Consider the following 144179-nt stretch of genomic DNA (forward strand, 5'->3'; position numbering starts at 1 on the left):
ATGATGAAAAAAAAGAGCCTAGAAATATCTTTCAAGAAATCAAGAAGGAAAACTGCCCTGATGTCCTAGAACCAGACGATAAAATGGCCATTGAAGGAATTCACCAATCACCTCCTGAAAGAAACCCCAAAATGAATACTTCAAGGAACATCATAGGTAAATTTCAGAATTGATCAAGGAGAAAATACTGCAAGCAGACAGAAAGAAACAATTCAAATATCGAGGAGCCACAATCAAGATTACCCAAGATCTAGTAGCTTCCACTTTAAGGAACTGGAATGTAATATTCTGAAAGACAAAAAAAAACTTGAATTGCAGTCAAAAATCAATTATCCAGCAAAATTGAGCATTATTTTTCAGGGGAAAAGATGAATATTCAATGAAATATGAGAATTTCATTTATTTCTAATGAAAAGACCACAGCTAAACAGAAAATTTGATCTTCAGATACAGAATCAAGAGAAACATAAAAAGGTAAAAAGGAAAGAAAAAAATGATTTTAAAGTTAAAAAGTTTATATTCCTATTTGGGAAGATGATATGTTTAACCCTTGAGATCTGTATCTCTGTTAAAAAGTATACTTAAAGGCTGCAGGAATAATTTGATTTTATTGTGATGATATAAAAAAGAAACTACAGGGAAAAAATGAGATTCTACTGAAAGAAGAGGAAAATGAGGTAAATTACATCTCATGAAGAGGCCACAAAAACCTATTGCAGTTGAAGGAAAGAAGGAGAGGGATGAGCATTGTGTAAATCTTACTTTCATCAGATTTGGCTCAAAGAGCGAATATCAGACATATTTAGCTTCACAGAGAAACTTGCCTCTCCTTATAAGGAAGTAGAAGGGAAAAGAGAAAAGGAAAGGGGGAGGCTAATAGAAGAAAGAACACAACTAGAAGGGGAAAGGTATAAAAAGGGGGGGAAGTATAAGAAAGGGGAAAAGATTGTAAAGGGAGAAGGCTATTTGAGGGAGGTAGCACTCAGAAGCAAAAAAAAATTGTGGAGTAGGGAAAGGGGGAAAGGAAAGAGAAAAGTATAACTTGGGGAAAACAAGATGACAGGAAATAGAGAGTTAGTAATTTTGAATGTGAATAGGATGAACTCTCCCATAAAAGGGAAAAATGATAGCAGACTGGATTAAAAGCCAGATCCTACAATATGCTGTTTACAAGAAACACATATAAAGCAAAGTGATACATTCAGAATAAAGGTAAAAGGCTGGACCAGAATCAATTATACTTCAACTGAAATAATAAAAAAGTAGTGGTAGCAATCCTGATCTCATATCAAGCAAAAGCAAAAATAAATCTAATTAAAAGATGAGGAAGGAAACTACATCTTGCTAAAGGGTACCAAAGATAATGAAGTAATATCAATACTAGACATATATGCACCAAATGGTATAGCATCCAAATTCCTAGAGGAGAAGTGAAGAGAGCTGCAAGAATTAAATAGCAAAACTATATTAGGGAGGATATCAACCTTGCTCTCTCAGAACTAGATAAATCAAACCACAAAATAAATAAGAAAGAAGTTAAGGAGGTAAACAGAATTCAAAAAAAGTTAGGTATGATAGACCTTTGGGAAAAAATTGAATGGAGACAGAAAGGAATATACTTTTTTTCTTGGCAGTACATGGAATCTATATAAAAACTGACCATGTATTAGGGTAGAAAAACATCAAAATCCAATGCAGAAAGGCAGAAATAGTAAATGCACCTTTTTTCAGATCATGATGCAATAAAAATTACCTGTAATAAAAGGCCAGAGGAAAATTGACCAAAAATTAATTGGAAACTAAATAATCTAATGCTAAAGAATGAGTAGATAAAACAGCAAATCATAGACACAATAAATAATTTCACTCAAGGTAATGACAATAATGAGACAACATACCAAAATTTAAGGATGCAGCCAAAACAGTTCTTAGGAGAAGTTTTTTTTTTATCTCTAAATGCTTTCTTGCATAAAATAGACAAAGAGATCAATGAATTGAGCAAATAACTAAAAAAGGTAGAAAAAGAACAAATTAAAACCTCCCAATTAAATACCAAATTGAAAACTCTGAAAATAAAAGGGGAGATTAATAAAATTAAAAGTAAGAAAACTATTGAATTAATAAACAAAACTGAGTTGGTTTTGTAAAAACAACAACAAAATAAATAAAGCTTTAGTTCATTTGATTAGAAACAGGAAAGAAGAAAATCACATTGATAGTATCAAAAAATGTTAAATCCAATATATATACAATTATCTTGCTGCAAAAGAAAGATCACTTTAAAAAGGAAAGAAAATTGATAAGAAAAAAAATTCAAATGAACAACAACAAAAAGAATGACAATGTTCTGTTATGATCCATATTCAGTTTCTGCAGTCCTCTCTCTGAGTGTAGATGGCTCTCTTCATCACAAGATCATTGAAACTAGTCTCATTATCTCATTGTTGGAAAGAATCATGTCCATCAGAATTGATCATCGTATATTATTGTTGTTGCTGTGTACAATGATCTTCTGGTTCTGCTCATTCCACTTAGCATCAGTTTATGTAAATCTCTCCAGGCCTCTCTAAAATCATCCTACCCATCATGTCTTATAGAACAATATTACATAACATTCATATACCAAAACTTATTCAGCCATTTTCCAACTGATGGCCATCCACTCAGTTTCCATTTTCTTGCCACTACAAAAAGGGCTGCCACAAACATTTTTGGACATGTGGATCCCTTTCCCTCCTTTAAGATCTCTTTGGGATATAGGCCCAGTAAAAACACTACTGGATCAAAGAGTATGCACAGTTTGATAGCTCTTTGAGCATAGTCCAAATTGCCCTCCAGAATGGTTGGATCCATTCACAGTTCCACCAACAATGTGTTAGTGTTCCAGTTTTCCTACATCTCCTCCAACATTTGTCTTTATCTTTTCCTATCATCTTAGCCAATTTGAGAGGCATGGAGTGGTATCTCAGAGTTGTCTTATTTTGCATTTCTTTGATCAGTAGTGATTAGAGCATCTGTTCATATTACTAGAAATGCTTTTAATTTCTGATGAAGAGAAAATTGGAAAAATGATTAGGAGTCATTTTGTGTCAATAAATCTGAAAATCTAAATGAAATGGAGGAATATTTACAAAAATAAATAACAGAAGAGGAAATAAATTACTTAGATAGTCCCATTTAGAAAAAGAAATTATATAAGCTATTAATCAACTCACTAAGAAAAAAATCTCCAGGACCAGATGAATTATATCAAACATTTAAAGAACAATTAATTCCAAATACTATGCAAAGTATTTGAAAAAATAGGAAAACATGAGTCGTATCAAATTCCTTTTATGACACAGATATGGTGCTGATCCCTAAAGCAGGTAGGGCCAAAAAAGAGAAAGAAAATTATAGACCAATTTCCCTAATGAATATTGATGCAAAATTCTTAAATAAAATATTATTTAAAAGATTACAGCAAGTCATCTCTAGGATAATACTCCATGAACAAGTAGGATTTATACCAGGAATATAGGCTGGTTCAATAATAGGAAAACTAAATAGCATAATTGACTATATCAATAACCAAACTAACAAAAATCATATGATTATCTCAATAGATGCAGAAAAAGCATTTGATAAAATTTAACACTCACTCCTATTAAAAAAACACTAGAGAGCGTAAGAATAAATGGAGTTTTCATTACAATGATCAGAAGCATCTGTTTAAAACCATCAGTCAGAATCATATGAAATGGGGACAAACTACAACCATTCCCAGTAAGATCAGGAGTAAAACAAGGTTGGCCACAATCACCTTTTTCTATTCAATATTGTAAGTCTTAGCTTTGGCAATAAGAGAAGAAAGATAGATTAAAGGAATTAGAGTAGGTAATGATGAAACCAAATTATCACTCCTTGCAGATGATATAATGGTATACTTAAAGAATTCTAGAGAATTGACTAAAAAACTACTAGAAACAATCCACAACTTTAACAAAGTTGCACAATACAAAATAAATCCACAGGCATCATGAACATTTTTATATATTACCAACAAAGTCCAGCAGCAAGAGATACAAAGAGAAACTCCAATTAAGATAACTGTTGATAATATAAAATATTTGGGAGTCTATCTGCCAAGGCAAACTCAGGAACTATATGAACATAATATTTTCCACACAAAGTCAGATCTTATCAACTGGAAAAATGTCAAATGCTCATAGGTAGGCTGAGCTAATATAATAAAAATGACAGTACTATCTAAATTAATCTACTTATTCAGTGCTGTACCAATGAAACTCCCAAGAAATCATTTTGCAGAGCTAGAAAAAAAAATAACAAAGTTCATCTTGAAGAAGAAAAAGGTCAAGAATTTCAAGGTAATTAATGAAAAAAATGCCAATGTAGGTACCCTACCTGTGCCAGACCTAAAACTATATTATAAAGCAGCAGTCATCAAAACCATTTGGTCCTGGCCAAGAAACAGAGTAGAAGATCAGTGGAATAGATTAGTTTCACAGGACAAAATAGTCAATGACTATAGTAATCTAATATTTGACAAATCCAAAGACCCAGATTTTGGGATAAAAACTCATTATTTGACAAAAACTGCTGGAGAAATTAGAAATTAATATGGCAGAAACTAGGCATTGACCCACACCTAATACCTTATACCAAGATAAGGTTGAAATGGGTTTGTGATCTACACATAGAGGTATTAGAAACAAATTAGAAGAACAAAGAATAGTTTACCTCTCACATCTGTGAAGAAGAAAAGAATTTGTGGCCAAAGAAGAATTGGAGTCCATTATTGAACACAAAATGGATTATTTTGATTATATTAAGTTTTAAAGGTTGTGTACACAAGGTCATTGCAGACAAAGTTAGAAGGGAAGCAATAAATTGGGGAAAATTTTTTACATTCAAGGGTTCTGATAAAATCCTCATTTCTAAAATATATAGAGAATTTACTCAAATATATAAGAATCCATATCATTCTCCAATTGATAAATGGTCAAAGGATATGAACAATTTTCAGATGATGAAATTGAAACTATTTCTAGTCATATGAAAAGGTGCTTTAAATTACTTGATCAGAGAATTGCAAATTAAGACAGCTTTGAAATACCATTACCCACCTCTCAGATTGGCTAAGATTATGGGAAAAGATAATGATGAATGTTGAAGGGAATGTGGAAAACTGGGAACTAATACATTGTTTGTGGGGTTGTGAACTGATCCAGCCATTCTGGAGAGCAATTTGGAATTATGCTCAAAGGGTTATCTAATTGTGCATACCCGCTGATCCAAAAGTGTTTGAATCCCAAAGAAATCATAAAGGAAGAAAAGGGACTCATATGTGCAAAAATGTTTGTGACAGCTCTTTTTGTAGTGGCAAAAAACTGGACACTGAGCAGATAGTCATCAGCTGGAGAATGGCTGAATAAGTTATGGCATATGAATGTTATGAAATATTATTGCTTTATAAGAAATGATCAGCAGGATGAGTTCATGGAGACCTGGAGAGATTTACATGAACTGATGCTAAGTGAAATGAGCAGAACCAGGAGATCATTGTACATGGCAACAGCAAGATTATATGATGATCATTTCTGATGGATGTGGCTCTTTTCAACAATGAGATGATTCAGGCTAATTCCAATGGTCTTGTGATTAAGAGACCCATTTACACACAGAGAGAGGACTGTGGGAACTGAGTGTGGTTCACAACTTAATATTTTTTCTCTTTTTGTTGTTATTTGCCTGCATTTTGTTTTCTTTCTCATTTCTTTTTCTTTTTGATCTGATTTTTCATGTGCATAAAGGAATTCCACGTGTTTAAAATATATTTGATTACTTGCCATCTAGGGGAGAGAGTAGCAAGAAAGGAGGAAAAAGAATTGGAACACAAGGTTTTGCAATTCTGAATGTTGAAAATTATTCATACATATGTTTTTAAAATAAAAAGCTTTAATAATAAAAAACCGTTGTTCAGTCATCTTCAGTTATGTCTAACTTTTCATTACTCCTTTTTGGGATTTCCTTAGCTTAAATACAATAGAAGTTTGCCATTTCCTTTTCTAGTTCATTTTACAGATGAGAAAATTAAGGCAAGTAAGGTAAAATGACTTGTCCAGGATCTCACAGCTTATAAATGTCTTAGGTCAGATTTGAATTCAGGTCTTCCTGACTCCAAGACTGCCATTCTATCTACTACATCACCTAGCTTCCCCAATACTTAAATACAAGCTTTCCTTAAAGCTTTCATTGATTGCCTCATTTATAAGTTGTCTTTCCCCTATCATATTCTGCCTTGTACTATATTTATGAACATCTATAAATAACCCCCAATAGGTAAAATGTTCGTAAATGCCAAAAATTGCAATTAAAAAAATGTCTATAGCCTGGTGAAAGGAAAGTAAGTGCTTCATAAATGTTACTTTGAGCTATTGAATAATAAAAATATATGTTTATAGAGCAGCAGTTACCAAAACTATTTGGTATTGGCTAAGGAATAGATTAGTTGATCAGTGGAATAGATTAGGTTCAAGGGATAAAACAGTCAACAAATATAGCAACCTAGTCTTTGACAAACTCAAAGATCCCAGCTTTTGGGATAAGAACTTACTGTTTGATAAAAATTGCTGGGAAAATTGGAAACTAATATGGCAGAAACTAGGCATTGATCCATACTTAACGCCGTACACCAAGATAAGGTCAAAATGGGTTCATGACCTAGGCATAAAGAATGAAATTATTAATAAATTAGAGGAACATAGGATAGTTTACCTCTCAGACCTGTGGAAGGGGAAGGTCTTTATGACCAAAGCAGAACTAGAGATCATTACTGATCACAAAATAGAAAATTTCGATTATACCAAACTGAAAAGTTTTTGTACAAACAAAACTAATGCAGACAAGATTAGAAGGGAAGCTAAACTGGGAAAATATTTTTACAGTCAAAGGTTCTGATAAAGGCCTCATTTCCAAAATATATAGAGAATTAACTCTAATTTATAAAAAATCAAGCCATTCTCCAATTGAAAAATGGTCAAAGGATATGAACAGACAATTCTCAGATGAAGAAATTGAAACTATTTCTAGTCATATGAAAAGATGCTCCAAGTCATTATTAATCAGAGAAATGCAAATTAAGACAACTCTAAGATACCACTACACACCTGTCAGATTGGCTAAGATGACAGGAAAAAATAATGATGATTGTTGGAGGGGATGCGGGAAAACTGGGACATTGATGCATTGTTGGTGGAGTTGTGAACGAATCCAACCATTTTGGAGAGTAGTTTGGAACTATGCTCAAAAAGTTATCAAACTGTGCATACCCTTTGATCCAGCAGTGTTACTACTGGGATTATATCCCAAAGAGATTATAAAGAAAGGGAAAGGGACCTGTATGTGCACGAATGTTTGTGGCAGCCCTTTTTGTAGTGGCTAAAAACTGGAAACTGAGTGGATGCCCATCAGTTGGAGAATGGCTGAATAAATTGTGGTATATGAAAATTATGGAATATTACTGTTCTGTAAGAAATGACCAACAGGATAATTTCAGAAAGGCCTGGAGAGACTTACACGAACTGATGCTGAGTGAAATGAGCAGGACCAGGAGATCATTATATACTTCAACAACAATACTATATGATGACCAGTTCTGATGGACCAGGCCATCCTCAGCAACGAGATCAACCAAATTATTTCTAATGGAGCAGTAATGAACTGAACTAGCTATACCCAGAAAAAGAACTCTGGGAGATGACTAAAAACCATTACATTGAATTCCCAATCCCTATATTTATGCACACCTGCATTTTTGATTTCCTTCACAAGCTAATTGTACAATATTTCAGAGTCTGATTCTTTTTCTACAGCAAAATAACGTTTTGGTCGGGTATACTTATTATGTATCTAATTTATATTTTAATATATTTAACATCTACTGGTCATCCTGCCATTTAGGGGAGGGGGTGGGGGGGTAAGAGGTGAAAAATTGGAACAAGAGGTTTGGCAATTGTTAATGCTGTAAAATTACCCATGTATATATCATGTAAATAAAAGGCTATTAAATAAAAAAAAAATAATCTATGGTGTGCATCTAAGCAAAAAAAAAAATAAAAAATAAAGTATAAGTACTATAAAAAGAAAAAAAATGTTACTTTGAGCTATTGAATAATAAAAATATATGTTTAACTTTTTATATCTGCATATATAATTATAATTAAAATTCATATTTATTTTTATTTTATTATTATTATTATCATATTTATTTATAATTATTTTTATATTTTATTTTTATTTACTTATTTATTTTTGTGTTATATTTTTATATTTATATATTATATGTGTTTTATATAAATTTTTAAAATTTATTTTTATTTATAATTCAAAATTTTAAAAAATAGCAAAAAGTGCTATTAGACTTACACTAGGTCAAACCTGACTTCAAATTCCTACTTTGATGTTTACAATCTGCATTATCTTGAATAAATCATCAAACTTCTTTGGGCCTCAGCTCCCCTTTCTGTAAAATGGCCTTTCCCAAACGATATCAAATTTCCCTATGTTTACTCTAGGTCTTCTCAATGACACTATGAGGGAAGGAGTGCAGATATATTATTTCCATTTAAAAGTTGGGAAAACTGAGATTTAAAGACATTAAGAGACTTTCAAGATCACACAGCTCATCAGGAGCAAAGCCAGAACTCAAACTAAGTCTTTTGTCTCCTAGACTGACCAGCTCTCCACTCCTTCAAGTTAGCTCTCTGAATTTACATGTGTGTGATTCACTCTCTGCTCATTAATCTTCATGCCTAAAATAGTCTATCAAGGCCAGGACTGTGAAGGTACCATGGATCTTATTTGGTATATGCCCAAGTGTCCATGCTCACTGGGATCAGAGCCACAATTGAGAAATTCTCGTTTGTGTTTAGTACAACCAGTTCTGAAGATCTCCAGGAGGAGAGCTGACATTAGTAAGTCATGGTCATGTAAACAGTTCTAGCACTATAGAGGATGGGGGTGTAGGGGAAAGGTGTCTGACCTGGTAGTCAGGAGGCTTGGATATTAATCCCTGATTGACCATTGACTCATCATGTGATACCAGAAAAATTGCTTCCTCTCCTTGAGCCTCATTCATCAAAAAGAAGAAGCTAGATTCATAGATGAGTTTTAAAATTCCTTTTAGCTCTATCATCTCATTGCTCATTTTTCCTCAAGGGTGAAATGTCATCTTTAGTAGTCAAACTTGCAAAGCTTCATTATTCTGCCATACATTCCCAAAATGACTGGTAGTGATTGTGTTATGGCTCACATCCGGCAGTAGCCAGGAGGTTTCTCACATCCTTAGGAATGGTCTAATGTGTGACATAAATAAAACCTAAGCAACTCCCAAACCCTTGAGGTTTTACTCTTTTAATCCATTAGTTCAGTCCATCTAAGTGCCATCATAAGCTGACCCCTCATGTCTCTGTACCTCTCATATTATGGTTTTTCACTAAACACTAATGTGACATCATAACAGTGTGGGCCATTAAGTTATTCTTGGATGGGAACCATATTTGATCATTCCTACAGATTTTTTTTATTATAGAGAATGAGGCTGCTGCTGTAAATAAAATGTTATTCTAATGTTTTTAATTGAAACTTTTGAAGTAAAAATTAGGAGCTTTAGAGCTGAAGGGATCTAGTTTAGTTATTTCATTTTACAGATGAGAAAACTGAATCCAAGAATGGGAAATAATGAGAAAAAACACATTTCCAAATGGAACTAGAGATTGCTGCTTTATACCATAAAAAGCACAGTCCATTGTTTGATCATTAACTCATTGTGTGACCTAGGACAAAGCACTTCATCTCTTGGAATCTCAGTTTCCCTACCTTGACAGTGTTGAAAATGTCATCAAAAGTTTGTTTTGGATCTGACATTCTGTGTTTTACTTCCCCTTTCAGATTTGATATTCTAGATTCAATTCATAGAATAAAAGAATCACACAATCTCCATCAGTCAATAAGCATTATTACTAAGTGCTAAGCATTCTAATTTCTAAGAATCCAAAGAAAGGCTCTGAAGGAGTTGGAAGAGACTTCAAATTTAATTTTATCCATCTTATAGCTGAATGAGAGTCCTCTTTAAAGAGGATCTCCAAAAGGTGGTCCAAACAGATGTCTAATTCCACTTCTACAGCTGAGGTATTCCTTCAGATACCCCAAGATAGCTTACATCATTCACCATCTTCATTTCTTCAGGATGGATACCTCAGTTTCTTCAAGAAATACTCATTTGTCAGGGCCTCAAGGCCCTCTTCTGTCCTTGTTATCCTTCTCTGAATGTTCTCTAGCTTAAGAGGGAGGATAGTTGTTATTGTTATTGTTTTTATTATTTGTCATTTGTTCCTGAAGAGGACCATGACATCAAAGAGATGATGCCAGGACATGCAAGTGAACTGGATTTAATTGAGACAGAGCTGTGCAAGGTCACCTGCCTCACTTTACACTCTAGAGCCATCTGGATCCAGTGGCCAAATACAGATCAAGACAACTAGAGATGGCTCCCGATAGGCTAGTGCAATGGAAAGAATATTAGTCCTGGAATCACAAGACTGGTTTTGATTACCAGTTCTACTACTGATTATGCAACTAGATGACACAGTGGATAGAATGCCAGGCCTAGAATCAGGAAGTCTCCTCTTCCTCAGTTTAAATCCAGTCTCAGACACTTACCAGATGTGTGACTTTAGGCAAGTCACTTAACCCTGTTTGCCTCTAAAATCTCATCTATAAAATAAGAAGGAAATGGCAAATCACTCCATTATCTTTGCCAAGAAAATTTCAAAAGCAGTGACAAAGAACTAAATATGACTGAGAAAAAAACCTGATCCCAGACAAATAATTTAATTTCCCATCACCTTAGTTTCTTCATCTGTAACAGGAGAGACTACATGACCTCTGAGATCAGTTCCAGAACTAAATCTATGATCTGTCCTCTGAAAGAACGATTCAATTCAAACTATCGTACTCAAGACACCAGGATTATAAAGATTAAAAACAACACATTTGTTGTCTCAAGGAGGTTTCATTGTAATAGAAGATATGAACTTCAGAAATAAGTAGGACACAGGTGAAAATGTGATACACTCATAAGAAAGAAGCAGACTAAATGCTATAATAGATGTAAGGAGGGAGGATCCCTTTTATCTGTGGAGTTAAGAGAAAGCTTCACGAAGAAAGTGGCTTCATGAAGGTGAAATCTAAAAGCAAAGAAAGATTTAAATAATCATAGGACATGTGACTTCCAAACCTGCAACAGGGAAGACAAGATTGAGGAATATCTAACAATTTTCCAAGTAGAGCATATGAAAAGAAGTAGAATTAAATAAAGCCAAAGAGATCATGGAAGGCACTACATCCTGAGGTGCTTTCCAACTTGGATGCTTCAAAGTTCTTTCCGAGATTCTAATATTCTATGTTCCACATGTTAAGAACCTTCTGATTCAATATTCTGCATTCTTAGATCTCTTCTAGCTCTACCATTTTATTTTCAATGTTCAGTTCTAGATGTTCTAATTCTAAGATCAGTTCTAGCCTCTAAAATTTATATATTTTGAGGACCTTTCTACCTATCATGTTCTATCCTCTAGGTTTTAAGGTCCTCCTAATTATAACATTCTTTTATATTCTAAAGTTCTTTCCAGCTCTGTCATTCTTTGCTCTATGTTTTAAAGTCTCCTCTAGCCTCTAGCAATCTACATGCTGGGTTTTAAGGACCTTTCCAGTTCTAATGTTCTAGGGTGTCTATTCCAAGACCCTTCAAGTTAAGATATTTTATGTTCCATGTTCTTAGGTCCCTTTTCAACTATACATTCTATGTGCAATGTTCTAAGGCCCTTAATGGTTCTAACAGTCTATGTTCTAAGACCTTGCCTAGCTCTCCCATTTAAAGTTCTACAGCCTAAAGGCCCTCCCAGCTCAGATATTGTAGAATTCTATAAAATGCTACTTCCCCAGCTCCCTCTGGCCACAAGTCTTTGTGGGAGCAGGCAGGGTCTTTGTTTCAGAGGCCTCCTGGAGACCCACTTAGAATGTCCTTTGAGCTTGCAGCCCTGGGCAGGTCTCGTCTGCTCCCTTCAGTTACCATGGGCTCAGGGGCAGAGCAGGAGCACCGGGAAAATCAATCACACATTGGCTCTGGTGAAGAAGAGCAGAGCTGGAAACAATGGCAGCAGCAGGGAGGACCCCTAATGAAAGCCAGTCGTGAGTCCACACCTTGCCTGTCTAGACAGCACCTCCTGGGCTTTGATCATTGATAAACCGCTCTAAATGTTCCCAGGGCCCTGTGGCGGGGCTGTTTACAGGGAAGGAGCGGGGCGCTGGGCCTCTGGACACTGCTTCCTTTTCAAAGCCAGCATTTTCATCTGCCTGCAATCAAAGCAGGATAGAACAAAGAGATGGGCATTTTGGATATGGGATCCTTATTTTCCTGTGATTAATATGGCCCCAAATTAAGGGTGAAAAACATTATATTGGCACCTGAAAAAAATTCGACCCTCAAACTGTTCTGAAAACCTTCTGGAATGTCCTTGTTATTCAGCCTTATTAAGCTACGATAATTGGATTACAGACTTAGCTTGTGAGAAAGCAGATTTCTTCCTTGGTAGCCATCATCCGAATCAGGGAATGATCACATTGTAAACTTGTGTGAGGCTCCCTTTGAAAGGTCTGGAGCACTTGGATATTATTGTTAATGTAATTCATTCTCTGTCTTTCAGAGATAGGTCTGGGTTTTGGGGGGGTGAGTTTGGATGTTATTATTGTTGTTTTTTGTTTATTTGAATTGGTCTTGTTTGTATTTTTTTGGTATGGTGGTAAGAATACACTGGAATAGAACACCTCCTCGTTCTATTCTCCATGATCTCAGGATACCCTCCAATTATGTCAGGGTTGCTGTGAGGTTAACATATCTTATCCCTCAGAAAGCTAGAAAAGGTCAATTGTGATTGTTTAAATATTATGTGTGTTTATCACCATGTTTTCCAAAACAAAATGTAGAGCATTGGAGTTGGAAATGACAGAAGAGTTCAACCAGTCTAATTCTCTCATTATGCAGAGGAAGAAACTAAGGGTCCCAGTGTTTGACATAGCAGACAATGGTGGATTGAAAGTAGAAAGATCTGAATTCTATCACTGACTTAAAGTGTGATGTTAACCAAGTTATCAAATCCCTTTGGTGAGGAGTTTCTTCATTTGTAAAAATGACATTTAAATAAATTCCTGCCTTTAATTTGCCAGGGCCCTTGGACAGATCACCTCACTTTTCAAAGCATGACTTCCCTAATCTGTAAAATGGAGGTGGCCAGCTTTGCATCACTTAACAAACTCAGTTGTCATAAGGATTATGAATCCAGATTTGGATTTGGAAATTCATCTAGGTCAAAGTTTCTTCAACTGTGGTTCACAACTTGTAATTAAATGTGGGGATTGTAAAATTATGATTTGTTATCAGTAAATGTTTGATTTGTATACTTATTTTTATGCCTAAAAAGCTGGGATCAACTAAACATTTCTCAAGCAAAAAGGGGTCATGACTGGAAAATAAATTTTAAAAGCTTCACGTAGGTCAATCTCTTCCTTTTACAGAAAAGGAAACTGAGGCACAATGGTCATCTAATCTAATCTTTTCACTTTATAGATGAAGAAACTGAGGTCAAGAGATGTCGAATGATTTGCCTGGGGTCACGCCGGTTTTAATCGGGACCTCTGACTCCAAATTCAACCTATTTTTCACTATATCCTGCTTACCTCACTGAGAGTAGCCTTCATTCTCCCAGCTGGAAGTGATTTCTCCCCTCTCTGATCTTGTATCACTTATTCTTCTTTAATGCACTTAATAATCTAATTTGTACTATACTTATTTCTGTTAAAGTCTTAGTAACCTATTGACACTTTTTCCTACACTTGACTTTAAGGAGAGAGGAAGGTGGGGGTCTCATGTAATCAAAAGAACATTGGCCTGGATATCAGTAGATAAGAGTTCATGGCGTGACCTGGCCACTGACACGCTATATGACCTTGAATTAATCCTCTTTTTTTTCCTCCTCTAAATGGTAGGTTCCTTATAGTTCTAACACTATGTTCAAACATTGGATGCTTTAAAAGTTCTTCCAGAAACTTTGTTCTAAAATTCTTCTTACCTTTTAAATCCTATATTCTATGTACCATTACACTAATAGATGTTTAGTGACCTCCAGCTCTCTGAAAAGCAAAATTTACATTTACATTTCAGCCACCACTTTCTTTTTTTGCAAGACAGAGTTAAGTGACTTTCCCAGGTTTACACAGCTAGTAAGTGTTAAATGTCTGAGTCTGAATTTGAATTCAGATCCTCCTAATTCCAGGACCCAGTGCTCTCTCCATTATACCACCTAGCTGCCCTTCATCCATCCCTTTTTTAAGCCTAAATAGCTGCAGAACAATAAACCAAGTCTCAGTCTATACTGTTTACTTATTTACAGGATGTAAATGCTCATAATGAAGGTGTAACAGTCAGCTTTTGGGAGCCTGTATTCTAACTTTCTGTATTCTAGCACAGCTCCCAAAGTGGCCTAGCTAAGACCAGCATTCAATTTGATTTTCTATGGTTCAGTAAAAGCATAAGACTTGATTAATTTCTAATCAGTAAATACCTCCAGATCCCCTATATGAGGGACAAAAACTGTTATCTTTATGGCCCGAATTGTTATCAACTTCATTGTTTTCAGGCATAGGCTAAACTTTAAATCATTCACAATCTCAGAAGCCTATGGAGTCAGTGAAATCATAGAGGCCAGATGTAGTATCTGAAAACCTCAATTAGAATATTGAGTTTTGGCTGTGTAGTCCAGAAAACCTGAATTCAAATCCAGTCTCAGATGAGTATAATTTCTGTGACTAAGCAAGTTATTTGACTTCTTATGTGCCTTGATTTCCTCAGCTCTAAAATGAGGATGCTGGACTCAATGACCCCAAGAGTCCCTTGAAAATTCTAAAGCTGCGGTTCTATGCCATTTGCTAGACATATGACCAGAGGGAAATCACTGAGTCACTCTATAATCCAAATTTCTCATTTGTAAAATGAGACTGAGAACACTTGTCCCAATTTGTCCAGCACTGAGCATAGTATCTGGCACATAGTAGGCATTTAATAATTTTTTTCTTGAATTATTTAATTGAATTGATAAATTAGTGTGTGCTATTCAAATGGGAAGAGTAACTCAGGGCAATTCAAGATAACTTGTAACATCTTATGTTGTTTGAGCAAAAAGGATTTTGACCTAAATTACAATCCAGGGGTTGGGGTTCTTTGTACCATACCGTGTATAAGAGGATAGAGGAGGATGCTTTCTTCTAATGTGAAACACATTAAGTCCAATATTTTTGTGCCTAATATGTTTGGGATTTGGAAAATGGTGAGATGAACCAATTTTTTGAATTCATATGAATAGTGCTACTTTTCAAAGTCCCTTCACATATCCTCTCTTGTTTGAGCCTTGATAAAATACTGTGAAGAAGGGAAGGCAGGGATTATTATCTTCATTTTACAGATGAGGAAACAGAGGCCCATAGAATACTACAAAGAGTACTGAATTGGGCACTAGTGAATAATTCAGGAAACTGGACCCACATCCATTTCTCTTTCCAAGACCCCATACTCCTTTGAGAAGAAAAGAGATAAGTGATAAATACTATCTTGGGGCAGGGGGGGCGGGGATTACAGAAGCTTTGAAGATGGGGATAGAGTCTTATAAACTTTGAAGGATGAGAAGGCTTTCAAAAGGCAAAGATGCAATGGGCAGAAGTTGGTAGGTGGATGTTTGGAGAAGAGTATTTTCATATGTAAGGGATGACAAGCAAAGATCTAAGGTAGGTAAGACATATTCAGGGAATGGTGAATAGTCTGTCTTGGATGGAACAAAGAGTATGTGAAAAACAAAAGTGGGAGATCAAGTGACTGCCTGATTATAGAGGATCCCAAGTGCCAGGTTGGAACATTATTTAGTAGACAATGGGGAGCCACTGATCCTTCTTGATCAGTCAAGGGACATGATCTGACCTATGCGTTAGGAAAATAAATCCTTTTAGGAGGAATTAGAGAGAGAAGAGACTGGAAGGAAGAAATCAGTTAAATAAGAAAAGTATTTGAATACTCATACCTGCCACTGAATTGATCACAAATTACATGGGGTTGAAGTAAATGAAGTTCCACAATTTTTTAAAAATTATTGTTTTAAAAAATAAGCTTAAAAACCATATTTCTTAACAAAAGCTTTGAGAGAGCCATGTTGCATGGAATATTATAAAACAGACCTGTCTTCATATAGTAGGAGACCATGGTATCTGAGACTGTTCCTCTATGTCAGGAGCAGCTCAACAGCAATAGATATGCCCCAAGTGGGCCACACATAAGGTTATCTGCCAGGGAAAGTGGACATGTATTCCTCTGGAATGAAAAAGTTTAGTTTCCAGGAAACCTCAAAAGTTCTGATGACTTCTGGAGGGAAGAAACTCACTAGTAAATAACCTGAACTCTTTATCTCAAATTCTTTGAGATAGACCCAGGAGATGCTGATTCCTCCTGCTGCTGACTTTGCCACCCCATATTCATTAGCTGTGAGTCCTTGACACAACCATTTGCTTTTTCAGGTCTCAGTTTCCTCCTCTATAAAATAGGTATAATAAGCCCTAAACTGCCTTTGTCAACCTTAAATGTTGTTGAACTGTGAGTGCTGTGATTTCCTTGGCTAGAGATAGGGTTAACCATTATCAAGGGCTCCCTTGTAGCTTCAAGATACAAATCTAGATGGTGTTTGTAGCACTTCTCATCAAATGTTCTAGAGTGATCTCTTCACCTTCCACTATAATAACCTTCCCAGGAATGACCCTCAACCGGTTTGTCAAAGTCTCTAGTGCTTTTTCTCCAACTTGCCCGGGGCTCATTCTGGGCTGCTTTACCCATAGGTCAAATTTCATTATTACATCTCCATTACATTATCTTATTTTTGGAAATGATGAGGTTTAAGTGACTTACTCGGACACACAAGTAGTGTCTAAAGCCACATTTAAACTCGGGTGCTCCTGACTAAGAGCTGGTCCTTCATCTACTGTGCCATCTTGCTGTCCCAGTTTTATTACATTATAATGTCACAAGGCTCTGTTATATATGGAAGTCTGATTAGCAATAAATGGTAGAATCCATGACGCCCCCTATGCCTCTTTTTATTCTCAGGGCAATCATCACTGTGGGGTCAAATTCTTCAGTGTCTGAAGCTAAAGGGACCTTCCTGGAAGGCACTGGACCAGAGGCATATTCTTTACAAAAGATGAAAATATTCTGAGGCATTTTATCTGGAGGCAAGGGGAAAAAGATTCTGTTACAAAATTTTCCTTCTGGGACCTGTTAATGGTTTCAAGGTATTACATTTCACTGTGTACAAGCCAACTTATATTCCAGTTCTTCTTAGCCAAGAAGTGTGTTGATTTTTTTGTGTCAGTGACATTCATCTCTTTCAGAAGTCTCGAAGGAGACAAATGCTCCTCATTCCATATGTAGCCTGTAGGTTTGAAAAAAACGCTTTCTCCAGAAACTCAGGGAAATGTAGGAAATACAAGAATTATTGTCCCCATTTTACAGATAAGGAAAACTGAGGCCTGGAGAAGTCAATGGCCAGTAGTTGAGAATTATGGGTGGAACTTGCTTCTCTGGCTCCAAGCCTAGTTCAGTTTTTGCTCTGCTCTAATGGCTTTTAAATATTGTTTTCACTTCCAGGAGTCATGTTTTAGGAGGAAAACTCACCAAATGGAATGGTTACAGAATATGGCACCCTCTGAGGAACCTTGCAACCAGGTCATGACAGGCTTGCTTGAAGAAACGAGTGAGATAGTGAAGAGACAACAAGGGAAATTAGATATTTTTCCTAATATCTAAACAATTCTCAAATCAAATGAGACATTAAGTATTGAATTTAGAAGACCTAGATACCAGATTAGTTCTTACTAATCATATAACCCAAAGTCTCAGTCCACAAAATAATTCACTAAGCGTTTATAAAGTGCCTACTGTGTACCAGGTACTACATTAGGGCATTAGGCCCTAGGCATAAAAAGATAAAAATAAGAAAACTTTCAAGAAACTAACCTTTTATTGGAATGAAATGACACATGAGCAGATAACTTAATAAAAATTATATACAAATGAAATACAAAGGGCAGCTAAGTGGCACAGTGAATAGAACACTAGCCCTGAAGTCAGAAGCTGAGCTCAAATTTGACCTCAGACACTTAACATTTCCTAGCTGTGTGACTTTGGGCAAGTCACTTCACCCCAATTGCCTCAGGGAAAAAAAAGAAAGAAGGAAATACAAAATAACTCTGTGTCAAAATGGAAAAAGTGGAGAGAGTACCAATAAGTAGAGGGTTAAAGAAAGGTCTCAAATTTTCCTAGTAAGTTGACCTTGGCAGCTGGGAATCAGGGAGCAAGTAAATAAGGCTTCCTTTGGTATTGTGAAAGCTGGGTGGATGAAGAGGATGAAGTGTCAGTCCTGGAAGACTTGTCTTCCTGAGTTTAAATCTGGCTTAAGGTGCCTCCTACCTGTGTGACCCTGGGCAAATCACTTAACATTGTTTGCCTCAGTTTCCTTGTCTGTAAAATTAGCTAGACAAAGAAATGACAAATCACTCCAGTATCTTTGCCAACAGAACAAAACAAAACAAAACAAAACAAAACAAATGGGGCCATAGCTGAACAAATGATTGAACACCAATAAAAGATGCCCACTGTGATGCTGGCATTGAACAGAGAACAAGAGCATCAGTCCTTCTCAAAGTATGGCACTGGCTTTCCTCTGGCTATTTGCAGGCTATTTGATCTTCAAGGCTCTTTGGATGGCAAATGATCTGACAGTGCTGCCCACCATGAAACCTGGCTCTTGTCTGGGAAAAAGACAAAAAGTTAGAGCCTCTGATTCATCAAACTGTCTGCAAGTTGGATGAAGAGGAGAGAGGGATGATCTTTTGCAAGGATATTTCCAGTGTGGACTTAAGGGGCATTTGAGGCAGGAAAAATAATCTAGTTAGCTGTCCTGACTCTACAAATGAGAAAACTGAATCCCAGAGAAGAGAAAGTCTATGACAAAGGTCAGGTAGCAAGTTGGGGGCATGGAGACAGATCAATTCATAATCAGAATTCAGAACATTCAATTTACTTCCCAAAGGATAGTGGTTGATCAATGTTAATGAGGATCACTTTCTACTAAGTCTATATTGCATCTTCAAATACAAAGAGGACACAGAGCTGATAGGGAGAGGATTTTTGTTTAATTTTTCCTCTCTCCCTTCCTCCTTTTTTTCCTTCCCTCCCTTTTTCTCTTTCTTCCTCCCTTCCTCTCTCCCTTCCTCCCTTTTTCCCTCCTTCCTCCCTCCCTCCCTTCCTCCCTCCTAACTTCTCTCTCTCTCTTTCTCTCTCTCTCTCTCTCTCTCTCTCTCTCTCTCTCTCTCTCTCTCTCTCTCTCTCTCTCTCTCTCTTTTCAGTTGAGGTTAAATGACTTGTCTAGAGTCAAACATCTAGTAAGTGTTAACTAAGGCCAGATTTAAATTCAAATCCTCCTGACTTCAGAACTGGTGCTCTATCCACTGCATCATCTAGCTGATCTATGTTTGGTTTCTTTTAAAACTAACATTTATACAGCACTTACTCTGTGCCATATGCTTTGCCAAGTGTGTTACAATTATTTTTCCATTTGATCTGCTCTACAGCATGGGAGAGAGGTGTTGTTATTATGCTCGTTTTATAGATAAGGGAACTAAGACAAACAGACATTAAGTGTCTTGTCCAGGGTCACACAGCTAGTGTTAATGGTCTAATTTGAACTGAGATCCTCCTGACTCCAGGCCTAACACTCTATCCACTATGCCACCTACCTGCCATCCCCAGACATTAATAATAAAATATGGTGAATGTGCTACTCCACCTAGCTGCCTCCAATTAATAAGCTAGTTGAGACAATAGATTACAGAATCCAGATCTAAAGATAATTCAACAGACTAAAATATTAGACCTCATAGAAAAAGATGAATTTGGAAGTAAAGCCTTGTGCTTGGGTTCAAATAATCAATTGTATAAGAAAATAAATGAGAGATGCAAAAAAATGATAATTTATGATTTAAAAAAAGACTCAAGGGTTCTAGTGAGCTCCAAGTTTAGAATGAGTTGATACTGTGACATTATTTCCAAAATCAAAATATTACCTTAGGCTGTATTTGTATAGAGACAGTATCCATAATGAAGGACAAGATACTTTTGATCCTTTGCCCTGATAGAAAAAATAATAATAGAAATAATGTTGCTAGCATTCACAGAGTACTTTAAGCTTTACAAAATACTTTACAAGTATCATCTCAAATATAACATCCAGTTCTGCTTACCATGTTTTAGGAAAAAAGCTTGTATAAGAGCAAGCAAAGTAATCCAAAGACTGGAGGCAATGCCATTCAAAAGTTGGTCGAAGGAATTGGGATTGTTTAGACTGGACAAAAGAAGATGAAGATGACATGAGCTGTGTCTTCAAATAGCTGAGGCTGTCATGTGGCCTTGGGTCATGTACAAAAATGTTTGTAGCAACCCTTTTTGTAGTAGCAAGGAACTGGAAATTGAGTGGATGTTCAAGAGCTGGGGAAGGACTGAATAAGTTATTTAATATGAAAATAATGGAACATTGTTGTTTTATAAAACATGATGAATAGGCTGATTTTAGAATTTTAGAAATCTTGTAAAGATTTACATTAACTGATACTGAGTGAAGCAAGCAATGGTAGGATTGTGCGATGATCAACTGTGATAGTTCTTCTCAGTGGTTCAGTAATCTAGGGCAATCCCAATAAACTTTGGATGGAAAATGCCATCTCCATTCAGAGAGAGAACTCATAGAGACTGAATGTAGATCAACACATACTATTTTCATGTTTTTTCCCCTTCTGCTTTTTCCTTGTAGTTTCCCCCCTTCAATCTGATTTTTCTTGCACAATATGACAAATGTGGGAATATGTTTAAAAGGATTACACATATTTAACCTGTATCAGATTGCTTGCTGTCTTGGGTGGGGGGAAATAAGGAAGGGAGAGAGAAAAGTGCAAAATCTTAGAAAAATTAATGTTGAAAACTATCTTTACATGTATTTGGAAAAAAAATAAAATACTGAAATGATTGAACAACAATTATTAGAAGGTTTTCTTCCTTAACTTCAGTATCTGCCTCTTAGTGACTTCTACCTATTGATTGTACTTTTGCCTTGAGAGTCAAAGCAAAGTAAAACTAGTCCCTATTCTTCTTGACAATCTTTCAGATACCTGGATTTAAGGAAGAAGAAGAGAATAAACAAATATTTCTATGGCATCTATCTAAAAACAGGTGCTATTATTACCTCCATTTTCCAAATAAGGAAACTGAACCAGATAGAGGTTATCCTGAGATCACACAATTAGTAGGAGTCTGAGACTGGATTTGAACTCAAGATGACTGACTCCAGGTCCAGTGCTCTAGCCACTGCACTTTCTACTATGATATCTACCTACCTATACCCAGAGAGATATTATAAGTCCACTTCTACCATTACCAAGAATTATGCTATTTTCCAAGTGAAACATCTCCAGCTCCAGCATCCTGCTTGTAGATCAATATAAGACACTTGGATTTTAAGGTTTTGTTTTTCTTCTACCATACTGCAAAATGGAAATATCATCTGATCAAATATATGGGAGCTGGAAGAAACTTTAGAGATTCTATATCCCAACTCCTTCAGTTTATAAACAAGAATATCAAGGTTCAAAGGAAGTAAGAGACTTGATCTCATTAAGGTAGGTGCCAACTCAAGTTTTGAATTCAAATCTTTTGAATTCTACTCTACTACCTCCTTTGGCAAGATGATGGTGAGGTAGATAGAGCATTGGAACTAGAGTCAGGAAAAGTCATCCCTTGAGTTTTATATGACCTCCAACATTTACTAGCTCTGTGATCCTGGGCACAAAACTTAACTCTGTTTGCCTTGGTTTCTTCACTTGCTCATTTTACAAGAAGGAAATGCAAGCCACTTTGGTACCTTTGCCAAGAAACCCCCAAAAGGATCACAAAGAGTCAGACCCAACTGAAATGACTGAACAACAAATAGCCCTACTCTCCTGAGTTGGGACTCTGGATAGGGAGGGAGGTGCTAGTGGGCCCATCATATAGGAGAAAGGGTGACTGAAAGGCCCCCTGTCCTCAAATCCCATCTTCTCTTTGATCTCAGAGCACAAAGTACATATGGTCTTCCCCAAAAGGAGGCTTTCAATAACTCAATGAGAGATTGCTGCTGAGAGAGAAATTCAATTTGGACTGGTATCAAAGGACACAACCAGGCCAGAAGCCAAAGGCAAAATCACCTGGAAAAGAAGGAAAAAACAAAGAAGGCAGGGTTTGGAGGCGGGGACAAAAACCCATTTCTATTGTCACTGACATTAAGTAAATCACTTACCACTCAAGAACTTGAGTTTAACCTGGGAGTCCAGAGGTCCAGATCCTCTACCCTCTGATGTCCAATAATAATAACGATAATGGATAGACGACTTGATAAAATAATGACTACTTTCAGTATAATTTTCATTCCAACACAGGCCAGTCCCCATCTGCCACGACCCTACCTATGACATAATGTAACAAGTGCGGCCTTTGTTGGGAGGAATTTAATTAAAGTCAGATAAGCATCCCAAAGCATTTCTCTTCCCCAGTGGCCCTGAATGTGCCGGCAATTGCTGCCGAACAGGATCTGCCTTTCTGTTAAGTCCTGGGGGACTAAGGATGCATTGTGCTGTCTTATCTCTATCAGTCCCAGCTGTCATACAATCTCGCTGGAAACTGGGCCACCATCCCCAGTAATCCCTCCCACACAAGGGGAGGGGGGTACTTTCTCAAGAGGAGGTGTTTAGGAGCACACCTTTAGCAATAAGATCACCACAGGTGTGGAAGAATCCTGCCAGGGGTCAGAGAGGAAGCTTCCTACAGGAAGTATAGCCCCAATCCTGAACTTCCAAGGGGCAGGACAATAGAATGGTCTTATTTATTAAAGGATTTTTGTCTGATGTTTCCTTTGCTCTGAAGTTATGTGGAAGTTGACCTGAAACTATGGAATACCTGGGATCATAATCCTGTCTCTGAAACTTATGACCTATGTGTCAATCATGAAAGTTTCTTTTTTTCAAATTAGTTTTTATTTTAAATTTAAGAACCAAACAGAATATGCATGTACATATGTATTGGGTATGTTAATATGTATATCACAACAAAAAAGAAGAAAATTATCAACTTGTCCTGCACTAAATTTCCTTATTTCTAAAATAGGTATGTATGATATATGTATGATAGCTTTCTATTACAATTGTGATTATATAAAATTTTATAATAATTATACCTAATTATACAATAATCATGTTCTCTGCTTCATAATATTGTTGTTAGGAAAGGTTGTTTTTAAACTTAAGATACTACAGAAATGGATGCTGATATTATATATGTGCAATGTCACCATCTGGCATCCTTCTCTTAGGAGAGGAAATTAGAGGTTAGCTCAGCTGGCTCAATGTAGTTCAATTGTTCTAGGCTGAGCCTAACCATTACCACCACCACCACCATCATCATCATAGGCTGAAGATGATGGATCTCCTGGCACAGTTTCAAGAATGACCAATATAGAGCATTCATTCAACTTTTTCTAGTAGATTCCAAGCTACAGAAGTGTGCCAGGAAAATTATTCTCTCTTTTTTCCCTCTTGCCTTCCTTCTTTCTATAGTCCATCTGTGTGCTTCTCTCTGCCTTTCTATTTCCTGTGTCACTCTTTGTGTCTGTTTGTCTATTTCTGTCTTCCTATGACTCTGTCTATCATTTTACCTTTCCTGTGTTTGTTTTTCTGTCTCTGTGTCACTATGTCACTTTCTCTGTTCTTTCTGTCTCTCTTTGTCACTTAGTCAGTATCTGTCTCTATCTGCTTCTCTGTCTTTGCCTTTCTGAGTCTCTATCTCTCTATCTCTCTGTCTCTAGCACAGAGACCAAGTCAGAAAGAGAGAAATGAAGAAGGAGAAGAAAGAAGGAGGAAGAAGAAGAAGAAAAAATAAGAAGGAAAGAAAGAGGAGAAGGAAAAAGAGGAGGAGGAAGAAAAGGAAAAAGTGGAGGAGAAAGAGAAGGAAGAGGGAGGGAGTACAAAGGTATCCCTGCTTTTTCTTCTGCCTCCATATAGCATTGTACTCCATTCTTTCAAAAATATTGACAATCTGTCATGACTCATGCTAAATTTGTGTACATCTTATCTGAAAGAGTATAACATTCTCGAGAGCAGGAACTTTTTTCTTCATATCTCCAAATCTTAGCAGACTATCTGACACATTGTAAAAGCTTAGAAAATATTTGTCAGTTAGTTGATCTCCATAATTCATCGTAAATTCCAAAAAGGCAAGGATATCATTCCACCCTTCCTTACTGTCACTACCTTTATCTTAAATTTATTTTGTTTATATGGTGTTTGTACACAATTGTTGGCATTTTTCCCTTCCCCCTCCTTATGCACAAGTATTGGTCTTTGTTTCTTTATACCCCCAATGTTTATCATAAGGCCTTGTACATAATTGGTGCTTAACAAATAAATACTTGTTTATTTGACATGAGTTTGTATCCCAAGCCAACGAGGAAGCTTCATGCTGATAGCAGATATTTCATACATTTATATCAAATTGACTTATGCTCAACTGAACCTCATTTAAGTAACCAAGCTATCATGACAAATTTCAAAGATTAATAGACTCTGAATTACACATTCTATGGACCATACTCACTTAGATACATTATCTAACACAGGACCCAATCTTCAATTCTTTCAATAACCTGAGAAAAGATATTGGAAGGAATTCCCAGTCAGAAACCTTACCTTCTTGCATGCTATAAAATAAAGGAGTCTCTGAGGTTCTTGCTTGTTTGACAAAGACTATGATCTGATTCATACAATGAAATGCCACTTCCAGGAGTTACCACTTCCAGTTGTAAGGCAAACCCCAAGTCCTGAAAAACATCATTTCATAGATTATTAAGTGTTTATCCAGAGGATTGGCCAAAGATTCCTTGAATTTTATTCTTGGAAGGAAATTTAGAGGTTATTTAAACCAAACCAAAACTCATTTTTTTGTAGATGAGAAATGGAAGCCAAATCAGGGACTACTTTTCCAATGTCATAGTATTTCATCATAGGAAATGGAATGACTTGTGTGAGAAACTACAGGGAGTCCAAAGTCACTGAGTTGTAGGGGTTCCTCGAGGGGTCTAGACATAGAAATATTTTGAAAAGTTTTGAAAAGCATTAATAGTAACTTGGGGAGAAGGCAGAAGCAGCTGGGGAAGGAAATCAGGAAAAGTTTATGTAGAAGGTAACCCTTGAACTGAGCCATTCAAAGGGAGGGTAGAATTCAATAGATGAAAGAGTAAAAGGAGGGAATTCTAGAGAAAAGAAATAGTGCGTATGAAAGGCACAGGGGCAGGAAAGTGTAGGGTGTTTGAGGGGCAAAGAAAATAGTCAAGTTTGATCAGGGAGTAGAATTCATGGATAGATTAATGAGAGATAATGCTTGAGCAACACCTAACACCTATACCAAGAGAAGTTCAAAATGGGTTCATATTTTAGACATAAAGGGTGATACTATAAGCAAATTAGGAGAACAAGGGATAGTCAATTTTTCAGATCTGTGGAGAAGGAAGGAACTTTTGCCAAACAAGAATTAGATAACATTATAAAAATGCAAAATGGATAATTTTGATTATAGCAAATTAAAAAGGTTTTGGACAAGCAAAATCAAGTGCAGACAAAATTAGAAGGCAGAGAGAAAACTGGGGGAAAATTTTATATTCAAGGGTTCAGATAAAGGTCTCATTTCTAAAATATGTAGACAATTGACTCAAATTTATAAAAATATGAGCCATTCTCCAACTGATAAATGATCAAAGGATCTGAGCAGACAATTTTCAAATGAAGAAATTAAAACCATTTTAATCACATGAAAAAATGCTCTAAATCACTATTGATTAGAGGAATGCAAATTAAAGCAACTCTGAGGTACTAGTATATACCTCTAGATTGGCTAAGAGGACAGAAAAAAATAATGATAAATGTTGGAGGGGATGTGGGAAAACTGGGACACTAATACATTGTTGGTGGAGATGTAAACTGATCCAACCATTCTAGAGAGCAATTTGTAGTTATGCCCAAAGAGCTATCAAACTGTGCATACCCTTTGATCCAGCAGTATCTCTCTTGGGTTTGTATCCCAAAAAGATTATAAAAAAGGAAAAGGATGCACATGTGGAAAAATGTTTGTAAGTAGCCCTTTTTGTAGGGCAAGGAATTGTAAAGTGAATGGATGTTCATCAGTTGGGGAATGGCTGAATTATCTATGATATATGAATGGAATGGAATATTATTGTTTTATAAGAAACAAGCAGCAGCTTGATTTCAGAAAGGCCTAGAGAGACTTACATGAACTGATGCTAAGTGGAGTAGAACTAAAAGAATATTGTACACAGCAACAACAAGATTATTTGATGATCACCTCTGATGGCCATAATTCTTTTCAACAATGAAATGATGCAGTCCAGTTTCAAGAGATTTGTGATGGAGAGAGCCGTCTGCATCTAGAGAGAGGACTATGAGGACTGAGTATGGATCACAACATAGTATTTTCAACTTTTTGTTGTTGTTTGCTTGCTTTTTGTTTTCTTTCTCACTTTTTCCTTTTTGATCTGATTTTTCTTGTATAACATGATAATTGTGAAAATATATAGAAGAATTGCATGTGTTTAACACATATTGGATTACTTGATGTCTAAGGCAGGGTATGGGGGAAGGAAGGAAGACAAATTTGGAACACAAGGTTTTGCAAGGATGATTATTGAAAACATTTTTTCTTTGAAAATAAAAAGCTATTATTTTAAAAAGAGAATATGTTAAGAGAGAGAGAGAGAGAGAGAGAGAGAGAGAGAGAGAGAGAATGCTGAAAAACAAATGGCTACCACTCTATAGAAGGCCTCAAATCCCAAGATAAGGAGTTTGAATTTTGAGTGGTGGACTATAGAAACTTCTATAGGGAACCCTTTAGAACAATATGCCTAATTGTCTGGTTGTCTGATTGATATTTTTTACATGTAGACTTTGAGAGATACTATTGATTCTCAAATTGCTGTCATAATTCCTAGTAAGTTGACTAATGGCAAAGAGAAGCCCAGAAGTGGTAAAAATAATAATGTTGATGGTAATGATATAAACAATTGTAGCACATTGTAGTTTTTAAAAGGCTTCCTTCTCTATAATTCTTCGAGGAAGATAGTACAATTAATACTCTTATTATACAAATTAAGAAAAGGCACCTTGAAGACACCTCTGACAAAATGTCTCCCATAATTATTTTAAGATCATAAAAGATTTCCCAATGCACACAAGTCATAGTGATAGAGGCATATTATGGGGGAAAGTAGACATTGTCATGAAGCACATGAAGCTTAAAGAACAAATTAAACTGACAGGTTATCATGTGCTCCAATAGGGGAGCATTCTCCTGGTTGTCTCAAGCCTGTGAGCACACTTTAGTCTCCTAAATGAGATCCATAATTACTCAAGATTTTACTAATAAATAATAATTACTCTGGCCATTTCTACTAGAAAAAATGAAACATTAATTCCCTCCTACAAAATATGACATGTAATTGAATGGATCCATGGGGATTTTTCATTTATACATATATTTTGGAGAACCATGAGAAATGATCCATGGGAAATTGTATAATGCTATCAATGACTTAAGGCTCCTCTTTGAAGAAAGATCTCCCTCTTTTTTTGTTTGTCTGCCTCTTTGTCTTTCTCTGTCTCTGTCTCTCCATGTATTGATGTGTCTGTATGTCTGTGTGTCAATGTGTCTGTATATTTGTATGTCTATGTGTCTATGTGTGTCTGTCTGTTTCTCTCTCTTTTCCAATTCATATGACAGTTTGATGTAATAGAGGAAAAGCTGCTTTTAGAATAAAGTTCTGCTTCAGTCTCACTTCTGGCACATACTTGCTTGTAACTCTAGGAAAGTTTCTTAAAACTCAATACTCACAGGTGCTCTTTAAGATTTTTAAACTACAGAGAAGATGCTTATGTATTATGGTAGAAAGAGTTAATTCACCAATTCTCATATAAATCTATACTTCTTTCTATACTTCAAATAAACCTCTTCCTATGCCTATGAAATTATAGGGCAAAAAACCAACCACAAATATTTATCCTAGCACTACTGGAAAACTCTGAATGTTAGAATATCAGATTCTTTGAGGAAACAAAGTCACAAAGTCAACCAAAAAAGCAAAAAGAAAACACATAGTAGGTATAAATAGAGTGATACATCACCTATGATGAATTTTATGAAAAGTCAAAAAAGAGAATGAATGGTTGGAGAAGAGATAAGATTGCTATATACCAAGGCTAAGGGATAACAATAGTTCATGTGTTCTGTTATTATCCATATAATGGTGAATTCTTGGAGGAAGACTCCTATCATGTTGAATGGATTCCCTGTGGAAGATTTATGGAAAATGTGGACAAAAAAACCTTACAGGATGAAGTGTGGATGTGTTGTGAGCCATATAAAAGTATAGATGAGCCTATGGAAGAGTATAGATGAGAAACCTGAGATCCAGAATGGTTATGTGAATTAAACATGTCACACATACATGGGCATATATTTGGGATACTGTATGTGATCATGCATATATCCACATATATATTTGATTCAATACTTTGAACTATTCATGGTTTCTTCAAATTAATAATAGTAGCCATCTATATATGCCCCAGTTCTTTTACACTCGAGTCAACTGTTCTTCATAGTTTCTTTGGCCAAAAACAAAACAAAGGAAGTCAAGATGAGACAAACAAGAATGATCACTGTACTGGTGGTGAAACAAAGATAAAATCCACTACCTGGTAATGTCATCTGATGATGGTCCCTGAATTTCAATCAATAGTATTTAAGCTCTTTTGTATCAGGTACTGGAAATTCAAAAGCAAGCTTTAAAGTAGTTCATGAAAACTCTCACAGAGTTTATATTCTTTCATGGAAGACAGCATGGATATAAGTTTATACAAAATAAACAAAAACTAAACATGAGGTGAACTGCAGCAACTAAGTAGTCTAACATGTATAGTTCTAGAGTCACAAAAACCTAAGATTTAATTTTGCCTCAGACATTAACTGTGTGAAACTAAGCAATTCATTTAAAAGCTATCTCAGTTTTTTTAACTAGAAAAAAGGAATAATAATACTATCCAAGCCTCAGAGCTATTATGAGGTTCATAGTTTAAAGTTTAAGTGTTGTGTAAATAGTATCTTTATTATTATTTGAAGGAGGGGAGATCAGTAAAGCTTAATGTAGATTTTGAAGGAAACCAGGGATTATAAAAAGCACAAATTAGGAGGAAGGAAGGAAACAAGCATTTTAATCACTTTATACATATGGCCTCATTTGATCCTCACAACAGCCCTGGGAAGTACAGGCTACTTTTATTCTCATAGTATTGAGGAAACTGAGGCAAAAAGTGAATAAATGATATCTGAGATGGCCTTTGAACTCAAATCTTCTCTATTCCAAGGTCAGTGGTTTATCCACATTCTGCCTAGCTGCTCCCAGAAGAGAGAGAATAAAAGCATTCTAAACTTGCACAACAGATGCAGTCTATCGCCAGACTTTTCCTTGAGGCTTTGTGGTATTATTAAAACTAGAACAGCATTGACACAGCCTTTGAGAGCTGAGATCATTGCTACATATCATGTTGGGACCCAGAAGGATGCCTTAAATGAAAAACACACACACCTTAGTAAAAGCATGGCTTTGGGTAACAAAGTCACTTATCAATACTGATCAGATTCTGGACGATACATTCAATACTCCCTTTCATCAGTGCATGGATCTCAAAGAGAAGGAGATCTTAGAAAACCTCTTATCCACCTTTCTCATTTTATAAATAATAAAATTGATGCCCAGGAAGAATTTACTAGTCTAGAGCAACATAGGGATACAGTAGCAGAGTTGGCTTTCAACTTTGGATCTCTTGATTCCAAAACTGTTTTTCTTCCATCAGTTTCCATTCTCTATTTCTACTCATGACAAAGATTTTCCCCTAGTTTTTGCTCTGTGATTCTGTACAGCTACACCCCAAGGGAAGGCTATGGCTATCTTGAGTCCAAAGCTATCTCCCTTTCCCAACTGAAATCCCTTAAAGACTGTCAAAATTTAGTGGAAACTTCACTTTATTACACTTAGATATTCCTTTGACCAATATACCCTCTCAGCAGGGCTTTCAAGAGACCTAAAAATGTATCTGGAAGCCATGAAGGCAAAATGACTTCTAACTATAGCCCTTTTTTTTGTAATTCACAGCACATTTTGAGGACAAAATGGACAAGAAAATGGCTCTAAAAGTAGTTTTGTGTTTGTGTTTTAGAGTTTGTTCATTCTATTTCAGTTTTTCCTGCTGAGTAATGTGACTTTGGCAAAAATTTTTCCAGTCCACAGATGACAGGATCTAACCTTTTCATCCTTCACAAGGCTGCAGGTGCAGGGCCCACTTCCTGTCATTTAGCTTTAGGCTCCATGCTTCATAAGACAGCAGGGAGGAGAACATTCAGTTACCTCTCAAGAGCTGTAGAAATGGCAGCTCTCGTTATGATCTCTCTATTATTTCTTATTATTACATCTCATCAAAGAGGAAGCTAAGAATGATGCAATGGAGAGGGACACAGTATGGAGACTTGGCTTCTGGTTCCTGCTCCATCATGTCCTCTCTTGGTGACCTTGACAAATCAGATTACCTTTATGACTGGGTCTTAGTTTCTTCATCTTTAAAATGGAGATAAAGCAAAAAGCAGTCAGATTTAGAAATATCTGAGTTTCAATCCTGCCGGTCCCATACTACTTGCGTATAATGCACAAGTTACTTCACCTCTTAATGCCTCAGACTATATGATGCAGAAGTTACTATATTGGAAGATGAGTTTCTTCCATCACAAGTAGGTTCCTATATTTCTAAAAACAACAAAGCAGCCTCAAAAAATCAAAATGGAAATATATTCAATAATTTATTATTCATCATCTTTTTATTAATAGTCTTTTATTCACTGATCTATAAATTATTGATTGCCTTTTTGTTTATTAATTTATTATCTTTTGGAATGAGAATACACAACCAAGATAGCAATATCATTCTACTTGCTATTCCAGACTATCATGAGGCTTAAAAGAGTTGAAAATTTAAGTGACTTGGTCATAGTTACACTGCCAGTATGTGTCAGAGAAGATACTCAAACTCACATCTATCTGACTCTGGGGCAGCCTTCTTCCCACTACAAAAGGCTCTCCTTCAGGGTTGCAAAAGTGCTTTACATTTATTATTTCCTTTGTGTCTAATTCTTGGTTATATAGCCTGTAAATTCTAGCTTCTTGGTATTATTAATTATCTAATCAATCAAGTATTCATTAAGTACCTACTATGTGCTAGTCAAAAGTCAACAAGTATTTTAGGACTGATTGTATGCCGCAGCACTGTCCTAAGTGCTAGAGATACAATAATTGGAACAATCTCTATACACAAGCAGCTTACATTCTATGAGAGATAACAAGTACATGTATAAGTAAATGCTAAAAAAAATCCTTGGTCTAATATTCAAACCTGGCTCCCTCCTACTTTTCTAGTCTTCTTACACCTTACTCCTATCCACTCCCTGTAGGATAATGGCCTCCTGGTTGTTGGATCACTGTCACTGGCTTCTGCCATGCCTGAGGTGTTCTTCTTCCTCACTCCCAGCTCCTCTACTCTCTGGCTTCCTATACTCCCCAAACAAAATCCCCTCTTCTACAAGAAACCTTTCCTGATAAGTATAGAAGCATTACACATATTTAAGTTATATTGGATAACTTGCTGTCTAGGGAAAGGGTTGGGGGGACGGGAGGGAGAAAAATTTGGAACACAAAGTTTTGCAAGGGTAAATGTTAAAAACTATCTTTATATATATTTTGAAAATAAAAAAAAACTATTATTTTTTTAAAAAGAAAAAGGAACCTTTTTTGATTTCCCCTTCAAGCTAGTGTCTTTTCTCTGCTAATGATCATTGCCACTTTATCTGGCATATAGTTTGTCTGTACATAGCTGTTTGCATGTCTCCCCCCATAGGGACTGTCTTCTGCCTTTTTCTGCATCTCTAGCACTTAGAACAGGGCCTGATCCATTAATAAGAACTTGTTGGCTGTCTGAAACACAAAGAGAATAAATGCAAAATACAAAGCTACAAGGTAGTTTAGAAGAAAGGACACTAGCAGGTGAACTTCTCAATCATTACATCAAACATATTATAGTGTCTAGTAATTCATTGCTATTTAATCACATCCTGACATCTCTGGTACTAGTCCCTTGTTATTTAAATCATAATGTTTATTCATTTGCTCTGAATGGCTAGTATCCTCTACATGACTATAACTTCCTTAAATATGGAGACCATGCCATATAAGCAATTTCAAAGCATTTATTAAATGCCTACATCGTGCCAGGTACTGTGCTCAGTGATAGAGATGAATTAATGTGGTACAAAAATACTGTACCATAAAGTATAGTAAATGCATAGAATAAGTAAAAAGTGAGATCTCACAAAGGGAGAAAGAGATCATTTACTTCTTGTCTTGAAGGTACAGGGGAAAGATTAATGGAAAAGGTGGATCCAGAATTGAGCTCTGGGAAGTATTCTGGGAAGAGAAATGAAGCTAGGAAGAAGAATGTTCTAATTCAATTCAATTCTAATTAAATTTCTACCACGCATAGAACATTGTGTTCAAGGAGATGCAATGTTTAGATAACACATAGTCCCTTAACCTCTAAGGACACCTAGTTTTAGTGATTCATAGAATGCTGGTACTAGAGTTCAAATTTGACCTGAAATATTTACTAACTGGGCAACCTTGGGCAAGTCACTTAATCTTGTTTCCATTGGTTTCCTCATCTGTAAAATGAGCTAGAGAAGGAAATGGCAAACTACCCTAATACCTCTGCCAAAAAAAAACCTAAATAGAGTTAGGAAGGGTAGGACATGACTGAAATGATTAAACAACGTTTAACTCTTTCAAACTCACAGTCTTGTAAAGATATAATAAATCCAAATAACTATAAGATACAATAATACATGATGGGAGTTGTAAGACAGGGATTTGGAGGTGGTGAGTTTGTAGAGTGTCATTAATGATGAAAGGTTAACTAGTGATGGGGGGAAGAAAGGGGAACAGTTTCTGGAGGCAGCTTCATTTGAAATGAGTAGAATTTCAACATTTAGTGGAGGGAATAATTTAAAAGGTGGGAAGAATTTACAAAGAAAAAAATGAAGCATATTGTAAAGAAAATATTCCAGGTTAAAGAACAGCATGAACAAAAACACAGAAGTAGGAAAGATCCATATAAGGAACAGGCATAGGTCATAGACCTAAAGCTGGAAGGCATCTAGTTTGTTTTACAGATGAGACAACTGAGGCCAGGATCGGTTAAGTGATTTGTTTATGCATTGCCTTGTGCATTGGAGACAAGATCTGAACATAGATTCTCTGACTTCAGAATTCTTTCCCAGAATAGTTCAGTTTGACAAGAACATAGAATACTAATGATTATTGTATAAAGTAAGATTGCAAAGGTAGGTCAAACACATTTGTAAGGGTCTTGTGTGCTAGGATAAGTTTGCTTTTTATCTACTAAGAAATGTGTGCCCCCAAAGTATACACTCATCTTTCCAGGCTTCTTACTTTCTACTCTTCTCTATACATGCTATCATCCAACTATTTTCAGTTCCTCCTCTATACAACACTTTATCCCCTGACACTCCATAATGCCTTTGCACTGCCTGTTCCCAATGCCTGTACTTCCCTCCCTAGGAACTATTCATTCTTAGAATCCCTGGCTGCCTTATCATCTCTCAATGAAAGGCTCCTACTCAAGTGCCTTCACCTCTGAGTCTCCCTTCTATTTACTCTGCATTTATCACACGTGTATATGTGTATTATATATGTTTATGTATACATTCAAGTGTATATATTTGTATATACATATATGCGTGTGCATATATATACACACACACTGTATACAGTCACATTTCACTGTGGGAAACTATATCTGTGTGTATACATATATGTATGTATAGACATAATTTATATACACACTTCTATCTATCTATCTATCCAGACACATACACGCACTCCTATACATATATTCCAATGTGAGAAACTGTGTATGAATATATTATGCACACATATACACATGTATGTATGCACTCATATGCACATGTACATACACACGTGTGTACATGTGTCTATTTATATACACACATTCCCATGTGGAAAACTGTTACTAGATAGACAGAAAGATAGAAAAATAGATAGATAGAGGGATGGATGGAATGCGAACTTCTCGAAGGCAGGAACTGTTTTTACATTTTCTTTGTTTCCCTAGGTCTGAGAACAGGACTTAGCTTGATACATAGTGAGTGCTTAATAAATGTTTCGTTATCAATTGATTGATAACAGTAACAATCCACATTTATAACATACTTCATAAATTGCCTACAACAATCTATTAAGTAGGTTTTTGTTACCCTTCAGTTGTTTCAATCTTATCCAACTTTTCCTGACCCCATTTAGAGTTTTCTTGGCAAAGATACTGGAGAGGTTTGCCAATTTCTTCTCCAGCTCATTTTACAGGATTAAGATCACACGGCTAATGTGGGTCACACAGCTAGTAAGAGTCTGATGCTGGATTTGAATTCAGGTCTTTCTGACTCCAGGTCCACCTTTGTATCTTTTGATCCTTCTAGCTGCCCTGTGGGGTAGGTAGTACAAATAAAATTACCCCTATTTTAAGGAGAAGGACATTTTGGCCCAGAGAAAGGAAGTGGCATGGGCCCAATTAGAATTGATGCAATTCTAATCCAGAGTTCTTTCCCCTACATAATATCATCTTCATATATTCTAAGAAGATTTTCCTGGCAGAGGCACATTCACAGGTGAGAGAGAAGGAGAAAGTGAGACAGACAGAGAGACAGACAGACAGAGACAGAAACAGAAAGAAGGGGAAGGAAGGAGAGGGAGAAAGGGAGGGAAAGAAGGAAGGAAGAGGAAGGGAGAGAAAGAGAGATAGACAGACCAAAGATAGAGAAATTGGATAAATTTCTAGTCCCTATTCCCCACAGCATCTGGCCCACCATTTTACACATAATAGAGACTCAGTAAATCCTGACTGAATGAGATTCATGCCATTGACCAAACTCTGCTATTTAATCTCAAGAATTTTGCTTTTGCTCTCCTTAAAAAATCCATTCTCACTGCAAACACAAGTAATTCTTTCCCATTCCCTTCAAAACCACTTCCTTCCCCTATTATAATAAGTAAGTGCTCAGAGAAAATTTTCAACCCATAAACTCTAGGGCTAGAAGGGCTGGAGGTTCATGAACCCCAGGATAAGAACCCCTGATCTCATCCGACATTCTCATTTTAGAGGTGAGAAAACTGAATCCCAGATTGGAGCAATGACTTCCTATAGTTCAACTTCCAGGTAATAACAGAGACATGACTACAATCTAGGTCCCCTAACTTCTAAGACAGTGTTTGCCCACATATCATCACACACAAAACTTTCCCATCCACAATTTGTCTTGTTAAATGTTTCCTCTGTTCCTTCCTGACCTAGTTTTAAAATTATAGCCCATTGAAAAATAAATGTTTACTGGACAGTTTTTTTTTTAAATCAGCAACCCCACTATGAATGACTTAGAAGGCTTCCTAAGGCTTCTACTGGAGTCGCAGCTTTGCTATGGAGCTTTTGTCCTATTGCAAAAGTTTATAACCATGCTATTCATAATCTTATTGGTCATTATCTGACTGGTGTGGACAAGAGCTGCAACTAATAACTTAACCAACGACTTTGCCCAATGGAAAAAAATCAATGGACTTTATAATGAGTGCATGTCTTAATAGCCACAGGGCAGCCACTGACTTTGTCATTAAAGACATTCTAGCTTTTATTAATTTATGTTTTGCCTCTTAAAGAAAAATCTATGCACGCAATGACTATCGGGGAACACCTCCGGATTCATTTGCTTTTCAAATCGATCTAAATTATTCAGGTTGACTAATGAATTTGTCTTGTCCAGTGGTCCAGAGGTTGTCTAGACAGATTTCTAAGAGGCAGAATCAAAGTAAATCCTACAGAGCGAATGGAAATGTAGTCGTCTGGCTGAAAATAACAATGAATAATTATGCTGTTTCCTAAAGAGAAGATTTTCTTGGCTAAGGCAATGGATAAAAGTGATGTTCATAGGCTTAGAAATCATGACAGGGTGTTGGGGAAGATGAGGAGCGGATATTCTGATTGAGTTACAGCTGAATGAAATGTCCTAAGAATATGTAATAATAGTTTCCACAGTGTTTCCTTGGATGGAAACTCAGCCCTCCAGGACGGTGGAAAATATGAATGTTGGGAGTGTTTTTAATGTAAGTGAGACAAAATGACAAGAAATGAATGAATGAATATTTGTCAAAAACTTATTATGTATCAAATTCCATGGCAGTTTCTGGGGATACAAATACAAAAATGAGACAGTTCTGACTCTCAGGAAGCTTACATTTTAAAATAGTCATAATAGTGGATCAGATAACTTATAGAGGGCCAAAAGGCATAGACTTTTGGCCTAAAGACTGATAAGGATTGTTCATGAAGCCATGGGATAATGAATTGACATTTCTTTCCCAAAAGCACTACTAGTATTGCTTTTATTCCAGATCCAAGGGAAATTGGTGCAGTATAGTACAATGTGTAATACAGTATACAGTACATAGTAGGGCAACTACATGGGGCAATGGATAGATCACTGGACCTGGAGTCAGGAAAACCCAGGTTCAAATTCAGCCTCAGACACTTACTCACTGTGTGACCTTGAACAAGTCACTTAACTGTATTTGTCTCAGTTTCCTCATCTGTAAAATGATCTGGAAAAGGAACCACTTTGCCAAGAAGACTCCAAATGGTGTCACAGATTCAGATAAAAATGAAATGAGTGAACAACAATATAGTACAGTATATAAACAAAATATACAGATAGCAAGATGCCTAAGTAGATTTTGATTTTCTCATGCATGGCTAGATAGTACAGGAATCATGGTTTGGGGCCAGTTTGATATAGGAGGTAGGTGATTTTTTATTCATTCAGCTACAATTAGCATAGCTCAAGTTTTTTTCCCTATAAATAGATTCCAAAATATTTTAAGATGACATAACTATTCCACTTGACAAAGATTCCTACAGTTGACAGAATGCTCAGAAATCACTTGATTGATTCTGCTCCTCTAACAGATGTAGAAATCACATCTTCCATGTTATCCAATATAGCCTATACTTGAACACCTCTATTGACAGGGAGCTCATTATCTCACAAGGTTGTATTTCTTCTTAGAAAATACTTCCTGATAATAAGCAGAAGCCTGCTTCTTTGAAATTTCTACCCTTTTCTCCTAGTTCTCCCTTCTGGGGCCAGGAATAATGAATCCAACTTTTCTTACAGAGGACAGTTCCTCCAACCCTAGAAGATGTCTATAACAAATTCATTAAGTCTTTTCTATTTCCAGGTTAAACTGCCTCTTCACTATCTTGGGCTAAGAATGGATTAGATTGCAAACTCTTCCAAATCTAAGTGAACTTCCAATGTCACCTATAGTAATACTGGATATGAGGGGATTTTCAATTATTTTCATAAAAAAACAAATAAAAATAATCAAGAATGACACCTACTTAACAATCTTTTCCATTATATTTGTCCCCCCCCCCAATCTTCTGCTCCCAACACAGGAATATGAAAAGTTTCACTTCTCAAAATTGAGAAAAACAAAAAAATCAGGTAGGAAGGAGGCAATGAGGTACAATGGAAAGGGTATAGAATTTGTACTCAGAAAACTGAGGCTCAAAAGCCCAATTCTTTCAGTAACTCCCTCTTTGATCTTGGGAAAATCCCATAACTATTCTGGGATTACTCAATTATAAAATGAGGGAGTTGGTCCTGTAAAATCCTTTTATCTATCAATCTATCAGATGATCATCTGAGCCTATGATTTAATAAATAGATTCTTTAAATGCATTTGTTTCCATTGAAAATAAATTCTAAATATAAGGAATTCAAACCATTCATCCTTCAAAATAGAAGATCAGAGGATTATGGTGGGTCACAGTCAGTAGAATTTCCAATTACTGAGAATAATTCCAATTATTCCCATCAACATGAATGATATAACTTAAAATAAAAATCTGGTGCCCAAAGTTATAGGCTTCAATGTCTACTAATTATGGGATCTTGGGTTAGCTACTTGGTAGTCAATTAGATCCTAATTGGAAGATGATGGTAGATGGTATTTTAATAGCTGTGATAGATAATAAAAATAATAAGCTAACACTTATGTATCACCTACTATCATGCAAGGCACTGGCACTGTGCTAAGCATTTTATAAATATTAGCTCATTTGATATTCAGAACAATCTGAGAGGAAGGTGCTATTATTATCCCTATTTTGAAGAAATTGAGATAGAGTGAAGTGTTTTGCTCAGAAGCACAAAATTAATAAGAATCTGAGGTGAGATTTGAATTTGAGTCTTTTTTTACTCCAGACCTGTTACTCACTCCACTAAGCCATCTCTTTCCTTGGATACAGGTGCTTTCTTAGCTCACACACCTCATTGTACTGGGAAATGCAGTAATCTGGAAATCAGGAAAATGGAGTCTTGTTTTGCCACTGAAAAATGTGACCTCACCACTCTGGATCTTAAGAATAACCAGATGCTATGTAATGTTTTATTCGGAGGTTTCTTCCAATTCCAACATTCCATTTTCTCTGCTCTTAGGTCCCTCTCTAAAACATTTTTCTAAAGTCCACCATTGTTCTGTTGTTCTTCAGTGTTCTAAAGACCCTCCCGGCTCTGATATTCATTGTTCTATGGTCTGCTCTATGGTCCAAAGTTTGGTAATTCAAGATCTCTGATTTTAGACGCATCTATTGTTTCAGTGACTAATTTCAACCAGACCAAGCTGCTGCTGATGTGTCCTTTTAGATTAAATATATGTCTCAAAGGAAAGATTTGATCTGAAAGACTCATTTTGCATCCAGACATGGAACCATGCAAACAGCGCCAAGAAGAGGAGGGGATTTTAGACAGGAGAGGCGGCCGTGAAATACACTTACCCTTCCAGGTCCCCATGATTCATTCCTGGGGGCTGTTAAAAGAAGCACTCTGGTCATAATTGCTATAATGGTGCTTAGGGAGAGAGAGATGATCTCAAAGCTAATCAAGTTCAAGACCATCTATGTCTTTATAGATTAGAGACAACAATTTGAATTGCTCTCAGAAGTGTCTAGAAATTCAATGCAGACTTCTTGGTACAGATCTAATATGTGCTTGTCCAGTCAATGCACTAAAGAACAATGAAAAGTTGCTGGGTTGGGTGCCCTGGCTTCTGCCAATATCCTCTGAGACCTTGGAAAAGTTAATGAACTCATCTAAACTTCAATTTCCTCATTTGTCAAAAGGGGAAAATCCTGATTTGTTCTTATGGTTGTATGGAGGATAAGATGAGAGGATGAATGTTTGTTTTTTAAATCTAAAATGCTAGAGAAATTGTTCCAGAATAGCTGAAATTTTGGATTAGACTAAATTGCATAAAAGAAACATTATTATTTTTCCATTCCATTTCTAAATTTTAACGTATGAGTCTTTATGATGTCCATCTCTAGTGATGTCTGAAGTTGTGGTTATTTGTCCTTCATTATTGAAGAGGACCGTGACATCAGGGAGGTGAAGCTGTGACATACAAGTAAATTGGACTTAAGTGAGGGAGGGCTGGGCAAGATCACCTCCTCACATTCCCCTCCAGAGCCATGTGGGTCCAGGGGCAAGATATAGATCAAGACAACTAGAGATGGCCCTGGATGAAATGGGAGATGTTGGTCTTTTTGGAAACTGGGATTAAATTTATCCCATCAGGGGTCATGAGATTATATGATTTAGAGCTGAACCTTAACAATTAGTCTACAATCCTATAGATTTACAGATTGAGGAGACTGCAGTCCATCAGCACAGGCAGCTCTAAGCTACATTGGACTGTACTTGTATCTCTCCTCAGTACTTTAATTCCAATAAAGATCAGGTGACAGAAATTGGTGAAAAGAAAACTTTGGGAAAGATATGAAGATTATTTTTCCCCAAAGACTGTTTTGTGGAGCGATAGGGGACAGGGATGATGGTGAAGAGATGTTTTGCTTGAACTCAGAGAGCAGAATTAAGATCCAGAGTAAAAACAACAGCTACATGAACCCGGCAGAATTGAGGACAATATAAGGAAATTCAAATAATTAAAACTATCTGACAAATTAATAGAATGGCTTGGGAAATATTGAATTTTATTACTTGAGATGGTTTAATATAGAGGCTGACTGACCACTTACCCCAGGATCAAGATTACATCATTTAGAACTGTGAAGAATCTTTAAAAAAATTGAAATTAAAGGATTAGATTAGATTAGATTATTAGCTCCTTGAGGGCAAGGACTCTCTTCTACCTCTTTTTGTTTTCCCAGTGTTTAGTACTGTGTCTGGAACATAGTAGATATTTAATAAACAACAACAACAGGATTGATTGATTAAAAGAATGCAGAAGCAGCCAGAAGCAGAGAAGGAGTGTTGAGCTGAGAATGAAGAAAACCTGAGTTCATATCCAGTTTTAGAATCTAACTGGTCATGTGATCCTGTGAAAGTCACATAACCTCAGATTTCTCACCTGCAAAAAGCAGATAATAAGAAAACAAACTTATAAGGATCATTATAAGGCTAACATATGGTATTATTTGGAAAACACTTCAAACCTTAAGGTGTTTTATAAATGCTAACTGCTGTTGTTGTTGTGAGATTTACACAAGGTTGCATGGACAGCAGGTAATATACCCAGGGGGAAGCAGAGACTCTTGTTTTGGATGGGAAGTTGGAATAGAAGATTTCTAATGTCTTTTCTGAATCAAAGGGTCAGCTAGATGATATCATAATAGATAAATCACTGGCCTGAAGTGAAGAAAACCTGCATTAAAATCCAGCCTCGAACAATTCCCTAGCTGGGTGATCCTAGGCAAGTCATTTAACCCTATTTGCCTCAATTTCTCATCTATAAAATGAGCTGAAGAAGATGGCAATTTTCTTTGCCAAGAAAATTCCAGAGTTGAACATGACTGAACACACAATTCTGAGTCTGAGTTCCAGTGAGCAAATGAGCTTAATAAGTATTACTGCCTATATTCACCTGTCTTACTCCTCCTTCTTTGACTTTGTACATGCCTTTACTTCTTGAAGTTTTTTCTAGCTTCTAGCCTCTGACCTGGAAAATTCTGCTGCTCAAGATCAAAGAATGTTCTTCACTTTTAAAATCTAGAGTCTATTATATCTAAGAAATCTTCCTGGTCTGATGTGCCCAACTTAGCTCATCCCTTTAGTTTTTATCCCTTGGGATTCATTCCTTCAGCTAATATTATATATATATATATATATATATATATATATATATATGTGTGTGTATATATATATATACATATATATATATATACATATGTATATACATTATATATATATATATAAATCTACACAGAAGAACTTAATTATCTATTATGTGACAGCAAGAATTTAATTTAAAAAAGTTTCTGCCTTTCAGGAGATCCCAGTTTGGTTACAGTGACAATTCTCACACGGATGCAATAGAGTGGAAAGAACACTAAATTTGGAGTCAGGAAAGGCTGAGTTCAAATGCCTTCCAAATTCTCCTCATTGGCTCAACCATTTTAGACATCCATCAGTCTCTTCATATAGAAAATAAAGGGATTGATCTCTAAGGTCTCTCCTAGCTCTGAATTTATGATCCTAAGACATGGATTCATGTTCCTCTGCCAGTCAGTAACTAGATGACTCTGGACAAATTTTTTGCCCTTTTTGAACTTTGATAACTCATCTATAAATGGGGTTAATAGTAGCTTGCTAACTTTTTGACAGGCTAATAGTATGACATGGGAAACACTGGCACAGGACCACCCAGCATGACATGCCTTCATCAGAGAAGGGGCTGTACTTTATGAACAAAGCGGGATTGAATTAGCTCAGAAGGAGCATGAGGTGTGCAAAGTTAGAGAAGCTACTCTAAATGTTCATAGGGTCAGTGTGTCTGTGGCAGAGCATTCAGAGCTTGCATTTGGTCTGATCAGCCACAGTCTGACACACTGTTTCTCCACTCTAATATAATAGTGTCATTTTGGTCCTCTCCAAGCACGAAGGACAACAACCAACCGATCAGCCACCATTTATTAAGCCTCTACCACATGTTAGTGGAACCAATGAAATAATGAACTTAAACCACCTGATCAATAATTAAGACCTTTAGAAATGTCAGCAATTGCTAATCACTTAGAGAACAGTAACAAATAGTAGGTGGCCCAGGGAGATATGACTATAAGTATTCAGGAAAGGAAGAGATTCCATCCCGAGAAGAAGCTCATAGGATGAGGACCATAGTATAGGGAAGAGCAGGACTGGTACCCACCACAGAATCCTCACTTCCCTAACACTTTAAGGCTCCTGAAGCACTTCTTTGACATAGACCTGTGAAGTAGATGGGCATTGACACTTGGGGAAATATCAAGATATGTCTAAAATGTATAGAAAGTGTGTGGCTGGATACTGGACCAGAACCCAAGTATCCTGATCAAGGACTCTGGACTAATAATTCCTTCCCCATATCCCTGTTCAGTGTACAAAGCACTTTCTCACAATAAACCTGAATGGTATAAAGCATATTATTCCCATCTGAGAAATGAGAAATAATGAGGTCCACAGTGGGGCATTTACTTATAATGACATTCCAAGAATGGAAACTAGGTCCAGAATCAGTCAGTCCATAGACATTTGGTTACATAAAGAAGATGGAAACCAAAGCATAGAGAGAGACGTCTATTTACAGAAGCTTACAAAGCTATAAAATATTCCAGCCAAGGTTCAAATTCAGCTTTTCTTTCTCTTTTCCTTTTCATAGCTCTTTTCATTCCACGTGCTGCTACCTGGTCAGAGTTTTGCTCATTGGTTTTACTATATATATATATATATATATATATATATATATATATATATATATATTTTTTTTTTTTTTTTTTTTTTTTTTTTTTTTTTTTTTTTTGTTTTTGTGTGTTAATTGGGGTTACGTGACTTGCCCAGGTTCCCACAGCCAGGAAGTGTTAAGTGTCTGAGACAGATTTGAACTCAGGTCCTTCTGACTTCAGGGCTGGTGCTCTATCCACTGTACCAACTAGCTGTCCCCGTATTTTTATTTATTTTCGGTGAGGCAAATTGGAATTAAGTGACTTGCCTAGGATCACAGCTAGTAAGTGTCTGAGGCTAGATTTGAATTAAAACCCTCCTAGTTTCAGGATTGGTGCTCTATCTACTATGCTACAAAGCTGCGCCACTCATCTGTTTTATACAAGGTGCTATGATTACAGATTTTAAGTTGGAATTGAGGTGGAGACTACCCATTGAGTCGAACCCTCTCAGTTTTAAACATGAAGAAATTGAAACACAGAAGAATGAGGTCATTTAAAGGTAACATATAGTTTTCCTTTTTGTCCTGATTATTTTTTCATAATATGACTAAACATGAAATATGTTTAACATGATTATACTTGTATAACCTATATTAAATTGCTTGGTGTTTTGGGGAAGAGGAGAGGGGAGAAAAGGAGGGAGAAAATCTTATAAATCTTATAAAAATGAATGTTAAAAAGTATCTTTATATGTAATTAGAAAAATAATAAAATGCTCTTTAAAAAGAAAACTGTAACATGTCAGAGTTGATATTTAAATTCTTATTACTGATTCCAAAGTGTGAGTGTGTGTTTGTGTGTTTATAAAATCTCTGACCTGATTTAAGAGTAGTATCCCTCCTCTGAACTTTATTTTGTTCCATTTTGTGCCTTAGGTGCCTCATATTATGCTCTGCCCACATAAAGGCCTTAACAAGCTAATCTGTTGCCTGGCACTTAAGTGAAACAGCAATGCCATTTTCCAAAGCCTGGTTGCAGAAAGCAGAGAATGCCCAGTTCTTATTTAATTAATGACTACAGATTGCCTTTGCTGTTTAAATATATATCGAGTGTGCTCTTGTAGGCTTTCTAATAATTTTTGGCGCCAACAGCCTTAATGACTCTCAGAACTTCCCTCTGTGCCAGTATAGCTCCAGCACTCTATTTATCAGGACTAGAACATTCATCATTTCCATCCTTGGGTCGATCAATACAATCTACCCTGAGAGAGTGTGCACAGCCACAGAGAAGAAACCAAACAAAATCTATCAGCCTTGTCAGAGCAGTGACATGTGTGGCCCACATGCTATCTCCTAATGCCTCGTCCAATTGGGATGAGAATAACAACAACAACAACAATTCTGGGACGTCGCTACAGGCATTTTGCAGCTTTGTCATAAGCCCTGGGTGAGAAAGATAGGGGACTGTGATTTTCCCCATTTCAGGATTTGGAATATTCTTTTCTTTAACCTAGCTATGCAATCGTGGCTTCTTGTGGAAGGAAAAAAGAGATAGCCAGGTTGTGGAATGTCCTTACATAATTCAGGAGCTTAATAGGTATTTGTAGAATTTAATTCAATTGATGGAAATAGTGTGCCATAGAGGGAAGAATGCTTTATTTGGGGGGGTGGGGGAGAAAGGCTCTGAGTTTGAGTCTTGGATTTGCTTTGTGATCTTAGCCATATTATTTTTTTTTCTCTTAGGATTATTTAGGACAACTAGGTAATGCAGTGCATAAAGCATCAGGCCAGGAATCAGGAAAACTCATCTTCTTGTGTGCTAATCTGGCCTCAGACACTTACTAACTATGTGACTCTGGGCAAGTCACTTAACTTTGCTTGCCTCAGTTTACTCCTCTGTCAAATGAGCTGGAGAAGGAAATGGCAAATTAGTCCAAATCTCTGCCAAGGTCACAGAGAGTAAAACACAACTGAAGCGACCAAACAATAAACAGCATTGCTTTCCTCAGCTGCAAATGGGGAGAATATGTTCCATTTATTTCATAGGATTGTTGAGAGGAAAGAGTTTCTATAAAATGTAAGACATTATAAAAATGTGAGCTGTATGAATTGTAGTATTATTACTTTCTTAAAGGTGATATCACTAGAACGGACATTCCCTCTACAAGTTCAGTGAATCAGTGAGTGGATGAATGATGAACTAGCGAAAAAGCATTTTTAGGCTCTTATGATGGGCCAAGCACTGAGGAGATAGGTAAAAAAGAGCAAGACAAGCTCTGCTCTCAAAATCTCATACTTTAATAGAGGAGATAGTACATGAAAGAAAGTTAACACACAGGACCTCAAAATCCTACTTTGTCCTAATGGACAAAGCAGAAAGGCTTGGAGTTCCTTAGGTTACATAAGTAAATCTGATGACAATGCCCAGGGACCATAGGGCATTGAGAAACATACATGGGAGGTAGGGCTTAGAGAACCTTGAGAAGCAGCAGCAGGATAGATGGTAAGAACTTTATAAGAAGGAATGGAGTAATTGACTCCTATCTCACTTAAGTTCTGGGAGCATCAAACAGCCTGCGCAAAGAGGTTAAAAAAAGAGAACCACATTGGGATAACCCAGAGCCAATGGAGTTAGGAAAGGGAAGGGCTCTCCATAAATTCTGTAAGATTCTTCTCCATAAATTCTCCAAAGAAGATTCATTCAAAGGATTAGAAGTGCTAATAGCAATAGCAGCACCTGTATCAGTAATAATGTCCATCTAGGATATTTAAAGAGCATGTAAAACAATTATTATCTGTTTTATCCTTTCTGTCTTTGTGATAGAGAACAAAACAGTGTTGGATTTGATACCAGAGGGCCTGGATTCAAATACTAACTTTTCTATATGACTCTAGACAAGTGAATTAACCTCTGTGAGACAGGTCCCTCATCTGTAAAATGAGGGAATTAACCCAAAAAGCTTTTAAATTTCTGTCAGCTCTAATCAACTAATTAAGAAACAAGCATTTATTAATTACCAACTATGTATAACATATCTTGCCATAAAATCATGAACCTGAGACTATAAAACTATAAAATGTTTCTGTTGTTCAAACTTTCAATTTTGTCCAACTCTTTGTGACTCAGTGGATCATAGCATGACAATTCTGTTTGTGGAGTTTTCTTGGTAAAGATATGAGTGGTTTGCAATTTTCTTCTCCAATGGATTAAGGCAAACAGAAGCTAAGGCACTTGGCCAGGGTCACATAGCTAATGTGTCAGGGTGGATTTGAATTCGGGTCTTCCTGAATCCAGCCAAATTTGAACAATAATATCCAGAGCTGCCTAAACAAAATTACAATGTTTAATTCTGAAATTTTTAACAAAATAAACAAAAATACAATAAATGGTTCACTAAGTCAACAAAAGATCCAAATATATCCTTAAGTGTAGTTAGTGGTTCCCATTTTTGAGTTTGACACCATTACCTTACAACATAGAATGGCAGAGCTGGAAGAGGCTATAGAACTCAGATGACAGAATGTCAGGGCTGGGACATGCCTTAAGACAAAGAAGGCAGACTGTCAGAGTTGGAAGGGACCTTAGATCCTTAGATAGCTCCAAATATTCTATGGGCTCATTCTTTAGTTATGACTCTGTGAGGAGCATATACCTCTGTTCCTCGGTGTTGTTCCTGCTTTCCCCCTTTCCCCCCAAATTTCCTTGTGTCTTTAAGCAGAATCCAAAGACATTCATGAGGCCTATCCAGGTGAAGGTTTTTCCTCCAGATAAAAATTATTTCATTGCTTTTTCAGTTTTGTGCTCACCCAGCCTGGAACATCTGACTTTGGAATAACAACGGTCCCAATGGTAGCAGCATAATAATGAAGCAGACCTGATGAGTAAGATGATCATATGGAGGAAGGTCAAATTTCACAATTAACTATTGTAATTTGGTTTAGGCAGTTCTGGATTGTGTTGCATAATGTGGCCAGTAAGCCCAAAGTGTTTGATACTTATCCTAGAGTCCTATCAACTTGATCATCCAATCTTTTATGTCCAAAGGTCTTTCCAACTCTAACACCCCATCTTTTAGATTCTAAAGTCCTTCCAGCTTTGGTATCCAGTATTCTAAGCCCCAAGTTCTATGCTAGCTCTGATATTTTATGTTCCAAGGTCTTTCTAGCTCTAACATACTTCTATATTCCAATCTATATTCCAATCCAATAGAAGAACAATCTTCTGTATTCCAAGGTCTCTTGTAGTTCTGAGATTCTATGTCCCAAGGTCTTTCCAGCTCTAACAGCCAATCTTCTGTATTCCAAGGTCTCTTGCAACTCTGAGATTCTATGTCCCAAAGTCTTTTCAGCTCTAACAGCCAATCTTCTGTATTCCAAGGTCTCTTGCAACTCTGAGATTCTATGTCCCAAAGTCTTTTCAGCTCTAACAGCCAATCTTCTGTATTCCAAGGTCTCTTGTAACTCGGAGATTCTGTGTTCTAGAATCTTTTCCAGACCTTTTTTTTCTTTCTCATGTTCTTTTCTTTGTTTGGCCTGATTTTTCTTACACAATATGACAAATATGGAAATACGTTTAAAAGGATCGTACATGGATAGCCCATATTATATTGCTGTTCTCTTTGAAGGGCGAAGTAAGGGAGGAAAGGAGAAAATTTGGAATATAAACGCTTACATAAGTGGATGCTGAAAATTATCTTTACATGTATTTGGAAAAATAAAATACTATTAAGGAAAAAAAAAGAAAGAGCCTCAGTAGCAACAGAAATTACAAGTGTGTATGTGTGTGTGTGCGTGCATATTGCTTATGTATGTGTTTTCATGTGTGGTAACTGCTCTCTCCCTTGGGTGAGAGTGGAGACAGGGAAGCATCAGAGACATACTTAGACACATACTCAGGCTGCAGAGTCTGAGGCTGGATTTCATCACTGGCTGACTTCTTTCCTGCGTGATCTGATCAACCCAGATCCATCCTTCTTTTTCTGTTTTATTTTGTTTCCCTGGGGCCATAGACAAACACAGACCAGGAGCATCTTCTATACTTCTGGGAACACATACACAGGACCAATTCTTTCTGGATCCTGGATCTTTGGCCCAGAATTCCAGAGATAGATACATTCAAGCTCACTTTAGCAAGTAAGATAAAACAATCTTGAGCCTTACATGCCTAGGTGCATGCTCTCTGAGATTTTGTTTCTATAAAATGGGGATAGGGTACAATTGTCAGAGAGTAGTCCCTTGGTTCTAGAGTCAGGCTCCTGGAGCCATTCCATCAAAATATGGAGGGGTAGGAGGCCCCTCCACATGCTCAAAATGAAAATGAAGATTATGTTAACATTGTTTAGTTCTCTCCCAACTCTGACCGTGTTTTAAGGCTCCTTCCTGGTCAGGTTCAAGTTTCATATGTCAAGCATATAGTAATAACAATAAAAGATAAATGAATCACGAAAATTACAGAACCTCAGCGCTAGAAAGGGCCTCACGAGGCATATATTTGATTGGAACTCATACTTGAAGAGAAATACTTCAATGTCACTGGTGAGTGATCACATAGTCTTGGCTAGAATATCCCCATATATCCAATATCCAATATCCAATAGCATTGGAATACTCACACCATTTCTCTCCCAACTCCCAGGCAATGGGCTAGGACCTGATTAGTGATCTCCTCACATTATTCAAATTTGCACTGCATATTTCCATTGGGTTGGAATTAATTACCATATTTTAGATAATAACTTCAAATAATGTAAATTCAGATGCATGTGACCACTTTATTTGATTTATTATTTGTACCCGTTGGGACCAATCTGTAGTCAGTGTTGTTGCTGCTGCTGAAATGTGGGTGTCCATCTGCTTCCTTGTGTGTCCATTCTCTATATGACTTCTCAAATAAAAATAGTCTCCCCCTACATATTCCTACCACCCATTACTCTATGTATTATTTCCTCCTATTCAAATATAAGTTCCTCAAGGGCAAAAACTCTCTAACTTTCTAATTGGTATCCATAGAATTTAGCACAGAAGGTTCATAATAATTGCTTAATACTTTTTTTTTCATTCATTCACTTCTAATATAGGGACAATAAGTACCACTGCCTATCTTACTTTGTGATTGTGAAGATAAAATAAGGGAATGCCTGTAAAGCCTCCTGTCACTTAAAAGGGCTCCTGTGAATGGTGCTAAGCAAACAATCCACATCCAGACCATTTGTTATCCAGCCAAGCAAGTTGGCCAGTGCCAAGCTGCTGGAGTCAGCCAGGAATCACATCTCATGAAAGGTAATATTTTATAGTAGATTTTGAGGTTAGTAAGGGCCATCATTTGGGCTTCAAAATGGTTTTCATTAATGCTTCTTTTTCCAATCACTCATAATAAACCACAAAACACAGCATTCCAGAGGAAGTTAGGATTGCATGGAAAAAAAATGATTTTTCAAGCTTTGTTCAAGCGTTGCTGGTATCTTTAAGATAATACTAACTGACATTTAGATGGAACTCTGTGAGCATGTAGTACTCAAAAGCTAACAAAACTTAGGATCTGAATCCTTGGATGCAAGTCCTGCTTTCCACATTTTTATGTCTTTGGGTAAATTGTTTCTGCTCTTTGTGCTTCTATTTCCTTATCTATAACATGAGAGTGATAATGTTTGTAGTGATCAGCTTCCAGAGTGTTGTAAAGAAAGTGCTAATCTTTAAAGTGTTATAGAAACTCAAGATATTTATGCAGCCACAAAAATAATAGCTGACATTTAGATAATGCCTTAAGGTTTGCAAAGCATTTACAAATAATATCTCATTTGATCCCCATAACAGTTCTGGGAAGTAGGCGTTATTATTATTCCCATTTTACAGAAGAGAAAATTGAGGCAAACAGAGGAAACTTGGTCAGAGTTATGTGGCTAATAAGTGTCTAGGGCTAGATTTAATCTCAGGTCTTCTTAACTCTAGAGCTAGCATTCTATCCATAGGCTCCTTTACTGCCTGTGACTTCAGTTTGCCAATGCAATGACCAAGCATAGCCTTGAAGTAGCTTTCTTAAAGAAAGGGAAGACAATTGGTAAGGAATATCAACTACATTGTCAGGTTTAGGTAATGTTTTGGTTAATTATGCTGAACTGATTTTCTTTCCTTTTTTAAATTTTTTATTCTGCATGTCAAGGAATAGCTGGCTGTGGGGAAAGAGGAAGGAATATATTTAGAAATAAGAATATTGTAAAAATAAAAATGTATCCATCAAAAACTTTTTAAAAATTTCTCATAGACAAAACAAAAACATAAGATGTCATTATGATTATTCATTATTTCAGTCTGCAGAACAATAGTGTAAAGTAGGTATTTTTGCCATTTTATCACAGAAGGACATCGAGGCTAAGAAATGTCAAGTAGTCCTATGGGATTCAATCTATTACTCAGGAGACGTATCTATTGTCTCTCATCCAATCTTTAGTACAGTGCCAGGCACATAGTAGGTACTTAATAAATGTTTATTGACTAATTGATTGACCTTGGCTATATAACCAGTCCAGAATCTATTTCTATGGTAGATTATCTTTGTTAATAATTATCCCCACCATTCCTTGATCAGGAAACTACCTCCGACTCATAGAATTACAAACCATTGTTAGGTGTTGGAAGGGGTCTTAGAAGTAGAAGAAATATTAGACACATTTGTTTTAATTTTCTTGTTTTCCAAGTAGTGAAACTGAGACCCAGAAAAAAAGAATAACTTAACCAAGGAAGGAAGAATCAAGAATTTATAAAGGATATTCAAATGCTACCTACCTGATTTCTTGCTAGCTCCTTGAGATCCCAGGACCTGTTGATGACACCTATAAATAATGGATCTTATCTCTTCTCATGTCTTTCTTAACACCTGTCACTTATTGTAGTCTCCCATACTCCTCTGGTCAGATGCTAGCTACTTACTCTCCACACTCAGGATCTGGGTATGTTTCAGTTTCCCATTTAGTCTACAGCCTATCCCATTAAAGTTAGAGCATGGTTTCTGAAATTTCCCAGGAAATCTTAGGATTTCCTGATTCCTGGAAAAGACTAAGACAATAGAGATAGCAACATCCAAACTGAATGGTCTTGCTGATGATATAGCATCATTCCTAACACTTCTTTTTAATTTTGTTTTTAATATTTTAAGTTCTGAATTGTCTCCTTTACTAGAAAAGGTCAGAGTTTCACACAAATATATAGATAGAAATACACACACATATATACATATATATGTATATGCATATATATAATATATATGCAAAAATATATTAAACATACTTCTATTTACTAGTTATTTCCCTGGAGGGGAATAGCATTTTCTTTCATAAGTTCTTGCAGTTGACTTGAATATTTATATTATTTAGAATAACAGTTATTGAACAATATTACTGTTCCTATATATAATATTCTCTTCATTCTGCTCATTTAACTCTTCATTATTTCATATGTTTTTCCATTTTTTTCCCTAAAAATCAACATATTTTGGCAACATCAATATTATAAGACAATCAATTCCGATGAATGTGACTCCTTCCAACCATGACTGATGCCAGTTCCAGTGATCTTGTAATGAAGAGAACCATCTATATCCAGAGAGAGGACTGTGAAAACTTAATGTGGTTCACAACATAACATTCTCACTCTATCTGATATTGTTCACTTGTATTTTGTTTTCTTACTAATTTTCTTTCCTTTTTGATCTGATTTTTCTTGTGCAGCAAGAGAATTGTAAAAATATGTTAGCACATATTGGATTTAACATATATTTTAACATGTATAACATATTTGGATTTTTTGTCATGTAGGGGAGGGGATGGGAGGAAGAATGGGAATATCTGAAACACAAGGCTATGCAAGAGTCAATGCTGAAAAATTATCTCTGCATATGTTTTGAAAATAAAAAGCTTTATAAAATCAATGTGTTTATTATTTCTTATAGCACAGTAATATTCCTTCACAGTTATATAGCACAACTTGTTTTACCTTTCCCCAATGGATGTGCATCTTTCAATTTTCAACTCTTTGCTACCACAAAGAGAGCAGTTATAAATATTTTAGAACAGATTATTTTCCTTTTTTCCTGATAACCATGGGAAATAATAGTAATGACCTAATAGTAATGTTTCTGGGTCAAAGAGCATACACAGTTTTAAAACTCTTGGCATAATTCCAGATTATTCTCCAAAATTGTTATATCAGTTCAAAGTTCTACCAACAATGTATTAGTATCTGAATTTTTCCACATCCCCTTCAACAGTTGTCATTTTCCTGTTCTATCATTCTAACCAATCTAAAAACTATATTCTAGCTAACCTGAATTGTTTAAATCTGTATTTCTCTAATCAATAATGATTTATAACATTCTTTCAACTAACTATATACAGCTTTGATTTCCTCATTGAAAAAATTATCTATTCATATACTTTGGCCAGTATCAATTGGGGAATAGCTCATATTCTTATAAATCTGACAAAATTCTCTATATATTTGAGATATGTTTTTATCCAAGAAACTGTCTATGCAAATTCCTCCCAATTATCTGTTTTCTTCAATACCTTTTTAATTTAATATAATCAAAATTATCCATTTTACATATCACAATGTCCTCTAAGTCTTGTTTATTCATAATTTTTTTCCTATCCATAAGTCTTATAGGTAATACATTTATGTGTTCTAATTTATTGCCCCTACAACTATGAAGATGATACAGTCATAGAATTAGACCTGGGAGCAGAAGGGATATCAGAAGCCATGAAGTTCAACTCTACTTTTACACAAGAGGTGGGTTAATAAATTCTTATCCTCTTCTCTATTTTATAGAAAGATACCTATCTTAGGACATGTGAATGTAAAGATCAGTTTTACTTGTTATAATTTGTTACAAATTGTGGCTTTTTAAGGGGGAGGGAGAGTTGGAGGTTTGTGATGGTGTCAAAAAAGAAGAAAGAAAAGTATCAAATGTTTTTAAATACACTGAAAAAGATGGAAGAAAATTTAGAAGGAGAAACAGATAAGTGGAGTAATCTTGGTACTACCATATCAAACTTAATGGATATTTTTATAAGTTGTACAAAATATAATATTCATATTTTATATGCAATCTTCTTTTTCTTTTCTTTTTATATGGAAATTGACATATCCGTTGATGTTTTGTCCTTTCCAAATCTAATATTTAGAAATCTAAGATCCAATCTAAGTATAACCTTCTACATTCTACTGATATTTTAAGGTTCCTTGCAGCTCTAAAATCCCATTAGCTTATTTTATGTGCCAAATTGCTACCTTATCAAGGTCCCTTTGATTTCTATTCCTGTCTTCAGAGGCATTAGCAATCTCCCTAAAATGTCAGCTGAAAAATTGAAGGACATCATTTCAATTCTTTCATCCAAAAACTTAGTCTCCTAAAGGGGATGATAATTTTGAAGAAAATTGCAACTGATTAACAGCTAAAATGAGTACATGAAATAACAGAATTTGCAAATTGCCTTTGGTCTATTGTTTGGTGAGCACAAAGTCTATATAAAAGCAGTCCTTACCTACCAAGCAGCTCACTTTCAGTAACACCCAAATTCCAGCTAATAAAAGGGAAAGTGAACTCAGTAGGAGAAATGACTGCCTTGGCATTATAGGGGTTTTGTTTAAAGAAATTTTGTTGACATATTTTGTTTTTGCACCATCTGAAATTCACAATGTGGCCCTTACGTTCCTATAAGTAGTCCCACTGAGCCATCTTTTAAATAGTTAAAATGAAAGCATCTTTTTAAAAAATTTTAATAGCTTTTTATTTACAAGTTATATGCATGGGTAATTTTACAGCATTGACAACTACCAAATCTTTTGTTCCAATTTTTCCCCTCCTTCCCCTCACCTCCTCCCCTAGATGGCAGGATGACCAATGCATGTTAAATATATTAAAGTATAAATTAAATACAAAATAAGTATACATGTCCAAACCGTTATTTTGCTATACAAAAAGAGTCGGCCTCTGAAATATTGTACAATTAGCCTGTGAAGGAAATCAAAAATTCAGGTGGACAAAAATGGAGGAATTGGGAATTCTATGTAATGGTTCTTAGTCATCTCCCAGAGTTCTTTTGCTGAGTGTAGCTGGTTCAGTTCATTACTGCTCCATTAGAATTGATTTGGTTCATTTCATTGCTGAGGATGGCCAGGTCTATCAGAATTGATCATCATGTAGTATTGTTGTTGAAGTATATAATGATCTCCTTGTTCTGTTCATTTCACTCAGCATCAGTTTGTGTAAGTCTCTCTAGGCCTTTCTGAAACCATCCTGTTGGTCATTTCTTACTGAACAATAATATTCCATAACATTCATATACCACAATTTATTCAGCCATTCTCCAATTGATGGGCATCCACTCAGATTCCAGTTTCTGGCCACTACAAAGAGGGCTGACACAAACATTCTTGCACATACAGGTCCCTTTCCCTTCTTTAAGATCTCTTTGGGATATAATCTCAGTAGTAACACTGCTGGGTCAAAGGGTAGGCACAATTTGATAACTTTTTGACCATAGTTCCAAATTGCTCTCCAGAATGGCTGAATGTATTCACAATTCCACCAACAAGGTATTAGTGTCCCTGTTTTCCAACATCCCCTCCAACATTCTGCATTATCTGAAAGCATCTTTTAAATATCTTTTGAAATCTTTAAAAATAGTTAAAATGAAAGTAAATAATAAAATAATTCAGCAAAACTAGCTGACACTCCCCCAAAGATAGGAAAGAGGTGTCTTCTATAACTTTTCTTTGATGATAAGTTTGTTCATCATTTCATAGCCTTCAGGTTCAATTATTAAATTACTGGGATTTTTTTTTCCCATTTATATTGTTGTTGAGGTCACAGAGAGTAAGATACTATTGAAACACCTGAACAAAAAGTCTGTGTGTATCGTGTTCCTGTTTCTACTTTTTTCTTCATCCACTCATATAATTTCATTCTTTTCCCTATTTCTGCTATTCTGTTTCTTATAACATAAAATTATATTTTATATTAAAATTAAATATTATATTATATTCATATAACCATGACCAGTTTGGCCATTCCTCCAATTGAAAAGCATCTATTTTGTTTCCACTTATTTACTGCTCCTATAAAAAAGTGATATATTGTAAATACATGTAGATTTTCTTTGTCTTTAAGTTGCTTGGGATATATCCATAACAGTAAAATCTCTTAGTCAAATGATATAAAGACGTTAGTCATTTTCTATTAACAGAAATATATAAGATCAAGAACTATTTCCCAATGCATAATGATCAAAGAACATAAGCAAACAGTTCTCAAAAGAAGAACTGCAAGCTATTAACAACCATATGAATGACCATTCCAAATTACTACTAATAATTAAATTTATGTAGTATTAAAATTCAATAAAACCTCAGGTAATTAAATTAATTGAAAGCTAATTTCCTTTGAAATTCAAGACCCATCTGATTATATATTTATGTTGTTGCTATCTGTGGAGTTATAGGTCACTCTACTTTATGGAATCAGAACTTGGTTTACACTCATATTGTTGAGCATTCAAACATCCTTGTCTCCAAACTCTCCAGATCCCCTCAATTCCTAGGATTTCCATTGCTATATCATACCAGAGACTCAGTGGGGTAGTTACAACTCAGATCCTATTGTTACTAGAGACTATTCTACTCTATGCCCAAAAGGCTATCCAACTATGTATACCCTCTGGATTTAGCAGTGTCTATACTGAGCCTTTATCCCAAAGATATCATAAAAAAAGGAAAAAGGACCCATATGGGCAAAAATGTTTCTGGCAGCCCTCTTTGTAGTGGCAAGGTACTGGAAACTGAGTGGATGCCCAACAGTTGGAAAATGGCTGAATAAATTATGGTATATGAATGTTATGGAATATTATTGTTCTGTAAAAAATTATCAACTGGATGATTTCAGAAAGATTTGGGTATATTTACATGAACTGATGCTAAATGAAGTGAATAGAAACAAGAGAACATTGTATACAATAATAAGACGATGAGATGATCAATTCTGTTGGATGTGGCTCTTTTCAACAATGAGGTGATTCAGGCCAATTCCAAAAGACTTGTGTTGGAGAGAACCATCTGCATTCAGAAAGAGGGCTGTGGGGACTGAATGTGGATAACAACTTAGTATTTTGACTCTTTTTGTTATTTTTCTTATTCCGCAGATGAAAGAACTGAGACTGAGACAGGTCAATTGACTTGTCCAAGATCACACAAGTATTATGTTTCTCTTTTGATTCATAAACAATCTCCTGCCCATTCAAATTTCCTACTGCCTTACTTTTCCCGAGTCTACTTTTCATACCATCTATCTCTTGCGGCATTTAATGCTTATTAATTTTCTCTCACTCTCTGAATTGATAATCCACACATGTAAATATTACATGCATGTATATATGTATGTGCACGTGCACATTGTGTACACATACACACATTTGTATAAATGTATCCATTGGTCAAACTGGTCCATTTTCTGAGCCTTTTGAATGATTAACATTTCATGCTATTTTGTCTTAGAAGCCATTATGCGGTGCCCTTCACACAGTACAAGCTGCTAATGCCAGACCATTTTATAATTATCTTCATGTTAAAAGCTCTGATTCTTCCCATGTGCTAAATTTTTCCTGTATTGCTGCCCTGATAAGGTAATTATCATCCTTGTCTATGTAAGATTCCTCTTCCAGGTCTTATCCCCACTCCTTCATATGCAAGGTATATATGAATGTTTATTATGGCTATATTATATATATGTGTATGTGTGTATGTACATATACATATATATGCACACAAATATACTTATGTAGCATAAATATGCATTCAGTCAAAATACTTTCTCCTTACATTTGAGACCTTAACCCAGATTTTCAGGTGTGGGTAAATAGCGAATTAAAATGTGAGGAGCAATTAATCCCATTAACAAATAATGATTCATAGGAGTCAGACTAGGAGTTGTCACTCTGGATGACTTCATTAGACAGCTTTTCCCTGGAGGCTAAACAGCTTCTGTGGAAAAACCCAGTGACCAACGTACTTTGAAAAATGAACATTTACCACTCCATGTTCCTTTACATACAATACATATATACCATCTTCTATCCTTTTAGGTGTTAAATATAAGGCTCTTCACACAGTAGGTACCTTCTCCAGATAAATTTATGCAAGGGGTGAGGCACTGAATGTTCTCAGAAAGTATTTACAAGATAATAGAAAGAACATTACCTTAATATTTATTGAAAATTCACAAAGTGGTTGCTGTTGAGTAAGAATGAATTTTCAGCATAGAAGAATGAGTTAAACTTGGCAAAAAAAATATGCTTCAATCTATATCCAGACACTATCAGTGCTTTTTCTGGAGGTGAAGAGCAATTTTCATCATAAATTCTTAAGATTTGTCTCAGATCACTATATTGCAGAGAATAAGTCCTTCACAGTTGATCTTCATACATGACTGCCCTTACTGAATAATCTGTTCTTTGTTCTGTTCACTTCACTTTGCATTAGTTCATATAAATTTTTCTAATTTTTTTCTGAAAGCATTCTGCTCGTAATTAATTATATTTCATCATAATCATATACTAAAACTTGTTTAGCCATTCCCCAATTGATGGGCATTCCTTCAATTTCCAATTATTTGCCACAACAAAAATGACTGATATAAATATTTTAGAATATATAGGTCCTTATCCTCCCCTCCTTTTTTATCTCTTTAGGATACAGACTGAATAATGGCATTTTTGGGTCAAAGAGCATGCAGTTTCCTAGCCTTTGGGCATAATTCCCCATTCTCTAGAATGGCTGAATCAGTTCACAATTCCACTAACAATGCTTTGGTGTCTCAGTTTTTCCACATCCTGTCCAATATTTGTCATTTTTCTTTTCTGTCACATTAAGCAATACCATAATAGGTGTGGGGTAGAACCTTTCTTCATAAGACTATAAATAGTTTTGATTTCTTCTCCTGAAAACTGTCTGTTCATATCCTTTGGTCATTTATCAATTGGGGAATAATTTGTGTTCTTATAAATTTGACTCGGTTTTCTATGTATTTGAGAAATGAAGTCTTTATCAAACTTGCTGTAAACTTTTTTCACAGTTATGATTACTATGTATTTCCCTCCGTTCTATTTCCGCCTGTTTTTCCTTCTCTTTCTCTTCTTTCACCCTCTTTTTTTTAAAAAGTGTTTTACTTCTGACCATTGTCTCCCCCAATCTGCCCTCCCTTTTTCTCAGCCCCCACCTTTTTCTCTTACTGCTTTCCCCTTCTACTTCCCTGAAAGGTAAGATAGATTTCTATAGTCAACTGAGTGTGTATGCTATTCCCTGTTTGAATCAATTCCAATTAGAGTTTCAAATATTGTCTGCCACTGCTTCCTCTTCTCCTCCAATGTTAAAGCTCTTTCCTATCTTTATTATTATTTGACCCAATTAACTCCATTCTATCCCTCCCTTCCCTTCTCCTAATAAATCCCCCTTTTCACCCCTTTGTCAACTTACTTCTGTACCTTCTATCTATATATACTCTTTTTAACTGCCCTAATAAGGAGAAACTTCTTAGGAGTCACAAGTAACATGTTCCTATCTAGGAATGCAAAGCGTTTAACTTTATTGAATCCTTTATGACTCCTCTTTGCTACTTGCCTTTTAATAGTTCTCCAAGAGCCTTTCCATTTGTAAAATCACTGTTCTGTGTTCTAGCACTCTATACTTTATTGACCTTCTACCCCTATATTGTGTAATGTGCTAATTACTTGAGACAAGCAAAAATTTGATATGGTCTCATTTTTGACAGCAATGATCATTCATGTGTACTTTTAGTGATATCAGGTTGACTCATAATATTTGACCTTGATCAGATAAAGTTGGGTTGAACTGGTCTCTTTACCTTTAGTTATCTACAAGTTAAGTGCAGGCTTCTGTAACGTAAAGACATTTTATGTCATGTATTTAATTAACCTCTTTTTTATCTTTTTATAATTCTATACTTTTTTTATAATGGTTAATATTTCAAGGAAGTGTACAAAAGTTGCTTTTCGTGTTGTTGATTCATTTTGCTAGTGGCTGAGTATGATCCTATTAAGATTTTCTTGAAAAGATACTGAAGTGTGGGGGCAGCTAGGTAGTTCAGTGGATAAAGCACCAGCCCTGAAGTCAGGAGGACCGGAGTTCAAATATGGTCTCAGACACTTAACACTTATTAACTGTGTGACCCTGGGCAAGTCACTTAGTCCCAATTGCCTCATGAAAAAAAAACGAGGAAAAGATACTGAAGTGCTTTGCCATTTCCTTCTCTGGTTCATTTTACAAATGAAGAAACTAAGGCAAAAAAGGTAAAGTGACTTGCCCAGGATCACACAGCTAGTAGCTACCTGAAACTAGACTTGAGCTCAGGAAAATCAGTTCTCCTGACTTCACACCTAATACTCTATACAATGTTTAGGGATCCCCTAATATCCCAAAATAATAATTCTTTAAGAGCATGCTTCAATTTGAGATTTTGCAGTGGGTTTTGTTGTGGGAAAGTCAAATGATTCAAAGATACAAAATTAGTTGTACCAACATTTAGTAGAATGGAAAATATCTTTTAAAAATTACTATAAAGAAAAAAATATCATGAGAGATAATAAAAAGACCAGAGTAGTAAATATTGACAAAAAAGAAATTTCAATAAATGAAACTCACTTTTTCATTCAAGGCTACTCTGATACTGTTAAATGAACTCCAAATGAACCTTAAGATCCTAGGTATAATCAAAGAATTGTAAAACATTCACCCAAAAATTGTTTGAGGGATTTTTTAACTTCTAGTGGAGTCATAGATTTTATCACTATTGAAGTAATGATGCATTCTGATAAATATATCAATATATTAGAAATGTAAATTGTTTTAGAATTATAGAAATTCCCAAATAGAGTTGGAATCCTTCAGTAGATTATAATAATACCATGCTACATATCACAAAAGGTCAAAAATATAGCCTGGATACAAACAAACATACCTTGAAAATCTGATCTAAATCCCATTTTTAAAGGATTAGACTTGAGAAAATAAGTTTTCAAAGGTACTCTTAATATCCAAAGCTATTAAAGTGCAGTGTCATAATGAAAAATGGAGAATATATGTGTTAAAATTTTGCGTCCTCAATGCTACATCATGTAAACTGTGATTTCAGCAAAAGGTCGTATTGCAAATTCAAAACTTTCTCCCAATATTAAAAATTATAAAATTCATTGTATGTTAATAAATGTGTTTTAGTTCTGTTCTTCTTATACATACCACAATAAATGTGAGATAACTATTGTTCTCTTTGCTGCTGTTATTTTGTAAGGTGTCTTTCAACTCTGATTTCTATGTTCTAAGATTCCTCCCAGCTCTGACACTGCATGTTCTAAGTCTCTTATAGTCTGGATATTCTGTGAGAGTCTTTGTTCATGCTCTCTGTATGCATCATTCATATACAATATTGTTCAAAGTTGTAAGCAATATTTATTGGAGCCACCTTATTAAATATAAAAAGGCAAGTGGCAAAGGATCATAAGATGCAAGAATTCCCTAGAGATTTAGTTCCATCTCTTTCTTTTTACAGATAAGAATGCTAAATTTCTCAGATACAAGTGACTTGTTAAAGGTCACAGTAGTACAAGTCAAAGCTTAAGCTGAATAGCTGTGAATGGAGGAAGAAAAAGGAGAATGGAAGGTCTTATTCAAGCTATGAGCAAGAGCATATGAGTAATATAGAAAGAAGCCACCAAAATTCACACTCTATAGGATTTCCTTCAAATAATTGGAATATTGTTAAGTCTTTGGCCATGTGAAATTGTCCCAAAAAGGGATATCTTATTACAGAATTACATTTTAACCGCCATACCCTTGTTTCTATTCAGGCGTCATCATCGAGCACCCACAAAGTGGTATTTCTCCTGCATTTTACATGACTCCCAGGCATACTGTTCTCGCCTGTCAGGTCCTTTAAAATCATTTCCCAATTGCTGGCCCAGCTCACCCCATCAGGATTTGCTGTTCATTCAGCATGGTGCTGGCCTCCCAGCTGTTCCATCCCAATTGTTTCACCAAAGAGTGGGAGACATTGCTCAGTTCTTCATCCCAGCTCTGGCTCCCAGTCATGATTTCCATACCACATTAATGAACACCAATAAGAGGCCCCAGCTCACCTGCATTAGGCTCTCCATCGGAGAAGTAATTATGTAGAAACCCTAATATTGCTTCATTGTGATTTTTATGCTGTTTAATGAGAGAGGAGAGAAAGAGACAGAGAGAGACAGAGAGGAGAAAGGATGAGAGAAAAAGAAAAGGGGGTAGGAAGGGAAAGGGAAAGAGGGGAAGAAAAGGAGAGATAGAATAAGAAAGAAGGGAAAGGAAGAGATGGGAAGGAAAGACAAGAGAAGGAAAGAAATGGAGGAAGAAAGAAAGAGGGAAGAGTCAGGAGAAGGAGAGAGGACAAGGAAGATTTCCTTTTTTTATCAGATTAGCAAATATAAAGACTTTACAGCTCCTAGGATGAACAGACCAGAAAAATCCTTGGGACCCAGATTATAGAATATCAGAACTGGAAGAGACTTCTTAGAACAGAGCATGGAATCTGGAAGCTATACCAAAGATTGGAAGGGATCTTAGAGATTATGTAATTTTGTATATCTTTACTCATAAGATTTCCCATTCATACATTTATTCCTTCACACTTGGATCTAGAGTCAAAGTGTTCAAATTACCGACTTGTTGTTCAGTCATGTCTGCTTCTTTGTGACCCCATGAACGATAGCAAGTCAAGCCCTTCTATTCTTCACTATCTCCCAAAATCTGTCCAGGATCATTTTCTTGCCTCCATGATATTATCAGTACCCTCATCCTCTGCTTCTCCCTTCTTTTGTCTTCAATTTTCCCCAATATCAGTTCTTTTTCAATGAGTTCTGTTTTCTCATCATGTGGCCATCATTTCAACTTCAATATTTGTCTTTCTAATAAATACTAAGGATTAATTTCCTTAAGTATTAATTGATTTTATCTCCTTACTATCCAAGAGATTCTCAAATGTCTTCTCCAGCACAATTGGAAAGCACTGATTCCTCAGGGTTCAGCCTTACTGTACAACTCTCACAGCTGTATGTTGCTATTAGGAAAACGATAGCTTTGGCTATACTGACCTTTGTTAGCAAGATGATGTTTCTGGTTTTTTTAATATGCCATCCAGAATTGCAATAGCTTTCCTTCCAAAGAGCAAATGTCTTTTAATTTCATAGTTGCAAACATGCAGTGTTCTAAAGACTCAAAATATAAAATCCAACACAGCTTCCATTTCTTCTCCAATTTGCCAGGAAATAATGGAATCAGATGCCATGATCTTAGGGATTTTTTATGGTAAGCTTCAAGGCAATTTTTACACTCTCTACTTTCACCCTTATCAAGAGGATTTTGCTTTCTGCCATCATCGTGGTATCATCTGCATATCTGATATTTTTGATATTTCTCATAGCAACCTTAATTCTAGCTTTTCATTCAACCAGCCTGGCATTTCATATTATCTAGTCTGCATATAAGTTAAATAAATAAGGGGACAATATACAACTTGTCATACTCCTTTTTCTAATCTTAAAATAATCAGTTGACCAAATTTGGTTCTAACCATTGCTTCTTAATCCCCACACAGGTTCTTCTTGAGACAAGTAAGATGATGTAGCACTTTCACATCTGAAAACTTACCACATTTTGCTGTAATCCACACAATCATCTGCTTTAATATAGTCAATGAAAGAGAAAAAATCTTTTTGTGGGATTTTTTTGTTTTTTTTTCCACAATCCAATGGGTGTTGGCAATTTGCTGTCCAGTTCTTCTGCCTCTTTAAAAACCAGCCCGTTCTTCTGATAATTCTTGGTTCACAAATTGCTGAAGTCTAGCTTGCAGAAATGTAAGCCAGCACCTTGCTGGCATGTGAAATGAGAGCAACTGTTAACAGTAATTTGAACATTCTGTGTTATTGCCCTTAGGGTGTAAACTTATCTTTTCCAATCCAGTGGCCAGCACTGAATTTTCCAAATTGGCTGGAATATTGATTGCAGCACTCTAACAGCAACATCTTTTAGGATTTTAAATAGTTCAGCTGGAGTTCTATCATCTCCTTTAGTCTTATTGTTAGCAACCCTTCCTAAAGCTTTGATTTATTCTCCAGGATTTTTGCCTCTAGATCAGTAAGCACACCATTATAGTTATTGGTTATGTTAAGATCTTTCTTGTATAGTTCTGTATAGTCTTGCCACCTCTTCTTAATTTCTTCTTCCATTAAGTCTCTAATTTTTTTTTTATCTTTTCCCATTTTCATTTTTCCATGACAAGTTCCCTGGATATCTCTAATTTTCTTGAAGACATCTCTTATCTTTCTCCTCTGATTGTTTTCTTCCATTTCTTTGCATTGCTCATTTAAGAAAACCTTCTTTCCTTGCTATTCCCTGGAATTCTGGATTCAGTTGTATTCTTTTTTTTTTAATTAAGGCTTTTAATTTTCAAAACTCATTATGCATGGATAGTTTTTCAACATTGACCCTTGCAAAACTTTGTGTTTCAATTTCCTCCCCCACCTCTCCCCTAGATGGCAAGTAATTTAATATATATTAAACATGGAAAAACATATATTCAACACTTTTAAGATTTCTTTTTAAAATAACTTTTTATTAACAGAACATATGCATGGGTAATTTTTTTTACAATATTATCTCTTGCACTCACTTCTGTTCCGACTTTTCCCTTCCCTCCTTCCACCCCCCCTCCCTCAGATGGCAGGCAGTCTTAATATGTTAAATATGTTATAGTATATCCTAGATACAATATAAGTGTGCACAACCATACAATTCTCTTGTTGCACAAGGAGAGTTGGATTCAGAAGGTAAAAATAATTTGGGAAGAAAAACAAAAATGCAAGTAATCCACATTCAGTGTTCCTTCTCTGGGTGTAGCTGATTCTGTCCATCATTGATCAATTGAACTGAATTAGATCTTCTCTTTGTCGAAGCTATCCATTTCCATCAGAATCCTCATACAGTATTGTTGTTGAAGTATATAATGATCTCCTGGTTCTGCTCATTTCACTCAGCATCAGTTCATGTAAGTCTCACCAAGACTCTCTGTATTCATTCTGCTAGTCATTTCTCACAGAACAATAATATTCCATAACATTCATATACCACAATTTACCCAATCATTCTCCAATTGATGGGCATCTATTCATTTTCCAGTTTCTAGCCACCACAAAAGGCTGCCACAAAAATTTTGGCACATACAGGTCCCTTTCCCTTCTTTAATATCTCTTTGGGATATAAGCCCAGTAGTAACACTGCTGGATCAAAGGGTATGCACAGTTTGATTCATCTGAATTTCTTTTCCTCTTTTTCCTTTCCTTTTCTTTTTTTCCTTAACAATTTGTAAGGCCTCCTCAGCTAGCCATATTTTCCTTTGCTCTTCTTTTTCTTTGTAATGTTTTTTGTTGCTATCTCCTAGACAGTACTAAATATAGTTCTTCAAGCTATACTCTAGCTTCCAGATTTAATCCCTAAATCTATTCATACTCCTATTTCATATTCATAAAGGATATTATTTAAATCATACCTATATGGTTTTCCATATATAGCCTCATGGTTTTCCCTACTTTTTTTTTTATTTAAGCCTGAATTTTTCAATAAACTCATGAGCTAAGCCACAGTCAGCTCCAAGTCTTGTTTTAATTAATTGGATAGAGTTGCAAAGTATATAGTTAATTTGATTTAGGGATTGACCATCTGGTGATGTCTGTTTGGAGAGTTGCCTTTTGGGTTGTTGGAAAATTATTTACTATGACCAATGAGCTATCTTTTTTGAGGCAATTAGGGTGAAGTGACTTGCCCAGTGTCACAAAGCTAGGAAGTGTTCATTTCTGAAGTTGGCTTTGAACTTAGGTCCAGTACTCTATCCACTGCACTATCTAGGTGTCCCAATCAATGAGTTATCTTGACATTGCTTCATTGTGCTGCAAAGGCGAAATCTACCTGTTATTATCATTATAATTTGATTTCCTATTTTAGCCTTCCAATTTTTTCTGATGAATATGATATCTTTTTTGCTCTTATTTCTAGAAGATGTCATAGGTCTCTTTGGCCTTTTGGAATTACTGGTTGGAGTATAGAATTTGTATTATTATAATGTTGAATGCTTTGCCTTGCATTTGAATGGATGTCATTCTGTCATTTTTGAGTTTATACCACAGAACTACTTTTCTTACCTTTTTATTGACTATTAGGGCTATTCAATTTCTTCTAAAGGATTCTTGCCCACAGTTGCAGATGTAATAATGACTTGAATTAAATTCACCCAACTCCATCCATTTAAGTTCATTGACAACCAAGATGTTAATGTTTAATCTTTCAATATCCTGTTTGATCACATCCAGCTTACCTAGAACTTATATTCAAGGTTCCTATGTAATATTGAGCTTTACAGCATCAGACTTCCCTTTTGTCACCAGATGCATCCACAGCTGATCTTCTTTTGGGTTTTGGCCAGTTCTGGAGCTACTTGTAGTTGTCTTCTGATCTTCCCCAGAAGTTATGCCGGACATCTTGTATCTATGTACCCACATTCATACCTAGACACATGTCTTTGCAGATATATAATATATGCATATGTATATCTCATATATGAATGGCTAGATATAAATATATATAGCATAGTAGTAATAAGATGCTATACTTAATCAGTTGCATTTATGCATTTACATTTATGTATAAGTTTACATATATAATAAATATTAAAAATACATATAAATAAATTACATATATAATAAGTATACATAATATAAAAATAATAAATATAATAAATTTACATATAAAAATAACTATTCACTAACTTTGACTTTTGGCAAACACTTTATTTTTTTAAGCCTCTCATTTCACATTTTAAAATCAAGAGGTTGGACTATATGGGTTCTGAGATTCCCTTTAGCATTTGTTATTACAACTATGATCATTTCATATATGAGGAAATAAAAGACCAAAGAGATGAAGATGCTGCCATGTAATCACAGAGTTAGTGAGTTTCAAAGAAGAGATTCAAATACATTGTCAAGACCCTTTTCACTCAAATTAAATAATTTACTAAGAACTGACCCTAAGAAGTAAATATGATTTACTAAAAACCGGGCTTCTCAAGCAGGTTTGAACCAGGTGCAGACACCATAATACTAGATAATCACTCATTTAAACAAGCAATCATTGTTTTCTAAGTACATGTGTTATGCCCAATTCTGTGCTATCTTTTAATAAATAAGAGGGAGAGCATCTAATAGGAAAAGAAGCTTCTGTAAGTAATAAATGGAAAAACAAATCTTGATAGGACATCAGAAAACCTTAGTTCAAACCTTGGCTTAGCCACTTACTACCTTTGAAGCTTGAACAAGTCTCTTTTTCCCCTTCTATATAATGAATGGCTTAGACTAAAGGTTCTTTCGAATTTCTTTCAACTGCAGTATCTCCTATAAGCGTATAAGGAAGTTTTTTATTACCATAAAATGTCATAAAAATATGAGCTGTATTTCCTCTGCAATGGGGGATTTTAACTATCCATCTAGATGTTAGTGGAAAGTTTTTCATCACTAAAGGCATGGAAAAAGAAAGCATGGAGTGTATTCAGAGAATGATGAGTGAATCTCATTTTAGCCACTAGCTGAACTATGGACAAATTACTTCATCTACATCATCAAGTTTCTTCTTCTAGAAAATGGGAGTCATAATATCTAGAAGTAGCTAAGTGTGATAATATATGGAAAGTGCCTTACAAAGTTTGAAGTGATTTATAAATGTCAGTTATAATAATTATTATTGACTTGATGGTCCAGCAGGGGTCATAAAGGGGAACAATGAGAATAGAGGGTAGAAAGAAGACTGGAATTAATTTATGGAGGCTTTGAATGTCAAAAATAGTAGTTGCATTCTCAAAGGGCAAAGAGAAATCCAAGTTTTGCTGGAGTCTAACATCTGTGGAGTGGAATTATAAAAGATAAAGTTGGAAAGATATGATCCCATCATGTTATAAGAACATTAATTTCTAAGGCAAAGGGACTTATATTTTACTGGAGAGTTAATACACTAAAGATTTTTTGAGCAGAGAAATGGACTCCATGTGTGAGATGAGACTGTAGCTAGACTCAGAAATTTTGTAGGGTAATGAAAAAAGCATTAGATTTGAGGTAAGGAAACATAGCTTTGAATCTTCTTGGGTTTGCTATTGTGACAGTCACTCAGTTCCTTTGGATTTCAGTTTTCCCTCCAGTAAAATAAAAGATTTGGAATAGGCAGGACATTTTCACTGACTACACCTCAGGTTTAGAATATTTTCCTTCCTCAGTTCCTTCTTCTGGCTTCCCTGAATTCCTTCAAGTCCTTGCTAAAATCCTACCTTCTAAGGGGTATCTCCATCAAGATGGCAGAGAGTAGATAGAACTTTGCTTGAGTTCTTTCTGGCTTCCCTCAGAATCAACCCTAGATCAAGCCTCTGAAACTACAAGTATTTGGAGTATAACAAATTTCCAGCATAAGATAGCTTGAAAGGACTTCAGGAAAAATATCGCAATTGGGCAGGGAGCTGGGGAAAAATGAGGCTCAGTGCAGGTGCAGTATAAGGAATCTAGTGAGACTTTTAGCCAAAATACTCTGTCCTGGTTCAGAAGGCCAGTAGATCAGCAGACTTGATATGAGAACTCCAAGACAATGATAGAAAGCAAACAGGGAGACTTTAAATCCCAGCATGACAGACATGACTTAGCCAGGCCCACCGGGCACAGAGGGAAAGCCTGGCTCCACTGGCCCCAGTGTGTTATGGGCCAGAACTTGAAAAAAAGATTCTTAAAAGGTATTAAGTGGAATTGATGAGACAATGTTTATCTAGTTTAGCATGGTGTTTAATAGTTCTCTAAGTTCAGTATGATTGATTTAATCTTACAACAAATAATGATTTCCTAGTAATATAATGATTGGTTTATACTCAGTGTAGAGCATATAAGCTGGGAGCTTAGCTAGGTTCACAGAGCTACAGAAGACAAGCGGACTGGAGGCTGAAGCACAAGCCCTTGGACTAAGATTCATTCATCTCATCTCACACCACCTTGGTGGCAGGCTCTCCACCTTTGCTTCTCCACTGAAACCAAGACTCCAGAAGGTCTTTAAGAAAATTAGTCGAGCCCAAAGTGAAAGAAATAGTAAAGGATTTGGACTTTAACACCTGGCTGTCCTCGTGGTGATTACTGAACTGAAAGGAAGGCTGCCTCCAGAGACCCCAAGAAAACCAAACCAAAGAACATTACACCATGGCAGTGGGAAGCCCCTGTAGCTCTGTAGAGTAAGCTTGAGACAATCTTCTCTATGTCATAGAAGCAGACCCCAACTTTTAAAAATGACCTACTTTGGAGACAGGGAAGATCAGAACACAAATTTTGAAGACACTAAAAACAAAATACCTTCAGATGAAGCCTCAAACCAGATTAATTCGTTTCCAACTCAAAAGTCTTTCTTAGAAGAATTCAAAATGGATCTTAAAAGAAAGTTAGAAGCAAAAATGGGGAAAAGAAATGAAAGCTTTGCAGGAGAGTTTGGAAAAGGATACACAGAAATTGACTAAAGAAAACAACTTCTTAAAATATATTTGGTGAAATGGAATATATACATATATTCTATTCTATATATATATATATATATATATATATATATATATGCACGTTAATAGAAGGGACAGCAGGGGTAGTAGGGGAAATAAGTCAGAAAGGGGGAGGGGCTGAAAAAAAGGGAGAGCAGACTGAGGGAGGTGGTACTCAAAAGCAAAACACTGGTGAGAAAGGAAAGGAGAAAGGAAAGAGAAAAGTATATTTTGGGGAAATATAGGCTGGTGGGAAATACAGAGTTAATAATTTTAACTGTGAATGTGAATGGGATGAACTTTCCCATAAAATGGAAGCAGATAGCAGACTGGATTAAAAGCCAGAATTCTACAATATGTTGTTTACAAGAAAGACATTTGAAGCAGAAAGACATATACAGCATAAAGGTAAAAGACTGGAACAGGATCTATTATGCTTCAGCTGAAGTAAAAGAAAAGCTGGGGGAGTGATTCTCAGATCAAACAAAAACAAAATAGATCTAATTAAAAGAGGAAAGCCTTTCCTAATTAATTAATTCAGGTGGCTTCCCTTTGGTGATGATCTCCTTTTATATTGCAATGTAACATTTTGGTACATGGTTGTTATTATGTTATTTCCTTCATTAGACGAGATCTTTGAGAGGAGGGACGAACTGTCTTTGGCCTTTCTTCATGTCCCCAGTACTTAGTACAGCTCCTGTCACATAGTAGGTGCTTAAGAATTATATTGATGACTAAAATAATCTCAAAGGTCTCTTCTAGTTCTCAATCATATGATCCTAATGTTAACTGCAAAATAAACTTCCTTTTAAAGGAATTTCAAGCACCAAAAAATGGGAGGTATACAGGGCAGAGAATTTGTGACCATTTCTAAATCCTATCACAGAAGTAGTCTCCTATTTTCTCCAATGCTAAGGCTGGTTTTCACTTAAGCTCAGGCTTCAGTAAACTGATAAGAAACACCCCAATAAAACTGATTGTGAAAGTCTGGCAAGTAGTGAAAAGACCATATTAGAAGGATCTGGTAAAACCCTCAAGTCCACTGCCCTCTCTTTATAGATAAGGAAATTAAGACTTATAGTTTTTCCATGAATTGTTCAGAATCACCTAGCTAGTAAGTGTCTGAGGCAGAATTCAGACCAAAAGTCTTCCTCATTCTAAGTGCATTCAAGGATCTATCCATTATATCACAAGGCTTCTGCTTAGTGGTGGGGCAACCAAAAAGATGGAAATAATGCACAGGAGAACACAAAGACGTGGGTTTAAGTTAAGATGGGGAAAAATCAATTCTAGAGGGTCCCTTCATGATAGATTTGTGTACATTGATCATAATATGTGATTTCATGGCCTGACTCTGGATGAATATCATTGCAATATAATTAATTAAACATTGGTTCATGGATATCTGTGTTTTAGGTATCATGCTTCACCTGTTTAGATATCCTATTTCTCCTAGAGCAAATGGCAAAAGGGAAGTTTTGGTTGTTAAGCCATTTTATTATCATATCCAAGCCCTATTTAGTGTTTTCTTGGCAGAGATACTCATATGATTTACCATTTTATTCTCCAGTTCATTTTACAGATGAGAAAGCTGAGGTAAATAGAGTTGTGACTAACCCAGGTGCACACAGGTAGAAATTGTCTCAAGCCAGATTTGAACTCAGGAAAATGAGTCTCCCTGATGCCAGAATTCTATCCATTGTGCTTCCTAGCTGCCCTTATAAATGAAATTTAGGCAGTGCCATTTTGATCCAATTCAAATAACAGCAAAACTAACATAGAATGTTAGCGCTTCATGTGAGTGCATGGGAGGGGAGTTGAGAAATCACCAAGTACACTTTTTTTTAACTGCTGATCCATAGCAAATGATTATCAGTTTGTGAATCTTTTGCTGCCAAAAGTCCTTATTTATTCAAATTCATAAAAAAAAAAACTTGTCTCTTAGCGATAAAGCTGGTTACAGTTTGCCTATATAGTCAAGGTAAAATATCCTTAATTCTGAAACAATTTCCTAGGAAAGAGACCAAAGTACCCATACATGTAGGCAAAGGGTAAGGACAGGAGTGAAGGGGATCAGTGCCAGTAATATGTCTGGACAAAAGTTGAATTCCTGCTTCAATAAAGCAATAAAGCACTTCAGAGTTACATTTTTGCATTAGAATACCGACTTCCACTATTCTGAATATTCTAGTTTTAAACACTGAGCAGCAAAAATTTAATTCCCAGGCTTAAGCAAAGTTCTTCTACAATCATATGATTTGCATTTTGTCTTGCTGATTTGGCCTTCTCCTACTCTGTTCTCCATCCTAGCTTAGGTTCCAGTCACTTCTAATCTGGACCATATTAATAGCTTCCTCAATGATTTTCTGCTTTCCCCTCTATCCTTCTGACCCATCCTCTTCATGTTGCCCAGTAATCTGTACAGCTCTGACCATGTAACTCCCCCTAGGCAAACATCTTCATGGTTTATTACTCCCTAGAGGATTAAAGCATAAACTCCTTAGTCTGGCATGTAAGGCTTTCCGCAATCTAACTCCAAATTTGTTTTATTACAAAACATCTTTTTCCCTTCTTTTTTTTATCCAGCCCTTCTTTGAGGTTCCTAATTCCAGTCAAATCAAACTAGAGACCATTTCTCTTTCTCACGTATCCATGGCTTTATTCAGATAGTCCTAATTATACCCAAGAAAGCCTGCTGAAATTCTTCTTTCAAGGCTAAGTTCATGGAGTATCTTCAATTTCTATTTGAATTATCTCCTTCAGTCATCTGCATGACATGATTTTTTTGTTTGTATCTCTCATAATGTGATTCACATTAAATATTTGCAAGTAAATATAGTTTAATATATTATAAAAATGAAAACTAATATTATTATGGACATTTTGGAATCCTTCTCCCCCATAATGCAAACTCTTAAAAAGAAAGCAGTTGGGTTTTTTTTTTTTTGGTCTTTGTAACCCTAACATGGTAGGAATTTAATAAATGTTTATTGGTTGATTGATTCCAAGCTGGGTCATAAACTCATTGAGGGCAGATGCTCTTTTAACTCCTAAAAATCTCTATTCCTGGTTCCATTTCCCATATTTAATCACAATGCTGTACATGCAGAAGGTACTTAATAAATATATGTCTAACATAGTTAAAAAGCAGTGAATTGAATTTATGACTTCACATAAGTATATTGGACTTGGAGTAAGGAAGCCACCTCAGACACTTACCAAATGTGTGACCCTGTTCAAGTAACTTAAATTCTCTTAGGCTCAGCTTCCTCATCTGTAAAATGGGAATAATAATAGCAGTTACCGCCAAAAGTTATTGTGAGGATCAAATGGGTAATATATGTTTAGTGTTTTGCAAACCTTAATATAAAATGTAACGCTAACTTTATTAAATATTGTTAACATAGAAGTAGGTAGGTGGCACAGTGGACCAGCTCTGAAGTCAGGAAGACCTGAGTTCAAATCTGGCCTCAGACACTTAACACTTCCTGGCTGTGTGACCCTGGGCAAGTCACTTAAACCCAATTGCCTCAGCAAAAGTAATAATAAATAATATTAACATTTACATAAAATTAGAAATGAGATCTGGAAAGTTGTTTACTGCTTCATATTGAAGTCATGTGATTATAAGATCACCAATTTAGAACTAGCAAAGACTTTGAAACTAATCCTTCATTTTTACAGGTAAGAAACCTGAATCTCATTGACTTGCCTAAAATCACACAGGCAGTAAAAGGAAGAGGATTTGAATCCAGTTCCTCAGATTTCAAACCTAATATTCTCTGTTGTGTCATTATACTTAAGGAGAGATAATTAAAGAAGCATTGACTTTCACCAGGAAGATGAAATATTTCTAAATCCAAAGAATTTAGTTTGGCTAAATACCATTCTGATAAAAACTGGAATACAGATTTTGCTTATTTTCTGCATGTAGTTTCAATTGTAATTCAAGTACAATTTGTGATTCCAAAGCATCATGAATAATGTAATAATGATTTGTAATTATTGATTATTATATAATGATAATTATGTAATAAAACTGACATTAAAAATAAAAAAAATTTAGTTCAAATGCACATATTAGTTATGTGACTTTAGTGAGCCAACATATCTGAATCACAATTCCCTTTCATTGCTAGGATAATATTATACATACTTTCTCCCAAAAAATCTACAAAAGCATTACTTAAATGTTGGGATTTATTTTTTTTCATCTTATTATCTCCCTCACAGTGCCTATCTCAGATCCTAGTACACAGTAGGTGCTAAGTAAAGACAGGTCACCTGGATTGTTCTCACTATGCTGTTAAGATATGAAAACTGGCTTTGATAGAGAGAAAGTGGTGTAGAAATTGCAAAGAGCCACTGGGAATTTGGAGGGGGCGGTTCACATGAAGCATGGAAAAAGGGATCCAAGAGAAATGCTGAAGGTGCCAAAGTCAGATCTTCAAAGTTCATCATTTTGACGGGGGTGATCCTGCCTGGCTCTAATTTTCTCCAAAGCCCTCGTCATTTTCGTCATTTTCTCCAAAGCCTCTTCTTTGCCCCTGCATATGGACCAAATGGATTTTGTTACATCTGGTGAGTGTCAAATCTTTTCTCTTCTCTCATCACTTGCTAAAATCAACCCTATCCCATCCATCTTCCTGGGTCACCAGCCAATACCTCTGTTGGTTTTCCATCTCCCCCCCAAAAGAATTTTTTTTTTAAATAAGGTGACTGCATCCTCTTTAATGAATTAGAGGCAGCAGGCCAGTTGTAATCCTCACCATCTCTCCATCTCCACCCCCATCTCAGAGAGTCCAGGACAATTAATTACTTCATTCTTGGGGCCCAACCACCTTCACATGTGCAAACTCAAAGTTGTCAGGACTTATGAAGATTGTCGAGAATTCACAACATCCTAGAATTAGAATCCCATAGTTAGGAGAGGTCATTTGGTTTAAATTTTTGCCTAAATATAAATTCCTTTTAAAAGCATCCTTGAAAAGTGATCATCAAGAGTCTGGCAAAGGGAACCCATCACATCCAAAGGCAACTCATTTCACTTTGGGGGAAGCTCTAATTGTTATGATAATAATATCAGTTGCCTAGAATTATCTCATCTCTGCCTTAGCATAGATTCTAAAGGATTTTAGATCTAATAATTACCTCAAATCAGGGATACTTTATAGGTTTCTCTAATGAGTCTGGAAGAGATAATGAGATTGCTGAGATTTTTTTCTTTAGTATTTTATGTGACATGTAAAAAACATTTAAAATTTTGTTTTTAAAACTTTGAGTTCGAATTCACTCCTTTTCTCCCTCCCTCACTAAGGAGGCAAGCAATTTGATAGAGATTATTCATGTGTAGTTATGCAAAACATTTCCATAATAGTCATATTGTGAAAGAAAACATAAAGAAAAAGCCTCAAGAAAAATAAATACATTTATATATATCCATATATATATATACACACATACTTCAATCTATATTTAGATATCAGTGCTTTATGTGGATACAACTAGCATTTATCATGCTAAGTTCTTCAGAATTGTCTTGGATCATTGTATTACTGAGGATAACTAAGTCATTCACAAATGATTATCTTACAATGTTGCTGTTACTTTGTACAGAGTATATTTCACTTTGCATTAGAACATGAAAGTCTTTTCAAGTTTTTCTAAGAACTTTCTGCTCAAAAGTATTTCATCATAATCATATACCACAATTTGTTCAGCCATTCCCCAATTAATGGGCATCCTTTCCATTTCCAATTCCCTGAGCCTGATGTCTTTGACCATCTCTGCCTCATTTAAACCCAATTCATTTGCAAGTTGAGACATGACCCTCATGATGTCACTGGACCTCTTCAAAAATGAAGGATGAACAACAAGAGAAATTAGTCCTTGGCTTACAAGAATTTTTACCTTTCACTATTGTCTAAAACGTGCTCTGGTTAATGCACTTCAACTTGGGGCTACTGACTTTCTCACTCACTAAGGCTTCCATACTCAGAATCCAGAGAAAGAGGAGGTATAAGAAATTATAGGGTCATGGGTACAAAAAATTTTATGGAAGCTCTCTTTGTGGTAGCAAGGAATTGGAAATTGATGGGATATCCATCAATTTGGAAATGAATGAACAAATTGTGGTATATGAATATAATAGAATATTATTGCTTTATAAGAAATGATAAGCTGGCTGATTTCAGAAAAGCCTGAAAAGATTTATGCAAACTGATGCTGAGTGAAGTGAGCAGAACCAAGAGAACATTATACATAGTAACAAGATTATGTGATGATCAACTATGATAGACTTAGCTCTTTGTAACAATATAATGAAAAAAGATAATCCCGAAAGACTCATAATGGAAAAAGTCATAATATTCTGAGAAAGTTCTATGGTATTTGAATGCAGATTGAAGCACACTATTTTCACTTTTATTGTGATGGTTGTTGTTTTCTTGTGTTTTTTTTTCCTTTTGCTCAGATTCTTTTTTCACAACATGACAATTGTGGAAATACCTTTAACATGATTGCAGATGTATAACCTATATCAGATTACTTGCCATCTTGAGGAGGGAAATGTGAAGAAAGGGAAGGAGAAAAAAGGAAAATCAATATCTTATAAAAGTATATGTGTAATATAAATAAATAATTTTTAAAAAAAGAGGTCATGGGATCCTCGAATTTAGAACCTAAAGATATCTTGGTGAAAAATTCTTTCAACTACCTGTTTTTACACAGGAGGAAATAGACTAGTCAAGGGAATTGGCCTGTTCAAGGGTATACAGATGACAGTTAAATCAAGATTCTCCTGTTTCCACTACATCTCAGCCAACCATTCAAAATCCTAATTACATAGGAGTTTTTTTCTATAATGGCAGAGAACAATAGGCTTTGAATCAGGAAGACCTGAGTTCAAATGCCCCCTGAAAAACTAGCTGTGTACACAGGGGAAGTTCTTTTTCTATTCTGCATCTCATCTTTCTTATTTATAATGGGAATGGAGGTAGGGCATATTTGGATTCAATGACCGCTAGGAATTCTAGAATCCTATAATTTCCCCTTCCCCACAAATGGTTCCCCAGCCTCTGTATGCACACCTCTAGGACTGGGGAATTCATTATCTCATGAGTTTATCCATTCTCCTTTTGGCTAAGTATAGAAGTTGTTAGTAATAGCAGGCTGAAATCTGATCTTTTATCCATTGTTTCCAGTTCTGCTTTCATAGAAGAAGGAGAACAAGAAAAATGCTTAGGAAGGATTGACAACTATTTTTAGGACTGGGAATCTCTACAGTATTTGCAAAATTTATGCTTCTTAAAATTATATTAAGCATATTCCACATGACAGACTTCCAAATATTATATGGCCCCAAAGTCTTAGATTTTAAGCTTGAACCTAAGTAACTATTATAGCTTAAAGTTTTGTGAAGACTTTTGGGATTCCCTGTACTTAAAACAGCTATTGTACCTTCCCTTCATATTCTCTTTTCCAGTCTAAATATTTCTATTTTTTAAAAGACATCTTAGGAAAGGAAGAAATGTCAGAGGTATGCCATGTGCTTTCAAAATTCCCTTTTTCCTTCTCCTGTGTTTCCCCCTAAACTACCTTGATGCCTATCCCTGACATCTATTTTGCTCTCTTCCTATCCAACTACCATATGTACCAGACCAAAATGATTAAATTCCAAAGTTTATTTGTAAAGAGAAAGAGAAATGAAATAATATAACAGTAGAAGATTGTTAGACATGCCAATAAGGGAAAGGTTCTTAACTTTTCTGCATGCTGTGGATCTGTAGGGACTCTACTTCAGAATTATGAGGGAATTTTGTGGGCAAGTCACTTAACTTGCCCAGGACTACACAGTCATTAAATGAATGAGGCTGGATTTGAATTCAGGTTTTTCTGACTTCAGAGCTTGTGCTCTATTCACTGTACCATCCAGCTACCCCAGAATAATGTTATTTTTAACAATAGCTTTTTATCTTCAAAATATATGCAAAGATAGTTTTCAACATTCACCCTTGCAAAACTTGTGTCCCAAATTTTTCTCCCTCACTTCTCCCCTAGACAGCAAGTAAATCAATATATGTTAAACATGTGCAATTCTTCCATATGTATTTCTACAGTTATGCTGCACAAGAAAAAAATCTGATCAAAAAGGGAAAAAAATGAGAAAGAAAAAAGCAAGCAAACAACAACAAAAAAGGTGAGAATATTATGTTGTGATCCACACTCAGTTCCGATAATCTGAGTGCTGAGGGTTCCCTCCATCACAAGTCTATTGGAATTGGCCTGAATCACCTCATTGTTGAAGATGGCCATGTCCATCAGAATTGATCACTGTATAATTTTGTTGTTGCTGAGTACAATGATCTCCTGGTTCTACTCACTTAACTCAGCATCAGCTCATGTCAGTCCCTCCAGGTCTCTCTGAAATCATCCTACCTACATTTCTTACAGAACAATAATATTCCATAATATTCATATACCATAACTTAGAATGTTTTTTAAAAATTAGATGAAAAGCTCATTTTCATTTAGAAGTAAATGAAAATAAAATGCAATTTCCCACAATCAAATTCATAGACCTCCTGAAGTTCATCCAATAAACTCCTTGGAGGACCAGGGGAGATGGTTTGTTGACCAGGCAGTGGATAGAATAGATAGAGTCTGGAATCAAGAAAGTTTGAGAGCAGATCCAGTCTCAGGACATATGCTAGCTATGTGACTTTAAACAAGTTTACCTCAGTTTACTCAGCAATACAATGGAATTAATAACAGCATGTCTCCCAGCATTGTTGTGCAGATCAAACATGACAGTATTTGTAAAGTGCTTAGATGTACCTGGCACACGGTAGGTGCTATCTACATGCCTATTCCCTGCTTCCTTTCCCTGCCATAAGAAATTGCTTTCTCAAAACAGAGTAGGAGATCTGTAACTTCATTTAAAACTTGCTATGTTTCTACCTTGACCTATTTATTAACTCTAGCCCAGTACATCAAATTTTGCATTAGCCCTGACAGGAAGATGGCATTTGCCAAGACTCTTGGAAGCATGGCAAGCTTTTGCTGATCCACCCATGCTACTCTCATTTGCTATTCAACTTCCCCTTCTTCCCTGCCAAGGTGGGGCCAGGGTTCTCAATTCTCTCAAAAAGTAAATATGATTCAGTATGACACACACAGATAATCCCTAAGGTCACACAACAATCAATTCTTTTTCTTCCAGATCCCTTACAAATCTTTCCCTTATCCTGAATACCACCAAGATCCATAAACACCCCATAGAGGACCTCCCAACTTTTCCAAGTAGAATTCTGATTTATGCTTTCCATTCAACGGGATAATCTCTCTGGGATCAGTTCATTAGTCTCTGATTGGTATTCCCTCTGAATATACAACTGTTTGCACCAAATCACTCTTTTCTTGCATTTCTTTCCCTTCCCATGGTGAAGAAGTAATGAGATACACAACAACAGAAATGGGATCCAGATATATCTCAATAGGCTGGAAGGATGAGCCAAATGTAGTACGATGGAATGTACTTTAAGGCTCAATGATTTCCTGGGTAGGAGCCCCCCCCCCCTTCATTGATGCAGAGAACAATCCCTTCAACCCTTGGGAAATGGTTTTATGAGTTACTATAACCAAAAATATGCATCTCCTGGCAGTGATGAGGCTGTAGAAATCCTTCCACACCCAGCAAGACTGGTCCTGGGATAACGATAGGACTTGTCATCAACTCCTGTTCTGCAATGAGCCCAATGTCATCTCCATGCAGAGGTGTACTTGTAAAAATTTAACAACCAACTTTCCAGCAGGGGTGGTATGAGGGACAGAAAATGTATGCAAGACACACTTTCAAGTTTATTCTGCATTATCAATTAATATTTTTAATTTAGACAATCAACAAAACAATAAACCAAGCCTTGATTTATAGCATGTATTGATTTCAGAGGTATTAACAGGCTGAAAATTTAACAATTGGCTCTTGAGTCATCTGACTCCTCCACATTCCTGGCTCTAGGTTATGCTGATCTGTTGCCAGGTGGTAGAGTGACTAAAGTCCTAGCCTTGGAGTCAGGAATTCCTGGATTCAAATCCTGCCTTGTATACTTGCTGATTATGTGATCCTGTGCAAGTCATTTACGAATTCTCAGCAATAGTCCTTGTTTCCTAGGGTAGTTGTCAGTGTTCCATGAGATAATATATGAAAAGCATTTGACAAAACACAGTATAAATGCCTGGAGAGCAGCTAGGTGGGGGCTATAATGAATACAGCATAGGATCTGGAAGACTTATCTTCATGAATTCAAATCCAACCTCAGACACTTACTAGCTGTGTGATCCTGAGCAAGTTACTTAACCATGTTTGCCTCAGTTTCTTCATCTGCAAAACGAACTAGAGATGGAAATGACCAACCATTCCAGTGTCTAGCCAAGAAAACCCCAATGGGATCACAAAGAGTCATACATGAGGGGCAATTAGTTGGTGTAGTAAATAGAGCACCAGCCCTGAAGTCTAGGACCTGAGTTCAAATCTGGCCTCAGACACTTAACACTTCCTGGCTGTGTGACCCTGGGCAAGTCATTTAACTCCAATTGCCTCAGCAAAAAAAAAAAAAAAAAAAGAGTCAGACATGACTAAACAAGAAGAAGAAATATATGGTTGTTGCTATGTTTATTGTTATTAAGCACCTGAAGAGATTTTCCAGGTAATGATTAAATTCAAATCCTGATCCATGTGCCTCTTAAAACCCTCCTCATCTTTCAAGGTTCAAATCTGGTGTTTCTTCCTCTATAAAGCCATCTTCAATTTCCCTAGCTCTTATTTCTAGTTATTAATGCTCTAAATTCACATCCCTAAATGAGTACTGTTTTATTTCAGAGTCAAAAGCTCCTAAAAAACAGGAACTGTTTTATTTTTGACCTTCCATATCCAACTCCTCTTTAAAAAAAAAAAAAAAAAACAACTATAATTTTGATTCCATTGGGTACAGGGACCTGCTAGAGAGAAGGCATGTCATCAACTCCTGTTCTGCAGAGAGCCAACATCTGGAGCATTGGGAGTCTAAATAACTTATCCAGGGCTAAACAACCAGTGTGCATCAAAGGCAAAACTTGAATGTGGTTCAATGCAATATAATTTATGATTCACTCTCTCTTTACTATACCATTTTGCTTTACATAAAATAATAAATGCTTAATAAATCTGTATTATCAAATTGTCACAATGTCTAGACTTGAATCTGGGCTCAAATATTTATTGATACAAAAACAAGTCAGAGTAGAATTTCCTAAAAAGGAGTTTATGTTTAAAAAAAAAAAAACAGCAACAATAGCAACTTGGGGTTTTGTTCACTGAAAAAGTTCAATACATTTCCCTCCTCAGATTTCTCAAAACATTTGTTCTAGACTCAGCATCATAGAATACCAGAGTTGGAAGCAACTAAAATGTCTATTTTGTCATCTTCATTTCATAGATGAGGCCTGAGTGGGGAAGTGACTTCTCCAAACTCCTATAAGTAGCAGATAACTAAAGATAATTGACTATTTTGCTCACAGAATCATTTGAAGAAAGCATTTGAGAAGTAGAAATCGTCACTATTCTTATCTATAATATGACTTGGGTTATTCAAGCAAACTTGTTGATTTAAGGCCTTTGGAGGCTTTGCTGCCAATCAGGGAAACCACAGGACACTTACAAGGGGAAGCAGAGGCATCTGGGGAGCAATTGAACACTTCTGGGCACTTCAGAGACGTGACCCCCTTGGAGATCTGACCCTTTCTTCCAAGAAGTGCTTAGAGTAGGACCATCCAGGGATGAACAAAACAGCTGAGGCAGAGGAGAAATTAGCCTTTCTACATTAACACATATCCCAGTGATAATGTGCTCCTGAGGAAACGGAAATCGATTCATTTTAGCTGTTGAATTCTTCATTAAAAAGAAAATCAAAGTCAGGCATGGTGTCCCACATTTGCATTTGTGGGGCTAAGTTAAGGCTGGCAGATGGCTTGAGCTCAGGACTTCTGACCCATTATGCCTATGGGCTAAAATTTGTAGGGCATCCCTCTTAGGTTTATCCCCAATATGATGAACCCAAAATAGGGAGAAAAGTAAAAGAAAAAAAAAAAGGAAATCAGTGCTCCAAATCCCAGAGTTAGTTGGTCTTTGTTATCTAATTATGCATATAGCAGTACTGGTCAATTCTCCATTTTTTTCCCAGGAAATTCTCCCAGTTTCCCATCTTTTGAACCATAGATAGTCAAATGCTGGAAGAAGCCTTCAGAGGTCAGATTTTAGTCAAATTCCCATTTTACATATGAGGAAACTGAGTTTAGACAAATGAGGATTTATCCAAGTTTACAAAGTTAGTCAATGGCTTTTGAAAGCAAGTTCAAAGTTTGTCCAAAGAAGGCTTCTCTGACTGAACTCTCTTTGTCTGAAGGGAGAGACTCTAAGTGTGTAATCCATAGTGAATGTGAAGATCTTATAGTATGCTCTGACTGTTCTGTGGCTGCTGGAATCCTCTTAGAAAAAAAAGTTAAAGGTACTCCCAGATTAAGGACTGTTCCTTCCCATATTTCTTCCCATAACTGACTAGAGAGTAAATGTTGGTTGTTGTCCTTTGTTCTCAAAGAGAACTAAAGTGACATTACTATGTTAGAGTGAAGTTACAGTTTATCTGACTGTGGTTGATCAGAGCAATATGAGCTTGCAATGCTCTGCCACAGGTCCCTCACAAATAGTCCGTGTGAACATTTATGGTAGCTGCTCTTACTTTGTGCATCTCATGTTTCCTTTGGGCTCATTCAATTCTGCTTTGATCATAGAGCACAGCACCTTCTCTGATGAGGGATACCATGCTGGGCGGTCCTGTGTCAGTGTCTCCCATGTCATACAATCAATTGTAAAGTTCTTAAGAAAGACCTTCAGAGTGTCCTTGTGTCACTTTTTCCAACCACCTTGTAAGCACTTGCCCTGTGTGAATTTTTCATAAAATAATTTTGTGATTTGCACGTCTTTTCATTCCTTCATTCATTCACTTATTCTCTTTTCCATTCATTTAACTGTAATTCCCATAAGTCTTCTAGTGCCATTTAGAGTGAAAATGCCAGTACTGTATTGATAAAGTTCAAGTCTTTCAGTTCTTCAATTTGATCACTCGACAATTATCTCATATGCAAAGTAACAACAGTTAAATTAGTATTTCTCAGGGCCTCTGCCAGCAGCTCCCTCTGATATCTCTTCTAACACTTACCCACTGGGTGTAAGGGAAAGGGACTGCATGAGCATGAGGACAATTTTTAAATTTTTTTTAAAAGCTTTCTTTAGTGGGTTGCAGGCCCAAAGAATTTATCCAGGGATGATATGACTCTCTACATTTAAACTATATGGCTATCCAACAGCAGATATTGTCAGTCACTTGGGCCAGAGTAAGAATTTGTCTCAAATGATAGGACCTATCAAAATTTAGACATCAAAACTTTAAGAGCACAATAATTTGAGTAGATCTTTGAGAACCAGGAGAAGGAAGGGGAGCAGGAGCAGGAAGAGGGTAATGGTTGGCATATTTACACATTACTTTTACAAACAATATCTAATTTGATTTCCTTATTATATTATTATATTATAAATTATTATATTATATCAAAACTGAAGTTTTTTCCCTCTTAGAGGAAAAACACAAATTCCAAAGTTCATTAACCTGGTCAAAATAAAGTGTGTTGTGAACCTAGAAATTACCTGAGAAACCACCAGGAACCTGAACCTCTGTAAACTATAAATTTTAAACTGTAAGTTCTTTGAGGACATGAGCTGCCTTTTATCCCTTTGTATCTCCAGTGCCTCAAATTGGACACTTCCCAATAGCTTATTGAATTGCATAAGACTGAATAGCTCATATGAAGACAGCGCAGTTAAATCCTTACCCTTCCAGACCTCCTTGGAACTAAAGAATCTTTTTGGATTCTTTTGGATACTTTTTGGAGGTACAAGCACCATTCCAGGATCTTTGATCCTATATAACTATAAAGTTTAATGGATAAAACCCTGACCTCAAGGAACAAGGAAATTGAGTGGGCCCCCATAAGTTGGGGAATAGCTGAATAAATTTTGGTATATTAATATAATAGAATATTATTGTTCTATAAGAAATGATGAATAGGCTGAATTCAGAAAAGCTTGGAAAGAAATACATGAACTGATGCTGAATAAAGTGAGCAGAATCAGGAAAATATTGTACATAGTAGCAACAAGATTATGTGATCATCAATTGTGATGGACTTGGTTCTTCTCAACAAATCTAAAGCAATTCCAATAGACTTGGGATGAAAAATGCCATCTTCATCCATAGAGAGAAATATGGAGATTAAATGTGCGTAGTATTTTCACTTTTTTTGTTTTTTTTTTTCTTTTTTACATTTTTTGCCCTTTTGGTCTGATGTCTCTTGCTCAACATGACAAATATGAAACTATATTTACAAGGATTGCACATATTTAACCTATATCAGATTGCTTGCTGTCTTGGGGGAGGAGGAGGGAAGGGAAGGAGGGAGTTGTGTTCCAAAATTTGGAACACAAAGTCTTACAAAATGCATGTTAAAAACTATTTTTACTTGTACTTCGAACAATAAAATACTATTGAGAAAGAGAAAAAATAAAAATAAAATCCTGGATTTGGTATTAGACAATCCAGGTTCAAGTAAGGCTCTACTTACTCACTACATGAATTTGAGCAAGTCACTCTATTCTTGAGGACTTGTGTCCTCAAGTGTCTTAAGGACTCAGTGTCCTCCATTGTAAAGTGAGAGTTTAGATTATGTAAACTCTACAATTCATTTGAACTTAGTTTTCAGATGTATGGAATAATCCTGTGACTATGCTTACAAATGTAAACGTTTAATTGGTTAAGTTTGATAGAAATAAATGAAAATAGAGTTGTGACCAAGATTAATGTAAAGAAAGAATTATGAAATAAGGCTTTTTTCATTATCTTATTTGACCCTCACATAATAGAATTTTTGATTATTGTTTAATCATTTTAGTGTCTCTCTTTTCATGACCTCATTTGGAATTTTCTTGGAAAAGATATTGAAGTGGTTTGCCATTTCCTTCTCCAGCTCATTTTATAGGTGAGGAAACTGAGGAAGATAAGGTTTAGTAACTTGCCAATAGTCATTTAGCTAGAAAATGTCTGAGGCTGAATTTGAACTCAGGAAGGAGAGTCTTTCTGACTCCAGCATGGTACTCTGTGCACTATGGTGTCAGCAATGATGAAAATCCCATGATGGAATTTAGAAGGGTACTTAAAACCTAGAACATAGAAAGTAATAGCTGGAATGCACCTCAGACATAGAATATTAAAACACAGATCATGAAATGTCAAAATAGGAAGTAGGAATTTTCTAGTTCAACTCCTTCATGTTACAGATATGGAAACTACTTAAATAACTTATCTATAGTCACAGAACTATGATTAACCTCATTTTATAGATCAGAAAACTGAGGCCTAAGAGGTTATGTATGAATTTTCTGACGCATGTTCATTAACTTTTGAAATCAGTCAGGAGGTCTGACTTCTAAGACCTTAATGATTGCAGGCCACTGTCCCCATCCTTCTTTCCAAATAACAAAAGATGATTGGGGAACAAAAATGCTATTGTTTCACTGGGAATCAATTAGGCTGGCACTAGCAGGTCCCTAGAGAGCTATCGCTCCTCAATGAGCTATAATTACCTGCTATTTGCCAAAATTACCATTAGAAAAAGAACATTGGCCTGATTGAAAACCCTAATTACCCAGGATTAGAAGGTCTAAGGAAACCTTTGTGCTTTTAAAAGCCAAACAGGGCTATTAATATAGGTTTGAATTGGACTCAGGCAGGAAAAAATTTTGAAAAGAGATTATACTATAACATTTATGTGAAGATTCAGAAGACATAGGAAAGATGAGCTCCATTTTGTTCACAGCTTCTCATAAGGGGTAGAGTTGGGGGAGGGAGGATGCGTGAGTAGCAATGAGAAAGGATTACTGGACTTGGACTTCAAAGACCTGGATTGAACTTTCCTATTTTGTCAAATACCAATTTTTCCACTTAATACCTAAATGTGATCCTGAGCAAGTCATTTGCCCTTTTGGGACCTCAATTTCTTCCCCTGCAAAATAAGAGAGCTGCCTTTTATTGCCTCTATATCTATGATCTTCTAATATGTACAAGGTCCCTTTCAGCTTTAATGCCTATGATGGTGGGAGGGGATGATTCAAGAATGTGTTTGGATGGAACAATACCTGAATATCAGAATACATGGAACTCCGCTGAGGATCACTCTGGTTGGTCCCTACTTTCTGCCCCAGTAAGAAACATCTTGCTTATGTTAGAGCACAAAAAAGGTCATGAATAAAAAAGAAATGTGAGTGAAAATGAGTGCCTTTACAGAGACAACTGTTGATGCATGATGGTAATAAAGCAGGGCCCTTGTTTTGCTAATTAAGAAACCAATACGAGCACATAGGAAATGGACTTTGTGGAATAACAGATTTTATTCTTTTTATCTTTTATTTTCTTCCAATTACATGTAGAAACCACTTTAACCTTTTTTTTTTAATTGTGTGTTCCAAATTCTCTCCCCCTCTCATTCCTCTCTCTTCTCCCAGAGTTGACAAGCAATTTGACATGTTATACATGTATAGTAATGGAAAATATCTTTCCATAATCATAGTGCTGTGAATGAAAACACAGATCCCTCCCCTAATTAAAAAAAAAAAAACACCAAGGAAAATAACCTTTTTTTAAAAAGTATTTTTTGATCTGCATTCTGACTCCATCAGATCTTTCTCTGGAGATGAATAGCATTTTTTTTTTATCATGAGTTCCTCAAAATTGTCTTAGATTACACATTACTGAGAATAGCTAAATCATTCACAATTGATCCTTGTAACAATATTGTTATTACTGTGTATAGTATTTTTCTGGTTCTGCTTACTTCATTTTGCCTCAGTTTATGTAAATCCAGGTTTTTCTGGAAGTATCCTATTCATCATATCTTGTAGCACAATAGTATTCCACCACAATCATACACCAAAATTTGTTCAGCCAGTCCCCAATTGATGGGCATTCCTCAATTGTCAATGCTTTGTCACCACACACAAAAAAAGAACTGTTACGTGAATTTTTGTATATATGAGTTCTTTTCTTTTTTTCCCTTTTTTCTCCCTTTGGGATGCAGCTCCAGCATTGGTATTGCTTAGTCAAAGAGTATGCACAGCTTTATAATCCTTTGGGTATAGTTCCAAGTTGCTCTCCAGAATGGTTGAATCAGTTCACAATTCTACCAACAATGTATTAGTGTCCCAATTTTCCCTCACCCCTTCCAACATTTGTCATTTACCTTTTTTGTTATATTAGGCAATCTGATAGGTATGAGGGCTTATTTCAGAGTTGTTTTAATTTGCATTCCTATAATTAATAGTGATTTAAAACATGTTTTCACATAATTATAGAAAGCTTTGAATTATTTACCTAAAAACTGCTTATTTAATATCTTTCAATCATTTATCAATTGGGAAATGATTTGAATTCTTATAAATTTGACTCAGTTTTCTACATATTTGAGAAATGAGGCTTTTATCAAAAAAAGGAAAAACTTGCTATAAAATTACCCCCACTCTGGTTTTCTGCTTTCCTACTATTCTTGGCTGCATTGGTTTTATTTATGCAAGCATTTTAAATTTAATATAATCAAAATTATCAATTTTATATTTTATAATGGTATTTATCTCTTGTTTGGTCATAAATCCTTTTTTTATCCATATGTATGACATGTAAACTATTCCATGCTCCCCTGGTTTGCTCATGGTATCACCCTTTATGTCTAAATCATGTACCCATTTTGACTTATCTTGGTAAATGTTGTGTCCTGCTTTCTAGAGCTCCCAAGTTGGGGTAACAAAATGTACCATTGCTTTCTAAAGCCCCCACACAGGGGTGATTAAAATATACTGTCCTAGTGGAGAAGTGATGAGGCAGGACTCCAGAGGATGGTGGAAAAATGGAGTCCATTTATTTCAAGGGCTTTCCCCTTTTTATACCTCATACCCTCATATAACAAAACACTGCCTATTCGCCAAGTATATACTGCACATGTGGGACCACATAAACAACTGGCTATTATATGTAGGTTGCTACTGGTATCACTCTTCTTCAATCACAATACAGGTTGTCGCCACCCTCTGACTTCTCAGAAAATCCAAGAGCCCTGACGGGAGATGGGTTGCTGAACCAGACATTGTTAGCAGTTTCCCTCTGGACTGAAGGGTCTTATACCTCATCCAGAGTTCCCCCACTGTCTGTGGCCTTCTATAGGTAAAAGGGCATAAAACATTAGTTTATACCTTGTTTCTGCCAAATTGTTTCCTAATTTTCTCAGCAATTTTTGTCAAATAGCAAATTCTTTTCTCATAAACTTGGATCTTCCAACACTAGAATACTATGATCGTTGCTACTATATATTTTGTACCTAATTTATTCTAGATCCACTATGTTTCTTAGCCAGTATCAAATTGTTTTGATGATTATTGCTTTATAATATAGTTTTAGATTTGATACAGAGAGGACACCTTTCTTCATATTTTTTCATGACTTATTTTGACATGCTTAACTTTTTTTCTACTAAGTTAATTTTGTTATCATTTCTTTCTAGCTCTATAAAAGATTTTTTTTTGATAATTTGAACACTATGGCACTGAATAAGTAAATTAATTTTGGTAGAATCACCACTTTTATTATGTTGAATTGGCCTTCTCATAAGCAGTTAATATTTTTCCAATTGCTTAGATCTGACTTGGTGTGAAAAGTGTTTTAGATATCTATTCATGTAATTCCTGGACTTGTTTTGGCATCTAGGCTCCCAGGTATTTCAAAACTTTGAGTGAAAAAATCTAAGTCAATCAACACTTATTTATTAATCACTTACAATGTGTCAGACACTGGGCTAAACTCTAGGTATACAAAGAAAAATAAAACATGTTCCCTGCTCAAGGAGTTCCAAGTCTAATGGAGAAGATATCAAGGAAACAAAATATACAACACATATATGCATATGTGTTATAATATATATTATATTTTACATAATACTATATTATACATAAATGTAGAGTAAGTTGGGGATAAACAATACAAGGTAGTAACTAGCATTAAGGGGGAATATGAAGGGCTTCCTATAAAAGAAGGAATTAACATCTCCTTAGACTTCCTTACCCTCCTCTCTATTGCCACTATTGTAAATCTTCATTAGCCCCTATCTCTTTCTCTGTCTCTGTGTCTCTTTCTCTCTCTCTTTCTCTTCTCTCTGTCTCTGTCACTGTCTGATTCTGTCTCACTCTGTTTCTGTTACTATTTCTTTCACTCTCTTTTCTCTCTCTCTCTCTCTTTCTGTGTGTGTGTGTGTGTGTGTGTGTGTGTCCCTTTGGCTCTCTTTCTCCCTGTGTGTCTTTGTGTCTCTATCTCTCTGTTTCTCTTTATCTCTCCCTCTGTGTGTCTATCATTGTCTCTCTCTTTCTCTTTCTCTCTGTCCCTCTATGTCTGTGTCTCTGTGTCCGTGTGTCTCTCTCTGTGTCCCTCTGTCTGTTCCTCTCTGTCTCTCTGTCTCCCTCTGTCTTTTTCTGTCTCTCTCTCTCTGTGTTTCTTTATCTCTGTCTCCATCTCTGTCTTTCTCTCTGTCTCTTTGTCATTTAAAAACAGGTTAGAAAATATGAAACCTGAGGGTTCTTTCAACTCTGATATTCTATAAACTAAAAATACTGTGAATCTAAAGTTCTATGAGTCTAAGATTTTGTAACACTAAAATTCTGTGAATCAACTTGACCTTTACAAAAATCACATACTGTCAGAGAACCTGAAGCTAATAATAGCTCTCTGTACCTTGAAAGGCATCATGAAGGGCAATGGATTTTACTCAAATTACAGCTATACCATGCCACATATTAGTCATAGAACTTGGACAAGTCATTTTCTCTTAATGATCCTCAGTTTCCTCAATTGTAAATTCAGGGAAATAATACTCACCCTCCTTACCTCTCTAGATAATTGTGAGAATCAAATGAGATAACATGTGGAATGCTTTCACAGATAACTATTCACAGATAAGCTATCATAATGACTATGATTACAGCCTCCTGAGAACACAAATGAAATAGCATGTTTAACTCAAACTTTGCCTCAATGCCAGATGTACATGGACACACTGGAAAAGTCCAGGGAAGAAGAAAAAAGGGAAAGGATTTAAAGACATATGTGTCTCTGGTGTTTATTTAATAAACATGAGTCACTTGGCAAAGCTGGCCAAAGGTTGAATGGGTAACCACCCACATGCATCTGAAATATCTCAAATGCCAAAAAGAAGGATGAGTCATTATCACATAAGAAGATGAAGTAATGGGATGAAATTATGGATAAGAAGAACAGGAATTAATGTGAAGAAACAATTCTGGCAACAAAAACCATCAGATAATGGGACAGATTCTCTTTTTTTATAATTTCCAAAGATCTGTGATCTAATCCACATGAGCTGGCCTGCAACATCCTTCTCACAGTAGTTGCTTGGCCTGTAAAATTCATCTCCTGGTAGCTAGTCTTATGATGAAGAGTCCATTAGGGCTAGAAAGATGCACATTCCATCACGAGATCCAACCTCAAAGATATTCCAGCTGGTAGGACCCAATAACAGCTGCTGTTGAGTGGAATAGCTTTCAAAGACAAAGCCATGCCATAATACATCAAAAAGAACTAGTGGAGAAGGAAAAATTCTCTTTTTGAAATATTCTTATTTTTCCCAATTATATGTATTCACAATTTTTAACATTCTTTTTTTCTTTTTTCTGCTTCTTTTTTTAATTTTTAGAATAAAACAAATATTTCCATAACAGTACAAAAAAGATGATTATACATTAAACTATAAATCTTCAGTGTACCGTTTGCTACTCCTTTTAAATATACAACAAAATTATCATTTTTTCCTTCTTCTGCATTCTAGAGATGGTTGCCATAAAACATAGTTATATTTTTAAAACTTTTCATCTTCTTTTTTTATTTTTGGATGCAGATGACAAAGTTTATTGGGATTGCCCTTGGATCACTGAACTACTGAGAAGAAATAAATCTTTCATAGTTGATCAATCCACAATCTTGCTGTTACATTATGATACAATGTATTCCTCATTCTGCTTGTTTTGTTCAGCATCAGTTCATGTAAATGTTTCCAGGTCTTTCTAAAATGAACTTGTTAATCATTTTCTATACAGCCATAATATTCCATTACTTATACTATAAGTTATTCAGCTATTCTCTAATTGATGGGCTTCTACTCATTTTCCATTTCTTTGCCACCACAAAAAGAGCTGCTACAAACATTTTAGCATTATGATTTCCTTGAGATACATAACCAATAATGCTACTATTGGGTCAAAGAGTATGTGTAGTTTTATAACCCTTTGGGCAGTTCCAAAATGCTTTCCAGAACGGTTGGATCATTTCACGATTTCACCAGTAATTCATTAGCGTCCCAATTTTTCCACATCCCCTCCAGCATTTATGTTTATCTTTTACCATTGTCTTAGCCAATCTGAGAGGGATGAGGTAGTACCTCAGAGTTGTTTTAATTTGCATTTCTCTAATCAATAGTGATTTGGTGCATTTTTATATGATTATAGATGGCTTTAATGTCATTATCTGAAAATTGTCTGATCACTTATCAATTGGAGAATGACTGTATTCTTACAAATTTGACAGAATTCTTTTTTGGGGGTTTAAATTTCACTTTTGTTATTTATTAGCTGTATGACTTTCAGCAATCACTACATATCATTGTGTACCCAAGTATAAATGGAAGTGAAAGGGCCAATTTGATTTAGTATGTAAGTTCCTCTTTAGAAGCAGCTCCCTCTTTCAATGAACACAAGTTTTCCACATCTGATTTTCATGTCTAATTATTGATCTGTGCCTAATTATTTATCTGTGTCTTCCTCCATCTTTCTAAGTTATAGTTTGTCTTTTTTCTCTCTCCTTTCCTCCCTTTCTTTTTAATTTTTTTATTATAGCTTTTTATTTACAAGATATATGCATAGATAATTTTTCAGCATTGACAGTTGGAAGTCCTTTTGTTCCAACTTTCTCCCTCCTTCCCCCTATCCCTTCCCCCAGGTGGCAGGTTGACCAATACATGTTACATATGTTAAAGTGTAAGTTAAATACAATATATGTATACATGTCCAAACAGTTATTTTGTTGTACAAAAAGAGTTGGACTTTAAATAGTGTACAATTAGCGTGTGAAAAAAATCAAAAATGCAGACAGACAAAAGTAGAGGGACTGGGAATTCTATGTAGTGGTTCATAGTCATCTCCCAGAGTTCTTTTACTGAGGGTAGCTGGTTCAGTTCATTACTGTTCTATTGGAACTGATTTGGTTCATTTCATTATTGAAGATGGCCAGATCCATAAGAATTGATCATCATATAATATTGTTGTTGAAGTATATAATGATCTTCTGGTCCTGCTCATTTCACTTAGCATCAGTTCATGTAAGTCTCTCCAGGACTCTCTAAAATCGTCCTGCTGGTCATTTCTTACAGAACAATAATATTCCATAGTATTCATATACCACAATTTATTCCTCCATTCTCCAGTTGATGGGCATCCACTCAGTTTCCAGTTTCTAGCCACTACAAACAGGGCTGCCACAAACATTCTTGCACGTATAGGTCCCTTTCCCTCCTTTAAAGTCCCTTTGGATATAAGCCCAGTAGTAACACTGCTGACTCAAAGGGTATGCACAGTTTGATAAAGCTTGTTATTTTCAAAACTATGAGTAGAAAGTTTTCAATATTCATTACTGCCAAACATTTTATTTCAAATTTTTTTTCTTCCTCCCTTCCCATTATACCCTTCCCTAGATGGCAGGTAATCTAATATATGTTAAACATGTGCAAATCTTCTATACAAATTTCCACAATTACTATGCTGTACAAGAAAAATCAGATCAAAAAAGTTTTTTTTAAAAAATGGGAAAGAAAACAAAATGCAAGCAAAGAAAAAAAAGTGAAAATGCTATGTTGTGATCCACACTTAGTTCTGTCCTCTTTCTGGGTGCAAATGTCTCTCTTCATCATAAACAGCACTGGAACTGGCATGTAATTTAGTAATTTCAAAAAAGAAATTTACCTATGATTTATGACTGTGATTACAGTCTTCTGAGAGCACAAATAAAATAGCATGAGTACTTAATATTTTTCCAATTGACTAGATCTGACTTTATTTGCATGGAAAGTATTTTGTAATTGTGTTACTATAATTCCTGATTTTGTCTTGGCAAGTAGTCTCCCAAATATTTTATATTATTTACAGTAATTTTAAATGGGATTTCTCTCTGTATATCTTGCTACTGGACTTTGTTAGTAACATTTTAAAATGTTGATGATTTATGTGGATTTATTTTGTATCCTTCAACTTTGCTAAAGTAAAACTTCTCACAATGAGGAAGCAATGTTGCTGAACTTGAATTATATGACAAAAACCATTGACTTCAGATTAGTAAGGTATCTGGGAGATTCTAATTTTACAAATGACAAAACTGAGACCCAGAGAGATTAGATGATTTGGTGCTTTTTTATAATAGGGTTTTTTTTTATTTTTTCAAAATACACGCAAATATTGTTTTCAACATTCACTCTTGCAAAACCTTGTGTTCATATTTTTCTTCCTTCCTCCTCACCTCCTCCCTCCCCTAGATAGCAAGTAATCCAAATAAAGGTTAAACATATGCAATTCTTCAAATCATATTTCTACATTTATCATGCTGCACAAGAAAAATCAGATCAAAAAATGAGAGAGAAAAAAACCAAATAAACAAATAACAACAAAAAATGGTGAAAATACTATTCAGTCCCCACAATCCTCTCTCTGGATGCAGATGGATCTCTCCATCACAAGTCTATAAGAATTGATCTGAATCACCTCATTGTTGAAAACAGTCACGTCCGTCAGAATTGATCATCACATAATCTTCTTGTTGCTGTGTACAATGTTCTACTCACTTCACTTAGAATCAATTCATGTAAGTCTCTCCAGGACTCTGAAATCATCCTGTTGGTCATTTCTTATAGAACAATAATATTTAATTAAATTCATACCATAACTTATTTGGTCATTCCTCAACTGATGGACATCTCTTGCCACCACAAAAAAAAAAAAAAAAAGTTTGCTGCTACAAACATTCACATGTGGGTCCTTTTCCCTTTCACATGATCTCTTTGGGATACAGATCCATAGAGACACTGCTGGATCAAAGGGTATGCACAGAATGATTTGACTCTTCATATAATTATGAGTAAAGCCAGACTTCAAAGCCTGGAGTTGGAACCTGGAGTTGGAAGATGCAGTGTCACATATAAGGAAAAACAATTTGATCAATTTAGCTGTGCCATATAGCAGAGTAAGGGGGTGTGGAGAATGGGAGAAAGAAGAAAAAATAAATAATGAATGATAGGTTAAAGTCAGATGGTGAAAGACTCAACTTTCCCTGTCACATGGTGAAAATGAGACCTCAGGATTTATTTTTTTTTATTATAGTAACTTTTTATTGACAGAATCCATGCCAGGGTAATTTTTTTTACAACATTATCCCTTGCACTCACTTCTGTTCCGATTTTTCCTTCCCCCCTTCACCCCCTCCGCTAGATGGCAAGCAGTCCTATATATGTTGAATACGTCCTAGTATATCCTAGATACAATATATGTGTGCAGATCCAAACAGTTTTCTTGTTGCACAGGGAGAATTGGATTCAGAAGGTAGAAATAACCTGGGAAGAAAAACAAAAATGCAAACAGTTTATTCATTTCCCAGTGTTTTTTTCTTTGGGTGTAGCTGCTTCTGTCCATCATTGGTCAATTGAAACTGAATTAGAGACCTCAGGATTTAGATATGGCCAACATTAAGTAGATTTTTAAGATTATGGAACCTTTTATTTGTATTCTTCTTTATAATTTGCAAAGTCCTTTTATCTCCTTATATTAATCTGGGTTACTGAAGAAGTTTTTAGCATCTTAGTAGACTTTAAAAATGAACCTCCCCCTAAAGAAGATTTTCAGCACCATCTAAAGGACCTGGCTAGAATTAGTGTTTCCAAAGCAGCAGAGAACAGTTTATTTCCTCATTTTGTTACTGCCTTAAATCTTTTTTTTTTTTGTCTTGAAATAGAAAGGAGAAGGCAAAAGCTGAAGACAGGCAATCTCAGGTCCTAGTCATTGGCTGGCTGAGCTGTCAGTCTGAAACCAATTAAAACCATATGTTGGCTGACCAACAAATCGACTGATCCATCAGCCATAACATTGGTTAGAAGTAAAGGGTGTGTTTCTTTCTCCCACTGTTTGGATGTGCCCCAGAGACAATCGTTGTATACACACAATTCCCATGCACATTCCTGATGTGTTCAAGGAGACTCAATTTAGGTTCACTTCATGCTGGGTGATGTGCACAGAATTCAAAGGTTTTATAGATCTTTCATCTATCTGATTCAGACACCCTACAGGTCTTTACATTGGTCTTTCCACTTCTAAAACTGCTACCTGAAAAATAAAATTACAGAGAGAAAACCTACTAAACAAAATTGGCCCCTCTCTGAGTCCTCTTATCCTCAAGCTTATTGCCAGGGCAGTATTTCCAAACAACAAAGAATGATTCAAATGATGTTAGATAGATTGTATTATGTCATTATTTATAGATAATTTTTTTTAGTTTTCAGAATAGGAATAATGAGTGAGGGAAAAACAAGAGAATTTCTAAGGAATTTCTAGCTCTGATATTCTATGTTTTAAAGCTCATTCTAAGTCTAACATGTTTGTACCAAAGTCTATTCAAGACCCAACATCCTTTATTCTAAAGTCCCTTTTATTTCTTACTTTCTATATTATAAAATCCTTTCCAACTCTTAAATTCTATATTCTATATCTGAAGGTCCCTTCTAATTCTTACATTCTATATTCTGAGGTCCTCCTAGCCACCATTTTCCATTTACTATCCTATTTCCAATTTCTATCTCCTTACTTCAATTGCTTTAATAATCATTATTTTTCCCTCATCTTCCCCTAACATCTGTATTTTTAGCAGTGGCCTCCAATATCTCTCATTTCCTAAGCACATTATCTCTGAGTCATGTTGACCTCTTTTTTTCCTTTACCTCCCACATTCAAATCAGTTGCCAAATCCCGTCAATTTTATCTCTATGATGTCTTCCTTCTCTTCAGTCCCCTATCACCACTCTAACTCAGGACTCATCACTTTTTTCTGGACTATTTTTAAAACCTCCTAATGTTCTCTTCTTTACAACCTATTCTTGTCACCACTGTGGGAACAAGCCTTTTAATGCAATGCCATGATCATGTTGCTATTCTGGGTTTTTTTTTTTAATTCTTCAATAGCTACCATTGCTAACCACCAAATAAACTTCAATTCCCAATACTGTAATCAAGATTCTGTATACCCTGACCTCAACATACTTTTAAACCTTATCTTGTGCTATTCCCCATCTTATATTTCAAGTCTTGCAACACTAGTGGTCTAGAAACACGTCAGGGAACTTGTTTCTCTGCCTCATTACCTCTCTTCAGGTGGAAACTGGAAACTTTAGTACCTGACACTCACCTAAGGATTGCCATCAGGAATTTCCCTTATAAATACTGAAATTCATGGTGCTTCAAAACAAAGAACAATTTTATTTTCAAATGAAAGAGCACTGAGAGGCATTCTTCTCCAAGTCCATGGAAAGTCAAAAGATTCTCTCACTCAAATGTGCAACCATCATCTAAACATCCGTACTGGACTCCTGATTTATACATAGTGCTGGGTGGGATCCCAGTGAGGGCAAATTGAACTGGATTTATTCCCCCCAGTAGCTCTGTTCCCAACAGATGTTATGGTCCACTCCTCCCAAGTACCAGAAATCCTTTCTAGCACTTCATATTTTCTTCATTGATTCCTACTATTTAGTTCTCTTTATGCACTGATACTATTTATCTACTCTATAGAAACAAATTCTCAAGAAACTAGATAGTGGAGCCATTTTATTGGAGACTCTGAGAATATTACAACTCTTTTTAAAACTCTATGGTGGGGCAGCTAAGTAGCACATGAGGTCGAGCAACAGCCCTGAAGTCAGGAGGACCTGAGTTCAAATCTGGACTCAGACATCTAACACTTCCTAGCTGTGTGACCCTGGACAAGTCACTTAGCCCCAATTGCCTCAGTAATAAACAAACAAACAAACAAACAAACAATAATTACTGATATACCCCCCCCCCAAAATCTCTATGGCACTTTCTTCTGGTTTACATCTTGAGATCAAAATTCCACTATCCAGATGAAGCATCTCTTAAGGTGACTATAAGAACATTTCCCTTTTTTGGACTGATTAAATGAGTCCTTGACTAGTTCATGATGGGCCTGTAGCAATTTCCTTCCTTTTCTCACACCTGCATAGAATGTCTTTTCCTTGTGCCAACCTATAAGGAAAAGAGAAACTAGCAATTGTTGATCTCAGACGAAGTCAAACTTAAAAAAGATTCGGTCAAGAGAGAAATTTACATTATGTGTCAATCATATTATTGTTTTATATGTATATGTATGTGCTTATAAATAGATATGTGTATATAAATATGTAGCTATATGTATGTGTGTTATATATATATATGCATGTATATGTGGGATGGAAGTGTGTATATACACACATAATCTGTGCTTAATTGTAGCTTGCTTGGGGGAATTAGGGGGAGGAAAGAGAGGTAAAAGAATAAAGTAAAAAGTGCACAGCAGAGAACAAAGAAGGAAAGAAAAGATGGACAGCTATTAATATAATGTCTTCTATTATGATATATACTTTTTTGAAATGGAAATATATTATTACATACTTTGAATCCCCCTTGATGTTCATCTGGACATGGGACGTTTATTTTTTTCTTTTTCTTTTTTTTTTCTTTTTCTGTTTTTCTTTTTGTATTTTGCTACTTCTTATTTTGCATTTAGGTTTTATCAAGTTTAAAAAAAATAAAAGAGAACCCCTGCCAGAGCCTTGAGATACACAAAGAATGAGATAAGGCTAATGATGCTAAGAAATATCAGCAGATAAGAGAATCAATGTGAAAACCCAGGAGGCATCTGTGGGTGAGGGAAGTCAGCAACTATTGGTCATCCTTCATTTTCTTTCTTTTTTTTTTGCTGAGGCAATTGGGGTTAAGTGATTTGCCCAGGGTCACATAAGAATTAAGTGTTAAGTGTCTAAGGCCAAATTTGAACTCAGATCCTCTTGACTTCAGGACTAGTGCTCTATCCCCTGCACCATCTAGCTGCCTTTCAGCCTTTATTTTCATGACATCACAGGGTGATGTCTTGACTCAAGTGTGATTTGGATTTGAGTGAGGTAGAGTTGTGCATCAGCCTCATCCTTTCTTTCAGAGTCATCAAAGTCCAGTAGCAGGACAAAATTCGGGATGACAATGGCCCAGGATGCAATGGATGACCTTGGAGTCTTTGGTGTCTGACCAAACTCTAAGTTTGGTCCTGCTCCACAGTGCCTGCTTAAGCCACCTTCATGGCTGTGGGAACAGATTGTTCTCATCCTTCCATTCCACCACGGGTAGTTTTTACAAGCTTGGGTAGATATCCCCCTACCTCACAGAGAGGTGTAAGCCCTGTCAGTTACTCTCAATCCAGTTTAGCCTATTTACTGAGTTGGTTTTATAGGGGTGTGGCTGCTGTGCATGATATAGAAGTATATGGGATATTCAGGGAGAACTAGTGCTTCTGTGAGACCTTGCCAAGCCCTTTTCAGGGCTATTCATTCACCTTTGGTGTCCCCCTGGCACTCAACTCTCATCTGTGGCTCCAGGAAGTGAGTCAATAAACTAAAGATGATTCACAGGTAGGGAAGAAGTGGGGTGCAGCATTGGGAAAGGCAGAACCTCCTTTTATCTTGTGGCTGTCTCTTTTTTTAACATCTAGGTGAAGGTTTGAATGGCTTAACATTATTGTATTTGTATAACATTGACCACATGTGGACCTAGCACAGATATTTCCTATACAGAATTTAGAATCTAGGGATTCTTTTAGTCAACAGTATTAAATGCAGCAAAGAAGAAAAGGAATATGAGGACTGAGGGTAGAGGGGAAGCAGCTGAGTTGACAGGTAAGAGATCTTTGATCAATAGATTCAAATAAAAAAATGAGAAAGTAAGGACACATTTCTGCTGGAAAACCTAATAAGGAATGAAGATTGAAGGATGGTTGTAAAATATATTGTAATGAGACAAGTGACCAAGAAGAATACACAATATGCTCAAACACCTATTAGCCTATATGGAAACTTACTGAACCTTTTTCTGGAAGTTCAACTTTTTACTTGTCTGTTTCATAATTGTGTTTATATTTTCTGTTAATTTATATTGCATATTTGTGGAAAAACATTTTAATTGATTCTTAAACTGGAATCATGTGTGACTACAGAAGGTACAAACATATGAAAGCTCTCTTTCCTTGGTGGTTTTTAAGGGTGGAGAAGGAAACACTGTATGTCACTGTCAATTGGACTCAACTGGTCTCTAATCTGTTGGTGGCTAAAGCCAAACAGAGCTATCTAGAGACAGGAGAGTCAAGAATGAAACAGAATTTTAATTTCAAAGTGAAGGAAACAGCTCACAAGCAAAGACACCTTTGCCAGAACCCCACTTCTAGTGGGGAGACCCAAAGCAGTATAGGGGAGATCTTGAGACTGATACTGATGGCTACCAGTGAGGTGCAGCCCTGATAATGAGAACTAATAGTGACAATGTGTTAAATGGGATTTATAGCAGGGCTTCATGACCAGAAACAATTCTGGGATTTTGCCATGGCTGAGATCATCCAGAGGGTGAATGAAAAGGATTGTTGTTATGCTGAGTTCAGGGCAATACCCACTAACTGAAAACCAAGGTGTTTCCTAATATCTTGATACCACTAAGTAAAAAATCCCTCCCTTACCTGATCTTCATGAGGTCCTGAAAACATCATACTGCTTTTGCTTTTCTCCATTGTTCTCCTTCTTTCTTGATCTTATGTGGTATGTGTAGTAGAGATGGAACAGATAAGATTATGACATTCTGAGCTTCAAAGGTCAAAACAGCCACCGGAGGTCCAGCGACTGGAGTCCAGAACATAGTCATCCCACAGCAGTAGGAGCAGTCCAAGGTAAAGAACCAGTGCAGCCCCGATGAGTGCCCAGCTTGACCCATCCCACTGGTGGGAATTGATCCACCAGTTGAAAGAAACATCACTTCCTCCAAACAAGGGAGTGACTCATTTGTCAATATGGTCACATCCAAAAGTGAATTTTGTGTGATAAATGTCTGGGAGTCACCATGTGAAGTTTGAGTTAATTCTCCTCCGAAACTAAGGGGCAAAGGGGAGGTTGTATGCTGGTTGGAAATGACAGTTTTGGACTCTTGACTGAATTGTTTCCATTTGTCTAATTCTTTGGGATCCTATTTGTTTTTTCTTCCTTCTTTGTTTGTTGGTGGTGATGTTTTAGCAAAGGCATTGGAATGCTTTGCCATTTCCTTCTCCAGTTTATTTCACAGATGAGGAAACTGAGGCAAACAGGATTAAGTGACCCGTCTAGAGTCACACAGCTACTAAGTGTCTGAGACTAGATTTGAACTCAGAAAGATGTCTATCCTCTATACTCTAACCATCTTGCCACTTAATTACTTCTTTAAAAAAAAAAACTTTAGTTTTTGCTCTACCTTCTCCACCCTCCCTCCTTTCCCTCCCCATTTCCTCTGTGAGGGACTAGGTCTCTGTCTGTCCCTTCAGTATGGCCAAAGTGTGCCAGTTTGCCTCATGATCTTTCTCTTCAATTGCCCTTTATCTCCCCTGGCCAGCAGAGCTGAACTGGGGCTACAAGGAAAATGAAAGAAAATGAAAGTGACATTTCTAAATTCAAACATTCCCCATATTTTCTAGACTATCCAAGGCAAGAAGGAGCTCTTTCCATGAGAGCAGAAAATCACAAATGAAGAATACTGGGAAGAAAAACTTTTACTGCATCTTCTTAATAAATAAATATTTGTTAAATCTAAGTGCTATTAATTGGATAATTAATAATGAGGAGAAAGAAAATGGTAAAAATAGATATTTGAGAGACTAGCACTAAAGATATTAAGAGAAAAACCATCAATTGGATGTTAATGGAGGTTGATGAGTTCTAGTACAAGAAATTACTACTAACATTTCAGAGTTATTCATACAATCTCAAAGGAGTGAGCGTGTCAGCCTTCTTTGGGCAACCGAAATGCTAGTGGGGTGGAGATAGTGAGTCCCAGGAGGTATATGTGGTATAATGTTGGGAATTTGTTTGAGATTGTTTTTTTCTCAGTATATTTGAAACAGAAACCTGGAATGGAGAAGCATTAGAAACTTTCTCAGTAAACATGGGAATAAAGCAAAGATATTTCCTCTTGGCAGTTTTTGACAAATTTCTAAAAATACTGGCAATAAGACATAAAAAAGACAGATACAGGAGGCTCTAGGTGGATGCGGTACAGAACTTGGAGTTAGAAAAATCTGAATCCAATACTTTCATCAGATTTTCTAGCCATTTGAGTCTGGGCAAATCACAACCTCTACCTGCCTCAGTTTCCTCCTCTATAAATAAGAACAATAGTAGCTTCCCAGCCTTGTTGTGAAAATAAAATGAAATAATGTTTATAAAACATTTTGCAGAACTCAAAGTGCTATATAAAAGCTAATTGGGCAAAAAGGAAACAAAACTAACCCTATTTTCTAATATCCTGGTTTATTTATTTCTCTCCTCCTCTCTACCCACTTATATTTTATTTCAGGATCTAGTCAAACTCTCCCTCCCTCAACACTTCCGCTCTTATTTCAGTCTATCATGTTCTTTCCTCTGAACTCTTTTTAAGACCTACACTATTCATTTGCCATTTAATCATAGAATCATGAGAAAAGCACAGCTAGAAGAATCTTTAGTTGCCATCTAGGCATAGGCAATGTAATGAACTAAAGAGAGCACTAATTTAAAAAAAAAAAAAAAAAGAGTTCTGACTTCAAATCCTAGCATTAGTGGAAATCTCAGAATTGTGTGAAATAATCAATTCTCCTTTTAGAATCTTAGCTTATTGACTTGTAATATGTGGGAGTAATATTCCCTACCCTCCCTGTTTCACTGGGTTTTTGAGAAAACCCAATGAGACTTTTGTGGTTGTGAAGTACCTCTAAAATTTTTATGTAAAATACCACTGTTTTTAAAATATGATGCCAATGATGATAAAGGGGAAATGAGAAATTATGGCTTTAAGTGAAAATATATCATTCATTCAATTAGACCGTATTTTCTGTTCTGTGAAGGCTTTAGTGCAGATGTGGTATGGACAGTCACTTATTACACTGTCCTCTTGGGAAGGCATTATCCAAATGACTATACATAGAATCAATTCACAGAAATTCAATTTTTTTGTGTGTGTGTGTGTGTGTCTTGGATCTTAATAGATATTCAAAAGGAGCTACACAGACCTAGTATGATATATTCATATGTTACTTTTCTAATAAATCCCCAGAAGAAAGAGAAAAAATAATTTTAGCAATGGAAAAAGCTTCCCACTCATCTGAATGGATACTAAGCTTCTCTCTCAGTGTAAGTATTTGAGCAGAAGCTGAATGACCATCTGTCAGGAGGATCTTGGAGAGAGGATTCCTTCACTGAAGGAGAGGAGGCTGGACTGACTAATCTCATACAGCCCTTGATGCTCTGAAGTTCAATGATTTAAAAATCCTAAAATTCTTAGACTATGAGTATGGTTTAGAGATTCTATGATTCTAAATCAAGGATTTGACAATATTAAATGTCAAGAATTCTAAGACTTAGAATTCAATAAATGAATTTTAAAAATTCTAGGAAGCAAACAATTCACAAGCATTTATTAAACACCTAGTATATGCCAGATAATGTGGTAGGCACAGAAAATCTAACAGTTTAAGGGTGTAGGAGACTAAAGGAAGAAACATGATACAGTCCAAAAGATCTGGAGATCCTTGGAGACAGGGAACCCAATCAGGAAAATTGGTTTCTGATACTGGTTTTGCCCTTCGCTACTTGTGTGATCCTGGACAATCACCTCCTTGGGTGTTAGTTTCCTCACTTGTGAAATGAGGGGGATGGATGAGATGACCTCAAAGGACCTTTTCCGCCCTTTTTTTTTATTTTATAAAGTCAGAGTTTTATGATTCTAGGTTTTCTACATTGAAGCTGGGGTCTTGCTCCATGAGGTAATGACTTTCAGCACTCACCAACTGTCAGAACATCCATCATTTAATCTCTGAGTGTGTCAGTCAATGGAGCTGCCAAACCGAGGGCTGCACATTGATGCTTGGCCACCGGGAATGGGGCAAGATGATTAATTGTTTATAAAGCACTTAGACGCTTTCAGGCGACAAGAGCCATGTCAATAGCAAATATTATTTTATTATCATTCCTTTGAGACCAAGACTGAGGCAAGTGGTTTGAAAACACTACTAGAAGCCAATAACTGAGAGTTCTAACCATAATTCCAATGCCCAATCCCTCTGAGACCACAAGAAAGTCATTTAACTCCATTCTCTCCCTTTTCTCTAAGGACATACTAGGAGTTGATAAAGCAGAGAATAGATAGACTAACTCTGCTGCCCTTTCAGTTACCAAAACCCTTGTGGGTTAATTGATTTAACTATAGAGTATCTGCTTACACTATTACACTGGGGAAATAGGAATACCTACCCTTCCATAACACACTATTTCTAATTTGGAAAGAATCTCAAAGTGCATGTAACAGAACCTGATTAGGAATTTTCTCTGTCACCCAGGTTCCACTTGAAGATCTATATGTTTTATATATTTTTATTCTCATTAGTATGGAAGTACCTAGATTGAGTGTAGTGTAAACCTTCTTATTGGGAGCAGATGAGACTGGTGGATCATTTGAGGGGAATTCTAGGCTGCGATAGAACTAATGATTATTGGTTATCTCTACATGAAGAGGAGCCAACAGACAATCTAGTGAGGGGCAAATAGACTCAGGAAAGAGTCAGAGCATCAGTATCAATGAAATCAGACCCATAAGTAGCCACAGCATTTACTAAGTTAGGAGTCCCAGTCTTTAAAACAAAGAAAACAGATTGTAAGCTTCTCAAAGACAAGAACTCTTTTGGCATTAATGTAGTGCCTGGCACAGAACGAATGCTTTAAAAACTCTTACCAATTAATTAATTGAAGTCATTTTGGGTTTTAGTGATAGCTGCTTCATTTTTTAAAAACTCCCAAATACTCAATGTGTGCGAGCTCTTTGTTAAATGGAAAAAGCTTTTATAAACATGTAGAATCATAGTATCTCAGAAGTGGAAGGTACCTCAGAGATCATGGCATTGTGGATTCAAGGCTGTAAGTCATTTCATGCATATGTGTATGTATGTATATATATATAATATATATGTGTGTGTGTGTATACATTGATACATGCATATGTAGACATATTGTACTGCATATTTATAAGTTTACATTGCATACACATATAAATATTTTTATCTATCACATGTGTGTGCATTATACTATCTACATGCATTCACACATCACTGAAAAATGAGTCAAGGAAATTTAGCAAGAAGATGAAACTAGTATGGAACTCCAGACCCTACCACCTACAAGTCTCTATAAAATGAAGAGACTGGATCAAATGACTGATAGGTCTGACATTCTTCGTTCTAAGGTTCCATCCATTTCCTACTGTTGTATGCTCTAAGGTCCTTCACATCTCTAATGTTCTATGTTACATATTCAGAAAGTGAGAGCAGAAGAACTATTGGATTTGGAACAAGGAAAGCTGGGTTCAGGTTCCAGTTGTGATACTTAAGATTCCCTAGCTTATGCAAGTCACCATTTCTCTGAGCCATGTTTTCTCTATCTACAAACAAGAAAATAATTATTAGACTTATCTCTCAAGGTTGTCAAATTTAAAGCATATATAAATTGAACTTTTATTATTTCTCTGTTAAGTATGCATGTACTAGAAAAAAAGAAAAACTCCAGAAAAATGAAGGAAAGAATTGGGATTGACTTTCTCATCTTCTCTCTTTCTCTCATGTCTTTTTTTTTTTTCAGCCTGACTCTCTAGGGACAAAAAGCACTTTGTGACTATTTCCTTGGCACTGAGTCATGGCCCACCCCCATCCCTCTTTCCCTCTTCCTCTGATCCTCCAAAGCCCAAGAGTAAAAACACTTTCTTGGAGTCTATGGGGAGCTAATTCATGCTCAATTTCCTCATCCTTTCCTCTTTGGAATCCCAAGAAATGAGAGAGATTATGTAGGTTCAGGCCCTTTCACTTTTAACTGGGAAAATGAACCAGGGACAAGATCAAGAGCCACAAACAACCAAAGGATATAAACATTTTCTAAAGAACAATGGCAGGTTATTAACAATCATACCAAAAATTACTCCAGATTTAACAAGACACAAGTCTGACTTCACACCCAGCAAACGGAAAAGATGACAAAAAATAGTTGCTTAGTCAATAAACATCTATTAAATGCCGGCATTTATTAAATGTACCAGAGACTGTTCTGAACACTTGGGATACAAAGAAAGCAACAAGAGGTTCTATCCTTAAGAAGCTCATATATTAATAAAGGAGACAACATACAAATAGTCACATACAAGAAATCTACAGTGTTGAAAAAGCAAAGAATGGACAGGTACACTAAAACACTGGTTGCCAAAGTGGGTAGCTACATCTCAGGAAGGGAGTGAGATAATGCATAGAAATAAAAAAGAGAATGGTATGCCCAGTGCAAGATTTGGTAAATGGTCAGCCATTCAAGATCCTCCCAGACTTATCATGTATTCAGCCATTCTTTCCACCCTTTTAAGGAAGAACATTATACACAGTAACAGCAATGTTGTAAGGAAGATCAATTGTTACTCTGATTCTGAATTGTCTTCTTATCTACAACTAGTCAGCATCAGAATTTGGATGAGAACTCAAGTCTCTTGACTGCCAGAATAGAGTTTTTCAGACAAGACTGGCTGAACAATAAGGAACCTCTGTGGACAATAGGTCTTACTACTTACAAGGTGAGTAGAGGTAACATGTCTGGTCCTGGAGAAAGAGGGAGGGAAGAAAACCAGTGAGTAGGAAAGGAAACTCCCTTCCCTGGCTGAGCATAGCTGAAGTTCAGCTGTGTGTGAGGAACTGAGTTGAGTAAGTCCTTCACTTGCTGGTTCTTTAGCTAAATGTGGGATAAAAAGACAAGTCAGAATTAGAAATTACATACCCATCAAATCTTAAAAGTTTTGAATTAGATCGTAAAATCATTTGGTTCAGCATCTTGTTTTCTTGCAGTGTTAAGAAGTCAAGTTCTAAAAATATTTTTTTTATCTTCTAACTAGGAGGTTTGTGTTGTGCATTCATTTAGATTTCAAGAACTAGACCAATTTATTCATAAAGATCCATTTCTAGCAAGACACCAAAATCAAGTCCAACAAAGATCCTAAGAGACCAAGCTCTGAAGAGAAAATGCAGACTGATAAGATTCAGTTTCTGCCCTCAAGAAGTTTGCCATCTGATAAAGAAAAACGTTCTGGGCTCTCCCAAAAAGATAAATGATCAAAAGATGTGTGAATTAGTAATTTTCTAAAGAAAAATCCAAGCTATCAATAACTGTATAAACAAATTAAATACTTCAGACATGTAAAGTTTTACTACATGGAAAATACTTGTATATTTTTTTATCAAGACCTACTATCACAAGGTCAACTGATTTCATCATATCCTGGTCAATCACTTGCTAAAATTATCTGTGTCTGCTTCATTTCTACCATCACCTAATATTTGTAGTCACCTTTAACACTTTTCAAACTCATACACATCCATTATCTCAGTTCTCACCACAACCTTATTATTAACTACTAATGACAATAATGATGATGATGATGATGATGGCACTTCAGGTCTTGTAGGCCTTAAAAGTTTATGAAGCACTTTTCTTATAACAATTCTCTGAGGAAGCTGTTCTTAATCTGGTTCCATAAACTTAAAAAAAATGATAACCATATTTCTACATAATTGGTTTCCTCTGTGGGGAAAATCCTATATATTTTATTTTATTCATTTAAAACCATTATTTACAGAAGTAGATTTAAGGCTTCTCCAAACTTCTAAGAGGTTCATGACACAGAAACATTTAAGAACCCTTGCTCCAGAGTAATTAATATAAATAATATCTTCTCTTTTTTAACAGAAGGAGATACCAATGTTGAATGTTGGGATCAAAAATTCAGGAGTCAGTATCAAAGACTATTTCATAGCTCAAGAAATCAACTCTCACTCTCAATATTACTTGTAGAATAGAATATAGAATGACTAAATTAGATTCTTAAAATTAGGAATATTAGAACCATAAGGGATTTCAGAGCACACAAGACAAAGAACAACAGAATAGAGAGGGAGTCTAGATGATATTAATTTCATTGTTCATTTTATTTCAATCCTATCTGACTCTTCATAACTCCATTTGAGATTTTCTTGACAAAGTAGAGTTTTTTGCTATTTCCTTCTCCAATTCATTTTAGAACTAAAACAGACAGGATTAAATCACTTACCTAGGGTTACCCAGTTAATTTGAGGTAAGGTTTGAACTCAGGAAGATCTGACTTCAGGCCTGGCACTCTATCCCCTATGTCCCATATTAGTGCTAGAAAGGGTATTTAGAACAGAACATGTTAGAACTAGAAAGGATCATCTGATTCTGCCTCACCATTTCACAGGGGAAAATGAGGCCTTGAAAGAAGTAATTTATGTGGAAAGAGTGCTCAAGGAGTCAGGGCCAAAGACAGAACTTGAATCCCAATCTCCTGTATCCCAACCTCAAGTACATCTCACCATACCTCATGTTCCTGTAATTAGGACAACAGTCCCATGAGTTCTATTTTGTGCCTTCATCACTATCATGCAGCCAAACCATCCTGCCCTGACCTGAACAAGAGTAACATCTGCTTCCCCCCACACACCCCTGCCACAGGGAAAGAAAAAAAAGCCACAGGCTCCAGTGAAAATTCTTATGCCGAAACCAATGAATTGTCTGAGTCTGATATGTGTCACTAAAGCATCGTGACCTGGGTGGATTTCCTCCCCCATGAGCAGACAGATTTGGGATGACAGCTGCAAGTGAGCTGGGGCTCCCCCTTAGTACCCAAGCTTCATGCTGAGTAATGATAATGAGGCCAGAAGGGGAATTGATTCTGGCAGACAAACACCTCACCCCAGCCTTTCAATGTGTTGTCAAACATGATGAGCCTCCCAGAGCCCCTACCCAGAGAGCCTCCCTATTTTATTTAATGAAATGTAGATCCCATAATTGCCCTCATTTAGCAGCTCCTTTTAGCTAGTCCTTGTGCCCTCCTGCAAAGGGAAAGCTGAGGACAACCTTCTACCAATAGCCTGGGTGAGTGTAATAGAAATGGTCCATTCCAATGCATCTTGCCTCTCAACCTGAGGGACTACTTCTTAGAGACCCTCTTAAAGAGAAAAGAAACCATCATCATCATCATCATCATTGTCAACATGATAACAATTTGCTTTGAAATTCAACCATTCCTTTTTCTATTAACTTGAAAACTTGACTTCAGTCATTGAATTATTACTTTATTCTCAATTACTTAAAAAATTAAACTTATGGAATTCTTAAAATTCTTTAAAGTGTGGATTTTTTGTAGGGAATCAAAAAGCATCTCTGAAGGCAGCTAAGTCAACCTTCTATCCAGGGCAAGAGTCTTCTCTATTCAGACACTGTCAGTCTCTCCTTGCATGCTTCTATTGATGGTCAACTCATTACTTCACAATATAGCTTGTTCCACTTTGGGACAGTGGTCCTTATGAGAAGTTACTCCCAAAATTTGCCTCCCTAGGGAATGTCATGCTTTTATCCTAATTCTGCCAAGTGGCGCAAGTCTTCCACCTTAAGAAGTTGTATGGAAAAAGTCCTTAGTTGTGTAGGAAAGGACCTTAGAGTCATATGCTGTGGACTCCAATCCAAGTTCTATTACACACTAGTTACAATCCATAAGATGAATTTTTAATATAATGTGAACTATTTTTATTGAGAAGTACTCCTTATATTAGGAGTTATGATGTTGCAGAAAGCACCTTGGACTAGAAGGTATGAAGAAGCAGTCAAGTCTAGGGTCTGAAAATAGCTAGCCGTGTGACTTTATTAATAACATTCTTTGGGTTTCAGTATTTTTAATTGAAAAATGAGACTAATTGGCCAACTAGTATGAAAACCCAAGGGGTCCATCACTTTGACCACTATTTGCCCATTTGCTAAAAACAATCACAGAGAGAGGGAAAGGATCCAAATATAAAAGAATTTTAATGGCACTTCTTTTTTATTACAGCAAAGAACTAGAACTCAAGAGAACACTCAACCACTGGAAAATGACTAAATAAGTTGTGATATATGAATGTAATGGAATGCTATTGCAGTATAAGAAATGACAAAAGGTTAGGTTTCAGAGAAACCTGGGAAGATTTGTATGACTTGACTCAGGGTGAAATAAGAAAAACTTGGAGAACAAAAACAACATTGTTAATTTTTTTTTATTTTTGACAGGCTATTTTCAACTATAATTGCAATACAGGTTCATGCTACCCAAATTTGAATAACAGATATCATCACATTAACTTTGTAAAATTAGTTAGTACAGAATGTTAGTATAGAAATAATGTAACTTTATCAATTAGGGTTTTTAAGGGACATTAAATAGGAGTGAAAAATCATAAAATAAACTTTAAATAAAATTTTCTCAGACTTTGACTTCCCAGAGTGCTTTTAGATCATGTTAAGCTTGTCATCTTTTCTCTTTTAATGCTCTTTTTTTATTAATTGTTTTATTTTTCTGGTTATACATGTACATTAATTCTTTTAATACGCATTTCTTTATGAATCATGTTGGGAGAGAGAACTCAGAATAAAGGAGAAAACCACTAGAGGAAAAGAAACAGAAAAAACATAGGAACACAGGAAAACAAACCATAGGACATAGGAACAAAAAACCATTTTAAAGACTCAAGAATGGTGTTCAATGAGACGATCAGCTACAATTCTTTGGGACCAATGATAAAATATCCCAGTAGATGGGTGATGAATTTAAGGCACAGAATGAGATACATGTTTTCAGACTCCTTCAATGTGAGAATTTGCTTTTCATGACTGAAAAATATGATTGCTCCAAAGATTTTTCTTCTTTTGTAGTGGGGCAGAAGGAAAATCTTGGAGGAAGAAACCAAATAAGAATAAGGTTGCCAAAAGGAAAGAAAGGAAAAAGACATCAAAGTGGTTTTTTAAAAATAAAATACACAAAAGAGCAGGAAAAAGACTAGACAATTCCAATAGACTTGTTATAGAACGTGCCATCCACCTCCAGAGAGAGAACTATATAGACCTAATGTGTATCAAAGCATTCTTTGATTGCTTTTTTTCTTTATTGTTTTTGATTTTTTATTCTTTATTCTTTATTCTTTTTGATCTGATTTTTCTTGTGCAGCATAACAAATATGAAAATATGTTTAGAAGAATTATACATATTTAGCCTACATCAGATTTCTTGGGGAGCAAGGGGAGAGAGGGAGAAAAATTTGGAACACAAGGTTTGCAAAGGTGAATGTTGAAAAGCATCTTTGCATGTACTGGAAAACTAAAATATTATTAAAATGTGGGGAAAAAAAGAAAAAAGACCAGGAAGAAACAAAAATAAGCCTGAAATCTTTGAAAATTACATGTCAAATGTATTAATATACTTAAAAGGAAGAGCATGTTTATGTAAAGCAGATTCATAATTTCTTGTAAAAATCCTTTTCTTGTTCTATTTTTTACTGATTCCCATGTGTTCTCCAGTTCTAACATTTCATCTATGTTCCATGTTCTAAGATCTTTTTCAGGCCTAATATCTACATTCTAAGGATCCATTGTCTCTGATAGTTTGGCTTCGATGGTTTTTTCTGGTCTTAATGTATGTCTCAGGAATCATCTAGCTTCGGAATCCTATGTCTTAAAATTCCCTGTCCCCAGGTAACATTATATCCTTGTTCTAAGTTACCTTCTAGCAATCACAGACTGTTCTAAGGCCTTTTCTAGCTCCAATAGTCTACTTTCAAAGATCCATCCAGTTCTGACACTCTCTTTTTTATATATTCAATGGACATTTCCATCTCTAATATTCTGTGCTTTATTTTCTAAAGTCCCTTCCCAGCTCTGATATTCTATGTTCTATGTTTTTCCAGTTCTATGGAAAACTCTTAATATGATTCAGAAGGCTGAGACTATACTTAAAACTCCATATACTTCAAAAAAAAACAGCATTCCTAAGTGAAATGAGCAGAACCAGGAGATCATTATATACTTCAACAACAATACTGTATGAGGATGTATTCTGATGGAATTGGATTTCTTCAACAAAGAGAAGATCTAACTCAGTTTCAATTGATCAATGATGGACAGAAGTAGCTACACCCAAAGAAAGAACACTGGGAAATGAATGTAAACTGTTTGCATTTTGTTTTTTCTTCCCAGGTTATTTTTACCTTCTGAATCCAATTCTTCCTGTGCAACAAGAGAACTGTTCGGTTCTGCACACACACATATATATCTAGGATATACTGTGACATATTTAACATGTATAGGACTGCCTGCCATCTAAGGGAGGAGGTAGAGGGAGGGAGGGGAAAAGTCAGAACAGAAGTGAGTGCAAGGGATAATGTTATTAAAAAAAATTACCCAGGCATGGGTTCTGTCAATAAAAAGTTATAATTATTTTAAAAAAGAATCACCTGGAAAATGATCGCAATAAATGGAATTTTACTTACACTAAAAACAAAACAAAACAATACAGCATTCCAAATGGGATTGCACTAATTTCCCACGTGAAAAAAAATGAGTTGCATTTAAGTCCAGGGTGATATACTTCAAAATCTGTGTTCCCTATTATATGGTCCTGCTTTTTGGGTGCCAAAGGCACAGCCCAGGGGTTATTATCCCCTGCTTAATGTATGTCAGTCTGTGTTTAACACACTCCATCAATCTGGGGCAGGATCTCATCCTATGACCTCAGTTGAGAGAGAAAGAAGGATCCAGTTCAATTTGAACAAAGGAATTAAGATGATTTTCCTTATAAGAGGTACTATCGCTCCCATCCCCTCTCCCAAGGACTGCTCCTGGGAATAAAATCCAACAAGGAAGATGATAACTAAAAGGTCAGTCCTTGGAACTATGCTATCAGGCACAATGTGACCAAGTTATAGATGAAGAAAACATCTTTGATGATTGACAACATATCCTCCCCAAAACAAATGAAAAGAGTTGCTGATTTATATGATAGTATAGTATCAGTGTCCAAAGTAATCTGGTTTTAAATCCTGATCCCACTACTTCCTAAATATGAGGTTGAACAAATCACTTTTTATCTCTGAGCCTCTGGTTCCTCATCTATAAAATAGGTGTGAAAACATAAGCTACCTCTACAGCATACATACCTCTGTGTGTGCTCATTGTCTCACTCATGGAATGAAGCTCTCTGGGAGAAACTATTGTTTTGCTACATTGCAGTTGTATCCCAAACAACCAGCATGGTTCCAGGCACAAAGTAAGTGTATCTTGATTAATGAAACAGAGATATATTGTGAGAGAAAATGTTTTATGAACCTTAATGTGCTAAATAAATGGAAGGAAGGAGAGAAGGAAGGTAGGAAAGAAGGAAGGAAGGAAGGAAGGAAGGAAGGAAGGAAGGAAGGAAGGAAGGAAGGAAGGAAGGAAGGAAGGAAGGAAGGAAGGAAAAAACAAGCAAAAATGTCCTTGAATTTTCCTCCATGCAATCCAGGGCTCCATGTCCTCTTCAGCTTCACCTCAGGCATAGGATCATAAGATTTAAAACTAAAGAGATGTTGGTGATTTTCTATTTTAATCAACATCTCATTTTATCAGTGAGAAAACTACAATACAAAGAATGCAAACAACTTCCCTCAAGATCACAAAGAGGCAGTAACAAAGACAAATCTATAATATAAGTCTTCTAACCACAAGGGAGCCTGCTCAACCCATTCACATTAAGAATGATATAACTCGGGATGTGCTATTTCTTCTAAGCTAGGGATCTCTCTATCTTTAGAGAGATCTTAGAGAACAGTAATTCAACTTTTTATTTTACAAATGAAGAAATAGCTCCATCCCCACAATGGAGAGATTAATTTCAAATCATTGGAATGAAACTCTAAAGATGGAATTATACAGATCATCAAATTAGTTGGAAATGTAATGGAGGACTAACCGATTGATATACTTCTAGAAGCAGATGCATGCTCCCAGGACAGAGATCTCATTGACCAGTTCTCTGTCACAGAGCAATTTGGGAGTTGAAGGAAGATGGTTGGAACTGGTAGGGGCAAGGGTGGGGTGGCTCCAATCATCCATAAAATACTACAATCCTTGAAGAATCAAAATATAAGTGACCCTAAGGGTATTAAACAGATAGATTGTTGATATTAATGTTCTATGATATTGTGAATATGCAAGAAAAGTGTCAAAATAGTATAGTTAAGGAACTATATGATTAGAAAGGAAATGGGAATGTTATGCTGGAAGAAGGGGGGATTACAAATATCTAAGTGCTTACCTGGCACCCATCAAATGTTAAAAGACCTCAAGAAAGGTTGCCATTACCTAACAAATTGGGATGTATTCTGCGTAATATTTATGAAAGGATGTGGACAAAGAAGACTGGTTATGATGAGCCCCATAGGAAGGAGAATCCAGGTTGGTGCAATTGTGGAACCATGGAAATGATGAAGTTTTATTTCAATTAAGAAAACTTTTGTTCTTCCAACTCTTGGGTATTTATTTTTAGAAACATTTTTGCTTAATAGTTTAAATTTTACCAGACCTGTGATTTCATTGGAATCAAGAATTTCCATGAGGAACTTTATTTTATTGAAATAGATTGGCTATTTCTTCACAACAAAACTTTAGACATTTGCTTAGGGTACTGAGATGTTGAGAGACTTATCTGGTGGCACACGGCCAGTTTTTGTCTGAGCTGACATTTGAATATAGGTCTCCCAGCTCGTAGTTCAGCTTTAATGTATCTTGTTCAACCTTTCCTCTTCCAGGTAACTTGAAAGCAAAAAGCTGATAGCACTAGACCATCACTCTCAGTGAAGACAACCATGGGATATCTGTGGAGACTTCTCCAATTAGATTGAACCAAAATCCAACATGGGCACTCTTCATGAGGAGTAGGAAGAAGAAGCAGCTGGTAAAGATTCAACAATCATTTAATAATTTTCTGCTCTTTTCAATACCACAAGACTTTTTTTTCTTTTTTCTCTAGGTGTTTCAAGGAGTGCCTTAGTCAACTTCCTCTCTGAGTCTTATCTTTGGAGGGGCAGCATGATATAGCAGAAGGAGTAAGGATGTCAGCACTCCCATCCATATTCCAATAATTTTTCCCATCTCTGAATCTCAATCTCCTCTTCTATAAAATGGATGCAACAGTATTCTCACGACCTTCCTCACAGAACTGTCAGATTGATAAACATTGAAATACTATGGAAATGAAGGTTGTTATTTTCATCTCTCCAGGATTTTGCCATTAGACATTTTGCCATTCTCACAACAATCCAGTTAGGCAGGGAAGGCAGGAATTAGTCAGGGAGCTATCATAGCAAGAACATTGGACCTAGATCCAGAAGCCTTAAATTCCATAGCAACCTTACTATCTTCCTTGACAACTTATGAAGGTTGCTGACAGCCATGTAACAAGTTAGTTCCAGAACTGAGACTTGAATCTAAAAATATGAGTTGTTTTTGTGGTTCTTTATCTTCAAGACCTATTGGTAACCCTTTAGAAGTCTCTTGTGCGCCAATAACTGAATTGAAAAATCAGTTCCCTGTAACAAGGGCTCCCAACCTAGGTGACTATAGACCCAAGATAGCTGAGAAGTTATTTCAAAGAGTCCGTGAATCTATAGAATTTCCTGACATTTCATTTTTCTCTTTATTGACACAGACCAGTGATTTCATGAGTAAGAGGAACTCTCTTTGCAAAAGCTCCCTTCTCCAAAACTGAACTACAACTTTACCAGCAACTAATGATCTTTATCTACTATACTGCTTCTCTTTTGACCTTTCTTAGTTCCAGCAAAATGTGGAGCATTACATGTTTAATCTATATGGGATTGCTTGTTGTTTTGGGAAGGGAAGAGGGAAGGAAGAAGGGAGGAAATTTTGGAACATAAAGTTTTGCAAAAGTGAATGATGAAAATTATTTTTGCCAATATTTGGAAAAATAAAATTCTATTAAAATATGTATAGCATTACTTAACATTCTGAATGACCTTCTGTAATCTGAATGAATGAGTAATATGTCTCATATATGAATATCAGAATTCTATACTTTATATAAATAGACATGCTGTTGCAATTAATAAAGTAGCATTTCACTTAAACTTACTAAACTTAGATGGCTTTTGGTCACTGTTTTCTTTATAAATAGATAATAACAAAACTATTATCAGAAGGAAGGCTTGAGAAATATAATGATATTAAATAGGGACAATCTGACTCCCAGCACACAAACTTTTTGCTCTTTTTTAAAAAAACTTTAAAAATATAAGCATCAAATTGGAAATCAAAGGATTTTATTTCAAGTATTGTTCTACTACTTATTCACTGTATAATCATGATCAAGCCTCTTCCCCATCTCAAGGTATCAATTTCCTCATCTGTAAAATGAAGTTGGACAAAACCAGTGTGGTTTTGCTTGTTTGTTTTTCAACATTTTGTTTCTCATGGATTTCTCTGGCAATCTAATGAAGCCTGTGGATCCCTTTTCATAGTGTATTTAAATGCATAAAATATTGGATTATAAAGGAAATTGATTACATAGAAATAAAGATATCATTTCTTTTCTATTTAAGTTCTTGGGACTCCTTGAAACCTACCTGCTGATCTAGAATCTTTGAACTAAATGACCTCTTAGATTTCTCCCAAATGTCATGGTCCATAAGGCAAGGGAAAACTTCTTAAACTATGGTTTACAACCCCATATGTGGTTATGAAATTGAATGTGGGTCTTGCAAAGTATGATTGATTATTGGTAAAGGTTTGATTTGTTTGCTTATATACCCAGAGTCATGTAAAAATTTTTTAGGTATAAAGAGGTTCTGAGTAGAAAAAGTTTAAAAAGCTCTGAGCTAAGGCAGTGTTGATGGAGAGGAGAGAACCCCAAACTTGCACTCAAAAGACCTGAGTTCTAATCCTAGTTCGATACTTTAGCATGCTGGGCAAGTTTCCTCTTCTGTGACATGGAGATCACTGAATACTCGTACTTTGGACTTCATGAGGTTTGTGTGAGAAAAGTACCTTGTAAACCACACCAGAGCCACTCACTGATTTAGTTATCCTTGCATGGGATTCTTCTTCCTGAATCTAGGTCCCCATCTGAAAGATGTGGGATTTGGACCAGATGGTCTTGAAGGCCCCTTCCCAGTGGAAAAAGAATCCTACAGTTCCTAGGATAAGGATCCTGAATTTTGAACTCCTAACCAAGTGTTGCTCCCTGGCCTGGCTGAAGGCCTTTCATCCTCCATTGCTCTCCACTCCACCTCTCCCCACCCCCTGCCCAGTGTCTTCATAAAGCAACCTTTCTTAAAAAGCACATGATAAAAAGAATATTTAAACAAGTCGCTCAAGCGGATCCTGATGATGCCTTTAGGTTAAGCCAGAGTTTAAGTGGTTGATCTCTTTCCATAATCTGTCATCCTATATCCATTAACCCCCGCTTCTGCTTCTGCACAAACAAGATTAGCTACGGATCACGGGTTCCAACAAGAAGTCTAAATGAAGTACCTCAAATTAAGTTTGAATTGATTTACATCCTGAATCAATGAACTGGCAAATTTCCTTGTGGGCCTCTGTGCCTGCTGAGCTCAGAGACAAGCAGAAGGACACACACCTTCCCCCGTTAATTAGAGGAACTAAATCGGAGCTGAGACCAGTTTTCCTAGGACAAGTTTCAAAGATATATATTCCTGAATTGATTATTCCCCAAACCCCTAGCCACCAGTGTGTGTGTGTGTGTGTGTGTGTGTGTGTGTGTGTAGGGGAGAATAGTTCATTGAAAGGTTCATAGTTGATCAGAATTAAAGAGACATGAGAATATAAAATGTCAAAGCTAGAAGGGGCCTTAGAACATGAAATGTTGGAGATTGAAGGAACCGTAAAATCATCTACTCCAATCTCTTTATCTGGCAGATGAGGAAACTGAGACCTTGATCAAAAAGAGTCAAGGTCATACTGTGAGGGCTCATTGTTCATATCTCAGTTCTGTACCACATTTCCTGTCTTGCTGAGTTCGTGTTTTGGTTCTGACACTTAACATCAGTATGGTGCGGACAAGTTGGACAGTTTACCCGTTTGTAAAAAAGATAGAATAAGTAATAACACTACTGGGCAGCTAGTATAGGGTATGGGGGTGTTTACAGAAGATTAGCACTCCTGGTATAAGAGCTTGATGAGTCCTTTTCAGAGTCGCTCATCCACCTTTGGTGTCCACTTTCATCCAACTCTCACCTATGACTTCAAGAAGATGGAGAATGCACAACAGCCACATCTCAATAAAACCACTTCAGTTGGGCTAAACCAGGCTGAGGGTAAATAGTGGGCTTCAAACCCATTGATGAGTTAGGGGGATGTCTACCCCAAATGTGTGAAGACTTCTTCCAATGGTGAATGAGAACAATTTGTTCCATTTGTGCCCTAAAGATGGATGAGACAGGTGCTGCAAAGCACGTAGGTTAAACATCGAAGACTTCAGGGTCATTTACTACATCCCAAATCATTGCCTAATATTTTGAACTTTTGTCCTGCTGCTTGACTTTGAAGACTCAGGAAAAAAGAGTGAGACTGAAGACTTTGTATAATTCCACCTCACTTAAATACAATTCACCAGTCAGCCAAGACAAAATGTCAGTGGTTCTTTGAAAACAAAAGATAAACAACAACTAGACCTCTACTCCAAAGAGATCAAAGAAAGAAGAAAAGGAGCCATATACACAAAAATAGGTAAAGCAGCTCTCTTTATAATGGTAAACTAGAGAAGTATCTATCATTTGGGGTATGACTGAACATATTATGGTATATAGATATAATGGAATACTACATAACATAAGAAATGGCTAAAGGGATAGCTTCAGAGATTCTGGGAAGACTTTTAAGAATGGAGGCAAAGTGAAGCGAGAAGAACCAATTTTACAACAGCACTGGAAAGACAAAGAACTTCAAAAGACCATCAGACACTAATCAATTCAGTGAGCAGCCATGATTATGAGGGCCAATGGTGAAACAAACCCCTTCCCTCTTGACAGAGAACTAGTAGACTCAAGGCACAGGATGAATTATACATTTTTAGAAAGGATCAATCAATAACTATTTATTGGGCATCTAATATGTACTAGACATTATGATAAGCATTGAGGATACAAGAAGAGACGAAAGATACTTAGTCCCTGCCCCCAAGGAGCTTATAATCTAATGAGCCAATATTGATTTTTTTTCTTTTTGTGCTTGATTATATACCTTTGTTACAGAAGTTTTGTTTCTTTTTTTTTCTTCCCTTAATAGGGGCTGGGAAGAATGGAAAGAAAGGAAATAAATGCTTGTTAATTGAAAAAATAAACATATAAACTGGAGGGAAGGGGGTATATAAATTATATGGTTCTTAACAATTCTAGAGTCTTTGAAATTGTAGTAGTAACAATGACAAACACACCTCATATTTCAATAATATTTTAATGTTTACAGGTTATTTTTCATAACATCAATGGGCAGGAAGCATAATATCACAACTATTATTATGACTCTTCTGTTTTGGGGGGGGAAGGAAGAAGTCTAATCTTATGATTTCATTCATGCAGAGAACTCCTGGGAAAAAACTCAATGAAAGTTGCCACCTATTTCAAAAGTTAGTAATCTTAGACAATTGCCTGGGAGTATTAAGAGGGTAAATGACTTATCCAGAGTCACACAGTCAATATATATCAGAGGCAGGACATGAATACATGTTGTCCTGACACTGAGGCTGGCTCTTTACCCAATATGGCATGCTGCTAACTACCCATTTTACAGAGAAGGAAATTAATTAGAAATTAATTTGGCTCAGAAAGTCAAAGTGACTCTCTGCTAGTAAATATTAGGTCTGGGACTGATAGACTATTAAATGATATAGTGGACATGAATAGAGCCTTAGACATAATGATTTACTTACTGAAAAATGAGTTCAAATCCTGCTTTAGATACTTTCTAGTCATTTGGCTACTATATGCCTCCGTTTCCTCATCTGTAAAATAAAAATAATAATAGCATCTACTTTTCAGGGCTAGTGTGACAATTAAATTGAGATGAGATAATGTAAGTAGAGCACTTTGGGACATTTCAAATCTATATAAATCTTAGCTATAATTATTATAACCATAGAATTTTAGAATTAGAAGGAATCTTAGACATCATTTAGGCCAAAGATCTCTAACTTGGAATCTGGGAACTTGGTTCTTTTATCTTTTGGTAATTGCATTTGCAATTGCAATACAATTGATTTCCTTTTGTATTTTATTTATTATAGCAATTTTATTAATTTAATTATGTTAAATATTATTTTTCCTGTGCATTTCATTTTATGCATTTTCAACAGATTCTGAAAAGGGGTCCATGGGTTTCACCAGGATGTCAGAGAAGTCCATGACACTAGAGAGGAAAAGAAGCCATGATTTAACCTAGTCTCCTCGTTTTCAGATAAGAAAATTGAGGCTCCTATACCATGTCTATGGTTTTCCATTATATTATGTTTTTTTGGAAAAAATATGATGGATAGTATATGCAAAATGCTTGTCTATCTATCTGCAAAATAATTTTGTAATTAATTATGTAATTATGTAAGCATTTATGACCATCAATTGCTGAGCCAGAAACTATCTTTACATGTGCATGGTTCATTATATAAATACATCAGCCATCTCCTCCATGTTCTCTCTCCTACCCCCAAGGAGGGGTCAGGGGAGAAGTGTCTTGCAAAATTAAATCAATCATGTTCAAAACCAAACAGAACTGCCTCCTTTTCTTAAGACCATTGACTCCATCTTCAAAATGGGAAATTGAGTTCAGTAAAATGACATCAGTATAAGCATTCTAGATGGATGTGAGTGAGAAGGCACCTCCAACAATTGCCCTCACCATCAGGAGCCTAGAGAGAGGGCCAGTTTGGAGGGGCTTCGAGGCCCGTTCAGTGAAGTCGCTCGCGGTCTAATTGCAAAGATAACACTCGCAGTGAGGCAGCTGGAAGCCAGCTCTCCCCTCCTGCTCCCCCTTTGGCCCCCATCAAAATGGCTCTGAGCAGTTAAGACCAATCCCACTGATGGAGAAAGCTTTCTGACAAGCTTAGCATTCCTGTGACAGTAATTAAGACTCAGGTTTCCACCCAAAGGCTTGATAGCCAGAAGGGGTTGTAAATCAATAGACAACATTTTTATCGCGGAATGAAAATTAATTATTCAGTGTCGAACATGCTTTCTTACACTTAACTGCCTGCAAAACGGTGGCCCTTCTGATGGCAGCTCAATTATCAGACAGAGATGGCTCCTCCCTCCAGTGACTTGACTCCAGTCACATTTTTGTACTGAGAAGTAGAAGGAAAAAAGTCAGCCAAGAGGTCGACTCCAAGGTTAGGGAGCTGGTTCTAATATCAGAATTTGACAGACTGTAGGTAGTGAGGACTGCGGAATTATGAAATGTCATAGTTCGAACACACTTGAGAATATAGACTTTGGAACAAAAAAATATTGGTCTAGAAGATTGAACACAGAATGCTAGAAATGAAGGAACTTTAGTACATGGAATATCAGAACTGGAAGGGACCTTAGAACACAGAATGTCAAACTGGGAGAGACTTCAGACCACAAAACAGAAATAAATAGAAATGAAGGGACTTTTGAATCCAAAGTATCAGAGCCAGGAAGGACCTTAGAACACAGAATGTTAAGGGGGTCTTAGACAAGAGCTTCGAATAGTGTCCTAACCACTCCCACCTTATTAAAATATAATGGAAAATATTAACAAAATCATGATAAAACATAATGTTAATATGTGGTTTTTTAAGTTAACTCTGCAACCCAAAGGAATCCTTACATGTAGTTTAGTGCTCTCCCTCCTCTCCTGCAACATTTTTACTTGAGTTTGATGACACTGCTTTAAACCTTAACCATAAAATATCAGAGCTTGAAAGGGGTTGGGGGGGGGATATTAGAGCCAAATGGACTTTAGATGACAAAACAGCCCGGAAAGCGTCCTCAGAAGATAAAACATGGAAGGTCAGAGCTGGAATGTAGAATATTGGCAAGAGTCTTAGAGATATCCTGTTCAATCTTCTACAGAAGTCCTCAAACTACGGCCTGCGTAGCTGATGCGGCAGCTGAGGATGATTGTTCCTCTCACCCAGGGCTATGAAGTTTCTTTATTTAAAGGCCCACAAAACAAAGTTTTTGTTTTTACTATAGACTGGCCTCCAACAGTCTGAGGGACAGTGAACTGGCTTAAAAAGTTTGAGGACCCCTATAGTCTAATATGTGGGAGATAGAATGCCAGACCTGGAGTTGAAATCTGCTCTCAGATTCTAGCTGTGGGATCCTGGACAAGAAACTTTGTCTTCTGTGCCTCAGTTTCCTCATCTGTAATGTGGCCTGGAGAAAAGGATATATATGTCAAATCACTGCATTATCTTTGCCAAGAAAACCCTAAAAGAGGTCACAAAGAGTCAAAAATGACTGAAGTGACAACTGAACAGTAATATTACAAAGGAAAGGAAGTAATTTTTTCAAAAATCACACAGCTGATTAATCATACGGTGATCTCAGTCATCTTTCTGGCCCATTTTCTTTCTTGAGCTATAAGGACAGAGCATTTCCTACAATAATTTTACTGGGTGTAGAAACTCATGAAATATTTAAATGAATAATAAATGAAGAATTAAAGATAAATTGCTTGTAATTAAATGAGAAGAGAACCTGGACTGATATATGATTTATACACAGCAATGTACAGGATACATGGCAGAAACAGCTTCTAAAGAGAAAAACATTATGTTGGAGTCAAGAGAACTTAAGTTCAAATCCAGCCTCATTCACTTAACACTTCCTAGCTGTATGACCCTCAGCAAGTCACTTAAACTGAATTGCTTCTCAAAAAAGTGGAGTAGAGATAACATTCTATATTATTAGACAAATCCCTTCCCCTTTCTAGGTCTCAGTCCTCTCATCTGTAAAAGTGTAGTATCCATTATGTGCCAGACATTGTGCTAATCATTTTACAAAAAAAAAATAGTGGATTTCAGTAAAGTTCCCCTTTACTCTGACAGTCTCTGAGTCTGTGATTCTATAAACCAGTCTGTTGTCCCAGAAATAAGACTTGACCAGAGATCCTTTCTGGATCTATTTTTTGGATGAATGATTTCTAAACTAATATTATTTTTAAAGTTTTTTTTTTATTTTAAAACATATGCACAGATGATTTTTCAACATTGCCTCTTGAATAGTCTTGTGTTTTGGATTTTCTTCTCCTTTCCCCCACCCCTTCTTCTAGATGGCAAGCAATCCAATATATGTCTTAACTAAAATTATTATACTAAATCCATAAGGATTGATGAAGGTGTCTGGATTTATTGAAAATTTTTATTTAAAAGAGAAAAAAGTCTGGGCTTTGAACAAGAATTCCTGGGTTCAAGAACTGATCCTGATGTGTGTGACCCCAGACAAGTGCCTTCATCTTAAAATGAAAGGTGGAGTAGCTTGTGTCATCATCACTAAGTGTTCTTCCAGCTCAAAGATTCTACTTCAATGTACTTAGCAGAACATCAGGCTATTTTGGGAGTTGCTTCTTCTAATCTCAAGCTAAAATCTCCTTCCTCAAATTGCTCTAGAGAACTGGGTTTATATCCGGGCAGCTAGGTGATGTCATGGATAGAGAGCCAAGTCTGGAGTCAGTAAATCACTTAATCTCAATCTGCCTCAGTTTCCTCTTCTTTAAGATGGGTGTAATAATAGCACTAATAATAATAAGCATAATAATAATTCCTTCAAGGATCATTGTTTAATAAAGAGAGTGTGCCATGTAGACAAATAACAATGGTACAATGCAGACAGAGTTATAATCATGCCCAAACCTTCTGACCCCACTGGGGTTTTCTTGGCAAAGATACTGGAGTGGCTGGCCACTTCCTTCTCCAATTCATTTTCTAGATGAGGAAACTGAAGTAATCAGGACTAAGTGACTTATCCAGGATCACACCTGCAGCTCAATTTGAACTAGGACTTTCCCAACTCTCAGTGCTCATACTGAACACTCTATATACCTACCTGCCATTCAAATTTAAGCTGACAGGGAGTAAGAGTTTCATTCTTTATACTCATATCCCCAGCACTGTGCTTCCTACATGGTAAGTACTTAATAACTGCTTATTTGTTAACTGATTGCTTAATCTCCCTAGGTATCAGTCTCCACAATTACAAAGAGTTGATTGGAGAGCATCTGACATGAGCTTTCAGCACTTGATCCATGATGCTATGAAACCAAAAGTACAGGTTATAGAAGGAACTGCAAGAGCTGTGAGTATAGAGATCAAAATTAAGAAATGAAGAAGAGAAGGAGAAGGAGGAGGAAGAGGATATGAAAACTGAAGTGTGTGTGTGTGTATGTGTGTGTGTGTGTGTGTGTAACATCTACTATGGACCAGACTATGCTAAACATTTTACCAATATTATCTCATTTGATCTTCGCAAGAACCCTGGGAGGTAAGTGCTGCTATTATCCCCATTTTACAGGTGATAAAATTGAGGGAGATGAGGGCTAAGTGACTTGCCCAGAGTCACAAAGCTAGCAAATATCTGAGGCTGGATCTGATTTCAGATCTTCAGGACCGCAGACCTAGCTCTCTGTCCACAAAAGGCAAAGTGTACAGAGCCTGGTTAGAACAGACTTAGAATACTATGTTCGGTTCTAAGCCTTATTTTAGGTAAGATACTGTTAGCTGGAGAACCTCCAGAAAAGGTCAAGATAGCAAAGGGACTCAAAATCACGCCCCCAGAGGAGAAGTTACAGAGAATACGGGATATTTATCTTGAAGAGGAGACATTAGAGGAGGGAGAGATAATGATAGCTGTTTTCAGGTGTCTAAAGGGCTGACCCCTGGAAAATTTCACTTGCCCTGCAGGGCAAAACTGGGAGCAAAGGGAGAAGTTGCAGCGGGTTCAGTTATAGGTACTCAACAGTGGAATGGACTGGTAGTGTTAAGTACAGGGCAAGTGTAGAATGGTCAAATTGTAGAATCAAAAGAGCCCTTTCCTGCCCTGAAGTTGAGGCAGTACGTTTTAGTCACAAATCTGCTATTTATGGCGTGACTTTGGCTGGATCTCTTCCCTCTGGACCTCAGTTACCTCGAATACAAAATTCAAGGGATGAAAAAGGTGGTCTCTAAGGTCTCTCCCAGCCGTTTCGTGACTTGGTGGGGGTGATTACAGATGGTGCCTTCGGCAGACTCAGGAAGGGATGTGGCCTGGATTTTCAGCAGCTGCTCTGCAATTCTCTGTAGGGACTCAGTGGGCCAGAAAGAGATATGATTTAGCCACGTGTGTCTCTGTGTGTGCCAGTGGGCCCAGCTGTGCCAAGGCAGCCTCCCCATAAATGCCCTCAGGTGGAATGTGGCATTCAGCTTTCAGGCCTGGAATCTCTGTGCTTACTCTTACCCTCCAACCCTGACCTGCCTGCCTGCCTGTCATCACAGGTTTCATCATCACCATGGAACATTGATGGAGTCCCCACCCACGACGTGTGGAGCATCCTGAGAAGCACCAGGGCCTCACAGACCCGCGTTGGACAACAGAGCAGAGGAATAGTTAGATTCAAAACTCATTTCATGTGTGAGATAAAGAGCCAGGAGGCCAGAAGAAGCTTAATGAGCAAGTGATTAACTCAAGACTTAATGAGGAAATCATCATTCTGAAGAATCCAGCCCCATAAGATGGTTCCCTGGCATTTGTATTTTGCTTTAGCCCTGTCCCTAGCACACAATAAATAAATAAATGCTTGTTGGTTGCTTAGTTGATATTCTTTCTCACTGATCCTCACCGTAACTCTATGAGTTTGCTTAGGTATATGTTATGATTCCCATTTTATAGATGAGGAAACTGAGGTTGAGAGAGAGGAGGGAGGGGAAGCTTGGTCAAGGGTGAGCTGAGCCCTAACTTTCTGTTGCTAAAGCCATTAACTTTTTACCATTCACTATACTGTGAAATATGAAATCACTTGAAACAATAGAACACATGCCATAAATCCAAATTAAACAAGTCTGTAATCTGGCAATACTGTTGTGAAGAGAAGAAATAATTCTTCAAGTGCTTCCCCTTTCTGCTTCCTTCTCCTTCATTCATTCTCCTCTCAGCACTTCTAAGCTCTACGCTACTGAGGTTATCCATAAGGTAAGTCTGGGGACTGATGAAAGGTCAGAGAGAGATTAATAGATCCTGGTTTCTTCAACTGTGAAATGAGATTGGGTATCCTACTTTGTTCTAAGCTCTGAACTTCTGAGTCCCGAAATCCTTCCCATCTTTATAATATTCTATGTTTCTGACTTCCTTTCCAGTTATTCTTTAGTCTATTTTCTAAATATAATTGAAACCCTGACATTTTCAATTCTATATTCTAAGGTCTCTTCAAGCTCCATCTTTCTTTGTTCTAAGTTCACTTCCAGCTCTGACTCAATAATTTATGTTTTCTAAGTTCAATCTGTAGATACTATTATCTCCCCTTCCAATTGTTATGGCAATTGAATAAATGTTTCTTTTTACATCATTTCATCCGTAAGCTACTTTATTACTGTTTCTATCAGATTTTAGTGTTTGCAAAGTGATTATAGATGTATATATAAGGCACCCTCCAATAACTATAAACACATGCATACACACTTGTCTATATTTTCAAGTATCCCTTGAGATCATGTTGATGGAATATGGGAGCTAGCATTTGGCTAAAAAGATTTTATTGATCTGTGAAAAAGAGAGGTCAAAAAATTTTTAACTCAAACCGATAAAACACTAAAATCTATAAACCTCAAGTTTCCGTGCTCCAGAGTGACATGCAATCGGCACTGTGGTTTCACCCATCATGGTCAATACAGTTCCATTAAGAAAGGTTTGCCCATCAAAGTGACCCGCTGCCCTCAGCTCTGGGTCCACCTCAGTCCTCATGGTCAGATTAATATGAATTTTCGCCCCTTGCTCTGGCATTTTAATTCTCTGTCCATTAGGATCACGTTGCTTCTCGATCAGCCTGCTCTATTGATTGGAAAACTAATGTGCAGGCCCTCTGCCCACACCAAGTGGCCGAGGTCAGCAAGGGACACGAACAACAACTTCTGTTGGGTTCAGGGGCAATGGCCCTTAATGATTCTTCCTCCCCCAGTCCTTCTGCACAGGGTATTTTTGAACTCAAAATCAAGTGAACAGAATACTGGAAAGGACAGGAAGAAGTTAGAAAATATGTTGGAAACTTTTTTGAAAATATCATTGCTCTTAATTACTAAATTATAATACTGATGTTTGTATATCTTATATATCAGTAGAACTATCCATTTTATGTGGTCCTTTCTGGACAATGGCTCAGTTGAACATCTCAGTGATACTGCTGGAGAGCACGTCAGAGAAACTTAGTACAGATTCATGAAAATTGAGATGGATCCATTCATTAATAAACATTTATTAAGTACCCACAAATATACAACATACTGTGCTAAGAACTAGGAAAGGGAGCAAGTTTAGATGTGTGGTATAGTGGAAATAGTGCTTAGTTTGGAGTCAGGAAACCTGGATTTTTTTCCTATATATTAAGTAAGGTCATTTAATCTTTTTTTTTTTAATTATAACTTATTATTGACAGTTCCTATGTCTGGGTAATTTTTCACAACATTATCCCTTGCACTCATTTCTGTTCCAACTTTTCCCCTCCTTTCTTCCCTCCACTCCCTCCCCCAGATGGCAAGCAGTCCTATACATGTTAAATAGGTCGCGATATATCCTAGATACAATATATGTGTGCAGAACCAAACAGTTCTCTTGTTGCACAGGGAGAATTGGATTCAGAAGGTAGAAATAACCTGGGAAGAAAAACCAAAATGCAAACAGTTTACATTCATTTCCCAGTGTTCTTTCTTTGGGTGTAGCTGCTTCTGTACATCATTAATCAACTGAAACTGAGTTAGATCTTGTCTTTGTCAAAGAAATCCACTTCCATCAGAGTACATCCTCATACAGTATCGTTGTTGAGGTATATAAAGATCTCCTGGTTCTGCTCATTTCACTCAGCATCAGTTCATGTCAGTCTCTGCAAGCCTCTCTGTATTCATCCTGTTGGTCATTTCTTATAGAACAATAATATTCCATAACATTCATATACCATAATTTATTCAGCCACTGTCCAATTGATGGGCATCCATTCATTAGGAAACCTGGATTTGAATCCCAGCTTTACCACTGTGGGCATGATCACCTGCCTTATCTGGGTTCAGTTTTCTCATCTATGAAATGAGACAATAGGACTAGATGACCTCATTGTCCATTCCAGCTCTCTATATAAAGCCTAAGAGAAGACACAGTCCTTGCTCTCCTGTAACTCATAGACTGATGGAAATATAAGACATAAACCATGATAACTATGGAATACACTTTTACAAAAGTGCTTTAAAGAGACATCAGACAACAATCTATATGTGGCTCACAGGATGAATAGTAGGGATTAAGGTAGATTTCATAGAGGAAATGTTTCATTTGATCTTTAAGGGGCTCACTGATTACTATTGGCCTTAGTAAGGAATAGGCGTACCTCATCTGCTGTGAGTAGATTATAGACTGTCAAGTTAGAAGGGAGCACCATGTTTAAAAGATGAGCAAAATGAAGTACAGGGAGAATAAGATCATATAGCTACTAGGTATCAAAGACAGGATTTGAATCCAGATTCCCCCAATTCTAGTCTAGTATTCTTTCTCCTGTGCCATGATGGTGATAGAAGAGAAAATAAAGAGTGAGTGATAATCCTGAAAAGGTTTGGTGAATGGAATAACTTTAGGTGGTTCTCAAACATCTCCCTGAAGTAAGAGGTTAAGTTATTACCTGTGGTCTTAGACTGGATGGGGCTTATGAGGACTGCAGATGAAGTGGAAAGTGAAATAAAATAAGGAGGCAGGACAAGGGCTCAGGAACCCTAGATTGAGTAGAGCTATTAAGCGGGTTATAAAAAACAAAATTAGTCATTTAATTATATGGAACTGAAAAGGCTTTTTGACATGTAAAATTGGTATAATTATATGAAGAATAGAAGTCATTGAGAAAATCTTTGCATCAAATGTTTCTGATGAATATTTGATAGCCAAGATACATATGGAATTATCATAAATATATAAGGTCAAAAGTTGTTCCTTAATGAGTGGCCAGAAAAGTAGAAGAGAGGGAGAGAGAACAAGAAAGAAGGAAGGAAGGAAGGAATAAAAGAGGGATTGAGGGAAAAAAGGAAGGGAAAATAAAGAGGGAGAAAGGAAGTATGTGTGAGCTGATGCAGAGTGAGTAAGCACATCCACATTGATATTTCCTTTTCCAATTCATTTTACAGATGAGGAAACTGAGGCAAACAGGGTTAAGTGACTTGCCCAAGATCATACTGCTAGAAAGTGTCTGAGATAAGATTTGAACTCGGAAGATGAGTCTTTCTGACTCCAAAGTAGTAGATGGCCACTAATATACTTTTCAACTCTCAAATGTGTGATTTTCAAGAGTCATACAGAACTAATAAAAGTCAGAGCTGCCATTTGAATGTAGATTTCTTAGGCTTCCAATTCAGATCTGTTTCCCTTTATATCCTTCAGGAAATTGGGGCTGTATTTTTCAGGTGATCTGCTGAACTGTACTCAGAACAAATCAATGAGAGTCTCAGCAAGCAAGCTGGACACTTAGTTAAATAGCATTTATTAAGTTCTGTCTATATACCAAGTACTTTGTTGGGAATGCAAATACAAGTAAAAAGACAGATAGTTCTGTCCCAGGGAACTTTGATTCTATTGGAGGAAAGACAATTCAAAAAAGGAAGCTGAAAAGTGGGCATAGAGAAGGTGAGACAATGTATAGAATCCTAGGTACAACTTGGAGAGAAATGAGATATGGTTGAATTGTTAGTTCTTGAAAGAGTCACCGATAAGAGGGAGAATTCTCAGGAACATTGGGTACATCCAAAGTGTGATTTCTAGGACTGGAGCAAGGCTTTGGAATAAAGAATCGTAGAAGTAGTGAGTGCAGTCAGGAGAGGAATGAGGTAAAAACCTACAGTTTTCTCAAACAATTTGAGAAAAACACTAAAGTTTTTATCCAGGGCTTGACTCTCCCTTCCCTAAAATAACTGCTTCACAATGAAGACACAGCAAATAGCAAAAAGTGTGGATCTCAAGAAAGGCCTGGTTTATGAGAGATATATACAAAGTTCCCATTAGACATAGCCTGGTCCATGTTTCCTATGGAAAGACCCTGAATGAGCTTACGCAGTGGGCTATCCCAGTAAGGTTTGTGATTCATTAAGCCTCTTTCTCCCCTGTACTTGTAAGAAGATACCTCTCTCTCATCCCAGAGGGGATGAAAGAATGAAAAGACAGCAAGAAAGGGGGAAGCTGTTTCTTTGATCCCCTCTCAAAAAGAGATGCAGCCGTTCATCTTCCCGTCCAAAGCCTGCCTGCTCTGCAGAAGGGAATTCCCAAATTGCGCTCGCCCTGTGGCAATGCTGTCAACTCCCAAAAATCCCTTTGTGAATTAGGGGCTGCAATGAAAATGCAGTAACTCAGGTTTCCTCCACTGACCCCTTATGTTATTATTCAGCAAGGGAAAGGGGGTATATTTCTACCATACAAATTTAGCACTGGAATTTGGACTCATTGGCAGGATTGTAGAATTAAGAATTGCAAAGGACCTCTAAGATTCCTTCCTTATTTGGCACATGAAGAAACTGAGCTATAAGGAACTTATATGATTATCCAAGGTCATTCAAAGTCAGGCATCAAACACAGGTCACCTGATTCCAAATCCAGTCCTGTCTACTACATTATATCAATTCAGTCATACTTAACTAGTACCTACTAGGGGAAGAAACAAAATAGGCTCTGCCCAGATCCCAAGTAGATATGATTATCCTGGATACCACTGACACTTCTTAGGGCCACTCTCAAGGTTCCCTTTTAGCCTTATTTACCTACCATGCTATATGAATAAACTTGAACTCGGTTGGAACCCCAACTACTGTAGGAAATCCTGATAAGGCAACTTTGTCTGAAGACAGTGATCAGTATACTCAGATCTATCAAAGATGCATTGGTTCACAACTGGATCACATACTACATAGAGTGAAACACTGCAATTCTGTCATACTTAGCCAAGAAATCACAAGAAAGCAACAATTGCATTATAGCGAATAAATTTTATGTTGAAGTCCATGCTCCAAAATTAACAAATTTCATTCATAATCAGTATACCTAAGATCCTCATTTAGAACCACATGGTTTTTAAATAGACAGTTCTAAAAAAATTTGTGATCTGGTTTCTGATTTCATTGTCACTTAGATCCATGGGAGCAGGCTGACAGGAGAAATGATGATAATAATTAGAAAAGACTCAGAAAAAGAGTACAAAAAGCAAATAATTACTGAAAAATAAGGCACACTAGAGCCATTCAGTGAAGGAGCAGACAGGCTTAAAAATCCAAATAATTCAGTAGTTTATATTCCTGTGTAATTCACAACCCAAAGATCATTGATATGGAATCTCTTCTCAATAATGGAAATCCATGCATACCTCCATGATGGATAGAAAAGTAAAAATTAGGAGAGAAGAGACATGATCTCTTCAGCCTCTTTGAAGCCTTCTGGTTTCTCGCTTTGAGAGAGAAAATGGATGACCCCAGTACTATTTCAGGAAATTTAAGGGAGAAAAAGACTCTGGGAAGAAACCATCACAAGAAGAATTAGCAGTCTTCATTATGTTCCTATCCCTACCTTGTTACTCTAGAGATTTCAACAAATTTCCCTTTAAGAAACATCTGTGACTTTCTCTCACGTGAGCTGGATTGACTTGCTCCCAATGAGAAAACTCTTTCATTCTTAATTGTCTTGTATGTGTTTCCCTAAGTATACTTTGTTGGATTTTGGTTTTGCTTTCAACTTAGGTAAATGGGATTCTTTGCTATTTTCTGTGTCTTCATTGTGGCAACTGTTATTTTGGAGAAGGGAGAGTCAAGCCCTGGAGAAAAAAGTATGGGATATTCCATTCCCCATTAAAGAGTAATGATTAAGAGATTAGTTTAAAGATTAAAATTATATCCTCTACATTGTATGTAAGGGAGCAGATATATATAATTACAGCTTGATACCCTCCCTGTTTAAGGAGAACACAATGGTATATAGCCATCAAGAAGAACTAGTGATGTATCTATTCTGGAATACCTGCAAACAAAATTGAGAGCCTGATGCATATAGGGAAAGCATTACTACAATTGTAAGATGACTGATATTAGCAGTGAGCATCCTGAATCATTAAGAAGAAATCAAATTATGTTCAGTGTCATCCCATTCAGAGTTCTTTATTCCAAGACCTAAGGGGTAACTTTGCTTCTTTTCAAATGATAATTCTTTGACCAGTTCTTCTGAATAGAATTAAAAGTTGAAATTGCAATAGTACAAAGAAAGAAATGCTAATTATTTAATTTAAAAATCCTTCCTTGAGTTCTAGAAACTCCTGCTCTAGAGGTTAATAGTTTAAGAAAGATCAGTTCCAATGTATGTGTGTATGCCCTAATTATTAACAAGATAAATATTCAAAAAATTTGGAAAAGTTCACTATCCAGCAAATCTCTCTGAGCTCTAAAATGAGATCTTAAATGAATCCCTTTCTTTCTGAATCTCAGTTTCTTCTCTGTAATATGTGGTTTGATCTAGATCTAAGGTTGATTCCAAATCTATCATTCTATCTTCTATTTTCTAGCTTGAATTCAAACCCAAGAAATATTTATTAAGTATTTACTGGGCATAGGATATTGTATTAAGTAATAAGTGGGGGTAAAGTGGGTGAAAATTTCAGCTAAGACATGGTCCCTTCTACCATACCTACAGAGATCTCAACCCCAAATTCGGCTATCTATTTAACCTCCCTAGCTATTGTTTCTTCATCTATAAAATGAGGGGATTGGATTTATAGGCCCCAAGTCCCTTCTACTGTAGATCTGTAATCCTAATGGCTTATGTACAATGGTGCTATTGGGAACAAAAATGGAAAATTAGGCTAAGCTTTAACATATGAGGAATAACTGGAGGTGAATAGAAGAAAAAAAGAAAGTCCAGTTAGACAGAGGAAATCACTGTGACCAAAGGTATAGAAGACACCCTCAGAGGACAGAGAATAATTTAAAATAAAAAATTAAAGAAAAATATTTTTTAAAATTTCAAATTTTAATTTAATTTAATTTAAAATTTTAAAATTTTAAATAAAAAATTAAAATGCCTGGAACATGTAGACAGGAGCAATGTAGAATAAGTCAAGTTAGAATTTATTAAGCACCTACTATGCACAAAGGTCTATCTTATATATTGATGATAGAATAGGGACAAGATTCATAATTAAATTAGGATAGAGAATAATCAGAAGAAATTCCCTCTATCAATACAGGTCAGCACCCTCTTTGCAATAGTAATCTAAAACGGAGCTTCTTAAACTTTTTCCACTTACAATTCTTTTGGCCCAAGAAATCGTAACACAACTCAGTCTAGAGTCTGAGCTGACACATTCTGGCAGCATTCTTGCATGCATAGCTCAAAGTGCTCATGTTCTGTGTTCAGAACCAAGCCTGCAGTGAAGTCGAAAAATACAACATGCATAAGTGCTGTCAGAAACACCTCAGATTTACTACACAGAACTGATGCTGAGTGAAATGAGCAGGACCTGGAGATCATTATATACTTGAACAACAATATTATATGATGATCAATTCTGATGGATCTGGCCATTTTCAGCAATGACATGAACCAAATCAGTTCCAATGGAGCAGTAATGAACTGAATCAGCTACGCCCAGCGAAAGAACTCTGGGAGATGACTAAGAACCATTACATTGAATTCCCAATCCCTATATTTTTACCTGCCTGCATTTTGGATTTCCTTCACAGGCTATTGTACAATATTTCAGAGTCCGATTCTTTTTGTACAGCAAAATAACTGTTTGGCCATGTATCCTTATTGTGTATCTAATTTATACTCTAATATATTTAACATCTACTGGTCATCCTGCCTCGAGGGGAGGGAGTGGGGGGGAAGGAGGGGAAAAATTGGAACAAAATTTGGCAATTGTCAATGCTGTAAAATTACCCATACATATAACTTGTAAATCAAAAGCTATGAAATAAAAACAAAAGAAGTTTTGGTCTAAAAGGGTTGCTTAGATTAAGACAGAGTTCATTGAATTGCCCAGAGTCATATAGCCAGTAGGTATCAAAGGCAGGACTCATCCATGTACTCCTAGCTTTGAGGTCAACTTTCTATCCATTGAAGATACAAGGTTTCTAAAAAGAATACAATCCCTGTTTCTAAGGAGCTTAGCCCTGTATATGGGAAGGAGAGTGAGAGAGGAGCTGACAGAGTGGTTGTTGTTGTTCAGTCATTTTTTTTCTATTCTTTATGACTCCATTTGAAGTTTTCTTGGCAAAGTGGTTTGACATTTTTTTCTCCAACTAATTTTACAGATGAGGAAACTGAGGCAAACAGGGTGAAGTGGCTTGTCCAGAGATACACAGCTATTAAATATCTGAGGCCAGATTTGACAGAGGTGGAGAGAGATAAGTATGATACTAGGGGAAATATAAGTAAAGCAAAAGTGAAATTCAAATAATGTGATCCAAGAATATTTGAGGAAGGAGAGCTTGTAATCAGCTCAAAGGGAGCAGAGAAGCAGATTCTTTGGGGAGTTTGATACCTGAATTGGATCTTTAAGAACAGGTAGGGGTTGGAATGTAAGTATGTACTTTCACAGCTAGTGTGAATGCTCTGGATCTGAAGAAGTCTTTATATAAATTATCCTACTTAAAATTAAGGGTATCATGTTGGGAAAAAGTTAGGACCAAAGGAAGGCAGTCATATATTGGAAAAAGCCCTTGGCTAGGAGTCAGGAGAACTGGATTCTACAGCTGATTGTCACCAACTAGATGTATGGCCACAGATAAGTTGATTAATGACTCTGGGTCTCTGTCACTCATCTATAAAAGGAAATTATTTACTTGGATTATTTCTAAGGTCCATATCAGATGTAAGATTTTATGACTGTAATCAGTAATCATCCTTATTTGGGAGAATATAAAGTTTGAATTGTTTGCAAAAACTTCCTACTGGGAGAGAATTGTTTGCAATCCACTCCCAGTAGGAGGTTTTTCAGGCATCAGAGTTGGGTACCACTTATCATTGGAACAAAAAGGTCCTTTTTATAACCTGATTCCAGATTTCAGTTTGTACATAATGAGGAGGACTGACCAATTCAAACTAAGATGACTCTCCAATATTTTTTAATGAGGACTCATACAGTTACAGAGCTAAAAAAAGAGGAAGGAAGCTCAGAACCCATCTGCTCTAAACCCATAATGTTACAGATGAGGAAACAGAGATCCAATAAGACGTTTTCCTAGCAGTTTGCTGGTGCTTTTGCTACCATGCCATGGTGCTCTCAGATCTGGGTTAGTTCTTCTAATGTTATCTTATTCCCCATTAAAATGTAAGCTCTATACGGGCAAGCATTATGTATTACTTATACTTCATATTTTCTCATAATGCTCTGCAAGCAGTAAACGCATCATATTCTAGGAGAATTTTAACAAAGACGGAACTCCTGCATGCAAAGTAAGAAGAAAACATTTTCCCCACCCAACATCAGGTCACCCAGCAAGTAGAAAATCTTGTGATAGATCTCTATGACCACATAGCGTGGAACTATGACAGCTGCTGTTTCATAATCAATAGCTCAATAAGTCATTAGAAACCCTCCAAGGAATCCTAAAATACCTATTGCTCCTCTCTCATTGCAGAATTAAGTGTAAGGGTGGTTGTTTGTGTTGTAATGAAGGCTGTTGTAGATCTCTCATTACAAGCTGCTTACTAAATCTAAAACTCACTGGAGAATTCACAGCCTGGTTTCCCTGGGCACGATCAAGGAGTTAAAGGCTGTCCCAACTGGAGCATTAGTTTGCCATGGTCGTTTTGATCAAAAGGTCATAGAAGGTTAGAGGGTGACATCTGTCCCAGGCCTTTCCTTTTCTCTATTCCCACCACCACCACTGTTACTACCTCTTCCCTGGCTCTTTTTCAAGAAGCCAAACTGGTCCTTCTGTTTCCCTTCTCTTGCCTCTTGAGAGACAGTGTGGATCAGTAAATAGGGCTTATATCAGTTTGGAGGTCAGGAAGTTCTTACCTACCTCAGATACTTAACTAGCTATATAACTTTCAGCAATCATTTTAGTCCTGGAGGTCTCCTCATCTCCTCATCTTCATGTGATGCTTCACCATCTCTGACCTCTCTTTAATCCATCCCTCATACTCTTGCTAAAGTACTTTTCTGAATTCCTAGCCCTTGTCATATCACTTTCCTGCTCAAAAATCTTCATTGACTTCCCATTACCTATTTGGGGTATTTGTATGTGTAACAGTGACTACCCGGGTCCACACTGTCTGAAGTCCAAATCTATTATTTTTCACTTCTCTCCTAGGGTTCTCTGGTGCTTTTGAATAGGGTTGGAAGTTTCTAGTCTCTCTGCCATTGGCTCAAAGGCTAATATTGTTATGTCCCATCACCATGTCTTTCCTTACATTGTTACCAATGGAAGAAACTCCCATCATATACATTATTGAACGCAAAATGAATAATTTTGATTATATTCAGTGAAAAAGTTTTTGTACAAACAAAACCAATGCAGATGAAATTAGAAAAGAAGCAATAAACTGGGAAAATATTTTTACATTTTAGATCATTATACATGATAACAGCAAGATTATACAATGATCAATTCTGATGGACATGGTTCTTTTCAACAATGAGATAATTCAGACCAGTTCCAATGGTCTTGTAATAAAGAAAATCGTCTGCACCCAGAGAGAGGACTGTGGGAACTGAATGTGGACCACAACATAGTATTTTCACTTTTTTGTTGTTGTTTGCTTGCATTTTGTTTTCTTATTCATTTTTTCCTTTTTGACCTGATTTTTCTGTAGCAAGATGATATTTGTGGAAAGATATAGAGAGGAATAGAGGAATTTCACATGTTCAAAATATATTGGATCACTTATCAACTGGGGGGAAGAAAGGGGGAAAGGGAGGATAAAAATTAGAACACAGGATTTTGTAGGGGTAAATGTCAAAAATTATGTGTGTATATATTTTGAAAATTAAGAATAAAATACTTTTACATACATTACCTCATTTTAGTTTTAGACACTTGTTGCCTGTTTCATGTGTTGCCTGTTTTGACCAACATTTTCATCTGGTGTCTTGATGAAGTAGAAAGAGGGCTAGAGTTCAAGTCAAAGAAATTCATTTCAAGTCCTGATTATGTCACTTACCTGAAATTTAACTTCCCTGGACCTCAGATCTTCATCTGCAAAGGACCTTTACAATTTTAAATATATCATTTTACAGCCTTGTGAATAATTTCCTATGACAATGGATCTATAATCTTGATATGGGTACTATTTCCAGTGTCTCACACATGTTTCCTTATCTTCTGCAATTTTTGTTCATATCCTCAACTAAATCTTACAAAAGATTTACTTAATGTGCTGAGGCCTTTGTCTATCTTTTAATACATTGTGAACACTAAGCATAATAATCAGGCTATCAAACACTGGTTTTTGCTTACTTTCTTCCCAGCTCACTTCCTTTTTCCAATTATACATTTTCTCAGTGATATCTTCATTTTATCATTTCTTGCATATAAGTCATCATTGGTGATATACTGCACTCCACTTAGATCAAACGGGTACCTCTCCAATGTTTTAGGAAACTAGCACTTTGATTCTTCTGAGATATTAGGTGTTTAATGATTTGTATCCAGATAAACTCACCAAAAGGATTTTAGACACAGAAAAATAAAGTGTGTGTGTGTACATGTACATAGGCCATCTTTAGCCAACAAAAGCCATTAGAAAATCCATTATTTCTTTAAAAAATTTATATGTCTCTCATTAAAGTAATATAGTTTATTGGGGGGGAGGGAGAAATAATCAGCAGGATGATTTCAGAGAAGCCCAGAGAGACTTATATGAACTTCTGCTAAATGAAATGAGCAGAACCAGGAGATCATTATACAAGGCAACAGCAAGATTAGGTGATGATCAGTTCTGATGGATATGGCTCTTGTCAACAATAAGCTGATTCAAACCAGTTTCAATGGTCTTGTGATGAAGAAAACCATCTGCACCCAGAGAGAGGATAGTGGGAACTGAAGATGGACCACAACATAATGTTTTTGCTCTTTTTGTTAATGCTTGCTCGCATTTTGTTTCCTTTCTCATTTTTTTTCTTTTTTGGATCTGATTTTTCATTGTTCAGCATGATATTTGTAGAAATATGTATAGAAGAATTGCACATATTTAACATATATTGGATCACTTGCCTACTGGGGGAGGGAGGAGAAGGGAGGGGAAAAAATTAGAACATAAGGCTTATAGGGGTGAATATCAAAAATTATTCATGTATATATTTTGAAAATAAAAATCTATAATTTAAAAAAAATAAAGAGAAATGATTAGCAGTAGGATTTCAGAGAAGCCTAGAGAGACTTACATGAACTGATGCTGAGTGAAGTGAATAGGACAACAACAACAAAAAAAAACAGTTATTCACAGCTACAGCAAGATTATGTGGTGATCAACTATGATGGACTCTTTTCAACAATGAGGTGATTCAAGCCAATTCCAATAGACTCGTGATAGAGGGAGCCATCTGCATCCAGAAAGAGGGTTGTGGGGATTGAATGTGGATCACAACACAATATTTTCACTCTTTTAGTTGTTGTTTGCTTGATTTTTTTCCTCATTTTTTTTCCTTTTTGATCTGATTTTTCTTGTGCAGCATGATAATTGTGGAAATATGTATAGAAGAATTATACATGTTTAACATATATTGGATTACCAGATTTGGAAGGAATGGGAGAAGGGAGGGAGAAAAATTTGGAATACAAGATTCTGTAAGGGTGAATGTTGAGAAATATTTTTGCATGGATTTTGAAAATAAAAAAATATTATTCAAAAAAATCCCCTCCCCAAAGTACCAAGCAGGTGGGCATGTAGTCTTGTTGTAAGATCTCAAGTTAGAGGGAAATACATTTTCTTTCTTTCTTTTCTTTTCTTTAGATTTAGTGTTCCTTGACTCGTACCTAACTTGTTATTGGAACCAAGTTATTCCGATGATTTTATGATGAAGAAAGTCATCTGCATCCAGAGAGAGGCCAGTGGAAACTGAATGTGGACCACAACATAGTATTTTTACTCTTTTTGTTGTTGTTTGCTTGCATTTTGCTTTCTTTCTCATTTTTTTTCCTTTTGGATCTGATTTTTCTTGTGCAGCATGATAATTGTAGAAATACATATAGAAGAATTGTATGTTTGTAACATCTATTGGATTACTTGCCATCTATGGGAGGGATTGGGGGAAGGGGAAGGGAATTTGGAATACAAGGCTTTGCAAGGGTCAATATTGGAAAATTATCCATTATGTGTTTTGAAAATAAAAAGCTTTAATTAAAAAAAGAAAACAAAATTTCTTCATTAAAATGAGACAGGGAAAGGGTTATTATCAATAACTTGGGAAAATAATCATGAAAAAATATACATATAAAGCAAGGACACATGCAATGCCTTTGTGTAAATCAGCAGAATCAGTGGACAGCTATAATGCTGGACCCTCAGTATATGTATCTTGGACAGGATACTGAAAGTGAGCAAGGAAGTAGGCTCATACTTGGAAAAAAAAGGAAGAGAAGAGTCTGAAGGTACTTGTAGAAATTTCAAAACTTTGTTAGTGCTCCCTTTGAAAGAAACTATTCTTATTTTTAGGTATGAGTCAAGGAATACTGAAATCTAAAGAAAAGAAAAGAAAGAAAATGTGGATAACTCCAAGGGGCAACAACTGCATAATAGTGCAAATGAGTTGTCCAGGACACATTACAATCAAGGAATTAAATTAAGGAGAAGCATTGTAAAGAATACCATCAAAGAAATTATGGTTGTCCAGTAATTGTTAGTTTTGTCTGACTGTGAACTCATTTGAGGTTTTTTTGGCAAAGATATTGGAGTGGTTTGGCATTTCTTTCTGCAGTTCTTTTTACAAATGAGGAAACTGAGGTAACTTACGATAAATGACTTGCCTAGGTCAAACAGTGAGTGTCTGAAATCAAAATTGAACTCACAAAGAGAAGGATTCCTGATTCCAAGCCCATTGTTCTTTCCACTGAGCTTCTTGGTTGCTCAAAGAAATATAGAGATGGAAAGATGTACCCGTCATATGGCATGAACCAGAGATGAATGACGGCTATCCAATAATTCACGTTGGATTGGGTTACAACCTGCATTGTTGGAAGGATCATACATCCTTCCCTGAATCCTTTAAAGTACAGCTCAGGTACTATATTTTCCATGAAGGCTGTTTTATACTTCAACTTAGTCCTCAAAATCTCTTCTATTCCTTCTCAGATTTTCCCAGAACCCTCTGTTTATTAGCTTGGATCTATTGTTTCTTCTCTGGATTATAATGATTTGAATACATGTCCAATGGCCCTATGGGATTGTATTTACAGTGTCTTGACACTAGAGACTGTATTTTGTTTCACTTCTGTGTGCCCTGTAGGCATTTGTCGCTTATTAAATTGATTTCATGGCAGAACCACAAATGTGGACTGGAAATTTTCTGTGAAATGGGACAAATCTGTAAAACATGGAGAAATAACTTTAGAAAGCAAAGTAAATCCATTGTCAGTCACAATTCAATTTGTTCTGTTTTGTTTTTTCTTCTTCAAAATTGTGTTTGACTTGCAGGATCTTTTTTTTTAAGATTTCTAAGTTCCCTGGTTTTAATTAGAAAAACCCCCAACATCAGAGTGCCAGATGATTCTATTTAATCAAGATTTTCCATTACGGCCACTGTCTCATACAAAACTTTCTGAATCTCTCTGTAATAGATATCAAGCCAAGAAGCTCAGTCACTTACCTGTGAAATCATCTCTGGAGGAGAGCAAGAACCAGTGTCATATCACAGCAATTTGTCCTTCTAGATTAGAGATGATAAATCCAGTGGCAGATCTGGATTCAGGAAGGTCTGGATTCAAGTGCCATCTCAAATCTTCCCAGCTGTGTAATTATGGACAAATCATCCTTTCTGATGCTTTATTTATGTATCTATAAAATGAAGGTAATAATAATAGACCTATTTACAGGGAGATCTTGAGACTTATATGAGAAACTGTGTATAAAGCATTTGACAAACCTTACAATGTCACCAAAGTGCTCATGGAATTTTAGAAATGGTCCTTACAGATCATATTGTCCCACTACATTATTTTGACAAAGAACGAAGCTGAAGCCCAGAGGTTATTTATTAAAAGTTACATATCATATTAGCAGCAGAATCAGGACAAAGAGCCCAGATCTCCTAACCTTAAAACCAGGGTTCTTCCCTTTTCTCTCTCTATATATCTTCTTTAAATACCTTCTTTTATGGACCTCTATTGTCCAGTGCTGTCCCCGTGCTGTCTTTCTTGTGAAAATCTCTGGAGGTTGTAGAATGAATATGACAATTGTTTTAAGACAAGAATCTGAGTCTAGAGTTAGCTTAGTAACTGTGTGGATAAATCATTTCCTTTCCAAGTTATGTTTTCCTCTTTTATGAAATGGTCAAAGAAGCACTCTCACCTCCTACTTCCCACTTGGTTATTTGGGAAGGAAATACATTGTAAACCGGCAAATGCTTCAGAAATATGATTTGTTATTATTTCACCAAAATGCAAACTTACTGAGGAGAGCAATGATCATTTGTATATAAGGCTCTGCAATTATATAATAAGTAACTCATAAAACCTGGAATGAGTGATATATTTCAAGATTTCCCAATGGGATCTCATAATCAATTTTAACCCTAATCTTAATCTCATAAATCAGTTACAGAGCTGCCATTTGTGTGTAACTTTAAAAATTGCAAAGTGGTCCTGATAAGTAAACATAATTATTATACCCATTTTCTGGATGAAGAAACTGAGACTCAAAAAAAACGAGGTGCTTTGATTTACCCAGAGTAAACACACATTCATCCTCTTTCTAACCAGGTCCTGTCCCTGTTATCTGGTCCTTTTAATTAAGTACTTATTTCCAGTCTTCCCTGGATACTGAGCACCTTCTGTCTATTCTTAGGAAGGGACCTTCAAGATTATCTGCTCCCACCCCTTGATTTTACAGTTGGTGAGACTTAAGAATGGATAATGAAAGTAATTTGCTCAAGGTCACATAGCTGATAAGACAGAAGTAGCATCAGAACTGGGGTCCTTTAAATCCAAAACTTTTCCTCCTCCATCATACATTATCTGTTGTCAGATTCCCTGCTGTCACCCTTTGATCTCAGGCAGGGACCTCACATGTCCCTAATCATCTCTCATACCAATATCCGAAGCCAGATTTGTACCCAAACCTTGATTTCCACATGGTTGTCCTATGAGATGAGAGCAGACTCTGGAATTCTCACTTCAGAGAAGTCAAGAGAGATAAAGGAACTTGCTGTCACAACCAGTATGAGGACCCAACCAAAACAATGTCTTCTTATTCCAAGTCCAAGCCCTTTCCATGCCTCATTCATCATAACCATATTTAATATGCAGCCATCTCTCTGATCAAATAATGGCATTCACCACAACATAACATTTCCACTCTTCCTGTTACTGTTTGCTTGCATTTATGTTTTTTCTTCTCAGGTTATTTTTACCTTCTTTCTAAATCCAATCTTTCTTGTGCAACAAGAGAACTGTATAAATATGTATACATATATTGTATTTAACATATACTTTAACATGTTTAACATGTATTGGGATACCTACCATCTAGGGGAAGGGATGGAGGGAAGGGGAGGAAAAGTTGGAACAGAAGTATTTGCAAGAGTCAGTGTTGAAAAATTACCCACGCATATGTTTTGTATATAGAAAGCTATAATAAAAAACAAATAATGGCATTATAAACTATGTTCTATTTGCTAAACAAGTCTGTGAACTCTTGGGTTTTACCAGCTTGAATTGACACATTACAGGGTAATAGAAATTAATATGAAAAGGCATTCACATGACAGCACTGTAAGGGAAGCATTTAGGATACTCTTAAGAGCTCATTAACTGTCTTTGTGGATCTGGGAGGCTTGTAAAGTGGAGTTAATCAGAGCAATCTGTGAGGGGGTTAGGAAGTGGGAGCCTGCCTGGTCCACATCCACTTGAAGCCAGGATGGAAGAAGAGAAATCTGCAAAGTTTGGCCGTCAGTTATTCTGGGGAAGGGCTCTCTCTTTGCTGGAAGGAGAGAATGGCATCAAAATCCTACTATTCTGTTTCTACCCCATCATTTTACAGAGGAGGAAAAGTATGATGCAGAGGTGGGAGATAATTTGTCAAAAGTTGTATATCACAAATTAATGGCAAAGCTAGTACAAGAACCAGGTCTCCTGACTTCCAGACTATATCATTTTCCTTATCACCATCCCTTTTTGTGGCTTTTTCCTTGAATATGTAAAGGAGCTATATAGTGAGCCCCCTAATTTGAGGAGTCCTAGACCACTTTTGGAAGGAAACATTGAAGGACCAGGTTCTGAATGACACAGCTCAGAAGTTTCAGAGTTGGAATAAGGTCTGCTTCTCTGGGATGAGAGCAATCATTTAATCATGATAATAGCCAAAGGGGAGGGCGAGCAGAACATCAAAAATAGATTGGTCACTGAACCAGAGTCACTCTATTTTTCTTACCATCTTTGGTTCTTTTTGGAGGCCCACCTCTTAGTCCTGGGAAAAAATACTTTAAACTTAAGTTTGGTTCATGTCTAAAGGATGTGATCTCCTCAAAGGGAAATCAAGGTCATCTGACTAAGTTGCAAGAAAATCCGCAAGAAAAGTAGACTTCTCACATCTACACCTGTAATGATCATAAAAGGGCAACATAATGAGAAGCCTCTGTCAGTTCCTTCATCCAGTTCAGGACTGCACAAAAGACAAGGAAAAGGCATGAGGGCTTCAAAAGGGGTTCTGCCAGTGAAGCTAGCATGAGGTCAGGTGAACAGTCAAGAAGGTGGGCAGTACTCTGTCCAAGGTCAGCCCAGGAAGAAAAGAACATTAGAACTCTGATCAGGGATACTGAAGTGAGTCAGTTCTGAGAGCCCGGACACAACAGTGAAGGGAAGAGTCCATAGCAGGAGCCAAGGAAATCCATGGCAGGACCAAACAAGGCTGTGCCAAAACATTCAAGAATGCTATTGGGGACAGAGCCAGACTTTGGCACAGCATCCTAAACCAGGAACTGAGGTTGGAGATATGAAGAAAGGTCATGGGTCAAGTTGCAGTTCTACCACAATTATAAGCAGAGCCTCAGAAGAAAATTGAAATAGGGGCAGCCATGTGGCGCACCAGCCCTGGAGTTAGAAGAACTTGAGTTTGAATTCTGCCTTAGATACTTGGTACTCACTAGCTGTGTGAGCCTAGGCAAGTCACTTAATCTAATTGCCTCACTAATAATAATAATAACACACAAAAAATCTTTGACTACAGGAGCTAAAAACTTTTTAGAAGAAATTAGGGGATTCTATTTGAAAAAAAATTAAAATTGTGAATTAAATAAGAGCTTTAGAGAAAAGAATTGAGAGAATAAAGCATTTAGAATAGAAAGTGAAGAATGTTTCCAAAATAGTAGACTCTCTAAAAATTAGAATAGATGAAACATAACTTAATGATTCTTGAGACAAAAAGAACTACTGGAACAAATCAAAGATTTTAAAACAAAAATAGAAGAAAATTAAGGTCTCTAATATCAAAAAATAACTGACTTCCTAAATCCATCAAGGAGAGGTCAAGTAAGAATCACTGGATTCCCTGAAAACCACAACCAAAAAAATTTAAAAGCCAATGTATCCTGAAAATTTCCCAGATTTATTAGAACCAGAAGGAAAAGTTAAAATGATTGTAACTAGCATTTATGTGCCATTTGAACATTTGCAAACGCTTTACATATATTATCTCATTTGATCCTCATAAAACCTAGAGAAGCAGGTGATGTGATTGTCTCCATTGTGCAAACAAGGAAACTGAAACTGAGTGAGGTTAAGTGACTTGCACAGTTAGTATGAGTCCTTTTCCTGACCTAATCTCATCCATTTTCTATCAACCGTACCACCTTGTTTGCTCACTGCCTTGAAAATAGGATCTACCTTTTGAAAGAAAACCCCAAATGAAAACTCCCAGGAATGTTATAGCCCAAATCCAGAACATTTAACTCCAAGAAAGACTACAGGCAAGCAGAAACAAAAAGTGCACTAGAACATAGCACAGAACTGTGCTGACCAGAACAATGGGTAAGTTCTTAGGGGAGAAAAAGTGGAGAGGAAGAGAAGAGTTGCAAAAATTCCCAGGCGTAAGCTCCATACCACATATTTTGGAGAGAGTAGAAATCAAAACTTTTTTTTAACAAGCATTTATTAAGCTTATCATATTCCAAGTCCAGTACCAACTACTCAGAATACAAATTTACAGACAGAAGGAAAAATAATCTCCATCCCCAAGGGGTTTAAATTTTAAGCCAGGAAGAAAATGCACAAAAAGTAGCTGAAAGGAGGTTAGGACAGAGGAAGGGAAGAGATGAAGGTAACAGGTCCAGGGATATGGATGCAACCCAGAAAGGAATCC

This window comes from Sarcophilus harrisii, chromosome 6 (assembly GCF_902635505.1).
Source record: "Sarcophilus harrisii chromosome 6, mSarHar1.11, whole genome shotgun sequence".
NCBI classification, from domain to species: Eukaryota; Metazoa; Chordata; class Mammalia; order Dasyuromorphia; family Dasyuridae; genus Sarcophilus; species Sarcophilus harrisii.